This window comes from Lates calcarifer, unplaced genomic scaffold (assembly GCF_001640805.2).
Source record: "Lates calcarifer isolate ASB-BC8 unplaced genomic scaffold, TLL_Latcal_v3 scaffold_37_80, whole genome shotgun sequence".
Taxonomy (NCBI): domain Eukaryota; kingdom Metazoa; phylum Chordata; class Actinopteri; family Centropomidae; genus Lates; species Lates calcarifer.
The window spans coordinates 1-140,711 of record NW_026118159.1 but is presented as its reverse complement, the minus strand read 5'-3'; the positions used below and the strand labels follow the sequence as shown (position 1 = coordinate 140,711).

The following is a 140,711-nucleotide window of genomic DNA, read 5'->3' as shown; positions in this document are numbered from 1 at the left end:
CAGAGGGACCAAGGTTTTCTTACCGTGCAGGAGGATCACAAACACCACCAACATCTTCATCTTCCTGGAAGAAACTCCAACAAAGTCCCCTTCAATCAGCTTCTTACTGAACTGACTAAGGCTTCAAAACCTCCTTCAGGACTTCAGTTCACAGCCACTGCTCACTGTCCTCCTCCTGATAATCTACTGACGCTCAGAGGAAACTTTAGTTTCTCTTCCAGCTGCAGGGAAGCTTTTTATTGACGACAGGATCAGAGTTCAGGTTTCACAGCTTTACACAGACAAACAGAGGTGTGGAGGTGGAGCTGACGGAGGGAGGAGGGGCGAGCAATGCTGTGACATCACACAGGTGTGAAACGGGAGGAGACGTGACAGAGACGGACGACGAACAGATGAAACTCCACATTCACTCACATTCAGTCTTTGTGATTGTCAAATCCAACAGGGTTTTCCCCTGTGGACAGAGTCAGACTGTGTCCATCACAACAGGTCTGGATCTAAACTTCATCTGAAGACCAGAGAAAACTCCACAAGGAGAAAGTCAGTGACTGTGACACAGTCTCTGAAATCCCTCTAAGAGCCATTAAAGCCTGGATCTGTTAGAACCAGTGCTTCATGATGCTCCACACACTTTGTGATCATCTGTGTGAACTGACCTTTGACCTCATGTCAGCGTTTCCACTTCAGTCAGCTCTGATCAGCTGCTGTCAAGTGAAAACTGTCAGAGTTCAGAGTCTGTTAGACCGCCTCTCTGGGATCAAGTCCAGATCACCTCAGACCTCTTCAGAGGAAAGAGGAGGAGCTTCAGTTTCCTCGTTCCTATCAACATGAATCAGCCTCAGGAGCTGTTCATTCATGCAGACTCTCTGTTCCCTATCAGTGTGTTTGGTTAGATCAGATCAGATAAACTTTATTTATCCCACTTGTGGGAAATTTCCATGTTACAGCAGCAAGAGACAAGAGTCTCTGTAATAAACAGAAATGTGCAGTTTATAGTAATATAGGAAAATGGTGATAATCAGTGAGGTAGATGAAGAAGTATGTGCAAATAAAGTAAGCAGAAAGTGGAGTCCACAGTTCCAGGTTTATTGTGGGTCAGTCTGGTGTTGTACAGTCTGATGGCTGTTGGAATAAATGACCTGAGGTAGCGCTCCTTCTTGTTCTGTGGATGCAGCAGTCTGTTGCTGAAGGAGCTGCTCAGGTCTCCCACAGTCTCATGCAGGGGGTGGGAGGGGTTGTCCATGATGGATGTCAGCTTGGCCAACATCCTCCTCTCACCCACCTCCTCAATGGAGTCCAGAGTCCAGTCCAGGACAGAGCCAGCCCATCTGACCAGCTCATTCAGTCTCTTCCTGTCTCTCTCTGAGGATCCACTGCTCCAGCAGACCACTGCATACAAGATGGCAGAGGCCACCACAGAGTCATAAAAGGTCCTCAGCAGTGACCTGCACTCTGAAGGACCTCAGTCTTCTCAGCAGGTGGAGACGACTCTGGCCCTTCTTGTACAGGGCGTTGGTGTTGTGAGACCAGTCCAGTTTGTTGTTGATGTAAACACCCAGGTATTTGTGCTCCTCCACGATCTTAATGTCCAAACCCTGGATGTTCACCAGTGCAGTGAGAAGTGACTTCCTGCTGAAGTCAATCACCACCTCCTTCGTCTTGCTGGGGTTGATGTGCAGGTTGTTCATTACACACCAGTCGACTCCCTCTGCTCCAGATCGTTCCCCTGAGACACACCCAACAATGGCTGTGTGGTCAGAGAACTTCTGGAGGTGCCAACTGTCTGTGTTGTGTCTGAGTCTGATGTGTACAGGGTGAAGAGGAAGGGGGACAGTACTGTACCCTGCGGGGCCCCCATGCTGCAGACCACCACATCAGACACACAGTCTGTTGGTGAGGTAGTCGGTGGTCCAAGCAGCCAGGTTACAGTCCACTCCAGCTCCTTCCAGCTTCCCCCTGAGCAGAGATGGTTGGATGGTGTTGAATCCACTGGAGAAGTTGAAGAAGGTGACCCTCACAGTGCTCGCAGTGTTCTCCAGGTGTGAAAGGCATCTGTGCAGCAGGTAGATGACAGCGTCTTCCACACCAATGCCAGGTCTGTAGGCAAACTGCAGGGGATCCATCACATCACTCACCAGGTGTTGGAGGTGGCTCAGGACGATCCTCTCCATTGTCTTCATCAGGTGGGAGGTTAGGACTACTGGCCTGAAGTGTTCTGGCTCACTGGGATGTGCAGTCTTTGGAACTGGGACCACGCAGGATGTTTTCCACAGGTTGAACACATCATTTCATCCTCAGCTCTGATTGGACAGGTATTTTCTCCTGTTGCTGCTTCAATGACTCACAAAGTGAATCATTTATCCACCGATGTGTTTTTCAGTTCTGGTTCCACTTCCAGGTTTGATCACAGTGAATATGAAGCTCTTTCCTTCAGTTTGAAGAGTTGTTACAGAGGTGGAGAGAACAGCTCAGCTTCAAACAGCTGTGCTTCTGTTTCAACATGGAGTCACTTCAGATAGTCCAGAATGCTGTGTCCAGAACTTTCACTAACTCAGCAAAGATTGACCACGAGTCCAGTTTCAGCCTCCCTTCATCAGCTCACATCAGATCAGACTTTAAGGTGTTTCTAATGACTGTCTGATCTTAAACCTTATATTCCATCCTGTGCTCTGAGCTGTCAGAGTGCAGGACTCCTGTCTGTCCCCAGAGTTAAGAAGAAGTCAGCAGGCCGTAGGGCCTTTTCCTGTCAGGCCTCCTTCCTCTGGAACAACCTCCCTACAGACATTAGACTGTCTGACTCTGCTGAGGCCTTTAAATCCAAACCTCAAACTCATCTCTACACCTTCACTTTCAGTCAGCACCTTATTCTCATCAGGCTTCTACCTGTTACTGTTCTACCATCAGCAGGTCGGCTCAGTCTCAATGAACCAACTCAACTCAGGATTTAGTCAAATCCATGTTGTCCTGCTGATGAGATCACTGCAAACTGAAAACCACTGCATCACTCTGACTCTGTTTCCTCCCTCAACAACATCAGTCTCTCTCTCTCTCTCTCTCCCTCTCTCTCTCCCTCTCTCTCTCTCTCTCTCTCTCTCTCTCCATCGTTCTTTCTTGTAGGTTTTTCATCTCTCTCTCCTCTTCAGGTATTTCTGCCTCTGGAGCTGTAGAGTCTGATCTGTGATGACGTGCCTCCTGCTGCTCCTACGATCCTGCTCAGCACCTGAACATGTACCTCTTACCATCTTAGCTCTGGTTCTGCTCCAGGTTTCTGCCTCTTAGAGGAAGTTTTTTCTCTCCACTGTCGACCAGTGCTGCTCATGGTGGAACTGTTGGTTCTCTCTGTAAATAACAGACAGAGTTCAGTCTAGACCTGCTCTGTATGAACACTGTTCTGAGCTAACGTCTGAACAGATAAAAACTGAGCTTCATGTCTCATATTCAGCATCGTTTCAAAGTTACAGCTAAAACTCATGGTGACTGATCACATGTCTGTACAGGAAATAAAACATCATCATTCAGCCTCTTCTTTAAAGTGGAAACACAACAACAACACTGAGGACTTTTCTTTTTAACACACCACAAACACTTTTCCACATCACAGGAAGGGTTGATGTGGTTTTATTGTGGCGGGGCCGAGAGCATCCTCACCTTCAGATTAAAAGCGTGGTGTAAAAACTCCTCAGCACGGGACAGGAAACGTCTGGACAACACGGTTCAAACTGCATCAAAGATCAGTGAGGACTGGAACACCAGAGGACAGAGGACTCAAATACAGGACTCTGAGACACTCACTGGGTTCAACAACATCAGTCTTTACTTTCTGAAAGGTTCAGTTCACAGGTGGGCAGTGAGAAGCAAACTGTGTACGATACAATACAATAAACTTCCACACATGTTCATTTACAACAACACAAGCTGATATTTCTCTTAGTGTTAGGCCCACACCAGGAACAACACCAGGAGACCTCACAATGAACAATCAGTGTCCCTTAGAAAAATAACCACTGTTCTATGAAATCAGTCTTTGCTTGTTCTGCTCTATTTTCTGTCTGTACTTGAGTTTCTACCACCACCCAGGGCAACAACAGCCGTCCATCCAGGCTCCCAGGAGTGAAGATGGTGAAGAAAGAGGAAACATGAAGAATGGTGAAGATGGAGAATCAACATGATGAAGATCCCCTGAAGGCTGAGGAGGAGCTGATGATGGCTGTTGTAGCTGCTTAGCTAGCACTAACTCACCGTGTTTTCCAGTAGAAATGCTGTTTAACAGGGAACTGGCAGAAAAACTCTCCACTTGCTCTTCAACTTTTTACTCGCTCGTTACCGTTACTTTTATCAGACGGTAACTGACGTTTCAGCAACTTTCCTTCACAGGAGCTAACAGCTATTTCCATCCCGAGCGAGTCTCCGTCTGTCAGAAAAAGCTCGTCACCTTCACTGACTTCACTCTCTCCAGTTGGCCGCTAGGTGGCGCTAATGGACCAGAACAACATATTGTCATGTCCTGTCTGGTCCTTAGACTGATAATCATAGCTCAGACTCCCTGACGATACCTGCAGCACAGACACCTGACAACACCTGCTCCTAAACACTACAACAACATGTTAGAGTCCAAATCACACAGCTGATCCACATGTGACATCACTGATCAATACTGATCAATAGTGAGTCCTCAGACTGTGTGAGAGTCAGTTGGAGTGAAGAAGAAGTTGACAAAGCGTCCTCCTGTCTTCATCCATCGTCCATCAGCTCCTTCACTTCCATTTTCTCTCTGATCCAAAGTCAGATCGGATCAATAATCAAAGACTGATCAACAGACCGATCAAACTGATTGATCAGCCATCAGAGGAGTTGGATCAGTGGAGCTCCTTCTGTTCCTGATGTCGACTGTTTCATCTTTGACCTGAGTTCTCTCTGTAGAGGAGACAGAAGACAGTGAGACAGAGACAAACAACCAGAGACAAACAACCAGAGACAAACAACTAGAGAAAAACAACCAGTGACAAACAACCAGAGACAAACAACTAGAGACAAACAACCAGAGACAAACAACCAGAGACAAACAACTAGAGACAAACAACCAGAGACAAACAACCAGAGACAAACAACTAGAGACAAACAACCAGAGACAAACAACTAGAGACAAACAACCAGAGACAAACAACCAGAGACAAACAAACAACCAGAGACAAACAAACAACCAAAGACAAACAACTAGAGACAAACAACCAAAGACAAACAACCAGAGACAAACAAACCGTTCTGACCTTTCACTTTGAGCTGCACTGTCTTCTTTCTCACTAAGTACCACTCCCTGGCGATTACTTCACAGCTGTATCTTCCTGTGTCTGTGACTTTGGGGTGTTTCAGGGTCAGACTGAGGTCTCCAGTTCTCAGCAGGTCTTCATTCATCTCTGTTCGGTCTCTGTAAACCTGGTTCTGTTCTTCAGGTCGGTCAGAGCCGTTCTCATACACATGGACCGTCCTGCCATTGTCTCTGTTGAACCACTTCACTCTGACGTCTTGAGGCAGGTCACCTGTGGTTCTGAAGGGCAGCTGGACAGACTCCACCCCCTCCTCCACCTCCACCTGTTGGACTGAGAGGACAACAAAGCACATCATCAGCTGTACAGACAGCAGCAGCAGTTTGTCCTCACTTTATTGAAGGAGGACAAAGTTGTAGAGAAAGCTGAAGGACAGAACCAGATCAGAGCAGAAGGTAACAGGGGACAGAAATCTAGAAACTAAAACCAGGTCTTCAAGCTGTTGGAGATGATCAGAGTCTTGATGGAGACACATCAGTGACGTGTGGACATGACTCAGGTGTGTGTGAGCGGCAGCTCAGCATCCTCTTCCTGTTCACTGGTCACCTTGATGTGTGTGTTGATGTAGTTGATGTGTTGGATGAAGCTGTCCATACTGGAGCAGTGCAGTTTGCTCAAAGTGTCGTCAACACATCAGCTCCACATGTCAGCTGAGCTACAAGCTGGAATCAGCCTCTTCCTGTTGTTAACCACCTGTCATCACATGACTGAGCTCACAGGATCACACCTGAGCCGTCTCCATGACAACTCAGCTACCTCCATCAGCTGATGAACACCTCTGACCTCTGACCTGTATCTATAGTCAAGTCAAGTCAAGTCAAATTTTATTTATATAGCGCCAATTCACAACAGAAGTTATCTCGAGACGCTGTACATATAGAGCAGGTCTAGACCGTACTCTTTATCTTATAAGATTTACAGAGAAAAACCCAACAGATCCCACCATGAGCAGCACTAGGCGACTGTGGCAAGGAAAAACTTCCTTTTAAGAGGCAGAAACCTCGAGCAGAACCGGACTCAAGGTGGGCGGCCATCTGCCTCGACCGGTTGGGTTTAGACAGAAAGAGAGGGGGGTGGGGGAATGGGGTAAGAGAAAGACAACATTGCAGATACACAGACTAAGTCAAAGTGTAAATAGTAGTAGTAATAATAGTAATAATAATAATAATAGTAATAATTATTATTACAGCTAAAGGAATAATAATGACAAACGATGGTACATTAATAGCACTAACACTATCAATAACACTAGTAAATGTTTAATTATTGTTGCATCATGGGTTGAGCTGGATCATGGGAGCAGCAGGAGACTCTCCAGCTCTGGAGGCAGAACCCTGCAGTGAGAGACAGTAGCAGAGAGAGAGAGAGAAGCACAGCCTGGGCAGTAATGTGCTTGAGGGAAGAACACACAGTTAAAGTGATGCAGTGATATTAAGACAGTTAATAATAATCTCGTCGGCAGGACATCATGGACAACATTTACTAACTATTAATCTTAACTGATGCATTGAGACTGACCCAACCCTGACCCAATCTATAGCACTGACCTTTGACCTTTAGCTTCACTTGTTTCTCCATCAGGATGTGTCCATCCCTGCTGTAGACGGTGCAGGTGTAGGTTCTTCTGTCACTGTCTGTGGGGTGTTTCAGGGTCAGACTGAGGTCTCCAGGTCTCAGCAGGTCTTTCTTCATCTCTGTTCGGTCTATGTAAAACCAGTGCTGTTCTTCAGGTCGGTCAGAGCCGTTCTCATACACATGGACCTTCAAGTTGTAACTGTTCCACCACTCCACTCTGATGTTTCCATCCAGGTGAACTGTGGTTTTGAAGGGCAGCTGGACAGACTCCACCTCTGAATCCACCTCCACCTGTTGGACTGAGAGGACAACAAAGCACATCATCAGCTGTACAGACAGCAGCAGCAGCACTCAGCACATTGACTGACTGATTTTCTGTCTTAAAGTGAGTCAGTGTGGTAAATCCTCCTCATGGGGAAGATGACGGGTGGAGCTGCTGGTGCTGATGAAGTGGGACCTGCAGTACCTCCACCTCAACTTCCCGGGGTCTGTTAACCCGGGACACTTCAATAAGTCCAGTAAAAAGTCTATTAGACATCTGAAGGTCTGAAGTTGAAGGCAACTGGACTTGTTTGAGGTTTCTTGAAGACGTTTCACCTCTCATCCAAAAGGCTGGTGGTTCTGGGAGTCCTCAACCCACCCTGACATCATGTGAGTCGTGAGGGTCACATGTCTCAAGGTGTGAATGTGGGTTAAATCTCCTGGGTGAGGATCTCAGGACTGCGTTGTAGGTGGCTGAAAGTTGGTGTCGTAAGCCACCACCTCTGTTTAAAGACGGACGTTCCAGATGGACATAGATGGCCTCTTTTACTCCTCTCTCAGACCATCTGTCCTCTCTGTCCAAAATGTGGACCTCGTTGTCCTCAAATGAGTGTCCCTTCTCCTTAAGGTGTAGATGAACTGCTGAGTCTTGTCCTGAGGAGCTGGCTCTCCTGTGTTGTGCCGTGAGCACCAGTTTTCACAAGAGAAGAAGCCTTTTGGATGAGAGGTGAAACGTCTTCAAGAAACCTTAAACGTCCAGCTGCCTTCAGCTTTAGCACTTCAGACTACCATGACCTGGACCACTGAGAACCTACACAGACACTATCAGACATCATTAAAGCCTCCATCAGGTTCAGTGAAGCTGCTGCTAAAACCTGATTCTTCTTTCTTGTCATCAATCATTGGTTTTGTTTTTCCTTCGATCTGATTGGAGCCGCTGGTTTTTCTGAGCTGACTGCAGCTTTGATTGTTTCACTTTTTACCTTCAGCCACTGATGCTGTGAATGGAAACTAACTCCAGTGGACACACATGTTACAGCAGCTCATTAGCTCTGACCTGTATCTACAGCACTGACCTTTGACCTCTGACCTGTATCTACAGCACTGACCTCTGACCTCTGACCTGTATCTACAGCACTGACCTTTGACCCGGAGCTTCACCTCTTTCTTCATGGGAAAGTGTTTGTCCATTAAGACGGTGCAGGTGTATTTTCCTGTGTCACTGTCTGTGGGGTGTTTCAGGGTCAGACTGAGGTCTCCAGTTCTCAGCAGGTCTTCATTCATCTCTGTTCGGTCTCTGTAAAACTCGTGTTGTTGGTCTCTCTGGTCACAGCCGTTGTGATTCACGTGGATCGTTGTGGTCTTGGACTGACAGAACTTCCAGACGACTGTGACGTCCTCAGGAAGGTGAACTCTGCTTTGACACGGCAGCTGGACAGACTCCGCCCCCCCCTCCACCTCCACCTGTTGGACTGAGAGGACAACAGACCGTCACACTGCAGCAGAGGTAGTAATCTATAATGACCTCTGACCTCTGACCTGTCTCTGCGGTACTGACCTCTGACCTGCAGCTGAACTACTTTCTGTATCAGGATGTGTTTGTGTCTGCGGACGGAGCAGACGTAGGTCCCTCTGTCCAGATAACTGGGGTCAGTCAGGGTCAGACTGAGGTCTCCAGTTCTCAGAGGGTTTTTCTTCATCTGCGTTCGCTTCTGGTAAAATTCATCCTGTTTGTCTGGACGGTCACGTCCATCCTGATGAACATGGACCGTCATGGGTTTAGGTTCACAGCACCTCCACTCCACTGTGGCGTCCCTCGGCAGACACGCAATGGTTGTGTAAGGAAGCAGGACAGACTCCGCCCCCTCCTCCACCTCCACCACCACCTTAGAGACTGAGAGAAACAAAGAGCTCAGGTGAACAGACAGCAGGTAAACTCATGGTGACAGGACCAGGACTGGTTTTAACACGGCACAGAGTCAAACCTGCTGAGACCTGATCTGTAGAGGAGACACACACACAGAAAACTTACCTCTGATGACATAGAACCAGAAATACACAGCCAGACCAACAACGACAACAGCAACCAGACCCAGAAGAACCAGGAGAACAGTGGCTTCAGTTGGGAACGTGTACGGTTCTGTGGCAAACACACACATCAACAACAGCATCTTTAGAAGAAGTGACTGACCAGTACGACTGCAACTATTGATCACTGTCATTATCAGTTCATCTGCTGATTATTAGCTGGATTCATTCATTCTGACTGATGAATCCACTTCTGTTGGACTTCCACGTTTCACCGCTACACTGACCTTTGACCTGCAGCTGAACGTTTGTCAGTCTGGGTTCCTCTCCAACTGGTCTGATGGAGCAGGTGTAGGTGCCGCTGTCAGAGAGGCGGGGTTTCCTCAGAGTGAGGCTGAGGTCTCCAGTCCTCAGAGCGTCAGTCTTCACTGATGTTCGGTCTCTGTAACGCTGGTTCTGGTCTCTAAGGATCTCACCTCTCTGGTTTCTCTGGTGGACGGTTGAAGAACTGAGATCGAAGCGGCTCCAAATCACTGTGGGACCCAGAGGAACAGAGGAGATCTGACAGGACAGCAGGACTGACTCCGCCCCCTCATACACCTCCACAGTGAAGGTATGCTGGGAAACTGAGGACACAGAGACACAAACATCAATCAGCTGAGTCCTAGTGTCCACAGGGAGAACTGCAGGTCACATGACCTCCTCAGTCTGTAGACTTGTTATAAAGAGACGACTGTTCAACACCTGGTTACTGAACTTTAGTCACTTTGGTGTGTTTCACTTTAAAACAGTAAAATAAACGAGTCAAGTTTCTGATTTTCATGTTTCTGAAGGAAGAAACTCGACAGAAAGTAAAGACTCCTGAGATTTTACTGTGAAAATGTGTAACTGTAGTTTTGTTGTATTTTATTTGCAGTGAATTGTCACAGTTTGACTCTTCAGCTTCAGTTAAAACAGCAGGAGATAATCTGAAGAGTCACACAGCTCAGAGTGAGACTCAGGGCCCACATTGCTATGGGCAATGTGAGCGACCGCCCAGGGCGCAATCTATGTGAGGGCGCACGAGGGATAGACTGATGCCAGGCCACACAACACAAACTGCTTCCAAATAAATTGTATTTCATAATTAACATAGACCCATATGCCTACACATAATTGATTGGGTTACGTGAAAAATGTAAAAAAAAAATAAAAAAATCATCTACGTAAGTTTGTTTACGTCACGTGACTCCGGTTGATGGGTGAACGCACGGTGTTGGCAAACACAACAGATTTCGTATGATGATATAATTGATGGTTTTGCATCAAAGAAGGCGAGAAAAGTCAAGTTTTCGATTGCACTTCACACCTGTGAATGTTAATGTTAATGCCAGTTCTAAACAGGTGAAAAACCCAGGTTGAAAAATAGTTTACTGCAGGAATCTTTTTTTTATGCTCCATAGAGTTGCCTTTTTTCTTTTTGCTTTCTTCAGGGATTTCTCAAGCATGTGCAATTTATATAGTGTATTTTATTTATTGATCTTGTTTTTTCTTTGTTCTAGTTACGTTTTTGTTTTTAAGATTATATGTAATAAAATAATACAAATAATATAATTGTTGTGTTGGTGGGGGGGGGGGTGTTCCCCAGGGCGCAAATCTAGCCAGGACCGCCTCTGGTGAGACTGGAACTGTCTGAGGCTGAAACTGAGTTTTTACTTTAACATCTGAGTCAGTGCTTCACATACACAACCAGATTTAAACAGAGGAGGGAGGGATGAGGACGAGGACCAGCTGCAGAGAGCGGATACAGGTTAACTGACCCTGAGGAAACTGTTCTTACCGTGCAGGAGGATCACAAACACCACCAACATCTTCATCTTCCTGGAAGAAACTCCAACAAAGTCCCCTTCAATCAGCTTCTTACTGAACTGACTAAGGCTTCAAAAACACTGTTTTCACCATTTCTGACTTCTCCTCCTCTTCAGAGAAAACTTTAGTTTCACTTTCATTAGTTTCCGGTGACGCAGCTGTTTGACTGTAGAGTAAATGGCTGAGCAGCTTCACTCATCTTCATCCTACATTTTATAAAATGGCGGCTCTGAGCTCTCCGCTTCGGTGAGTGTACGGTACTAAAGTATCGTGTACCCACGCGGAGCTGCGGGACATTGGATTCGCTTGTCGGACCGACATTACACGGGACTTCCAGCGGTCTCACCACGTACCAGGGCACCCAGCGCGACCACCGGGCTCTCCGTGGTGTGTTGTCGGGTCGAGGAGGCGCCGCAGGCGGCGTAGAGAGCGGAGAGAGAAGCGGGGATGCAGAGCGGGCCTGCTAGCCGGGCTACGGAGGAAGCCTCACAGACCTGCACTGCCGGATCTGCCGTCCACAAAACGGAGGGACTGGAGCTGCTGATGGCGGGGAATAAACAGGGGGCCGGTGCGGGACGAGAACCACAGAAACGTGTGTTACGATGTTTACATCCCACCGAGGCTAACGTTAGCACAGCACTCTCCCGGCTCTGTGACACCAGGAGCAGCAGGGTCGTCCTGAGGGCAAACAACACACCAGACCAGGTCTGCTCAGACCTGCAGCAGGCATTCAGAACTACACCTCAAACCACCATCAGCTGTCAGACAGACTGCTTCAGGAACAAATAGTGCGATAAGAGTGTGTGTCAGTGTCTTTCTGTCTTGAGAATGTCAGATTTTTTATCTGTTTTCTTAATACTCCTTTTCTGTTTATTATCTATCTCTTACCCTTTTAGTGTTTTTAAGCACGAGTGGGAGTTGCTCCACCAATCTCGCTGTATATTGTGTGAACAATGACAATAAAGACTATTTGATTTGAAAGTGCCTGTTAACTGTCTCAGGAGGAGGGACTAACACTCAGAGCAGAGGCAGGACTGATGGAGACTATTTTCACCAGTGAATTATTGACCTTTAACCACCTGAACTCTTTATTTACCCTGTATGAGCATCAGACACAGATAACTGCTCTTTATCAGCCTTTATCAGACCTCATGGATACACTTCAGCTGGAAGAGCTCTGTCCTTTCAGAGGAAATAAGATTCTCTCTGCAACTTTTATTATTGCTCAATAAAATCCACTAAAGACAAGTTCACTCGCTCACTTCTCTTAAGGAAACCCAAGAATTTCCAGCATATTTTCTCTCAGTGAGGAACAGAAGTCAGAGCTTTATTTAAACCTGCTAAGAAATGATGTTGAGGTGTTGGAGTTGGACAGGTGTTGAAGGACTGGAACAAAGTGACTGTGGTCCTCTGCAGTGTGAGCAGCTGGAATCTGCTGCTAAAGCTCAACTAAACATCTGTCTGAACCAAACATTTCCTTCCACATCTGATGCTGCTGGCAGCAACAAGACCACAGCAAAGGATCATTGTTCCTGTTGGTAACAGAAGCTGGAGGAACATGAACAAGCTGCAGGGATTTAATGCTGAAGAACAGACCTGAGGACAGTCTGACTGAACAGTCTTCAGAGGAAATCTGTGTCCAGTTGAACCTGGAGAGGAACATGTTCAATCTGTAATAACTGAAGCACAGAAACAAAGCTGAACTAAATAAAGATCTGTCTGCAGCTTCTTTATTTAGTTCAGCTGAGAGAGTCGTGTCCTGAAAACTGAGACACTCACTGGGTTCAACAACATCAGTCTTTACTTTCCAAAAGGGTTCAGTTCACAGGTGGGCAGTCAGAAGATCAGGTAAACACATGTGAGGAGGAGCAGGTAGATAACCTATCACACACCAAAAACCTTAACCTAGGACTGAGAGCTGGGTCTGACACAGTCATTAAACTCCTCACCAGGAGCTGAAACCTCCACCATTAGAGTCCAGAGAAAAAGACTCCTCTCACCTTCTCTCCTTCTCTTTGACTTCATCTCTTCTTTTAAAAGACTGAGGAGGATTTAAACTGTCCACTGTAAAATACATCTTGTTGTTTCAGAGTCAAAGTCAAAACACAGTTTGTTCCTCTAACACCAATAAATCTGATGGTGATTAAATATCACCTGTTGTGTAAACCTTTGTCTTTGATTTGAATTCAAAGTCTTCATTTATTGACCTGCTGTGGTTGTTGTTTGAACTTCAGCATCATTTCAACAGAACTAATGTGGCCTGTTGTGTAAAGTTTGTCTTGGTTCAGACTGCATGCAGCAGCAGGTTTGGAGCTCTGTGTGTCTGTACTGTAGATACTAAAGCTCCTGTTGACTGAAGCTTCCATGTTTCCTGACAATCAACATGTTTCATCTGGAACTTTCCTCTTCATCCTGTTGATGTGAACCTCTTCAACCACAGACACTTTGAAACTCCAGTGGAGATCCAACGTTTCCAGCCACGATCAAAGCGTCCTCCTGTCTTCATCCATCGTCACAGACTGATCAAAGACCGATCAAACTGATTGATCAGCCATCAGAGGAGTTGGATCAGTGGAGCTCCTTCTGTTCCTGATGTCGACTGTTTCATCTTTGACCTGAGTTCTCTCTGTAGAGGAGACAGAAGACAGTGAGACAGAGACAAACAACCAGAGACAAACAACCAGAGACAAACAACTAGAGACAAACAACCAGAGACAAACAACCAGAGACAAACAACCAGAGACAAACAACTAGAGACAAACAACCAGAGACAAACAACCAGAGACAAACAAACAACTAGAGACAAACAACCAGAGACAAACAACCAGAGACAAACAACTAGAGACAAACAACTCGAGACAAACAACTAGAGACAAACTAGAGACAAACAACTAGAGACAAACAACTAGAGACAAACAACAGAGACAAACAACAGAGACAAACAACCAGAGACAAACAACCAGAGACAAACAACCAGAGACAAACAAATCTTTCTTACTTTTCACTTTGAGCTGCACTGTTTTCACTCTCATGTACCAAATCCCCCTGTAGACCACACAGCTGTATCTTCCTGTGTCTGTGGCTTTGGGGTGTTTCAGGGTCAGACTGAGGTCTCCAGTTCTCAGCAGGTCTTCAATCATCTCTGTTCGGCCTCTGTAAACCTGGTTCTGTTCTCCAGGTCGGTCAGAGCCGTTCTCATACACATGGACCTTCCTGTTACTGTTCAACCACATCACTCTGACGTCTTCATCCAGGTCACCTGTGGTTTTGAAGGGCAGCTGGACAGACTCCACCCCCTCCTCCACCTCCACCTTAGGGACTGAGAGGACAACAAAGCACATCATCAGCTGTACAGACAGCAGCAGCAGTTTGTCCTCACTTTATTGAAGGAGGACAAAGTTGTAGAGAAAGCTGAAGGACAGAACCAGATCAGAGCAGAAGGTAACAGGGGACAGAAATCTAGAAACTAAAAGCAGGTGTTGGTGATGAAATGTTTGGAGTTAAAGGATCAGTCCGTGTTTTCAGACTGAGGATTGACCAGTGTTGATCATGAGGAGTGGAGGCTGATGGAGCCTGAGTCTGATGGATCTCTTCTTCCATTTTCTGCTTGCTTTGTTCAGAGGGAGAGGTGGACACAGAGGACAGAGACAACATGCTGCCTGTGAGGACGTCACAGCAGAGACATGGAGGGGAGGCTTCCACCGTGACTAAAGGACAAAGATCACATCAAACACTGGCAGCAGATAGACACCAGTGTTTGGTGGACACTGAGCTGTTGGAGGGGATTTCCACTTTGTTTCTCACTTGGAAATATTCCTCACTGACATCAAACTGTTGGATGAAGACATTTGTCTTCACTAGAACAAGCTGAATGTTTGACTGTTAGATAGAAAGTGGTCAGTGTGAAGAGGAGACACAGCAGAAAGGTGAAGACTGACAGTAAGAAAGCAGTGAACAGACTGTTGAAGCTGCTGTTAGTGTCACATGACTTTATTCAGTCGGCTGTAGAGGAGATTTGACTTGATGACTGAGAGAAATGAAGCAGAGAAACCCAGTCTGAGTGTTTTCTGTCACACTCACACACTTCCTCACACACTGACTGTCTGCATTTCAACTATGATGGAGGCTCATTGACTGTTGGAGCCACTGATGCTGCTTCATCAACTCATGGACTTTGGACACATCAGTGACATGTTTGGACTGACTGACAGCCTGCAGCTTTCTGCTGCTCATCATGGTCTTCATCAGCAGCTGGACTCTGTCTGTTGTCATGGAGACGCTTCAGGTGTCATCACGTGACTGAGCTCACAGGATCACACCTGAGCCGTCTCCATGACAACTCAGCTACCTCCATCAGCTGATGAACACCTCTGACCTCTGACCTGTATCTACAGCACTGACCTCTGTCCTCTGACCTGTATCTACAGCACTGACCTCTGACCTGTATCTACAGCACTGACCTTTGACCTCTGACCTGTATCTACAGCACTGACCTTGACCTCTGACCTGTATCTACAGCACTGACCTCTGACCTCTGACCTGTATCTACAGCACTGACCTTTGACCTGTAGCTTCACTTGTTTCTTCATCAGGATGTTTCCCTCCCTGCTGACGGTGCAGGTGTAGGTTCTTGTGTCCCAGTCTGTGGGGTGTTTCAGGGTCAGACTGAGGTCTCCAGGTCTCAGCAGGTCTTTCTTCATCTCTGTTCGGTCTCTGTAAACCTGGTCCTGTTCTTCAGGTCGGTCAGAGCCGTTCTTATACACATGGACCTTCGTGTCTCTGTCCATCCACTCCACTCTGATGTTTCCATCCAGGTGAACTGTGGTTTTGAAGGGCAGCTGGACAGACTCCACCCCTGAATCCACCTCCACCTGTTGGACTGAGAGGACAACAAAGCACATCATCAGCTGTACAGACAGCAGCAGCAGCACTCAGCACATTTTCTTTGACTGTATGAAGTGAAATATTTGCAGTGAAAACATGTTTGATTGGTTCAGTCTGAAATATCTCCCATTGCTCCATTGAACAGAGACAGTGTTGTCTTTGGTGTCTGTACAATCAACAGCACAACTCACTGTTTATTCAACAACTGAGTTTGATTGTCAAATGGACAAAAGCAAACCTTTATTCTCTGTCTCTGAAAGACAGTTAGAGTCAAATCATTTGACTTCACTAAAACTTCTTCTTCGTCTGTAAAACAGTTGACAGGAAACCTGCAGCTACAAACACAGCCAGTTATTACTCTGTGTCCTGGATATTTTCAAGGCGTGGACTTTGAATCTTTGGAAAACTTTTCCAGAAACAGCTCAGAGAACAGTTCTTGGTGTGACCATGACATTTTCTTCTTTTGGTTTTTAGTCCTGTTTTCATCACAGCCCGCTCTCTCTTCCTCCCCACGTCAGTATAACTGTCTCCTATCAGCAGCAGTGTCTACACTTTACACTCTGCTGTATGTTCAATAACATTCATCATCATTCCAGTGAAATCTGTTGAAGAATCCTGTTGATTTCTGCTTCAGATTTCTGATCAAATATCTGATGAAAATCCCTGGCTTCTGTCACAGCTGCATTAGTGGACATTGAAATTGTGCAGTGTTGTGGAAATATTGGAAAAGTGTTGAAATGCTTCATAACAGAGTGTCAGCATGCAGCCTCACACACTGATGCTGTGAATGGAAACTAACTCCAGTGGACACATGTTACAGCAGCTCATTAGCTCGGCTGCTACAAACTACATGTGGCTCCTGTTTGACAGGAAGTGCTCAAATAAAGGAGCTTTACACCACTTTTTACTTTGACTGGATTCAACACAATCTGCTGTTTAACAGTGTCTCATGATGAAGAAAGAAATGGATGAATGATATTTCATTGGATTTATTGATCCTGAATGTAACTGTCAACAAACAGACTGATGCCTTTCAATAGAAAAGTCTTAGTAATAACTTTATCTGCCCAGTCGTAGTTATATGTCACAAACAGGATCCATTTCTCCTTCAAAAAATCTGCCAGACTCAGTGAAACTGCAGTGATTTTAGTCTGTGATGAAGCTTCAACTGATGACGACTCGTTTTCCACCATCACAAATAAATGAAGCAGGATGTGAATGATTTTAGTCTTTGATACTGTCTGATTTTTACCTACATTCTCTTCACTGTTGGTTTCTGTTGTCATCTGTAGAAACACATCCATGGTTTAAAGCCAGGCTGGTCCTGGAGAGTCTCCTTCTCAAAGCCCAGAGGCATGATGGGAGTTACACTACTGCACATATTCAGTGGGTCTCTGACCTCTGACCTCTGACCTGTATCTACAGCACTGACCTCTGACCTCTGACCTGTATCTACAGCACTGACCTCTGACCTGTATCTACAGCACTGACCTTTGACCTCTGACCTGTATCTACAGCACTGACCTCTGACCTCTGACCTGTATCTACAGCACTGACCTCTGTCCTCTGACCTGTATCTACAGCACTGACCTCTGACCTCTGACCTGTATCTACAGCACTGACCTTTGACCTGTAGCTCCACTTGTTTCTTCATCAGGATGTTTCTCCTCCTGCTGTAGACGGTGCAGGTGTAGGTTCTTCTGTCCCAGTCTGTGGGGTATTTCAGGGTCAGACTGAGGTCTCCAGTTCTCAGCAGGTCTTTCTTCATCTCTGTTCGGCCTCTGTAAACCTGGTCCTGTTCTTCAGGTCGGTCAGAGCCGTTCTCATACACATGGACCTTCCTGTTGTCTCTGTCCGTCCACTCCACTCTAACGTCTTTATTCAGGCCACCTCTGGTTTTGCAGAGCAGGTGGACAGACTCCACCCCTGAATCCACCTCCACCTTAGGGACTGAGAGGACAACAAAGCACATCATCAGCTGTACAGACAGCAGCAGCAGCACTCAGCACATTTTCTTTGACTGTATGAAGTGAAATATTTCCAGTGAAAACATGTTTGATTGGTTCAGTCTGAAATATCTCCCACTGCTCTCAGTTTGATTGTTTAATGTAAAAGACCAACATCCATTCACACTCACATTTGCACCTACAGGCAGTTTAGAGTCACCAGTTAATTAACCCTCATGTCTTTAGACTGTGGGAGGAAGCTGGAGAACCTGGAGAGAACCCACACAGGCACAGGGAGAACATGTGAACTGTGACAGTGCTAACCACTGGAGCCCCAGGCGGGCTGGAGGTCTCTGGTCTGGACCAGGGGCCAGGGTTAGAGGGTGATGGGCAGAGAATAAGCAGAGAGGTTGGAGGCTGGGGTGGGTGTTTGGGGATAAGGGTGGGGTTATGGAGCCACAGGCTGGAGGTCAGGGTTAATAAATATTACTTCCTGGATGATGTCATACACTTCACTGATGACTGTGGAGGGAAAATGCAGCCTGTGATGTCATTTCCTGATTAATCAGTAAGTGATTGACAGGTGAGTCCAGACTGCTGCTCAGTGGTTTGGTTTTACTGTCAGTGCTGTAGAGAGCATGATGAAGCTAACACACACACACACACACACACACACACACACACACACACACACACAGAACATACCTTTGTTGATTAATCGCCTTATATACAGTCCAAGACCCACAATGACACCGAGAGAAACAAACAGGAGAACCAGGAGAATCCAGCCTAAAACTCTGAGTGAGTATGAGTCTGAGGAAAAGATGAAGATAAAAACAAAATTAACTTTAGTTGACCCTGTTACTGCTCCACAGTCCTGAGGCCTGTACTATGAAGGGAGCTCAACCTACTGCTTTAACTCTGGGTAATCAGGGGAAGTCAGTGTTGATAAACCCCAGTTCCTTAAACTGGTGTTAAACGGAACGACGGCGGATCAGATGTCGGTAAGTTGAGTCAGTGTTAACTTAGAGTTAAAAAACGGGCGTGCACCGTATCTCTCAGATGAGGAGCGCACGTTAATTCTGACGGTTTACGAGGAATTTAAAGAGACTCTAACGACAAATGTGAAACCCGCAGCTGTCAACAAAGACAGAGAGACTGGTCACATGTTCTCTGGGTTCTTCATCTGTAATATGAGATGGAAGGACACGGAACATGTGTGATAATTATTCAGATACTTGGATTACGGTCAGTGACTGGTGATCTGTCCAGGGTGTACCCGCCTCTCAGCCAGTGTCAGCTGGGATTAGTTCCAGCCCCCCCATGACCCTTAACAGATAAGCAGTGTAGATAATGGAAGAACTGTTGATGATGTTCTGCCTGAAACACTCAGGTCACTGTATGATCATGATGCTGTTAAGTATTAACTTCATTTTAACATTAATTTCAGCAACAAGTCAGGATGAGATACTAAAGTTGTGTCCATTCATAATTCTCATTATTAATCTCCCGTTGACGTGTTCACAAGTAGCAGAAAAACACGAGGTGTTTACCCCTCCTGCCACATTCTCACATACAGAGCAGCTGGCTAAAGCAAATAATGAAGAAAGGCCCAGGATGGAGGGAGTTGAGGAGGCAGTGACCTCTGACCCTGGTGGGGGCTCCCTGTCCCCAATTTATGTTATATTGTATTGACTGTTTTTATTGCCCTGTTTAAAATAATGTGATGTAGTTGACACGGCCACCCCATCCATTTAAAGGATCATTCATACTGATAATGTCGAATATTAATGATGCTACATTCTGCCATATTCCTCCTCAGTGCTTGAGTTCAACTGTGCAAAATGTCACAAATTAAAATACCTGAAATGAAAAACTGAAGCATATAAAACACCATCCTTTGATCCACATATCTCTACCATCCACTACCTACAGAAAGTGAAGATGCAAAGAAATGAATACATGAATAAAAAAGAATTTCTTCTGTCTTTTTTTTTTGACTGATGATCTCTAAACAACCTCGCCCTGTGGAGTCAGCCTCGCTCAGTCTTTGGGTTAGTGCTGATACAGGATAACACCGAATTAACCATGAAAGGAACCAACAGACCTCAGATAAATCCTATCCACCTTTCATAGTACAGGTGACAGGAGTTCAATTACCTTATAAAAAAGCTACAGCACTGACCTCTGACCTGTAACTTTAACCAACTTTATTTTTAAGACATGGAAGAGGCACAGTGACAAACTGCTGTAGGCTACAGTTCAATAAGGTTTCCTGTCCAACACTTCCAACACAACACCTTTTTTTTATAGCTTGTTAAGTAGAGAAAATATTCTTTTATTAGATGGAAGATTTTTAAGAAGTTTTGGATCGTGTCACAAACATTAAACAGGAGCTCTGCTGCAACTCCATGTACATGGATCTGCCACAGTGTAACTATGATGGTGCGTCACTTTAAATGCTGCAGCTACATGGAATTATGGGACGGCATCGTCTGAGATACCTCCAGGTCATTTCACTCGGTTAGGAACCTTTTTAAGCAAAAAGGACTATTACACTGCAGCCTAGGTGTTGTTGCTGACCTTTGACCTGCAGGTGAACGTCTGCCAGTTTCCTCTCATTTCCGAATGCTATGATGGTGCAGGTGTAGTTTCCGCTGTCAGAGAGACCAGGTTTCCTCAGAGTGAGGCCGAGGTCTCCAGTTCTTAGAGAGTCAGTCTTCATCGATGTTCGGTCTCTGTAACACTGGTTTTGTCGTCTGAGGTCGTCACCTCTGTCGTTACGCTGGTGGATGGTTGAAGGACTGAGATCGTGGCGGCTCCACATCACTGTGGGGCCCAGAGGAAGAGAGGAGATCTGACAGGGCAGCAGGACTGACTCCGCCCCCTCATACACCTCCACAGTGAGGGCATGCTGGGAAACTGAGGACACAGAGACACAAACATGAACAGTGTGAACTGCAGAGCATTGGTTCTTGTAGAACTCTGAAGTCTGTCACATCAGCTGATCATCATCACCTCAGATCATCATCTTACTGATGACATCATGTTTGTTTCCAGGTGACCTGTATCATCCAGTCACATTCATACAGGTGTTTGTGCACCTTTATAAAGCGGCTCTATTACTCTGATTCTCTGCTTCTCTGATCACTGACCCTCAGTCTGTAAGAGCAGAGACATGAATCTGAGGTCAAAGTTCAATAAGGACCATCTCTTCCCTCATGTTGTTCTTCCTCTGTGAGTGAACACTGGCTTCATAACCCTGATGTATTTCTCTCTGTCACTTCACTGTCAAATCCCTCCATTCACAATCCCAACGTCTCCATATCTGACCACCGGTCTCTAAACATAGACCCAGAACCGTGTCCTTCTGGTCCTCCAGTTCAAGACCTCACAGCATCAGCTGAAGCCTGAACTTCATCTCCCAGGCTGACTGATCCTCCAACACACTGATCCTCTAACAGACTGATCCTCCATCAGACTGATCCTCCAACAGACTGATCCTCTGACAGACTGATCCTCCATCAGACTGATCCTCCAACAGACTGATCCTCTGACAGACTGATCCTCTGACAGACTGATCCTCCATCAGACTGATCCTCCAACAGACTGATCCTCTGACAGACTGATCCTCTGACAGACTGATCCTCCATCAGACTGATCCTCCAACAGACTGATCCTCTATCAGACTGATCCTCTAACAGACTGATCCTCTAACAGACTGATCCTCTATCAGACTGATCCTCCAACACACTGATCCTCTAACAGACTGATCCTCTATCAGACTGATCCTCTATCAGACTGATCCTCTATCAGACTGATCTTCCAACAGACTGATCTTCCAACAGACTGATCCTCTATCAGACTGATCCTCCAACAGACTGATCCTCCAACAGACTGATCCTCTGACAGACTGATCCTCTATCAGACTGATCCTCTAACAGACTGATCCTCTAACAGACTGATCCTCCAACAGACTGATCCTCTGACAGACTGATCCTCCATCAGACTGATCCTCCAACAGACTGATCCTCCATCAGACTGATCCTCCATCAGACTGATCCTCCAACAGACTGATCCTCCAACAGACTGATCCTCTATCAGACTGATCCTCTAACAGACTGATCCTCTATCAGACTGATCCTCCAACAGACTGATCCTCCAACAGACTGATCCTCTAACAGACTGATCCTCTATCAGACTGATCCTCCAACAGACTGATCCTCCAACAGACTGATCCTCTAACAGACTGATTCTCTATCAGACTGATCCTCTAACAGACTGATCCTCTAACAGACTGATTCTCTATCAGACTGATCAGCAGTGACAAAACCCAACAATGAAAGTCTGAGACACTGACAGGAGGTACAAACAGACCAAAAGAGAGAGTGGGGTCAACACAGAGGTTAAACACAGGGAGGGCAGGTGTAACTGGGAACAGGTGAAACTAATCACACAGGTGGGAAACACAGGAAGTAAAATGTCCATAGGGAAAAAAAAGATAGGTGATTTCAAAATAAAACAGGAAGCTCAGAAAACAATGACGAGAACAAAGTAAGATACAACCACAGGAGCAGAGCAGAGATTTAGACGCTGGTCAGTTTTACTCTGCTGATTCTCTGATGCCAGCTCCCTCCACCTCTACTGCTCATGTCTCAGGTCAGGTATGAAGTTACCTTTACACTTTGACTTGATCTGTATCAAAGGTGCTTTATAAATAAAGTTTGACTGATTGACATTATTGGACCTTCAGTATTACTTTAGGATTATCTGTCTCAGCAGAATCCACATCACTGTCTGACTCATTCATTCCTTCAAACTTTCTTTTCTACCAAATGTACCTGTATCTACATTTATTACATGAACCACAGTGACCTGGCTGTAAATGATTCACTGTTTCTCTGGGTGTGTGTGTTTTCTTACCGTGCAGGAGGATCACAAACACCACCAACATCTTCATCTTCCTGGAAAAACTCCAACAAAGTCCCCTTCAATCAGCTTCTTACTGAACTGACTAAGGCTTCAAAACCTCCTTTTTCACGATTTCTGTTCACAGACACTTGTGACTTCTCTTCCTCTTTAGAGGAAACTTTAGTTTCTCTTTCATTAGTTTCCGGTGACGCAGCTGTTTGACTGTAGAGTAAATGGCTGAGCAGCTTCACTCATCTTCATGTGTTTTCTGACTCTTCATCCTGTTAAAGTGCCTGTTAACTGTCTCAGGAGGAGGGACTAACACTCAGAGCACAGACAGGACTGATTATTTTCACCAGTGAATTATTGACTTTAACCACCTGAACTCTTTATTTCTATATGTGAGACGTGCAGTTTGACACGTCAGTTTAGTTTCTGTTCCCTTCAGAAAGCAGGAAGCTGTTGTGGTCAGGTGGGAACTGCAGATGAACACTCTCTGACACAAAGTGTAACCTTCCACTGTCTGTGCAGAGCAGAGTGTTGTTTTATTGCCTACAGATTGAGCAACGCAGAAGCAGAAAAGAGCAAAGTCCCCACTTTGTCTAAACACAGAGTTCAAACTGTGTGTGCGGGGGGGTGGGGGGGTGAAATGAAGGTTAAAGCAGAAAGACTAAAGAGCTGCTGCAGTGTTGGATCAGTCAGATCAGAGGGACCAAGGTTTTCTTACCGTGCAGGAGGATCACAAACACCACCAACATCTTCATCTTCCTGGAAAAAACTCCAACAAAGTCCCCTTCAATCAGCTTCTTACTGAACTGACTAAGGCTTCAAAACCTCCTTCAGGACTTCAGTTCACAGCCACTGCTCACTGTCCTCCTCCTGATAATCTACTGACGCTCAGAGGAAACTTTAGTTTCTCTTCCAGCTGCAGGGAAGCTTTTTATTGACGACAGGATCAGAGTTCAGGTTTCACAGCTTTACACAGACAAACAGAGGTGTGGAGGTGGAGCTGACGGAGGGAGGAGGGGCGAGCCGTGCTGTGACATCACACAGGTGTGAAACGGGAGGAGACGTGACAGAGACGACAGAACAGACTCCAGATCAGCTCAGGTGTTAGAACAGAGGACGTTGACCTGGACACAAAGAGCCTGAGGCAGCTGAGACACACACACATTTCCAGCTCATACTCCACTTCAACTGTCGTCCTACCAATCACTCATGACAATAACATGTACACAACAACACACTCACATCACACTGACACTGTCAACACATCAGTCTGAGATCACATCTGATTCTAGTCTCATTTCTGGAACAGATGAAACTCCACATTCACTCACATTCAGTCTTTGTGATTGTCAAGTCCAACAGGGTTTTCCCCTGTGGAGTCAGACTGTGTGTCCATGACAACAGGTCTGGATCTAAACTTCATCTGAAGACCAGAGAAAACTCCACAAGGAGAAAGTCAGTGACTGTGACACAGTCTCTGAAATCCCTCTAAGAGCCATTAAAGCCTGGATCTGTTAGAACCAGTGCTTCATGATGCTCCACACACTTTGTGATCATCTGTGTGAACTGACCTTTGACCTCATGTCAGCGTTTCCACTTCAGTCAGCTCTGATCAGCTGCTGTCAAGTGAAAACTGCCAGAGTTCAGAGTCTGTTAGACCGCCTCTCTGGGATCAAGTCCAGATCACCTCAGACCTCTTCTGAGGAAAGAGGAGGAGCTTCAGTTTCCTTGTTCCTCAGACCTGTTGGTCCAGTTCTTATCAACATGAATCAGCCTCAGGAGCTGTTCATTCATGCAGACTCTCTGTTCCCTCTCAGTGTGTTTGGTTAGATCAGATCAGATAAACTTTATTTATCCCACTTGTGGGAAATTTAAATGTTACAGCAGCAAAAGACAAGAGTCTCTGTAATAAACAGAAATGTGCAGTTTATAGTAATATAGGAAAATGGTGATAATCAGTGAGGTAGATGAAGTCTGTGCAAATAAAGTGAGCAGAAAGTGGAGTCCAGAGTTGCAGGTTTATTGTGGGTCAGTCTGGTGTTGTACAGTCTGATGGCTGTTGGAATAAATGACCTGAGGTAGCGCTCCTTCTTGTTCTGTGGATGCAGCAGTCTGTTGCTGAAGGAGCTGCTCAGGTCTCTCACAGTCTCATGCAGGGGGTGGGAGAGGTTGTCCATGATAGACGTCAGCTTGGCCCAACATCCTCCTCTCACCCACCTCCTCAGTGGAGTCCAGAGAGCAGTCCAGGACAGAGCCCGTCTGACCAGCTTATTCAGTCTCTTCCTGTCTCTCTCTGAGGATCCACTGCTCCAGCAGACCACTGCATACAAGATGGCAGAGGCCACCACAGAGTCATAAAAGGTCCTTAGCAGTGACCTGCACTCTGAAGGACCTCAGTCTTCTCAGCAAGTGGAGACGACTCTGGCCCTTCTTGTACAGGGCGTTGGTGTTGTGAGACCAGTCCAGTTTACTGTTGATGTAAACACCCAGGTATTTGTGCTCCTCCACGATCTTAATGTCCAAACCCTGGATGTTCACCGGTGCAGTAAGAAGTGACTTCCTGCTGAAGTCGATCACCACCTCCTTCGTCTTGCTGGGGTTGTTGTGCAGATTGTTCATTACACACCAGTCGACTCCCTGTGCTCCAGATCGTTCCTCTGAGAGACAAACCCAACAATGGCTGTGTGGTCAGAGAACTTCTGGAGGACTGTACTGTACCCTGCAGGGCCCCCGTGCTGCAGACCACCACATCAGACACACAGTCTGTTGGTGAGGTAGTCGGTGGTCCAAGCAGCCAGGTCACAGTCCACTCCAGCTCCTTCCAGCTTCCCCCTGAGCAGAGATGGTTGGATGGTGTTGAATCCACTGGAGAAGTTGAAGAAGGTGACCCTCACAGTGCTCGCAGTGTTCTCCAGGTGTGAAAGGCATCTGTGCAGCAGGTAGATGACAGCGTCTTCCACACCAATGCCAGGTCTGTAGGCAAACTGCAGGGGATCCATCACATCACTCACCAGGTGTTGGAGGTGGCTCAGGACGATCCTCTCCATTGTCTTCATCAGGTGGGAGGTTAGGACTACTGGCCTGAAGTGTTCTGGCTCACTGGGATGTGCAGTCTTTGGAACTGGGACCACGCAGGATGTTTTCCAGTTTCAGCCTCCCTTCATCAGCTCACATCAGATCAGACTTTAAGGTGTTTCTAATGACTGTCTGATCTTAAACCTTATATTCCATCCTGTGCCGTAGGGCCTTTTCCTGTCAGGCCTCCTTCCTCTGGAACAACCTCCCTACAGACATTAGACTGTCTGACTCTGCTGAGGCCTTTAAATCCAAACCTCAAACTCATCTCTACACCTTCACTTTCAGTCAGCACCTTATTCTCATCAGGCTTCTACCTGTTACTGTTCTACCATCAGCAGGTCGGCTCAGTCTCAATGAACCAACTCAACTCAGGATTTAGTCAAATCCATGTTGTCCTGCTGATGAGATCACTGCAAACTGAAAACCACTGCATCACTCTGACTCTGTTTCCTCCCTCAACAACATCAGTCTCTCTCTCTCTCTCTCTCCATCGTTCTTTCTTGTAGGTTTTTCATCTCTCTCTCCTCTTCAGGTATTTCTGCCTCTGGAGCTGTAGAGTCTGATCTGTGATGACGTGTCTCCTGCTGCTCCTACGATCCTGCTCAGCACCTGAACATGTACCTCTTACCATCTTAGCTCTGGTTCTGCTCCAGGTTTCTGCCTCTTAGAGGAAGTTTTTTCTCTCCACTGTCGACCAGTGCTGCTCATGGTGGAACTGTTGGTTCTCTCTGTAAATAACAGACAGAGTTCAGTCTAGACCTGCTCTGTATGAACACTGTTCTGAGCTAACGTCTGAACAGATAAAAACTGAGCTTCATGTCTCATATTCAGCATCGTTTCAAAGTTACAGCTAAAACTCATGGTGACTGATCACATGTCTGTACAGGAAATAAAACATCATCATTCAGCCTCTTCTTTAAAGTGGAAACACAACAACAACACTGAGGACTTTTCTTTTTAACACACCACAAACACTTTTCCACATCACAGGAAGGGTTGATGTGGTTTTATTGTGGCGGGGCCGAGAGCATCCTCACCTTCAGAATAAAAGCGTGGTATAAAAACTCCTCAGCACGGGACAGGAAACGTCTGGACAACACGGTTCAAACTGCATCAAAGATCAGTGAGGACTGGAACACCAGAGGACAGAGGACTCAAATACAGGACTCTGAGACACTCACTGGGTTCAACAACATCAGTCTTTACTTTCTGAAAGGTTCAGTTCACAGGTGGGCAGTGAGAAGCAAACTGTGTACGATACAATACAATAAACTTCCACACATGTTCATTTACAACAACACAAGCTGATATTTCTCTTAGTGTTAGGCCCACACCAGGAACAACACCAGGAGACCTCACAATGAACAATCAGTGTCCCTTAGAAAAATAACCACTGTTCTATGAAATCAGTCTTTGCTTGTTCTGCTCTATTTTCTGTCTGTACTTGAGTTTCTACCACCACCCAGGGCAACAACAGCCGTCCATCCAGGCTCCCAGGAGTGAAGATGGTGAAGAAAGAGGAAACATGAAGAATGGTGAAGATGGAGAATCAACATGATGAAGATCCCCTGAAGGCTGAGGAGGAGCTGATGATGGCTGTTGTAGCTGCTTAGCTAGCACTAACTCACCGTGTTTTCCAGTAGAAATGCTGTTTAACAGGGAACTGGCAGAAAAACTCTCCACTTGCTCTTCAACTTTTTACTCGCTCGTTACCGTTACTTTTATCAGACGGTAACTGACGTTTCAGCAACTTTCCTTCACAGGAGCTAACAGCTATTTCCATCCCGAGCGAGTCTCCGTCTGTCAGAAAAAGCTCGTCACCTTCACTGACTTCACTCTCTCCAGTTGGCCGCTAGGTGGCGCTAATGGACCAGAACAACATATTGTCATGTCCTGTCTGGTCCTTAGACTGATAATCATAGCTCAGACTCCCTGACGATACCTGCAGCACAGACACCTGACAACACCTGCTCCTAAACACTACAACAACATGTTAGAGTCCAAATCACACAGCTGATCCACATGTGACATCACTGATCAATACTGATCAATACTGATCAATAGTGAGTCCTCAGACTGTGTGAGAGTCAGTTGGACTCAGAGTGAAGAAGACGTTGACAAAGCGTCCTCCTGTCTTCATCCATCATCCATCAGCTCCTTCACTTCCATTTTCTCTCTGATCCAAAGTCAGATTGGATCAATAATCAAAGACTGATCAACAGACCAATCAAACTGATTGATCAGCCATCAGAGGAGTTGGATCAGTGGAGCTCCTTCTGTTCCTGATGTCGACTGTTTCATCTTTGACCTGAGTTCTCTCTGTAGAGGAGACAGAAGACAGTGAGACAGAGACAAACAACTAGAGACAAACAACCAGAGACAAACAACCAGAGACAAACAACAGAGACAAACAACAGAGACAAACAACCAGAGACAAACAACTAGAGAAAAACAACCAGTGACAAACAACCAGAGACAAACAACCAGAGACAAACAACTAGAGACAAACAACTAGAGACAAACAACTAGAGACAAACAAACAACCAGAGACAAACAACCAGAGACAAACAACCAAGGACAAACAAATCATTCTGACCTTTGACTTTGAGCTGCACTGTTTTCTCTCTCATTAATTTTCCTTCCTTGTCGTAGACTCTGCAGGTGTATCTTCCTCTGTCTTCACCTGTGGGTTTTCTCAGGATCAGACTGAGGTCTCCAGTTCTCAGCAGGTCTTTCTTCACCTCTGTTCGGTCTCTGTAAAGACGATGCAGTTCCTGAGGCCATTCAGAGCCGTTCTTATACAGGTAGAGCTTCCTGTAACTGCTTCTCTCCCACCACACCACTCTGACGTCTTGAGGCAGGTCACCTGTGGTTCTGCAGGGCAGCTGGACAGACTCCACCCCCTCCTCCACCTCCACCTGTTGGACTGAGAGGACAACAAAGCACATCATCAGCTGTACAGACAGCAGCAGCAGTTTGTCCTCACTTTATTGAAGGAGGACAAAGTTGTAGAGAAAGCTGAAGGACAGAACCAGATCAGAGCAGAAGGTAACAGGGGACAGAAATCTAGAAACTAAAACCAGGTCTTCAAGCTGTTGGAGATGATCAGAGTCTTGATGGAGACACATCAGTGACATGTGTGGACATGACTCAGGTGTGTGTGAGCGGCAGCTCAGCATCCTCTTCCTGTTCACTGGTCACCTTGATGTGTGTGTTGATGTAGTTGATGTGTTGGATGAAGCTGTCCATACTGGAGCAGTGCAGTTTGCTCAAAGTGTCGTCAACACATCAGCTCCACATGTCAGCTGAGCTACAAGCTGGAATCAGCCTCTTCCTGTTGTTAACCACCTGTCATCACATGACTGAGCTCACAGGATCACACCTGAGCCGTCTCCATGACAACTCAGCTAACTCCATCAGCTGATGAACACCTCTGACCTCTGACCTCTGACCTGTATCTACAGCACTGACCTCTGACCTCTGACCTGTATCTACAGCACTGACCTTTGACCTGAAGCAGCACCCCCTTCTTCATCAGGATGTTTCCCTCCCTGCTGTAGACGGTGCAGGTGTAGGTGTCTGTGTCCCAGTCTGTGGGGTGTTTCAGGGTCAGACTGAGGTCTCCAGGTCTCAGCAGGTTTCTCTTCATCTCTGTTCGGTCTCTGTAAAACTGGTTCTGTTCTTCAGGTCGGTCAGAGCCGTTCTCATACACATGGACCTTCCTGTAACTGTCCATCCACTCCACTCTGACGTCTTTAAACAGGTGAACTATGGTTCTGCAGGGCAGCTGGACAGACTCCACCTCTGAATCCACCTCCACCTTGTAGACTGAGAGGACAACAAAGCACATCATCAGCTGTACAGACAGCAGCAGCAGCACTGATGCTAACAGGACCTCACTGTCTCATCCTTCTGTGTCTCATGTTGGTGGAGAACACTCAGTATTCAGACACAAGAAGCTCCAACAGTTTGTTTGAGGACCTGGAACAACCAGGTGACCTGAGCTCACCTGACGTCTGACACACCTCTGACACAAACCAGTGGAAACTAGTTTCTACCTGAAGACATGTTGGATTCTTCAGGACATTTGGAGCAGTTACCAAAGAAGGAGTCAGAAACAAAGCAGGAACAAATCAAATGAGTCAATCAGTCAGAAGTGGACTCATCAGGAGAAACATATGAGTCACTGATTAGTTCTCTGTTTGTTCCTGATGTGTTACTGACTCTCAGTTAGAGAGAGCGTCTGCCTCCACAGTCAACGAGCCACAAGAGGAAACATCTTCACCATCAGCATTATGGGTAATGTAGGAGTAGAGACATACCTGACATGAAACACTGTCGAAAATGGACCAAAAGACCCACAGCAACAAGAACCACAACCAGGAGACCCAGGAGACCTTTGGCCCAGGATGGAAATCGTTCTGTGGACGACAGGAACATAAACAACAACATGACCTCTGACCTCTGACCTGTATCTACAGGAGGTGTAGGTGTGGTTTGTTGCTGACCTTTGACCTGCAGCTGTACCTCTGACCGTCTCCGTAGTCCTCTAAAGTCTCTGACGGAGCAGGTGTAGGTGGCGCTGTCAGAGAGCTGGAGGTTTGTCAGGTTGAGGCTGAGGTCTCCAGTGTCCAGAGCGTCAGTCTTCATGGACGTTCGGCCGCTGTAACGCTGGTTCTGCTCTGTCAGTTCATCACCTTCCAGCTGACGCTGGTGGACGGTTGAAGGACTGAGGTCGGAGCGGCTCCACACCACTGTGGGCTCGTCCAGGTCAAAGGTGGGAAACTCACAGGGCAGCAGGACAAAGTGGTCCCCCTCCACCACCTCCACAGCTGAGGCATGCTGGGACACTGTGAGGACACACAGACAGAGAGGGTCCATCTCAGCAGCCTCACTTCATGTCTCATTACTCCTCCATCCTCAGCTGACCCAGAATTCAGTCTGGTCCTGTTTGGACACTGCAGCTGATCAGGCTGCTCTGAATCCACATCAGCACAGTTTAACACCACTGACTCTTCTTCCTCTCACTGTTCACTTTTCACTGGTTTTCTGACTCTACATCCTGTTAAAGTCACTGTTAACTGTCTGAACTCCTGTCTCCTCTCCTCTTTTCCTTCCATCTGTCCATCATGTCCTCAGTAGGAGGGACTAACACTCAGTGCAGAGACAGGACTGATGGACATGTGGAGACAGTTTCTGGGTCAATGACGTGACGCTCAGTTTTTGTGTGTCCGTAAGGTTTTGGTAAATTTAAAAAGCTCAAATTTAAAAAATCAATGTATAAATGACTTGCATACAGTCTTTATTTTAAGGACCTGGTCTAAAATTTCTGGTTTTAATAAACAATAAGAGAATTTTAGAGGGGTTTTTAGCAAAAATGTCTAAATGGTGTAACCGCAAAAACTTGTACCAAGTAATTTAACATGCTTAAAAAAGGTTTAAATGTAAATAAAACATCCCATCAAGTAGTTTGGCATAATCTTACACGATCACTGTTTTATAGTAAATAAAACTAAGCTAACAAAATTATTTTGAGTATTAACATTAGTTTGGGGAAATCGTGTCACGAACTCAATTTACTGAAATGTCAGCATGGTGTAACCACAGTTCAAGGAGCCCTTTTGTTAATATTGTTTATCATATCATGTGACAGGAAGTGTTATTACACAGAAGGACTCCTGACAAGCCTAGCTGCTGCAGGACAAGGTTAGCTGCTCTCTTAAAGATGAGATAATTTGACATTTGTAGAGCGTGGTCACATACGCTTGAGTGTACATGTCAAATGGTATGACCTCAGAAAAATATTTAAAATTCATGATATTTGTAAAAATGAGTATTTACTTGAAAAATTATGTTTGAATTGTTCAGACCAAAGACATGTGCATCTATAGGTGTCTATGATAATTCCTGAGAAATTTGATTTTAAGTTGAAATGTCAAGTGGTGTAACCGGTTACACCACTTGACTTCTAGTACAAACCTTTCCGTTAGAGGCCTGTTCTTTTAAATATCAGCAGTTTATTATGCTGATTAAAGGTGCAACATGAATAAGTTACTTATGCACAATTGCTGAACATGAAAATAACTGTAAAAGGCCTAAAACTCCAATAAATTATAAGAGAAATGTTATAAAGATGAAAATTTACATCTGGGCAATAAAATTCAATAAATTTCTGCTTTATCATAATTAATATAATATAATCGAGTCTTTTTTCTATCATTAGATGCCTTTTTCAAGTTGTAATGTATTGTGTAGTTACCAGGAAGGAGAGAGGGAAAGACTAAAAGCACTCTAGTAGCTGAGCTTTCCAAACAAAAGCCGGAGAAGATGTGGAAAAAGTGGAGAGAGTACCAGAGAAACTATAGAAAAAAGAAAAAGGAGCTTGCTGATGTTCTCGACTTAACTCCACAATCTGTGGACATTTCAGTGAATGAGGAAATTCAACATCCAAATAATCCTGAGCCTATGCACAATCACCTTTCCAAAAAGCTTTCCACTTTAGTGGCAGCTGCAAGCAGGTTACAATCCACACCTGTGTAGTGTATGCAGCCTCATCAACCTTCTTCCATGCCACTCTCTCTAGCTCTACCTGACACGGGTAGAACGTGCTGTATGGGCTCACATGGAGCCTGTATTGAGAGATGTCATAGGCAAGTGTAACACACCACCCACAACTCTATACGTTATCAGTGATGGACCAGTGACCCAATACAGAAACAAGAAAAACTTTCCTGCTCAGCACAGTGCCTTTCCTGACTGGTTTCAGATCACTTGGAACTTCAGTGACGGCAGATACAGCCATCTGAAGTGGCACTGATTTGCAAAGAACTTACTGAAAGTTCAGTCATCTAACATAAAATGCTACTGGATATCTGAGGAAGCAAAATTTGCAAAGTATGATGAATAAGTGCCAGCGAATGTCCCTGCTGTGAGGGGTACGCTGAAAGTTCACCAAGTGACCTCTGAAGAGCCATCTGTGATTCAGTGGAGGGAACTTTCTTGTTTCTGTGCGAGACCTGGTATCTGCAAGTGCTATTATTCAACTGTGGTAGATTTCCACACCCCAACATAAAACCTTCCCTCAACGTCTACTGACGGTTAGCAGGATTTGAAAGGCAAGTTTGTTCTGGTCAGATATGAAAATAATCCTTTTGTGGAACATGTTCTGCAGGTGATTGGAGAAGAAGTAGAAGTGAGCTGCATGCAACAGCTGGGCGGGAAGAATGTCTTCACCTGGTCTCATCCACCTGACCTCATATTCTATTATGAGTCAGATGTGCTGCACATAATCTCAGAGCCAGAGCCTTTGAATTCACGTCATTCAAAACTGTGCTGAGCTGTCGCATTGAAATTGTTTTCTGGACAGTCAGGTTTCTCCCACATCCCCCACACCTGCTTGCTCTCTCTTACTTCAGTAAGTTCAGTTCAGATGACCTTGTTGACTGTCATTCTTGGTTTTCTTGGTCAATTTCTTCAAGAAACAATGGCCTTTGGCTGTAGGGGTGGTATTGTCAATTGGTGTAACCACTTAGCGTCAAGTGGAGTAACCAGAATTTCTTTTAAAAATATAAAAATATGCAGTTCAGTTATTGTGGAATGAATAATATTCTCTATTGCAATGTAATGATGTGTTTTTCCACAATTTTTAAATAATTTGTCAAAAATTATTGAGAAAACTGAGGTCATTTCAGCCTTGTGTTGACCTCAGTACTGTGAAAACGGCTCAAATTTAAATTTACCGATTATCCCAATAAAATCCATTGGCATGTGGTATTTTAAAATCAAATAATTACTTTTATGAGTACACATACAAACACTTTAGATGTATGAAATATTCAGTATTCTTCATTTTGTTGCGGTTACACCATTTGACATTTTCAGGTGTATTCAGTCTTTCCTTTTGTTAAAAATGTTGTAAATGTCATTTCAAATGACATAAAACCAACATGAACACAAAATATACATTTTAACAAACCTGAGGCATACTTTCAAAACATGATTTTAAAAGATTTTTAAAATTGTCCTGTGGACAACCCTTATTTGTCACTGACCCTTCTACACATGAGACAGAGAGAGTGTTTTTCAAGCTGCAGGGATTTAATGCTGAAGAACAGACCTGAGGACAGTCTGACTGAACAGTCTTCTACATCCAGGATGACTTCATACAACAAACACATGCTGCCTTTAACATGTTTGTTGGTAGAAAACATCGTCATGGATCAGTTCCAGAGGATGAAATGAAGGTTAAAGCAGAAAGACTAAAGAGCTGCTGCAGTGTTGGATCAGTCAGATCAGAGGGACCAAGGTTTTCTTACCGTGCAGGAGGATCACAAACACCACCAACATCTTCATCTTCCTGGAAAAAACTCCAACAAAGTCCCCTTCAATCAGCTTCTTACTGAACTGACTAAGGCTTCAAAACCTCCTTCAGGACTTCAGTTCACAGCCACTGCTCACTGTCCTCCTCCTGATAATCTACTGACGCTCAGAGGAAACTTTAGTTTCTCTTCCAGCTGCAGGGAAGCTTTTTATTGACGACAGGATCAGAGTTCAGGTTTTACAGCTTTACACAGACAAACAGAGGTGTGGAGGTGGAGCTGACGGAGGGAGGAGGGGCGAGCCGTGCTGTGACATCACACAGGTGTGAAACGGGAGGAGACGTGACAGAGACGGACGACAGAACAGACTCCAGATCAGCTCAGGTGTTAGAACAGAGGACGTTGACCTGGACACAAAGAGCCTGAGGCAGCTGAGACACACACACATTTCCAGCTCATACTCCACTTCAACTGTCGTCCTACCAATCACTCATGACAATAACATGTACACAACAACACACTCACATCACACTGACACTGTCAACACATCAGTCTGAGATCACGTCTGATTCTAGTCTCATTTCTGGAACAGATGAAACTCCACATTCACTCACATTCAGTCTTTGTGATTGTCAAGTCCAACAGGGTTTTCCCCTGTGGACAGAGTCAGACTGTGTGTCCATGACAACAGGTCTGGATCTAAACTTCATCTGAAGACCAGAGAAAACTCCACAAGGAGAAAGTCAGTGACTGTGACACAGTCTCTGAAATCCCTCTAAGAGCCATTAAAGCCTGGATCTGTTAGAACCAGTGCTTCATGATGCTCCACACACTTTGTGATCATCTGTGTGAACTGACCTTTGACCTCATGTCAGCGTTTCCACTTCAGTCAGCTCTGATCAGCTGCTGTCAAGTGAAAACTGTCAGAGTTCAGAGTCTGTTAGACCGCCTCTCTGGGATCAAGTCCAGATCACCTCAGACCTCTTCTGAGGAAAGAGGAGGATCTTCAGTTTCCTCGTTCCTCAGACCTGTTGGTCCAGTTCTTATCAACATGAACCAGACCTTTAGTTCTAAAACCTGCTCAGGTCTAAAACCCTTGATCCAGTTGTCGAGCTGAAAACCAGCAGACTCACAGTGACTGTGTGGAGCTGTGAGGCTGCGTCTCACTGTGTCTCTCTGAGACAAATGTGTCTCAGCTGTTTGATGGACACTTTGCTGTTTTGCTGCATTTTGTCCTGAATGAAGAGAAAAACATCAAACACTTTCTGATCTGATCAAGAAATGAAGGAAATGAATTCCAGAGGTGAACAGGTGAGTTCAGAGGAAAGAGGAGGAGCTTCAGTTTCCTCCTTCCTCAGACTAAACACCTGATCCAGGTCTTTCATCAGTTTCCAGTGAAGCAGCTGTTTGAATGTAGAGAAACAGGCTGAGCAGCTTCACACTTCTCTTCATTGATTGGACTCTGTTTCCATGGTTACAGTGCAAACAGGACGTTTAATGCTGCACATTCACCAACATGTCAACAAACAGAGTTCATAATAAACAGGCTCAGGTCCACAGCTGAATGATGCTCCCTGCTGAAGTCACTCAAAGCATGATGGGAACTGGAGTTTAGAACAAAAAAACCAAACCTCAAACTCATCTCTACACCTTCACTTTCAGTCAGCACCTTATTCTCATCAGGCTTCTACCTGTTACTGTTCTACCATCAGCAGGTCGGCTCAGTCTCAATGAACCAACTCAACTCAGGATTTAGTCAAATCCATGTTGTCCTGCTGATGAGATCACTGCAAACTGAAAACCACTGCATCACTCTGACTCTGTTTCCTCCCTCAACAACATCAGTCTCTCTCTCTCTCTCTCTCTCTCTCTCCATCGTTCTTTCTTGTAGGTTTTTCATCTCTCTCTCCTCTTCAGGTATTTCTGCCTCTGGAGCTGTAGAGTCTGATCTGTGATGACGTGTCTCCTGCTGCTCCTACGATCCTGCTCAGCACCTGAACATGTACCTCTTACCATCTTAGCTCTGGTTCTGCTCCAGGTTTCTGCCTCTTAGAGGAAGTTTTTTCTCTCCACTGTCGACCAGTGCTGCTCATGGTGGAACTGTTGGTTCTCTCTGTAAATAACAGACAGAGTTCAGTCTAGACCTGCTCTGTATGAACACTGTTCTGAGCTAACGTCTGTACAGATAAAAACTGAGCTTCATGTCTCATATTCAGCATCGTTTCAAAGTTACAGCTAAAACTCATGATGACTGATCACATGTCTGTACAGGAAATAAAACATCATCATTCAGCCTCTTCTTTAAAGTGGAAACACAACAACAACACTGAGGACTTTTCTTTTTAACACACCACAAACACTTTTCCACATCACAGGAAGGGTTGATGTGGTTTTATTGTGGCGGGGCCGAGAGCATCCTCACCTTCAGAATAAAAGCGTGGTGTAAAAACTCCTCAGCACAGGACAGGAAACGTCTGGACAACACGGTTCAAACTGCATCAAAGATCAGTGAGGACTGGAACACCAGAGGACAGAGGACTCAAATACAGGACTCTGAGACACTCACTGGGTTCAAGAACATCAGTCTTTACTTTCTAAAAGGTTCAGTTCACAGGTGGGCAGTCAGGAGCAAACTGTGTACAATACAATACAATAAACTTCCACACATGTTCATTTACAACAACACAAGCTGATATTTCTCTTAGTGTTAGGCCCACACCAGGAACAACACCAGGAGACCTCACAATGAACAATCAGTGTCCCTTAGAAAAATAACCACTGTTCTATGAAATCAGTCTTTGCTTGTTCTGCTCTATTTTCTGTCTGTACTTGAGTTTCTACCACCACCCAGGGCAACAACAGCCGTCCATCCAGGCTCCCAGGAGTGAAGGATCAGACTGAGGTCTCCAGTTCTCAGCAGGTCTTTCTTCATCTCTGTTCGGTCTATGTAAACCTGGTGCTGTTCTTCAGGTCGGTCAGAGCCGTTCTCATACACATGGACCTTCCTGGTGTCTCTGTCCATCCACTCCACTCTGACGTCTTTAAACAGGTGAACTGTGGTTCTGCAGGGCAGCTGGACAGACTCCACCTCTGAATCCACGTCCACCTTGTAGACTGAGAGGACAACAAAGCACATCATCAGCTGTACAGACAGCAGCAGCAGCAGCAGCAGCACTTCTGACTTTCCTGATAATCAACTGACGCTCAGAGGAAACTTTAGTTTCTCTTTTACCTGCAGAGAAGGTTTTCGTTGCTTTAAATCTGGGGTTCAGGTTTTACGTTTCATTACTGGGACATAAAAGTAGAACTGGAGTTTGACCTTGGCTGCACAATACTGCACAAGTCGAGTGTGTATACGAGCTGTGAAGTTTCTGTCCTAAAGTAGAAGATGAGTTCAACAGTTCTCATTACATGAAGATCCAGTTCAATGCACCTGTTCAATAACATTTAATGATATGGGACAGGTAAATGTGAATCAGTAGAGATGCCTGTTATGACACTGAGTAGTTAATACTCAGTGAGGAGGAGTATTTAGCTCTAACCACAGTTTATTCTTCATATCCTGAAGAACTTTCTGTGGCATCACAGCAAATAAATGTTGAACTTTAGCTGAGGTCACTGCTCTTATCGCTTCACACGTTTATCTTCACCCTGCACCTTCAGTCTGACACACACACCCACAAACACAGAGAAAACGGCCAAGAAGAAATGTAAAAGTGAAGGAACGAAAAGACAAAAATAATGAGAAACCTCAGCATTAACTCCTGATGCAGTTTCCTTTTAAATGTGTAAAGTTACACAAATGTTTGAGGTTTGTGTCTCGTTGCTGTCGGCACCTTTTGCTGCTCTGCTTCATGTGACAGAGACATTTAACAGGTTAGACAGGAGGAGGCAGATGCACAAAATCAACAAAATATACTTCAAACAGGAAGTTTGTCCATAAAAATATTTTTAATCTCTTCAGTTTATTATCTACAAAATCATACAGACATCAACTCACTATTTAAATGCATTCAATGATGTTCTCTGCAGAAAACAGAAGAATCAAACAAGGCAGAAGTGTGTTGTTTTTTCTTTATGTTATAATTTACATTTTTAGTCATCTAAAATCTTTAATTAAAAGATTTCTGTTTCTATGGTTTAATTATATGTGGTTTAAAAATATTTCTGAGTTTCAAGTTCAAAAAGTTTTTTTTTCCCCCAAATGGACGAAGAGCAGTAACATGTAGAGAGAGTTAAACTGAAGTGGTGCTCTATTTAATAAAATCAACACAGTGATACAAAACGCACATGTGGCTCTACAATAAGGCTTCATGTGGAGAGAGTTTAGCTTCCCCTGAAAACATGTCATGCCCTGAAAAGTCAACAGAAACTGAGAAACAAAAAAGTACTTCTAACATTCATCAGAAAACTAAAAATAAAATGTTTCTGTAGTTTGTCCTGAGCGCCATATTGACTGACTCTTCAATGTGAGTTAATGCTACATCCATGAAAACATAAAATCATAGTTTGACCAGAGTAAGAACAAGAACTCAAACCAGTTTTCTTTGATTTTAGACAAGTTAGACTTCTTGTTGTTTCCACTGGTCAGTTTAACTGTGATAATGAAAAAGCATCTGGTGTTCCACAGGTTCAATTCTTGGACCTTTAGTTTTTCGCCTGACTAGCAGCAGTCTGGCCCAGATATCCATAAACACTGGAAGGATCACCATGAAATTTGGTACAAACATTCATGGTCTGTAGGGTCTTAAATAACAGATGAAACGGCTCTTGTGTGGAAAGATATTACAGAGTTTGACAACAGGCCATGATCAACGTTCGCCAATTTTTGTCTTACTTAGAGAAGCTTTTATGTTTTTACTGGTTGATGGAAAACAGTTGAAATAACAAACTATCTGGTGTTCCACAAGGCTCAATTCTTGGGCCTTTGTATTTTTTGCCCAACTACCAACATTATGGACCAGATCTTAACAACTGTTGGATGGATTACCATGAAGTTTGGCACAGACGTTCATGATCTTTAGTGTCTTAAATAACATGAGTAAAGCCTCTTCTGTGGATTAATATTACATAGTTTGACAAGAATCTGTTCAAAACCTCCACTGTTTTTATCCGTTGATAAAACTAAAACTGTTGAAACAACAGAAATTGTCTGGAATTTCACAAGGATCAATTCTTGGACCTTTGCTTATTTGCCCAGCCAGCAACAATATAGTCCAGAATAAAGTTTCTAGGAAAAAATACTGGATGGATTACCATGAACTTAGGAACAAATGTTCATGGTCTTTAGTGTGTTATATAACAAAGGCATAAAGGCTCTTTTGTGGTTTAATGTTACAGAATTTGAGGAGAATCTGTCCAAAAACCTCCAACTTCAAGAAAGTTTTCATGTTTTTATTGGTTGATTTCAAATTGTTGAAATTATTATATGCCTAGTTATTAGGCATTCTACATGGCTGAATTTGTGGGTCTTTGTTCTTGTTCCAGATGAAAATATCTTTTAAAAAGAAAAAACTAGATGGATTACCATGGAAATTGGATAATTACAAAGGAATAAAAGCTGCTCCGTTGATAAATGTTGCATAGTTTGACCAGAGTCCGACAACTTAAATTGCTTTTTCTTTACCTTAAACATTCATGTTTCTGTTGTTTATTTTAAATCTGCAAAAAATAAAAACTGTTCTTGGACCTTTCAAAGTACTACTAGATGGATTTCCATGAAATTAGGTACAGAAATTAATGACCCTCACAAAAAAAGCTCTTCAATAGATTGAGACAGCTTTTAACTGATGGTAATTTTATTCTATTTTTTTCTGTTTTAAAATGATCTAACTGAATTAGCAAGAATTTATCTACTTATATGTTTTTGGACAGACATTTGTTTAGTTTTTCTTTTCTTTTCTTTTTTTTTTTATAGAAACCATGTGAAGTTTTATGAAGTTTGACCTCAATGGTTTCACAACAACTTGTGTTTAGACTCAAAAATTGGCTGAAGGAAAGTCTACTACGACAACAGAAATGACTAAAACATGTCAGAAAATGAGCAACACTTGCTTGAAAATTCTCTCTCTACACACTCAGGGCTACATGAAGTGCTTTGGAAAACATCAAATGGTTCGTGTTATGTTTTTGGGGGGTTACACGAAGAATTAGCCAGAAAATGTTCTTTCACAATGATGAAGAGTTTCTCCAAATAATTAGCAAAAATATTTCCTGGGAATCACAGGGTCGGAGCTTTGGGAAGCAGCAATATGCAGGACAGATGTGAACCATAAGTTTCGCTCTGAGGCCTCACAGTCATCATTAAGATGTCAGTGTATTTCCATGTAAAGTGATGATATTGTCGCTCGTGACTTTTTTCAATTTGGGGTTTTATGAAAACAGGAAATGAGTGGGGATTTACAACTTTCATTTTAACACCTCGCTCATCAATTCTGACCACTTCAGTGTCATTTTCTGAATCCCAAAGACACGCCCATGGACTTTTATTTTTCCTGTGTGATTCCTCTGTTATTGGCCTGATTTATACTCATGCAACTCTGTTTTCAATTCAAGCATGGAAGGATTTGTCTTCCTGTCTCTTAGGTTTTATTGGGCACAAAAGTCTTTGAACATCCATTTACAAGGCCACTGTTTATTTATTGGTTTAGGGAGGCTGTCTAGTGCGGTTTCTTTTTTGTGTTTGGGATCGTCAAATTTATGAAATACTTTTTTGTACCAAGATCACGAGTTTCTCAAAGAACCAAAAGTGGTCAAAGGTCAGAGAAAGAGTGGCTGATCAATTTTCCTGGAACCAAAGAACGGCCACATTAAGAGAGAAGCGCCAGGAAAAAGTTAAAAATCCAAAGAGGAAAAAAAGCAAAGGGGATTTTCTGTTTTTCTGATGAGAGCAAACTGCAACAGCGTGAGGAGGAAGATTTGGGGGTGGGGGGATGATTCAGAGGAGGTGGGTAAGATGAGTTTTCAGCCATGACGGAAGCTGCAGCCTCAGCCTGTTTGCAATTATAGATAAACAGACTGGAGGCCAGAGAGTCGGTCTGGTGGAAGGAGACACACATTCCTGCGGGGTGGCGAACATCGGAGCCGGGTCGCATCGAGGTGAAGGATCCGGGGGAAACCAGGCGTTGGGCCTGTTGGACCTGAGGCCTGAGAGCATGTGTCTCCTCTGATATCTGACTGGAGCGTCTTGTCGCCGTGGTGGAGACTTTGTTTAGCCTCCGAGGGAAAACCCAAACCACCGCTCTCTCCTCTCAGGGAAGTCAGAGGCATATTCTGGAGGGAAATCTGCACGTTTGCCTCCACGAATGCCCTCTGTATCTTCGACATCCAACCCTCTGGGACGGAAAATCTTTCACATGATGGTGATGATGGCAGGCAGCCATTTACCAGCTTTTAAAAGAGCTGGACCACACCGCAATGACTGTGGTGTTCATGTTGTTAAAAGGACTGTTCTGTAGATCAAGGGCTAAAACTTGAAAAAACAACAAATCTCCTGCTTATACCATAAAATCCTGACAAAATAACTGGAGGTTTATTAACCAGTGTCCCCTCAAAGGCCATTTAGTAGCTGTTTTGGAGCTTTCAGTCATATCACAGAAGTAGATGGATGGAGATTTAACGACTTCTCATCCATGTTGGCTCAAGAGTTGAGCTTCAAAGTTCATTCTTATCCTTGGAAGAAGTAGTTTAGAAAACAGAGTCTCAGTTTAATCTGCAGGAGTTTATGAAGGCTGGTGTTTTCAGCTGCTTTTAGACATGCACTGCAAACCCAAACTTTTCTAGACAATACAGGGCGTCTCTCTGTGTGAACGCAAATGTCCAAATCAGTTGGACTGGACATTAAACAAACTTTATCCTGCCGGCTCCAGACAACAGAATACTCCGGACAACGTTTGGACCGGATTCCCTGCGCGTTGTCCGGAGTTCATATGTGAGAAACGGCTTTAAAGAAATTCATGATGAGTGCAAACGAGTCTCCGACGTCTTTACTGCAGAAATGAACCCGAAAGGAAAAACAGTCAACAGCCAAGAATCACAGCTGACACAGATAAAAGACTAAAGTCTGAAAAACACTGAGTGTCAGAGAAAATGATTGTGATGCTTCAGCAGTGTGACAGGAGAGACTGAGAGTCTGAGACTGAGAGACAAGAGACTCTAATGTGGGTTTGACTTATTACTGTATTTCATGTTTCACTTATGTAAGAGAAAAGGCCTCAGTGGCCTCTGTTCGTCTTGGCACAAAGGTTGGTTTGTGTTTCAGATTCTGTACGATGAGTAGACAAGTTGAAGTTTTTGTCAGTGCAGAGTTTCATCCGGCAACATTGGAAATGTCATTGAGCTGACAGCTTCTCCTTCTCTGTTGCAGTTTGCTGAGGTTTTCTGAGGTTGCTCTGAGTAACTTTGTTTTTTCAGGTTCCATCTCCCTCTAACTGAGAGAGAGTCAGCAGCTTTAACTGCTGGAATCAGACCCAGAGAGTTCAGAGTGAAGCTGAACTGTAGATCAGTTAAAAAGTCATTAAAAACCAGCGTTCATCTCTGATGTCCAGCCAGGAAACTGACACACCGTTCGTCCATTACATGAAAACTGTCTCTGCCTCTGTACGTTTTATTCAGAGGGGTGAGAACGGTGCAACAGGCTGAATAAAAGGAGCATTTGTTTTCAAACTGTTCTTTCCAAGGTCAAAACTGAACATTGAAGCTTTACTCATTAAAATTATTTATGGTGGTGTTTTATTGGACAGTTTCCTGAATGTTCTCTTTTGTTTGTAATCTGTGCCAAGTCTCACATGCTGCACCGAGGCTGATTTGTGAATTTGGGCTGTACTGACTGACTTGTACATTATAATCTTGTTTTCTTTGGACGCAATCTGAGCTCCCAAGAAATATTCTCTCTGACATGATCCATAAATGATCTGTCTGTGTTTGTGTTGAGGTAAAATGTCCTTTGAAGCGTCACTTTCGCTTTCATTTCTTGTTGTGAAGTGCTGTCATGAGTCTGTTTCCCACACCTCTCACCCTCATTAACCTCCTCTTCCTTTCAGTCTCTCAGTCCACCAGTGATTTGAGGTCAGGCAGTCCTTTCAGCTTCAGGTCCAGGAGCATCTGACCGAAGGCTTTACCCTGAGAAAAGACAGTAAAGAATGAAAACTGTGCTCGTTCTTTGGAGCCGAACATGTGTTTGAGTTCACACGTTGTGTGTGTGTTTGAACTTTATGGGTCTGAGCCTGGATGTGAAGTGTGTGTATTAGCACTTTGTGAGTGTGCTGCGCAGTAACTGTGTGTGTTTCTTTGACGTGCTGTGGATTCCAACGAGGCGGTAAAAAAAGTTTATAGGAACAAGGATGGAGAGAAACAAAGGAGGAGGGTGAAAAGCAGAAGGAGAAAGTTTTAAAGAGGACAAAGGACACGTTTTCACTGAGACATAAAAACACTAAACCTCTCCTTCTTTGTCTGTTTGTAAAAATCTATATAGTTTGTTCTTTCCATCCATACCACTGATGTCCTCTGTCACCTGGCCTATGTTTTAATACAGGCTGGTTCAGGGGCTGATGCCGCAGTTTCAACTGTGAGTGTTGACGAGTGGCGTGCACTGCATGCACTGTACGTAAACCTGCAACAGAGGTGATGAAAGAAAGAAAATAAAAAGAGGAAAAAGAGAAGATAAAGCTCCTGAGTTACGAAAGAGTGATAATAGAGGGAAGTGTTCTCTTTTAGAAAGAAGAAGTGGTTCCTGGGAAACTGCAGAACAAACAAACTCCACTGTGTCTGTGGCGTTTCAGAGACAGGACCTTTAATCTAACTGGGACATTTCTGGATTGAGAGGACACTTTGAGAAGACTGAGGTGAAGCCTTGGTCTCAGGGTTCAGGTTACAATGAGGGGTTAAGCCTTTAGGCTGCATCAATACGCTTTGTCATCACTGTTGCTACGACTGAGAAACCCACATTCGCTTCTTGATTCTTATCATTCACAACATCCCTTCCTGTTTCATCACGCTCTGATCACATGACCCATTTCAGCTTCGACTACCAGCAGTGAATGCAACACGGTTAACAGATTACAAGTGTTACCGAGCTTGGTGTCTTTGCTAGCAGCTGTTGTGCAGTTAACTCCTGCACTTTACAATGATACAACAGGAAAACTGTGATCTGTCGAGTTATCAGCGTCCATTTGTGCAGACACAGCCTAAGTTGTGGTGGTTAAGATCATTTGGTCAACAAATGTCCTCACAACTGTAGAAAGACCAACGTCTGAGTGTGTGTGTGTGTGTGTGTGTGTGTGTTACCTGGGGGTCGCTGCGTAAGGACGCCACCCCTCCTCCACCCAGTGAACTCTGCAGGACGAAGTTGAGGCCGTGGATCCCCGGCAGAGTGAACCTGCAAACCACAAAAAAAAACACAAACCAGTAACCACGGCAACACAATCCTCCACACTTTAAAAACCACAAAGTCCAACAAATTTACACACACACACACACGGAGGTCTGCTGCAGCCTGGCACCATGTGTTGGTATGAGGGTTTATTGCACACTCACACGTAAAGTGTGTGTGTGTGTGTGTGTGTGTGTGTGTGTGTGTGTGTGTGTGTGTTCAGTTTGATCTGGAGGTGTGTGTTCCTGATGTGTGTGTGCTCTTTAGCTTGGTATGCAGTGAAGTGTGTGAGTAAAAGTGTGTGTTTGTGTGCCGTTGCACAGGTGGGGGAAGGGTTAAACGTGATCATATGTAAAAGCTGCGAGTGTGTGTTTGTGTCTGTAAGCAGTTAAATGTGTGTGTGTGTGTGTGTGTGTGTGTGTGTGTGTGTGTGTGTGTGTGTCAGGGGCCTCCCGCCGGGTTAACGAGCGTTTGGAGGTGCACTAATGAAGCGTCTGCGGCGGCAGGGAGGCGTTTCAGGGTGTGAGAGGAGATGCAGATCAGCGAGCTTTACGGCCTCCATCTCTTCATTACGCTAATCGCTAACACGCCGCGCGGCTGAGTCACCGCTCTGACACGTCCGCCGGCTGAACACGTGCTCGGCCGTTTCCCACAATCCTTCATCCGTTCATACCTGCGGATTCACACCTACACCTCCTCAGCTGGGTCACCGAGGAGCTGCTCGCCTTGGCTGAAGGATTCTGAGAAGTTTGGTAAACAGTGACACCAAGTGGCCACAAGTGGTAATTACAAGGTGTCCGAACATTAGCGTCTATTTATTTCTGGTGACACACAGTTGACTAAAACAGAGGCTCAACTTACGACACAAAGGAAGTGCATTTGCCACTGCGCAACCAAAGCAGAAAGAGGACAGAGCTCATGTTTTCCCCAGAAGATATTGGCAACTTTCCCCAGGTAGAGGAAATGACGGTCAAGAAGAAAAAGAAAACCTGCATGGTGGAAAGAGGCAAAGAAGACGAAGGTTGGACTGGAACTTTTCTTCAAGGACCGACCACGAGCATTTGTCCTCAGTAGTCCCTGTGGCCCGACTATGGAGAGAGCTCCGGGACATGGGAGGGTTCAAACCAAACTCGTGACTTGAATTTGATTCAGGGGTAGCCAGTGGAGGTCAATGAGCAGCAGAGTGACCTGTGACCTTTTAGGTTGATCAGAGGCCAGATGTGGCGCCACATTCTGGACGATCTGTAAGGGTTTCACTGTCTGTTAAGGGGCAAGAGATAACCATGGTCAGTACCAAGATTTGGGTGGTGTATTACGACAGGAAAGGTCTGACAGTTCATATGTTTCAGATTCATCAGCTGTAACTCGGCTGTTTGACAGATTTTCTCTACATTTCATATCTGCGGTTAAGACGTCGGGAGACGCTGTGAACTTGTTTTCATTCGTCATGAATTTATTTCCTGTTACAGCAGCTTCAGAGACTCCTGCAGGTTAAACTGAACTAACCAAACACTGTAAAGGCTGATTAACTTAATTTAAATAGAACATCTGTTGTGATGAATGGAAACATAATCGTATCTTCCTGAAACATGAGACAACCTTCATTTTTAAGAACTGGACAATCTTTGTCTCCATTTTTTCTTCATTGAATATATCCTTAGGTTTTCTGTGAGCGTTGTGAGTAGTCTGATATAGTTTACCCTCCATCAGTCAGGTATATGTTATCTCACAGGAAGTTAATCTTGGTCTGTGAGGAAAAAAACAACACTTTTGTTTGGAGTCAAGCTGAACATCCAGTGCCTCCGGCTGGTGAACGACAATCCCCTGGTTTGTATTACGTCTGCTCCGCGGCGTCGTCACAAAACGATTACCTCGGAGGAAGGCCGCCACAGTCAGTAATATTTACAGTGTTGTGTCTTGGTTTCAGGGGACCCTGTGTTCCTGGTTTCTCTCAGTCAGTTGTGGTTTTCCTCCTGACGACAGCGTAATGGGCTGAACCACAGCTGTCCTTCAGTGTCTTCAGCACTCTGTTAAATCTTCGTCAGTGTGGTATTTGTGGGATTTGAAAATGGAGCCGGCAACATGGTTAAGATGTTTTAAATAGGATTTTAGATTTCCTCTGGTCGTCACAATATAACAAACAGCTGTGCAATGTTATGCAATCAACAGACAACAGATCTGCAACGATTATATAACCTTCAGGAAGTGGATCTGACGATTATTCTCATGACTGATTCATCTATAGGATTAATGTCAGTTTTTAATGTTTTCTGTCTCGGTTGGATTCCTGGATTCCTCACAGTGACTCCACCAAGAAATAATTCCAGCACAAAACTCCACCTAAAACCACAACATGTCATTTTTACATTTGTTTGTGTACGGAATAAACAATGACTTATAACATGTTAATCAGGGAGTTCTGCAGGAGGTGGATTCGTACAGGGTCAGACTTCTCTGTTACCACCTCCAGGCTTCAGCTGCGTAGTTCTTCACATCTAACTCGCTGCAAGAACTAAATGTATTTATCAAAATGGAATCAGTTTTATGTTATTGAAAGGAGGAAAAGAAGGTGTTTGGGAAAATATTGATAATGCTTCTTTTCTCGAGGAGACGTGGGCCTGCTTCTATAAATGCTACCATCGAGTCCTGCACCAGGTCAGTGTAAAAGAGGATGTGGTTGTGTTTGCGTGTGCACTTCTGATTCAGACAAGTGAGGACTTGAACCTCCTCCACCCAGCTTACAGAGATTTCAACACACACACACACACACACAGCAGCGGTAATTATCAGCTGTGGTTGGTGTAATCACTGTCAGACGTCGGCCTTCAGCAACAAGACACAGCAACAGAGCGGGAACACGGCGAAAACAAGACACACAATCTGCAGGCGAACAGATCTTAGTCACGATCAGGCCTGAGAGATGTTGTTGCCCTGAACACAAACACAGAGGAAACGCAGCTAGCACGAAAACCACACCGACCTCCTCCACGCTTGTTTTCTCCAGCAGCACGACTCCTCACTCTGTTTGACTAAAGGGTTTTTAATCCGGAGGTCACAGTGAGTTCGTCTGTGTCCTGTTTTTCATAAAGTCCAGATTTCAACTCATCAGCTGATTCCCTGTCTTCTTCTTTACCAACAAAGGCCCAAACTTTTCTCTATTGTTTATCTACTGACCTTGTTTGAATTAAACAGGCAGTACGAGGCTGCTGCATTTAAAGAGAAAATACTGTATCTTTCCAATTCAACAGTTCAATAATAAAGAGTTTTGTTTTTGTACTGATATATAAAGATGTTTCTGGATCTTCCTCTTGAATAAAAAGCTCTGTCTCTGTAGGAATCCTATCATCATGTTGTCACTTACAATAACAAGATTTTTGTCATTGAAACATGGAAAATTTGATCCTTTAATACTTGTCTCACCGTGTGACGGCGTTCTGAACTCCCGGCTGGATGAGGTGGGAGAAATATTCCTCCACCACAGAAGAAGTCAGGTGTTTCTTCAGGTAAGGGAAGAAGAGGGGATGACGAGCGATCACTCCTGAAGAGAGAGAGAGAGAGAGAGAGTTAAACATCACTATCAGCCTCGGACGTCCTCCCTCTCAGCTCAGCTGTTGTTTTTCTCACCGATGTTGGCCGAGTCTCCCTTGTCCCCGCTCCGGGTGTAGGCCAGGTCCTCCAGTCTGTAGCTGTGTGGTCCGCTGGGCAGGTCTGGACAGAGACCAGAAAACCAGAACTGCCTTGAAAATGTGTTTGTTTGGCTCAGCTAACAGCAGCAAAGCACAGAGGGAAAACCCTGTTTTCACTTCCTCCATCTGTTCAGAGGTGTTTATTTATTGTGCAGGTAGAGTTCGTCTGGATAAACAAACTCAATCTTCTCCTGCACAAATAAAACAACTTAAAAAAACACTTGCACGCTTCAAACATGAATTTAAAAACCAAAAAACCTGAAACCAGAATCTATTTTTGCCAAGAAATCTTCCCGTTTTTGATTTGTGAGCTTATTTGGTCAAAATTCTAATAATCAAGGACTCCACAAACCTGTTCAAGGAACCTTAAAATGCCCTCAAGGACCATCTGCACCCCTCATGGAACCCTGAAACTCCTTAAAGACCACATGAGTCTTATAAAGGACCGATGCCTCCTCAATAATCACACAAGCCTTCTTAAGGACTCCTGGAACCTCCTCAAGCACCATTTGACCAACTCAAGGACAATTTGAAGCCTGTCAAGGACCAACAGGACCTGCTCAAGCACTCCAAAAACCTCTTCAGGAACTCCTAAACACCCTCAAGGACCATTAGTTACACCTGCTCCCACAGACACCAGGGTCCATTCATTTTTTGCTCATTTTTAATGTCTCTCATTAAACTGATTGTGTTTCTGTGCAGATGCTCTCATCAACCGTGAGGAAGAAGAGGAGAAATCACAGCTTGAAGCTGCTCAAGCTGATTTTTAAAATAAGACCAGGTGAATAAATATTAAAAGCAGCAGCTCCGTCGCTTTTCTTCCTTTATCTGAGTGTTTTTATTCTCTTGGTTTGGTTTTTGTGCTTGGAGAGGCCTTCCTGTTTGCAGCCAGGAATGTGAAGGTGGGGGAAGAAGCCAGGACTCTGTGTGTGTGTGTGTGTGTGTGTGTGTGTGTGTGTGTGTGTGTGTGTGTGTGTGTATTGTGCAGGACCATGTGAGGGAAGTGTTGGTGAAAGGGTGAAAGGAGGAGAAAGTGGCACAGCTTGTTCTTCCCTGGAACAAGAGACCCACAGTTTGTGTGTCGACTGTTGTGTGGTTGTAAACTGGACATGGAGCACCACTGCCCCCTGCAGGCAGACACCAGGAACACATCTATCTGGTGTTGAACTCATCGTTCTGTTCATTAATCAGGACTTTTTTAGAGAGCAGTAAATAAAGAGAAAACCGATTCTACTCAAGCACCATGTGACAATACTTCAAGACCTCAAGGACCCCCTGGAACCTCCTCCAGGACCATTGAAGCCCCCTACAGAAACACGAGAACCCCTTAGTCATTCATGGGCAATTTGAGGCCATGCAAGTATTCTTGGAACCATTCTGAACTCCCCAAAACCTCTTTAAACAAGGACCCACCAAGGGACCACTCAAATTACCTTAAGAGGCCCATGGAACTTCCTCAAGGACCAGAAACCAACTGAAAGCCTCCTGAAACCTCTTCAAGGCCCTACTGAGCCACCTCAAAGACCTACATAAATTCCATAACAAAGTTTGAGAGGCCTTGAAGACTGCCCAGAACCTCTTCAAGGTAAGGTTTTACACCCTCAGCACTCTCAAGGACTTTTGGAACCCCTTCAAGGACCATTAACAATCCCTAACTGCTCAAAACTTTCAAGGCCCCACTGAATCTACCAAAGGACCTCCACAACCTGCTCAAGGACTCTTGTCTTGTCTCATCTCGTCTCGTCGTACCTGTGTCAGGTTCATCCTCTGCTGAGGTGGGCGGGGCTTCCTGCTCAGGTGTGTCTGGCCCCGCCTCTGAAAGTGACTCCACCAGCTCCCCGCCGACGTGAACGTCCACCTGCAGAGAGATCACTGTCACTAACACCTGTGGCTCTGTTCCTTCACAGTTTGGAGTCTGGACGATGGAAACTGTTCAGATTCACAAAACATTCAACAATCATAAGGCAGACTAAAGGTTTGTGGTTTTCTTTAACTGAGACGAGACCGTCTCTGCTGGATCTGGACTCCCTGAAGGGTCCAGGATATTTAACCTGCAACATCATGTGTCGGCTCTCTCGGATCGCGTCTTTGAACAGTTGACAAACAGCGATCGAGCTCTGATCTGAAGCTTCTCTCAGAGTGAAATAAGAGGTCAAATCCTGCAGCGACGCTTGACATCTGACTGACACTGTGTTTTTCAGATTCTCTGACTCACTCAGTTCCTCCTTTCTTCGAATTCCCAGAACAACCAAGAAGTGTTGAGACAGCTTTAATAAAAAAACGTTTTCAGCTCTGACTCAGATCAAACTCACCTTCAGCTGAGACTTTGGGTGTAAGAAGAAGAACGGCTTCAGAACAGGAGAGCTGGAAAACCACAACAACAAAACAACCAGTGAAAATACAACGACGTTATTCACAGAGACAAAACTGACACCTGACGCTTTCTTTAATATTTCAGACTAGAGTTTTGTTGCATGAGGGTGAATTAAAACTTCAGCTCCCTGAGAATAAAAACACAGATTTCAAACTCACACTCGGGGACGTCCGCCCACTATACCGGTGAGTCCAGGAGCTGTGAACGTGGAAACAGTGAGAGAACAGGGAAGGAAGAAGAGGAGGCAACAAAACAAAATAACGTTTGCAGCTTCAGCAGGTTGCAGCAGCTGCTCTGAGATCAGCTCAGCTTCTTGTCCTACGAACAGTTCAACAGCACCGACGGCATGAATCAGCAGACTCCCAGGAGTCAGTCTGAGTTCACGTTCAGTGTGTCAGAGAGTGTGTGTGTGTGTGTGTGTGTGTGGTTGAGCTGAACTCGTCGCTATAAACAAAACTAAAATCTGGTCCAGGAGGTCACGACCCTCCTTATCTGAATACTCCCTCTTTACTGTGTCTGTGTGTCTGTGTGTGTGTGTGTGTGTGTGTGTGTGTGTGTGTGTGAGGGAGAGCTGCATGACTTCATGTTTTCCCGCAGAAATGTTCGGGCCTGAAGGCACCGAGGACAAATCCAGGTCATTAATGGATCCTTTAAGTCCAGACCTTTTCTTTGTGTTAGCAGAACAAACCTCTGGCCTGGACGGGTTTGTTCTTCAGGCTGCGTCCTCATTGGCTGACGAGTGTGTTTGTTTTGTTTTGTTTTGGTTTGAACTTTGAACTGTAAAGGTAAATTTGATATTTAATAAGTGTTGTTTGATTGTACTGACACAAACCTGAGTCCAGAAACACCTTGTTAACCTGGTGATTTATTGAATGGACTTTGGTTCAGTTTTTGATCCCCACTGGATGAATCCAAACATCATTGGTGACCTGACGGCTCCACCCGGAGGTCAGAATGTCCACTTGCATATTAGTGCTACAGGAAGCTGCAGCAAATATAAAACCTGAAACTTCTCCGTTCAGCTGCGTCAGGAAACTCACATCTGCAGATTCCCTGTTTTGTCTGATAAACAGCTAAAAGAGACGATGTTTAAATAAAGAGTGTGTGTGTGTGTGTGTGTGTGTGTGAGTGTGTGTGTGTGAGTGTCGTACCCATGCCGGTCCCTGCAGGAGCGATTTCTCTGGAGAAGAGTTCGAGAGCTTTCTTCTGTTTGTGGTGGACGGCCATCCAGATCACTGCCTCTCTGCAGCCCTGCACACACACACACACACACACACACACACACACACACCACACACACACACACACACACACAACACACACACCCCATCAGGTTAAGGTGTGAAGTTGTTCATCGAGGTGGTTCCTGAAACCTGAACCTGTTTAACTTCCTCCAGCAGAAAAGGAATTTAAGAACAAAGGAAAGAAGGAAGGAGGAGAGAAAGGGAGGGAACAAAGTGCAGAGGAGATCAGTGGCATGAAACAGGCTTAACTCTGATTCTGGTGGAGGAGAAATTAAGGATGGATGGAGGGATGAAGAGAGAGTGTGGAGGGAGAGTTCAGAGGCTTGAAACAGGATTATCTGTGACTCTGACCTGCTTCTGCTGCAGAGGACAGAGAGAGGGACGGACAGAGGGACGGACAGAGGGACGGACGGACGGACGGAGGCCGAGAACAGAGGAAAGTTTTTCTTTAACAGTCATTGTGTTTTGGAAACACCTGCTGTCGGTTCCTTCAGGTGAGAGGTGTGTGTGTTACCTTGCTGTGAGCGTTGGCACCGTAAGTGTCCTCTGCTCCGAGGACCTGGACGTTGACGGAGCTGAAATCCTCCAGTCCCAGCTGCTTAAACATTCCGCTTCGTCCTACACACACACACACACACACACACACACACACACACACACACAGCAGCTGGTTATTCTCCCACATCCATGAAGCCCGGAGCTGTGGCGTCCACACACAGGTCGTCGCTCACCGTCTGACGATGCTGTCCGCCGTTCGTCTGGCCTTGTCCACCGCCCTCGGCCCTCCAACCGGACACACCGCCGTCGCTCTGAACCCGTCCATGTAGGTGGCACACACCTGCAGACAGGGGGGTTCATCATGAATCAAAATGGCCGCCACACGCCCAGCAGAAGGTGGTGACGCTGTTTTACCTTGTAGTCATGTGATGGAGCGAAGCCTTTAGCCCCCGTCACTCTGACAGCACCACCGTCCACACCTGGAAACACACACACATTTTCAGAAACAACCTGACGTTCATGAGAAGATTAAATGTCCTGTTTTTACATTTTACAAACGGCACTCGTCTCCGTTTTAAATCATATAATAATGAATGAATTAAAAAGTGACACGACTCACTGCTGCTGATAATTAACATTTTGTTCAAACTTTTATCTTTAATTTTGGAAGTCCTGAGTATTACCAGCTTCCACTGGCTTCATGTTTTAACCTGAACACACGTCATTTATAAATATCGACAATTGTGAGTGAAAACACTTGTGACCTACATTCAACACTGTCCCTGAATGCACCGTGCCTCGACAGCTCCAGGAATCTAAAGGAATCAAAAGGAATTCTTCTTTTTTTTTTTTATTCAGTAAATAATGAAAAATCTACTCGACAAACAAAAATTCACTAAATATGAATAATCTGCATTTTATGCTTCTAGATGTTTCCACACAGAGTGTATCAGCACTGAACACTCAAAGAATCTGCTCCAGTTTTTATGAAGTGGGAGGAAGTAAACAAGTCTAAACCAGATGAAGTGACCGGGGCCTGGACCAGGACTCTCTGCGACCGCTGTGTGACCCTGTCGTCCTTAAATACACAGAAAAGGACAAAGATGTTTTTGACTCTCTGTCCTCTTCTCTCTCCTCTTTTCCCAACACCATCGCCATCTTTCACCTCCTGACATCTTCATTCACCCCGGCCTGAACCGGACTACGGACTCTCGGTCCGGTTCGTCCTCAGTTCACGTTCCCGGCTCCTGACGACAGAAGACGGGGTCGTGGCACGGTTAAACAGAGCTGAGAGGTTCAACTGAAGCTCAATTAGACTGAAATATTTGCTTTTTTAGCAACAACAGGAGCGAAAAGTTCACATCTCAGAGCTGAACCAGAACTCCCACATCGAAACGGTCTGTCACAGATGAGACAAAAACTGGTTCAAGTAGAGGTGAAGGTTCAGCCGAGTCCTCGAGTACAAGCACGTCTGAGTTTTTCATTTGAATTAAACTTAATAAAAAGTATTTTTATCTGTTAAAACTAAAGTAAATGACTAAAATAAACTGTGACCTGTTTATAATCTACATGTTAAACCTCATTTATTGTTATTTTCTGGATGAGAAAGAGTCGGTTCTGTTATTTCTGAGTGGATTTATGGGTTTATCCAAGACAGAATGAGAGATAATTATATCCTCTGATACGAGTTAATCACACTTCATCTAAAAATATGTGCATCATGAGTTATGACAGAAAAACTGGGTCATGTTGGGAGCATAAATAAAGTGTGAGTGGTCCAGTTGAGGGTTGAGCTCGTGAGATATTCAGATTTTCTCCACATGGTTTAAACTGTATACATAACACAGATCATCTGGACGATTATTTATTTGGACAGAGCTGTGAGAGGCTCTAAATGTGATCCCGAACCTCCGGAGGTCTTGGTACCTCTCTCTACGTATCATAAAAAACCCTGAATTAATTACCAAACAGAAGAAAAACCAAACTTGTTATCAGTGCCGAAGAGTTCAGAGGAGGATCAGGGGAAGTTCATGTGAGGGTTAGACGCTGTAGACGGGTTCACTCCAGGCTGATGGATACATGTTTGGTTTTGAAGAAGGAAAATAAATCACTAACAGCTGATAAGGAGTTTATTAAAGGTTCAGAGGAGGGTGAAGGGTTCAGTCAGGGGGTAAAACCAAGCTCCAGACGCGTTTGTTTAAGGTCACCGGACGAGTGTTTGAGGGTTGTGAAAACAGAGGACAGTTCAGCCTGTGGTCACGTCCTCAGTACTCACTCTGTGTGTGTGTGTGACTGTGTGTGTGTGTGTGTGACTGTGTGTGTGTGTGTGACTGTGTGTGTTGTACCTGGTACTTCCCTGATGACCACCTGGCTGAAGTCACAGGTGACGTCGGGCAGCAGGTATCGCCGCGGGTCGCCGATCTCGTACACCAGCTGCTCGGCCGCCGTGCCAAAGGAGACGAGGCCGCCGGTTTTGGGCGGTTTGGAGAGAACGAAGGAGCCGTCGCTGGAGCACTCCACCACCGGGAAGCCCATGGTGTCCCTGAGACACGGAGACATCACTGTACATCAATACCAGACTCCATTCACAAAAACAGGGATTTTACTGGGATGCTGCTGGAATACCACTGCCTCCATCTGTTAGTGTGTCTGTGTTACTGTGTGACTTCCAGTGATGGAAGAAGTAATCAGATACTTTACTGCAGTAAAAGTACCACACAGTAACACAGACACACTAACAGATGGAGGCAGTGGTATCCTCGTTTTCTCCTCACTAAAACTCTGTTTTTGTCAATGGAGTCTGGTGGTGATATCATGGAGGATCTGGGCTCTTTCTCACCAGTCGGGGACCTTGTGCCAGTCGGTGAAGATCCCACCTGTACTCTGAGCTCCACACTCGATCAGGTGACCTGCGAGGCTGATTCACACACACACACACACACACACACACACACACACACACACACACACACACACAGGTGTTAACTGCAGCTGGAGGCAGCGACACAGTGACCAGTGATTTCACACTGATTTATACTGTAGTGTGTGTGTGTGTTTACCTCCCGGCTGCGAGCAGGTCGTAGTTGTCTCTCTCCCATTGAAACTGTAACAGATGAACCCAGACGGCCTCATTAATAAACTGTCACGTGACCCTCACAGCGTCTCCTGACATCACTTCCTCTTCCTCAGAGTTTCAGCTAAATATTTCAGCCTGAAACTTTTCAGCTTTCAGTGCCAGCGCTTCAACATCACGTCGTCAGAGTTCACGCTATTCTTGTAAATGACAAATAAAAACATCAAATTCACTTTTTAGAAACTTAAAAAAAGTCTAAACTGATTATTAGATTATTAACAAAGCTGCTGATTGATCAGTTGTAGTTAATCAATCAGCTGATCACTGCAGCTTAGTCAGACTGGAATGAAAACAGATGAAACATTCTGTTTTTTTCCTCCATGTTCAAACGGTCGTTTCTCTGCGTGAAGAGCGTCGTATTAATATCAAACGTACGGCGTGCATGAGCGGCCCCAGAGCCACGGCGCTGTCCACACAGCGTCCTGTTACCACGACGTCCGCCCCGAGGTCCAGACAGCGCTGGATAGGAACGGCCCTGAAGACAGAGACAGAGTGTGTGTGTCAGACACCACAGAGTGTGTGTGTGTGTGTGTGTGTGTGTGTCAGACACCACAGGGTGTGTGTGGAGCGTTCGTACCCCAGGTAAGCGTTCATGCTGTGCAGTGTTGTCGGCAGCGGTCGTCTGCTGCCGTCGTCCAGCTTCACGTCAGAGAGGCTGCTTCTCTGAGAGCAGAGGGTTCGACCAGTGAACACTCATCACGACTGTAATATGATGATGATGATGATGATGATGATGATGGGGGGGGGTGCTTACATGAGGCATGAGGTCGTCGCCGGTCACCACAGCCACCTTGAGGTCGAGCCCCGCCTTCCTGATGACCTCCTGTATGGCGCCGGCGCAGGCCAGAGGGTTCACGCCGCCGGCGTTACTGACGACACGGATCCCTGAGGACAGAACCAAACTACAACCGTGACGACCAGCAGGGGGCAGAGCGCGTCTGTCTCTCGGCCACTCGGAGTCGGCTTCACTCACCTTTCCTGTGGATGTCGTTAATGAACGGAGCCAGGGCGACCTGGACGAAGTCCGGAGCGTAGCCCAGGTCCTACAGGAGGAGACACAGTTATCACCAGAGAGTCCTGCTGACAGAGCGGGAGACCTGAGGAAGCCTGATCCCTGACCAGGGATTCCCCTTTTCAACCAGTCACTCATTTGTTCAGAAAGTTAGTCGACGAGTCCTGATTCATCGTTTGGTCGTTCTGTGCAGCTCGAAACAAAACATGCATTTAGATAATGACGTTAATATAAAAGAAGAACCTGTGGTCGGGAGCAGCTCGTAAACCCTGATCCAGACTGTTAAAGACATTTCAGGCCTTGAATTCCAAACCAAATACCAGGATGTAAAACAGACTGCTATCACTACTGACACACACACACACACACACACACACACACACACACGCACACACACACACAGGTGACACTCACAGGTATCTTGGCCTTGGCGGCGGTGAGCAGAGACATGGTGATCTCGCTGAGGTAGTCGAACACCAGGAAGTCCAGCTTCCCGCTGTGGATCAGCTGAGGCACTGAGGACACACACACACACACACACACACACACACACACACACACACACACACACACACACACACACACACACACACACAGAGGAGTGAGCACAGGTGTGATCAAACTGCTCCAACTTTAAATCTCATCCTGTGTCTGTTGTTCTTGTTTCCTTTATATCAACATTTATATTTTACTGATTATTTTTAGACACAAAAATCATTTTAACATCTTAGAAATTCACACAAATGAACTTTACAAATAATTATTTGGAAGCAAAATAGTTCTGCAGATATATATTTAATCACAAACCCTGACTGAAGCGTTTCAAATAGCACTGCTCACTATTAATTATCATTAGAAACCAGAAGCCGAGTCACACCTGTGCTCTACCTGCAGCTACTGTAACTGTGTCTGCAGCACAGTGAAGCTAATGCTAACCAGTTAGCGTCGACAGGTGTTGGTCTCCGTACCTGAGGTCGCCGTGTCCCCCCAGAACCCGGAGGCGCAGCCGATCCGGACCGGCTCGGTCCTGGCACACCTAGTGTAACACCTGGAGCTGGTTTTATTTTGAAGGGCCGTGCTGGACGGCAGCGCAGCGGACGAGCTGAGGTGCAGAAAGTTTGCGTCAAAACTCAAACTAACGCAGTTTTTCGAGGCTGCGCAGCGCGACAGCCGCAGGAAGGCGGCGCCGCGCACACGGAGCAGATGCGGGAGATTAAACATCGCTAATAAATGCTAATAAAGTGGAGGGAAAGGAGGAGAGAAGTTTGGCTTTTCTCTGACAAGTTCAAGGTGCACCGGTCCATCCATGAAAACAGTCCGACGGGAAACACGACAAGGAACGGTTCGTCATCACGGATTATTTTCCGCCAAAACACAAGAAAAGACAAATTAGACATGGTGAAAGAAATGAATGAATTCTCATTCTGTGTGCTTTTCATTCGGTTTATCAAACTATATTAACTTTTTACATCAACGCAGAATATTTCTAAGGGTTTCCTGAACTTTGGTTATAAAGGGTCACTGTGTAGTGAGTAAATAAATATGCAACATAGTCCAGGTGCAGTGAAATGTTTTCTCTGATGGGATCAAGCTGTGATGACTTCATTAAAATAAATAAATAAAAATAGAAATATATGAACATCCAACTACACACCTTTACAAAAACCTAACAAAATGCAAATAAACATGCAACATGCATGTAAACATAGCAAGCAGGAAATAAAACCAATAATAAACAATGCTGTCAGACAGAGTGATATTCCTGACAGTGTCATTACAGAGAGAAAATGTTTCTATATATTTTACATACAAGCGTTAAGAACTATTGACACTGGCTCCTGGAAAATAAACGGAATAACCATTTTGTCATGGGTTTGCATCATGCAAAGAACACGCCTGTTTCCATCCCATGCAGACAAAAACAACACAAAGACCAACAGTCAATCATTGTTCTGACAGGACACCTGTTCACAGCACACGAGTCACTGTCAATCGATGCTGCGCAAAAGGTTGGTCTGTTTTACATTTAATGGAATTAAGACTGAATAACACTTTGATTCAGGGTTCTCTGGAACATATCAATTGTCAGAATACAGCAGTAAGTAATGACATGTAACAGTTTAATAAAGTTTAATGTATATTTATCTTTTAATATCAACTCTGCTTTGGATGAGTTAGCCACGTTGTGTTCACTGCCCTACTGTAGGGTCCTTCAAACTTTAAATCGTACATGTTCAATCCCTGGAACATTTTTACAAATATATAATTTTTGAAAATATTGATTTTCATGTTACGCAGACAACACCCAGCTTTACCTGTCACTGTCAACACTAGTTATTAGAAGCTGAATGTAAACCTTTAACGAGTTCTTTCTCCTCCTCAGGCTTTGAATCATCAAACATGTCGGTCAACTCCTCCAACATCTCCCTGACATCCCCTCTCCTCTGCTACTCCAACTCCTCCCTCTATCCTGACGTCTTTGTTTGCTTTGATCACATCACTGCTTCCCTGATCTTCGTCACCTTCACCTTCATCAACATCTTCCTCCTGCTCCCTCTGTACATCCTCGTTCTCTGGATGGGTTTCAGACGCTGGAGATATCAGCGCTCTGTTGCATCAGGAACAACGAGCCACTCTGATGTCTTCACCTACCACATGGTCATTGTAGGAGATTGCCGCTGTCTTGGGATCAGTCTTTTACTGTAGTGGTGTATACACATGTAGTCCGAAGACTATGGTGGTTGGGTATTATGCTTTCAGTGCTAGCTTACCCTGCGCAGGCTTTCTTTCACTGTCTGACCTGTGTGGAGCGCTACCTGGCTGTTGTTCACCCCATCACCTACCTGGGCCTGAGAAAGGAGGGCGGGGTGAAGATCAGAAACATCAGTATTGGGTGTGTTTGGCTGCTGTGCTTTGGAGCGTTGGGTTTAACAGCTTTGTACTTCCCTTCTTTCCCCACTGCTCCATTTCTTGTCATTATCACCATCATCATAATTGTTGTGTCTTACTGCAGCCTTTCTGTTGTCATTCGCCTAGGGTTTGGGAAAGTGGTTGGGGATGGGGAACGGGTTGACCAATCAAAACAGAGGGCTTTCCATACCATTCTGGTCATAACAGGAGTGCTGGTGTTGAGGTCTTGTGGATTGATGACTGCCAATTTAATTTTCAGCTCACGTTTAATAGGTGAAATTAATGAATGTGTGGTGGTAATGTCTGTAGTTTGGCTCTGTCTGCCAAGCAGCCTGGTTCTACCTCTGCTGTTTCTACAAAGAGCAGGGACACTAACATGTTTTGGTCGCAACTTAAACAAAGGTGAAACCTAGAGAAAAGCAGATGATATGTAATTAGAGTTGTGCATTGGTTAGAATAGATGTGAGGATACTTACAGAGGGTGAATTATTAGTTCAGGTGACTTGTGTTAAAGTGATTTCTAAAAAGCAACAGATGCTTGGGCTGGGTTTTGTCTACGGTGCTGCAGAGTTGTAAGTAGTTTAGGTGCTGGGTTGTTTCAGGTGTATTACGGGCTGTTGCTCAGGTTTTTCTTGGTAGTGTAAGGGTAGGCTATTGCTCTGTCTCCTGTTGTCACAGCATCTGTAAATGGTTGCTAAGGTGTTGTTGGATGGGTGATAAGGTGCTCTAGGACATGTACAGCTATTTTCCTGCTTTAATGAATCAGAAGGCTCTTATTGGAACTGGGACTAGAAACCCTCCTTCCTAAACACGACAGCAGCCCTAAACATTGTGTTCATGGGTTTTTCTGTCGAGGGGATTGGCCAAGTTTAGTCCAAAGCTTGAAGCACCTGCCTTGATCACCAAGGTTTTAAACAGGACTCATTGTTCCTGACATCTTCCTGCAAACAAACGAAGCTGAACTATGAAACCATCTGCAAAGGATTTTCTCTGAGAGATCTTGTTCTGGGACCAAAGTGTTGGATGGACAGCAAAGGACAAACTGACATCTCAGTACAGGTGAGCAGTCTTATGACCTACAATGACAACTAGTAGGTGTGTGCATGTGACTCTCTGAGCCAGCAAATGGAAAAACAATTTATCTTGGTCATGCGGGCACGGAGCAGATTTAATTAGGTGGTCACTGGTTGTATAGTAACATGCAAAGAACTCCCAGTTCTGTTTATTTTCCATATTTTCCAGACACACCTAATTCAATGACATATGTTCTGACAGGACACCTGTGCGAGGCAGTCTGTGGAGAGGCAGGACGGAAGAAACAAAATAAATACAACTAACAAGGTTTGTCCCCTTGATTTAACTCAAATTTATTTTCTATTTGTATAGTTACAGTTGGTTTGTAATGATGACTAACCATTTTTATGGTTTAAATAAATGTGACATTTTGTTTACCTTGTGCCTATCGTCATATTTCTCTTGATTATATTGACCACACTTCAAATAAACTCTATTGAAAACCTCATCAAACAGTTGTATCTAATAGTACAAAACACTGCTGTAACCATTTTTTCTCTCCCAATACCAAGTCTTCAGCCCTTACCAAACACTGAATATAATATCAGTAACTTCAGGCTGGTGATTCCTGTGGCGCTCTAAACTCAGTTGACGGCTTGGCTGCAATGACTGAATAAATGTAACTGATATTTTTATAATGACACTGATGAAGAATCTGTATTTAATGTAGATTAGTTGTATCTCACACCTACCAGGACCAGTGTGTAAGATTTAGTGGCATCTAGTGGTGAGAAAGCAGATTGCAACCAACTGAAAACCCCTCCCTCACTGCAATGCAAAATCTGGAGGCTCTATATGACTCCGAGCTCTGTTTTGATGATACTGATGATGATGCTTTTTGAAAATATTGATTTTGATGTTATCCATGGTATGACCCAGCTTTACCTGTCACTGTCAACACTAGTTATTAGAAGGCTGAATGTAAACCTTTAACGAGTTCTTTCTCCTCCTCAGGCTTTGAATCATCAAACATGTCGGTCAACTCCTCCAACATCTCCCTGCCATCCCCTCTCCTCTGCTACTCCAACTCCTCCCTCTATCCTGACGTCTTTGTTTGCTTTGATCACATCACTGCTTCCCTGATCTTCGTCACCTTCACCTTCATCAACATCTTCCTCCTGCTCCCTCTGTACATCCTCGTTCTCTGGATGGGTTTCAGACGCTGGAGATATCAGCGCTCTGTTGCATCAGGAACAACGAGCCACTCTGATGTCTTCACCTACCACATGGTCATTGTGGAGATTGCCGCTGTCTTGGGATCAGTCTTTTACTGTAGTGGTGTATTCACATGTAGTCCGAAGACTATGGTGGTTGGGTATTATGCTTTCAGTGCTACTTATTCTGTGCAGGCTTTCTTTCACTGTCTGACCTGTGTGGAGCGCTACCTGGCTGTTGTTCACCCCATCACCTACCTGGGCCTGAGAAAGGAGGGCGGGGTGAAGATCAGAAACATCAGTATTGGGTGTGTTTGGCTGCTGTGCTTTGGAACGTTGGGTTTAACAGCTTTGTACTTCCCTAATTTCCCCATTGCTCCATTTCTTGTCATTATCACCATCATCATAATTGTTGTGTCTTACTGCAGCCTTTCTGTTGTCATTCGCCTAGGGTTTGGGAAAGTGGTTGGGGATGGGGAACGGGTTGACCAATCAAAACAGAGGGCTTTCCATACCATTCTGGTCATAACAGGAGTGCTGGTGTTGAGGTCTTTTGGGATGGCGGGTACCAATATAATTTTCAGCTTAGAGTCAGCAAGTATAAGTGATGAATGTGTGGTGGTAATGTCTGGTAGTTTGGCTCTGTCTGCCAAGCAGCCTGGTTCTACCTCTGCTGTTTCTACAAAGAGCAGGGACACTAACATGTTTTGGTCGCAACTTAAACAAAGGTGAAACCTAGAGAAAAGCAGATGACATTGGTGTAACATATTGTACATTGGTTAGAATAGACGTGAGAGCAGTTCAGATGACTCGTGTAAAAGTGCTTTCTAAAACAGATGATGCCTTGGTTTTTTTCTATGGTGGTGCTGAGTCATAGGTAGATTAGGTGCTAGGTTGTTTGTTGTGTATTATGGGCTGCTGCTCAGGGTTTTCTTGGTAGTATAAGCTTAGGCTATCATCCTGTCTCTTGTTGCCGCAGCTTGTAGATAATTGCTACAGTGTTTGCATGGATGGTTGATAAGGTGCTAGTGACTAGAAACCCTCCCTTCTAAACATGACGGCAGCCCTCAACATTGTGTTTAAATGTTTTCTCTGTTGAGTGGATTGGTTTTAAACAGCACTCAATCTTCCTGCACGTAAGTGAAGCTGAACTGTGAAACCATCTGCAGTGGATTTTTCTGAGAGATCTTGTTCTGGGACTAAAGTGTTGGATGGACAGCAAAGGACAAACTGACATCTCAGTACAGGTGAGCAGTCTTATGACCTACAATGACAACTAGTAGGTGTGTGCATGTGACCCTCTGAGCCAGCAAGTGGAAAAACAATTTAACTTGGCCATGAGGGCACAGAGCAGATTTAATTAGGTGGTCATCAGTTGTTTTGTGTCATGCAAAGAACTCCCAGTTCTGTTTATTTTCCATATTTTCCAGACACACCTAATTCGATGACATATGTTCTGATAGGACACCTGTGTGAGGCAGTCTGTGGAGAGGCAGGACAGCGACGCAGTTTCATCATTTTGGAAGAAACAAAACCCCACTACAAGGTTTGCCTCCTTTAATGAACTCTGATACATTCATATTTTTGTCGTATTATAAATAATAATCTAATATTCAAAGATGATCCTGTTTACTGTTTAACTTGTGCCAATGGTCATATTTATTTATTTGACTGTTTATCAAGTAGTCATATTAAATTATACATAACACTGCTATTTTTACCATGATAAATATTGGATTTTGATTGGCTGCAGTCAGATAACCTCTGACAACTGAGTTTAGTTTAAGGGTGTCTTTACTGAGGCTGAATAAGTTTTGTGCAACACTGTCAGCATCAGCATTAAATTGTCTCTTCCACAGGTGATGTCTGTCAGCTCCTCTTCCAACTCCTCCACTGACAATTTCTACTCAAAATGCCAGCAGTCTATAGCCAGCAATGTCATCTTCACTGTGTACACCTTCATCAGCAGCCTCCTCCTCCCCCTCTACATCCTCGTCCTCTACATGGGCGTCCAACGATGGAGGTGTCAGCGCTCTGTGCCTGCAGGGACGAGTCCCACTGACGTCTTCACCTACCACATAGTCATTGTGGAGATTTGTGGCGTTCTTGGATCAGTCTTCTACATTTTGAGCATCTACATCGACAGTGTAATATTGTTAATGTTGGGGGTGTTTGCATTCTGCATTACTTTACCTGGACAGAATTTATTTCACTGCCTGGCCTGTGTGGAGCACTACCTGGCCGTTGTTCACCCCATAACCTACCTACAGCTGCGAGAAGCAGGCAGGGCCAGGATCAGAAGCATTAGCATTGGTTGTGTTTGGTGTCTGTGCTTTGGATGGGTCGGGGTAACAGAGGCGAGCTTGCCTGATTTTCCAATCATCCCATTTTTTTGCTTGTTGGCCTTCTCGGTTATTGTTGTGTTGTTTTGCTGCCTTTCTGTTCTCAACGTTCTGACTCATCCGGGGCCTGGGGAGGTGGGCGGGCACAAGGAGAGGGTTGACCAATCAAAGCAGAGAGCTTTCCACATCATCACAGTCATACTGGGAGTGCTGCTGTTGAAGTTTGTCACGCTTGCAGTTTGTTTTGGCCTGCACAGCTTGCAGTCTAGTTCATCTGGAAATTGCATGTGCTCTGACGGATTCTGCAATCTGGTTGACTCTGCCCAGCAGCCTGGTTCTCCCTGTGTTGTTTCTGCACAGAGCAGGAAAACTAACATGTTGTAGGCAGAGCACTGAGTGAGGATGAGGAGTCAAGGGATATGTTGTCACAGTCAGACATGCCTGTAGTTTTTTTACATCTAAAAACTGTAAAGGTTTGATTTCTTAAAGTACCTGCTGAAGTGGAGCTGGTGACATTTGGGAGAATACATTGTACTGTGAACTTTTTTATTCCGCTAGTTTCAACTTTTTGCTATCTTTCTTTCATTGGCTCAGATGTGGAGATTATTCTATTGATTATTCTAATTAATATGTTTTGAGTGTTTTATATTTAAATTTGGTTTACTATATATATTATGTTTGCTGTTCTGTATACTCTGTACATACATTTACGTATATTTGAGGTGCTGTACGTTTTTGATTCCCAGACAAAGACTGACAGTTTCCTTCCTCAGTCAGAAAATATCCTCTAAAGGATTTTTCAACTTCATCACAATATTTATTTATGTATTTTTTTGTTAGCTTTGTTTTTATTCATATCTCTGAGTTTCAAACCAGATGTGATATTGTACTGATATGATATGTACTATCATTTGTTCAAAAATAGTTATTTGAAAAAATAAATACAAAAACACTACAGGATCCAGTGGCCTTTTCTTTCACACCAAACACGTGACACTCAACAATCCTTGAATATCCTGTAAATAGAGAATTTAATAGATTGTTAGCTGCATTTAACGTGTTAAGAAACTTGTAATCTTTTATATTTTAGTCACATTCTACATTGGGTTTTTAAAGTCTTCGTACTCTGCTTGCTGTGCTGAATAAAACTAAGTACATCACTTAAATTCACTGTGAAGGCAGAAATATTTTTCATGTTCATTCTCTTCTGTTTTGCATTTGTTCCTGTCTCTGGTCAGACATGCACATGAAACTGTCACAGGAAAATGATGTTCAGGTTTTGTACTTTTCAGATCATCATGGACTAATCATGTCCAAGATGTGTTCACTTACCTGTTTGACAGCCCCGGTACAAACAAACCCAACCACAGAAGGCAAAATCTAATGATTATTTATTGAAGAAAATGTAGCAGGTCACATGGTCTGACAGTGATGTGATGGTCAGAGTTATGAATCATTTTAAGGTCAATAATATATAAAGTCCATGAAATCATTGAGTTTATAAATCTGCCATCAACGCCGTCTCCTAGCAAATACATTTTGTAGACCATCTAATCAAACTCTAATTTATACAATAATATATTTTATATATATAAAACTCGTCTCTTTTTTTTGTCATGAGTACTTTCATACAGAATGTGAATATTACACGCCCAAAAAGCATCATACGGTTCTTCAGCAGGTAAAATATTTAATTCTAATATTTAAAATATTTAAATTTGTTGACAAACTAATCACTGTGGTAGTTGATATCATTTTGTTATCTGATGGCCACAGGTATTAAGTTCGTTGCAATCTGCGTTCTCACCACTAGATGTCACTAAATCCTACGCACTGCTCCTTTAAATCCTGACAGCAAGGACTACATAGAGGAACCCAAAAACTTTCAAATGATACACAGCCTTGATTACAACAGTACACACAGATCAAACCAATAACAACACATATTGTGCTGTAAATGTTTGTCTGATATGTTCAGTGTTTACAGCCTGGTAGTTTTCCTGCCCGCTGCAGAAACAGCAGAGGTAAGACCAGACTGTTGGGCAGACTGAACCAGATAGCGCAAGTCATCACAGCACATCCAACAATGTCAGTCAACACCAATGAAACCTCAAGAGCATCACAGAGCAACATCCCTCCCAAACAAAACAACTGCACTCCCATTATGGTCACGGTGGTGTGGAAAGCTCTCTGCTTGGATTGGTTGACCCTGACCCTGCCCCCGCCTGCTTCCCCAGGTCCTGGACGCAGCAGAGTGCGGAGCACGAAAATGCAGCAAAAACTGTTGATAATTAAGGCAAAAGCCACAAGACAAAAATACATAATCATACAGACTATGAAGCTGGTTAAAGCAACAAGAATCCACCATATAACACACAGCAGCCAAATGCACCCAGTGCTGGTGTTTCTGATCCTGACCCCACCCTTGTTCTTCAGGCCCAGGTAGGTGACGGGGCGAACAACAGCCAGGTAACACTCCACACAGGTCAGTACGTGAAACTGTACTTTCACAGACCAGAACGCAAAGAAAATGTCCAAACCATACACTTTCATCTCCGGGAGATCAGCATATGCACCGACACAGTACAAGAGACTCCCCAAGACTGAGACCATCTCCATGGCAACCATGTGGTAGGTGAAGACGTCGGAGTGACTCGTTGTGGCTGTGGTGGAACCGGAGCGCTGCCGCCTCCATCTCTGGAATCCAAAACAGAGGACGAGGGCGTAGAGAGGGAGCATGAGGAGGATGTTGGTGACGGAGAAGGATGTGAAGATTAAAACGCTCACCGTGGTTTCCCAACAGGCCAGAGGGAGGTGGGAGGAGTTGGGGGAGAGGTGAGGAGTGTCAGGGAAGAAATCAACAAAGGAGGAGTTGACCAACATGTTTGCTGAATATGGAGGTCTGAGGAGGAGGAGGAGGTGTACAGAGAGGAGGAGAGAGCTCGTTAAAATCAGACACAAAAAGTGACAACATGTATTTTTTTTTTAAATACTTGTCATGTTGTCATGTGTAAGATCACTAAGGCACTTTGTTGATGTGTGATGACTTTAGCAAAGAAAATCAAGCATGTTTTTCTCAAACCCTAAATAAATAATATGTCACCCATCTGTTAGTTCTAGTTGTAACTGTGTTTCCAAAGTGTGTTGATATTTATATTTATTTATATGTAAGTTACATATACAGTCATTCTTCGGTGTAACATGTAAGTCATTGTACTACTCAATATGGCAGGAATCACATATATAGCATAGATATAGATGTTGTATTTGTATATCTATATGACTAACACACAACTGATGTGATGTGAAATCTGTAAAGTAAAAATGTATATTTTAGTTGTATTCAGACAGTGAAGTCTTTCTGCTTTTAGTGGATTTTTCCTGCATATTATGTTTGTTGTAACTGTATTATTATTAGTTCTTGCGCTAAAACACCACCAACCGGATTCAAGCCGGATTAAAGAAACACACAAAAGTGTATAAATACATATTAATACCTGATATTTTTAAAGAAGACCCACCTCAGCAGTGTCTGACCGTCCTTCTCTCCTGTGTCCAAACTGTCTGACTGCTCATCACTGGTATCTTACATAAATATACATCAGTGTTACAAGTGTGTATGTTCTTTAGTGTGTATGTTGTTTGTGTGTGAGAGATGACAGGTGAGACTATGACAGTGGACTTCTTTGCATGCGGTACGACTAATGAATATTTTATGATACTCTTTCCAGCAGGTATATGTATTTTTCCATCATTGCTCCACAGAGAGTCTGGACCACAAACTTCAGCAGGGAGGACACAGAAGTCCTTCACATGAACTCATGTCTGCAGAGATTACACACCACAAATAAACAAAAACACACTTTGACGACTGAAAGTACTTATTGTGACTTTTTTCTTTTTACTTACTTTTCTTGATTGTCACAGAGATAATGCTGCTTTGCATTTGAGGGCTTCAATGTATATACAATATATTTACAAATAAGTAGACACGAATGATCATTAATGAGTCCACTACAAGTCATTTTTGTAGTGTTGTCAGCCACAGTAACACTGTGTCACAGGCCGTTGTGTAGTCTGAACTGAGCTTTGGTCACACAAAACAAGTCAACTAAAGACGTCCTGTTGGACTGTAACAGACATGCTTTTACTATTTTCTGACATTTTTAAATACAAAGCAAAGCATTGATTATTTGACAATGTATCATCAATATTAAAAATAATTGTTAGTTGCAAACTGCTCTCAAGCAGCTACACAGGTGTACCATACCAACTATAATATACAACCTAGCAACCATTTTTATACCCTGGAAACATCACAGCAAACATCTCATTAACACTAACTATAACAAGCACCCAAGCAACATCCAGTTAGCTAGAAAGAACAACACAGCAACCACTTTATAGCCACTTACAACCAAACAAGCACCCATCCCAAGAATCTGGTAAACACCATAAACACCTTCCACCACCCTAACAAAAGCCTGGTCACCACTCCACCACCACAGTAAACACAATTTCTATTGTCTGTATATTGTTAATGTTATATACTTAGACACACAAAAAAAATTCTAAATGGATAAAGGCAATCAATTCAGTTTCATTACAGTTTGAATATTTTTCTTTTGTTTTATTTGAGTAAATGTTTGACTTTGATAGCCATTTTGCTATGTTAAAATAAAACAAAAAAACTCAGATTTTCTCTTCTAACTTCTCATCTCTACCAGGAGAGTTGTCCTGTCCTGTGCAGATACAGTAGAGGTAACACCAAACTGCTGGGCAGATTAAACCAGAACCCAGAAGACTTCATCACACAGCTGGCACTTGGGCTCAGCTGCTCTGAGGTGCCCAGAGCAGTGGTAACAAGGAACCCTAAAAACCACAACCACAGCATCACTGTTATGGCCATAACTGTGAGAAATGCCCTTTGCTTTGATTGGTCAACTCGCTCCCCATCCCCGCCTCCCTCCCCTGGTCCTGGACGAATCAGAACACAGAGGACAGACAGGCTGAAGAAAGAGATGGCAACTAAAGAGCAAATTAACATGCAGAAAAATGGGATGGTGGCAAGGGAAAAGAGCCGAGTTAATACACTGCTCCATATGAAGCACGTCAGCCAAGCACAGCCAATGCTGAAGTTCCTGATCCTGACCCCACGTGGATTTCGTAGCCCCAGGTAGGTGATGGGGTGAACGACAGCCAGGTAGCGCTCCCCACAGGTCAGGATGTGAAAGAAAGTCTCTCCATAGAAAACACAGGAAGTAAGATAGTACCCCGCAGTCACCAGGTTAGGGAGATCAGAGTAGTAGCCACAACAGAAGAGGACTGTTCCTAGAAGCCCGATCAGCTCTACGGCGGCCAGGTGGTAGGTGAAGACGTCAGTGTGGGTCATCGTTTTGAAGGAGCGCTGCTGCCGCCATCGACGGTAACCATGGTAGAGGACGAGGACGGAGAGAGGGACGAGGAGGAGCATCTTTGTCATGTTGTAGACCATGCCCATTAAATAACAAACTGTGAAGTGGACATGTTCTGACTCGAGGGAGGAGTTGACAAACATATCTCCTGTATGCAGTGTAGGTGAAGGTCTGAGGAGAAGAAAAGGAAATGTGCTGTAAAAGCATCAGTGATACAACACCCCCCTCAAAACCTGTTGGGCAACAACACAAACCCCCCGTTTTAGGAGCAGTCTCCTTATATTAAAACAAAATTACTGTTCTTGTTAGACCCCTGAGATGAATTTGGAGAGCTGCGACAGTTGGAATACAAAGTTATATTAATGGAAAAGGAGGCATTTTATTCAGCATCAGTCTATAGCCGGGCTACCAACACAGTGAGGCTGTACTCAACTGTAAAGTCAATTTCCAATAGGGTGTGACAACAATGAATATCAATCAGTAATCAACATTGCAGGTCTTCTGCTGCTCAGTTCATTTTCAGGTTGGAGCTACAGTTTACCAACATCAATTAGGTTTCAATAATAATGTTGATTCATTTGGTGGCTGACACTAAAACCTGTAGGATTTCTGGCTTCTCGCCCAACAACAGCTGATCACAGGTCTAAACTCAGGGTTGTAGTTGTATGTCTGGTAAAGCTGATGACAATCCATTTGATAGCTGTTGAGTTATTTCACTAAAGAGTGAAAAACGTCAGCCTCGGTAGCGCTGACACCAAAGGGTCACAAAATGTCTGAACCACAGTGGTGGACCAACTGAATCTGCAATCCCACGCTGCTAGCTTGGACTAAAAAATAAGAAGTTATCAATGAACACTTACTTTGTCAGGAGTGTTTCTTTGTGACTGTTGTTCCAGTCGACTCCAAACTTACTGACTGCTGTTCACTGGTATAATAATGCTCTTGTGTGTGTGGTTGTAGGTGATGATTGATGCTTATGGGTTGTCAGAGGTGCAAAGCAAACAAATGCCTAGCTAGACCTAATTTACATTAAAGCTGCACTTTTCTTCATATTTCAGATTAGTCAAAGTAGTGAAGGTCAAAAGGTGTTTCTCATAGTGACAAGCCAACTGAGAATTATCAGCTGGAACTCTCCAATTCCCCTTAACTAGCGAACGCTATAGCGTCGTTCAGCTTATAGGTTCTGGTTTTACAGCCTCCTAACTCCACTGTTTTCTGTGGATCCCATTGTTCTCATCAACCATTTTCAACACAGAGGCAGATTAAAGGGACTATTTCTAAGTTTTCTACACTGCCGGATGTGGTTTCTTGCCAGGAGCCGGTGGTGATGATGGTCACTTGCCAAAGGCTTCAGCTGCATTTACAAGACGTTAGAATACACCTGGAATACACACAAAGTACTTGGTAATAATCAGGGAACAGCTTGAATTAACCATGTTAAAAATCTTAATTGATGAACTTATTTTAAAAAGATATTCAAGCGTATCCACCTTATCAGCATTTCTTATTGTCCTTCACTGTCTCCTAAATCACTGACTGCTATTTAAAGCTGTCTGATCCAAACATATTATAATGACAGCTGGGCAGAGGTTTTTTGCATACTGCAAAACCAACAACCATGATTTTGTCAGCTACAGCCTGTGAATCACAGTCACTGTTCTGCACAAGTGCAGGGTGATTTGTAATGACTGTGCACTGTGCCCCTTTAAACTACACTGTACGTCTCAGCCAAGACTTAAACAGACATGATTATCTGCTTAACATATGACAAGCTGTTGTAATTTAACCATACTGCTGTTGTTCTTGATAGCACTTAAGGTAGTCTTAAGAATTTTAGGTGGTTTACTTTGTATCTATCAAAAAGTCTCCCAGATTACCTGACTTCACCCCCAACTCTTAGCAACTGCTGTCTGGGATATGACAGAAATAAACACAGCAGTGCTTCATTTGAATAAACACCAGTCTATGTTTACAGGGCATTTGAATATTATCAAATGTAAAGGACATACTCAGTGCTTAATGTAAATAATGTTTTGATTCAGAGATTCAGTGACTCTCTATGCTCTCAATGATCCTCTCACAACAATTATTCAATTCATCGATTCATTTAGGAACAGAAAAATAACCAACCACAGTTGACAACTGATTAATTCTTTGAAGATGCTATATGTCAGTGTTTCATTCATCATTCAACCCTGCTGTCAGTGCTGGTGTTTGGCAGCTGACCCTGCACTCAGAGAAAGAATAGGGTGAATTGAGAATTTGCCTGCTGTGGTTTCCAATATGCAGTCACAATATCCATTATTTATTTTGCAACATGCAAAGAAAACCCCACAGTCCTGGGGCTGTTTGTAACTCTGAATGGGGACATCAAAAACAATACACACTCAAACATTAGTATTTTAACTCCACATCTCGACCAGAAACCAGCTAACACTGAAGGTTGGAGACAGAGGAAAGAAACACCACAGAGCAGGTGGGTGTCCTTAATCTTTTTTAAATAACACCGCCCTAATGCCTCTTACATTACAGTAATTTAATTGTTGCTCTTCTCGTACTTACTGCTTATTTCATCACCAAATTACTCCTCCTCTTCCCTCTCTACATCTTCATCCTCTACCTGGGACACCAGCGATGGCGGCAGCACCGCTCCCTCAACACAACAAGCCATTCCGACATCTTCACCTACAACATGGCCGCCATTGATCTGAGCAGTCTCGTTGTGTACGTCTTCTTCTTCTATGGCATCAACACTCATCTTCCTATGATGATAGAAGGAGGCTTCTATGTTGCCAACATGGTTTTTCCTGGAGAGATGTGCTTTCATGCCCTGACCTGTGTGGAGCGCTACCTGGCTGTTGTTCACCCCATCACCTACCAGGGGCTGAGACAGTCAGCTGGGGTCAGGATCAGAAATATCAGCATTGGGTGTGTTTGGCTGCTGTGCTTTGGATGGATGGCCATAACATCCCACATCCAACTGCATACATCCCTAATTTGCCCATGGTCCCATTTTTGTGCCTCTTGGTGTCCTCGTTATTTGTCACCTCCACCTGTAGCCTTCGTATTCTCCTGGTTCTGAATCGTCCGGGGCCTGGGGATGTGGGTGGGGATGAGGAGCGAGTTGATCAGTCAAAGCAGAGGGCTTTTCACACCGTCACGGCCATACTGACAATGCTGTGGTTTTGGTTTATAGGGCTTCTTGTGTGCGTTGCTCTGGAAATGTCATGGTTGTTGGATTACAATGAAGGATGTGTGGTGATCATGTCTGGCATCTGGTTTGGTCTGCCCAGCAAACTGGTGTTACCTCTGCTGTTTCTGCACAGGGCGGGAAAACTACTGTGTTAACGTTCCAGCAGTAAGTCAATGACATGTACTGGTGTAAATCAGATAAATTTTACTGCCTCAAAAATTGCCAGGGGAAAAAAACACTGAGGGAATTATTTGTAGTCTACTGAAACAGTTTCCAGACAGACACATATTCTGGGCATAGTGAAAGGATGTGATTTAAATATACACTGAACTGATTAAATGAAGCATTGTTAATGATTGCTACGTGTTTGACATCAATCTAAATTCAGCTGTTAATAACTGTTGATAACTGGATTTCTTAGACGTTAAATTAGGGAAATTAGAAGATTCTAACCTAATATAATAATAGTATGGAACAACAGTGTATTGCATCACTGTATTTAAATAAAGGAATAAATGTCAGAATAACTTACTCTGTCTTTGTGTTCTCTTTGCAGTCTCTACACTTCTCTCTCTCACTGGCATGATATTCAAATAACGTTGTCGCTGACGCTGAAATCTGACCTCTCTGTGGCACAATAATGCGATAAATTTTATTTGCCTGTTGTAATTTACTGGAAAGGAGTATCATAAATTATTACTTGCAAAAACAACACCCACAGTCCAGCTCTCACCTGTTCTATGAACCTTAAACACACATACACACTAAGATATATTTGTAGCAGACACCAGTGAACAGCAGTCGTGGATTTTGAGACACAGGAGAAGGACGATTGGACAGAAACGCTACTGAGGTTAGTGTTGTTTAAAAATAATCAGTTATAGATTTAAATTATTTAGGAATATTCAAATATTTAATTATCAATGTGAATTCAATGTTGAATAAACAGTTCATATTTTGTAAACTTATTACTTTGGTTACTTAATTTCCTGGAGCGGCCTGGTGAAGTCGTCTCTCAACTCAGAGATCCATCATTACACCATGATTAATGAATCTAATCTCTTCAGGATTACTAAGAAAGGTTGCTTCATTTCTCCTCGTCTTTCTCTATCCTCATCTTTTCAATTATCCGTTATTGCCTCTTCTCTGCCTCAGGCCTCCATGGATATAAACATGCCAATCAACTCCTCTTCCTTTGTGAATCACTCCTCCTCCAACGTCTCACTCCATCTGGTCATGAACACTTGTTACATGTCCAAAATGAGCATCTTTGTCCTCTCTGTGTTTATCACCAACCTCCTCCTCCTCCCGCTCTTCATCCTCATCTTCTACTTGGGATACCAACAAAGGAGGAAAACAGCACAACGTTTCCACAGCAGCAACAATGAGTCATTCTGACTTCTTCATGTATCACTCCATCATCATGCACCTGAATACAATCTTGGGGGTTACTTTCTTTATTTGTGGCAGCTACATAAATCTCCAAAAGATGAAGTCTGTAGGGCTCAGTGTCTGGTCAGTCACCTCCCTCGGACAGGCTGTGTTTCACCTCCTGACCTGTGTGGAGCGCTACCTGGCTGTTGTTCACCCCATCACCTACCGGGGGCTTAGACAGACGGGCGGGGTCAGGATCAGAAATATCAGCATTGGGTGTGTTTGGCTGCTGTGTCTCGGATGGACAGCTGTATTGTACCTAACCAGCCATAAGCTGAGTTTGATCTTTTGTTTCTGTATTTTAATTTTCTTCTTGATTGTTGTATCTTTTTGCAGCATTGCAGTTCTCTGTACCCTCAAGCAGCCAGGGCCGGGTGAAGTGGGTGGGAACAGGGAGCGCGTGGACCAATCAAAGCAGAGGGCTTTCCATATCATCATGGCTATAATGGGAGTGCTTCTGTTTAGGTTTGGGGGGAATTTGATTGCCGGTGTAATCAGCAGTTCAGCAGAGCTGAGCCCCAGTGTTCACTGTGTGGTGGTAATGACTGCATATTGGTTCGAACTACCAAGCAGTCTGGTGTTACCTCTGCTGTTTCTACACCGAGCAGGAAAACTACAGTGTTGCAAAAACAACACAGAATCAGGGTGAGGGTTGGATTAGACATGAGAGTATCATACTGGAAAATCTCAAATAAAAGCGGTTTAAATATTTGAAAAACAATTCAATTCTTTTAAACTTTGAGATTAAAATTTTCATCCTAATCTTGAATTACAGACTGCTGACAGGTATCTGTATGTGTCAGTAAAATAATATGGGTACCTTGCTTAGTCTACCTGCATTAATGGGGATATCAGGAAAGTATCAAAAGCAGACCGAAGATAAGAAGCATGGAGTTGAATTTGGGATATATACAACGTTGTGTCATCTGCATAAAAACTGACTTTGCAGCACTTATTAGAAAGAACACATTCACGTGTGTATAATGTTAATAATAAAGGACAAAGATAAACCCTTGTAGTGTATTAGCATTCTAATATTTGCTAATTAGCACTGAACACACATCTATAGTTGAGACTGATGGAAATGTCATTAGTTTGCTTGTATTTGTTTGTAAAATAATATATTACTAAAAATTATATAAATAGAATTTTGACCTGATGATGAGACTATGAAATGTGTAATTTTGAATTCATTAGTCAAACTCAAAAGTGTATGTTAAATATTGGGCATAGTGAAAGGATGTAATCTGAATACACATCTTGGTTCATAGTTACAGATCGCAATGTTTCCTGCACCAGTGTAAATTTAGCTTTTGAACGACTGGGTTTCTTAGACTTTAAATTAGGGACATTCAGTGTGTTGTTTAGAAAAGTATAAGATGTTTACGATTATGAACTTATGTATGCACCAGTCAGTGAAAATGTAGTGTAATGTATATTCTGTTATGCTTTAATGCAGCATAATAATAGTATAGAACAATAATGTATGGCATTACTGTTTTTAAATAAAGGAATAAAGTTCAAAATAATTTACTGTGTGTTTTATTTGTATATTCTCTAATATTCAAAGTGTTGTTGCTGACCATGCAATCTGACCTCCCTATGGCACAGTAATGTGAAAAATAAATTTGCCTGCTGTAATTTACTGTTAAAGAGTTTCACAGAATATGACTTGCAAAAAACCCACAGTCCAGCTCTCAGAAACTCTGCTGAGGTGTGTGTTCTTTACAAATAAACAAATTAGTTAAAGATGTGGTTATTTAAGAAATATTCATTGATTTAGTAAATATGGTAAAATCTACCTTGAATATATAGTTGATGGGTGGGGTCAGGATCAGAAATATCAGCATTGGATGTGTTTGGCTCCTGAGCCTCGGATGGACAGCTGTATTGTACCTTAATCTCTTTTGCCTGCATTTGAACCAATGATAGACCTTTGCAGCACCACATTACAAAATGTCAAAGAAGCCACAAGAGTCAGTCCAGAGGCTCCATTTAGACCTAAAGAATTTGATCTTTCAGTGATATCAAATGCTTCTTACAAGTGCTTGATTAAAGTGAGTGAAACAAAAACCTTTTGGAACCCAGACTGAACACAGCGTTAACTGATTAGCTAGTTAATTAGTTAGCTGATTACTTAAACTGTGGCTGTTATTGTGTGTTATTGTATTGTGACTCATAAAAACCAGACTGCTGTGACTGTAGTAAATTCAGTGAGTCAATAGAAGCATCTAATAGACAATATGTATAGACTTGAGCGTATGTGTAGGATAGTCATAAATCTCCAGATGCAGTTTCTTGTCTATGACCAGGAACAGCAAAGATGAATGCAAAACCAACTTAATGTTGGGTTTCCAAAGCACTCAGGTCACATATGGGAGCTATTGTCCAAAATAAAGGCAGATTTACTGTGTGTCAAATGCAAGTGTGTGGTTCTCTGATGTATTCTATGTTTGGTTGACTGCAGCTCATTAAAGGTGATGTGGTCCCAAAGAAACAAAGACAAAGACCAGCAAAGACACTCTGGTTCTAATGATTACAGATAGCAGCATACATTCAAATCCTCACATTTACACAGGGACTGCTTTACATCTTGCATATGATCTGTACACCTTTACTCAAATGCACACAGAACACACTGCAATCAAATGTGATGGGGCTGCTGAGATCTAATCTCAGAGTGAATAATGTCTGGACACAACTTTTTGAAATGCAACAAGTTAAAAGGTTTCCTACTCTGCTGTTGTAGTCAAGTTACATCAAAAGACTCTCAAGGACCTCAGGTTACCGTCAAAGAACACCAACCATGTTTCCATCTAAGACAAAGAGATCCAACAGTAGCTGCTAATGCTGTTAGCTTTGTGTTATCAGTGTCCCCCACATCCCCACACACTATCAAGCAACAAGTTGATTACATTATCAATGAGATCACATTCGACTGCATCAAAATCTGTGCATAGTCTGACCAAGACTGTGTTAAAGATCTTATTTGAACCATCAGTTGTTTTCATTGCATTGGCGTCTTTATGTAACTTTAAGAGTCAAACTTAACTTTAAACTGAGATAAACACTAAAACTCAAACTCTCACAGCTCTGAAGAAGTAAATAAATAAAGGGCAACAGTCAATGTTAAAACCAGCTGACAATACCGTCAGCAGCCCGGCAGGAGAGACACTCCACAGAAGGATTTCAACTGTCATGAAGTCGCAATTACACAACTCAGCAGAGGGCTCTTAATTTGAAACAACAGATACAGGAAGTGCAGACAGTGGTAACACCTGGTTGAGGAAAGTGGAAGAGAGAAAGAAGAGAAAAGGAAAGATAAGCGAGAGAAAGGAACCAGCTAACATTAAGTTAGACTTTTATTTAGTATTGATATTCTCTACCGGGACAAAGTTGAATCGTCGAGTCGCCGTACCAACCAAAGATTCAAATTCGCAAATGTTCGGAATCGGGTACAGCCCTAGTTAAATATATGAATATAGTCGGGTGTCCTTGCTACGTTGCAGCTTCTCCCACCAGGTGGCTTTTCATGTGTGTTTTCAGACAGTGGCTCTGAGTAAACGCTTTGTCACAGAACGTACATTTGTACGGTCTCTCCCCATTGTGGGTCCTCATGTGAACAGTCAAGTACGTTTTGCGAGCGCACGCTTTCCCACAAATCCCGCACACAAATGGTTTGGCGCCTGAATGCACCGTCACATGGTTGTCCAGATTGATTTTGCGTTTGAAGGACCAGCCGCAGTCGGGGCAGCGGTACGGTGTCTCTCCGGTGTGGACCCGCATGTGAATGGTCAAAGGTCCCTTGGTGGTGAATCCCTTGCCGCATTCACCACAGTGGTACGGCTTCTCGTTGGTGTGCGTTCTCATGTGAATCTGCAGCTGTTTGCTCGTCAGAAACATTTTGCAGCACACGTCGCAGAGGTACGATCTCTCTCTGTCCGTGTGAATCTTCTCGTGTTGTCTCAGCGTCCCGGGAAGTTTAAAACTCCTCCCGCAAACCTGACAGCTGTGAGGTCTCTCTCCAGAGTGCGTCATCTTGTGGCGGGATAAAGATCTGTAGTCACTGAGGGATTTACCGCACACGCCACAGAGGTGCGTCTTCTTGTTGGTGTGAGTCCTGCGGTGAGCTTTCAGCTGCTCCTTCAGTTCAAACACTTTGTGGCAAGTGTAGCATTTGTGGAGCTTCGCCCCCTCATGGAGTTTCTGATGATTCTCCAGGGACACCTTTAGTGCAAATGCAGTTGTGCAAACATTGCATTTGTATGGTCTCTCCCCTGAGTGAGCAGCTACATGCTCATTGAGGCTGAGCATACTGAGGAAAGACTCTCCACAAATGTGACAGTCATCAGTTTTGTGGTCAGTTTGAAGATGATCCTTCAACGCCTCCACAGACTCCAGACGCTCGCCACACACTCCACAAAGACTTTCTGGATCATCGACGTGACTCCAGGCATGTTTCACAAACGTGGCGTCAGATTTGTGCAGAGCTCTGCAGACTTTGCAAAAGAGCGCAGCTTCGCTGTTTTCAGTTTTTGTCTCAGTGACGTCAGAACGTCTGTTTTTTTGTTTCTTTGTCGTCTTTGACTTTATTTCAGAGTCACTTTCCCTCACCTGCTCATCGCGTTTCACTGGTTTCCAATCCGCATCGCTGGCATTCGCCCGTTCTTTTTCATCATCGTCGTCATCACCACTAACGTCACCTTTTCTCTCAGGTGCAGAGCCGACCACAGAGTCCTCGCTCGGCTGTGTTATCCGACAACCTTCATCATCAGCCTCCTCTGCTGCCATGTCTCGTAGTGATGTCAAGCCGCTGGACAGAGCGTCCACTCTGCGACCTTCGACCTCCTGAACACAGCTGCTGAGGGAAACCACAGAAAGAATTAATGGGGTTCACAAGTGACGTGATTAAAGTCTGTCTGACATTATGTTGCCTTATTAAATACCAACTCAATGTTCAGTTACCTCGTTTGAGTTTCATCAGGCGTCAACATGGCAGCAGTGGATGAAGAGTCGTCTTTTGTCTGCAGAGGAAGAATCTCTTCCTCTCTGGCCTGAGCTTCTTTCTGTGCCTGGAAAAATAAACAGTTCTGATTCCACTTTGCATCTATAACTTGAAAAAACAAACATATCCAATGATCTTAAAACCTTGTGTCCAAAATAACTACAGAATAAAACAAACTACCTTCAGTCGGATGAAGACAGTTGAGGTTCCCCATCCTGCACAGCTGAGGTTTCTGTGGATCTCCTCCGCCGTCACCGTCTTCAGTTTCAGACGCTGTAACCTCCGTCTCTTGTTGGACGTTAAGATGTCGAAAGGTTTGTTGTCTCCAGCCAGCTGAGGGAACGTGGACCTCAGCAGGTCCAAGAACTCTGCCTCCTGTAGACCTTGAGGACATTTCAGCCTCAGCATCGGACATTTCTTCAGAACTGACAAAGAGACGAGCACAACGATTAGTTTTTACTGTCACTGATTAATCGTTCAATCCCTTTCTTCAGTTCTCAGTCAATTTATTTTAAAATCACCGTTTTTTGAGAGGACTTCTGTTCGTGGGTCCTCCAGGATGCGGATCCTGAGGTCCATGTGGTTCTGAGATTCATTGATCTGAGGTCTGCTGGGCCTCCTCTTCTCAAACTGACCTCTGGAAGAAATAGCAGCAGGTTAATTACAGAAGTTCACAGCTGCCAACATTATAAATGTTTTTCAAATAAACTGAGGTTGTATTTTCCACATGGTGTGTTAAAGAATTAAAATAAGTGTGGACGTCTGGTTTTCATATTTGAAAATGAGCAGTTTCTATCAAAAATTAAAGAGACAGTGAAATGAAACAGAATATGAAATTAGCTTTTTATTTACAACATGAAAAGTTAAACTGGACTGAACATTTTTAAATATGACAATTTTAACTTCTCATTTTTATTTTGTCATAAATCAGGAAACTTAGATTTGTGGTTTAATATTAGCAGCTGTAATGTCGACTTAATGAACCAAATGTGACTGTACAGATGTAAATCTTTATGGTTTTAAGTTAGTCACCTTCATTCAATAAACATGTCATATATCAAATATTTGGTACCTGAAATAATCCAGTTTTAAACGAGTAAAATAAAGGAGACAAATAAACTTTATTTTTCATTGACACATCCTGTCTCACACTCACATAAACAAAATAATAACAATAACAAAAGTTGTTTATGTAAGAACCTTGGTGGAACTGGATTATTCAGATCTTCCTGGTTCTCAGGGGACTGGTCGCCCTCAGCTTCACCCTCCTCTTCCTCAGCATGGCCGAAGCTCCTGCTGCGCTTCACACCTGAACCAAAGACAGAAAACGGTTATTTCCTGATCACACTGTTGAAAATTTGTGCAACTCCCGGGGTTTCATTTTATTTAAATGCTTGGCGAGAAGAATGAATGTAAATTATAAAATTGTTGGTCGGTTATAATATGGCCGAATTAAAGGGTAAGTCGTCTTGATTAAGAAGCCTTCTTTGGTTTTGTAATTTGATGTATGATATCCAAATAAATGTAAAATTACAAGATATTTTAATGGAGTTCGACAAGCCCCTGTCTCTAGTTCATGGGACTCCGGGGCTCCAGGATTTAAATTTTCGTGCCAAAACGTGAAAAACCAACCGGCTTTGTCCAGTTTGACCCGCGGCTGCAGGAGAACCTCCAGCTGTCTCTTCTGCCGGTCGATCTCCTGCCTGAAGCCCGAAGCCTCCTCCTCGTACCCGGCTACGATTCTGTCCACGACCGCTAAGATCTCCTGGGAAGCGGCGGCGAGTCTCTCAGTAACAAAACCTCTGAGGATCTCAGCTTTAGACATTTTACGCAGACTCTCGGCTGTTTCCTCCTCACCACAGGGACCACAGTCTAAAGATATTGTGGAAAATGTTAATCACTCCTTGCATTGTTTACCAGCTTGACACTTTTCCGGTTTGGGTACGTGCATGAATATCGTCCGGGTAGAAATCGCGACTTGCACCGAGCGTTCCTTTTCCTCTTTCTTTCATCATTTTAAATTAATAAATATATACGTAAATAATAGGTATTAAAAAAAGAAAAGTAATAATTGAATGTTAATTTTCCTGATGCTACATTTCTCCTCAAAAAAGGAAAAGTTAATGGAAGCTAAACTGAAAAATTTTAACATTTTAAGATTTCCAAATAAAATAAAAGAAAATCCACTCTATAAATATGTCAGAAATCAGCAATTAGAGTAATTGTTGAAAAAGTTCTTCTCGGATCATTAAAGCCCCTAAAATCACAGAAACTATATATGGTACTGATATATCACAAGTATCAGTGTTGCTTGTTGTAAAAACACAATACAGTCCTACATTTAAAATCCTGTATAAGTGAAAGTACAGCACTATTATCAGCTGAGCAGCAGTTTGTTGTTTGTTTGTTTTATCAGTCATTATTGCAGTAACAGGGAACAAACACAGGGGGGAGCCCCTGCACAGAGCATCATGCTGGCTGAGTAAAAGGTATGGTTAGTAGAGACGACAGAGAGTATACAATCACATTTTTTGCTGTACAGAACAGTGGCCATTTTAGGCCAAAGCTTGTCGAGCTGCCATCTTACGTCCTCTGACTCTTTACGTCCTCTGACTCTACAGTTTGATGGTTTATTTGCTGCCCAGAAGTTCCCAACAAGTTCCCAGTGATGAGTTTTATTCTGAAGCTTTAACAACTTGAAACAACTTCAGACGTTCAACACTCCTCTTCCTTGTTTCTCCTGCCCTCCAGCTTTTCTCTTTCTATTTTCACTGGCATGCTAGACTTTCTGGGCTTCTTCTTTGGTATGGGGTCACCTGACTCCCACTGCCGCTGCTGATTGGTCGGCTCTCCTCGTTTTCCCTCGATGCAGCCATATTGACTGTCGCTCCTTGCTATGGCGACTGAGTTGTGGTCAGGGAGCGAAGTAGGTGCAGCGTGGTTAGTGTTTAGGTGTCGACAACGTACGGTTTTCTCCACTACAGGAAGGACCAGGGGTACGAGGGAGGGAGGTGAGCCCACTGAGGAAGCACTGTGAGCTGGGAGGAGGGGAGGAGGAGGAGGAGGAGGAGGCAGCACCTGGGAGTTCTGGTTGGTGTCTGGGGGTAGAGGGTGAGGAGAAGGAGGAGGGGAGTCAGCTTGAGGGGGTGTGTTGTGCTGGCTGCCATGTTGGGGAGTTGCATGACCGTTCAACCCATTTCTAAAGACCAGTGTGTTTGCATCATCATCCCGTTTCCAAAGTGTGTTGCTGATCTCTTTTTCTTTTGTACGCGGCTCAGAGTGTGTGTTTCTGTGGGTATGTGCGTCTCTGCTGGCGCCGGTGTGTAGCCGTGGGTTTGGGTTGGCGCTGTGACGGTTTCGGCTTCGCAGCGAGCTGAAGACCATGGTGCAGCCTGCCACCGTGCAGCGATGTTTGATCTTCAAGTGGACAGCGTTGTAGTGGATCTTCAGTGTTCCTGCGCAAACAGAAAGAAAACAGTGTTCTTGTTACGTTGGTGCCGACTGACCCAACATCGCACAGCAGCTATTTCTGGAAACTTCAAATCTGTGTCAGTGGATGATGTGACAAAGAAAGTTTATACAAAAAAGAAGGGGATCTTGAAGTCTCCCCTGTGGAGCCCCAGGATACATCATCAAAGGAGGATCTCAAACTGAACCTTGAGGAACTCCAAGACATGTATATATGTACTAGATATGTTGAAAAATTACAGGACCTTAAAGACCATTATTTAGAGGAATCAGACTGTCCAGGTGTATCTAAAAACATGAGTAGTTAAGTCAGGATAAACTAGGGCATCTCAAATTGATTCCCATGGAATTACGAGACACCCTAAGACAACTAGACCAGCACAGAACTTCAAACTTAACCTTGTAGGAACCTTGAAGAATTTCAAGACAGAAGATCAGTAGAGGATCTCTTATTGAACTTTATAGAACCTGAAGACATAAGACAAGTAGAGTACTTTGATTTAAACCCTGTGGGACCCAAAGACAAAAGATCAGTAGACGTTCTCTAATTGAAGCTATCATGTTCCTACCTTTGTCATAGAAGCTTTTCCCACAAACGCCACAGCAGACCCTCCCCTTCCGACCTCCAGCAGTTGAAGTAGAAGGGAGGGAGCAAGAGGAAGACGGGAGAGGATGAAGGGAGGAGGCCGAGGGTGGAAGACCATGGAGAGTGGATGAAAAGGAGGAGGTAGGAAGAGGACAGAGGAAGGAGGATGAGAAGGATGGTAGAGGATGAAAAGAGGTGGGAGATGAGACTTGCAACTTCTGGTAAATCTTTGGAGGAGAGGCGGAGGAAGTGGAGGAAATAGATGGATGGGGTGAGGAAGACGTGGGGATAAATGAGTTGTTCAAAGGGGGAGAGACTGAGGTGGTGTTCTCCTGTTTGGCCAGGACCCTGTGGAGATCAAACCCTTGACTGCTGTGGACGCAAGGGTTCGGATGCCATAGCGACCGGCGTGGGTTTGGCTTGTCTGGGTCCGTTTTGATTTTTAAAGCCAGTTCTCCTTTGGATTGCTGCAAAACTGGATCGTTCTCTTGCGCACCTCTTCCTCCATCCTGCCTGTATCTCTCAGCCAGTTTGGTCCCACTGGGTTTCTGTAGGCATTGTGTTAACTTTGTGGGAGGAACAAGATCCTGATGAAAGAGAAACAAAAGGGATGTAAACCTACCTTCTGCTGAAAACCAGCGGTGCAGTTGGACTGCTTGGAAAAAAAGTGTCATTTAATTTAATTACCTTGGTGGGGGGAACCAAACACTGGAAGGTGGAGCTTGGAAAATGGAAAGGCAGAAGTAAAGACAGTCCACCCGGAAAGTTTTCAAAAGGGTGTACAGCGTCGTCGTGGTTAGACAGACTGCTTTTCTCAAAACGACAGACGCCGGCCACCAAGCGTGAATCTCCTCTCGACTTCCTGAACGTCCCCAGTGTTCCTCTGTTATGCTCGAAGAATGTGCTGATGTTTGAGTGGCGGCTCTTCAGGGCGGGCTTTAGTTCTGGATCAGAGAGGTGATTGACAGCTGCAAGGCACTGAAGTGTCATCAACTCAACGATGGGGCGGGTCTCGCCAAAACGAAGGAACTGTTTGAGGATGAGCAGCTCTTCTTCAGGAGTCACCATCATCCAGCGATCCAACACCTTCCCACTGGGAGACTGGAGAGAGGGAACAACACATCTGTGTCATGCTCTGTTCTGTCCCTTATCATCTATAACATCAGACATATATTACCTGCAGCATGTACCCTCGAACATAATCTCCCAAATTCCAGCCCAGCGTGTGCAGTATGTGGCTGACCTGCAAAATTCAATCAAAAAGTAATCTGTTACAAGTTAAATGTAATGAATTACTCCACTACATTCCTACCAGATGACTGGGTGTACCTGCTCTGGGGTCAGGATGCTGTAGAGACGGTCCAACAGTATCTTCAGCCGAACAGGAATGGCCTGGGCTCCGTACAGAACCAGGGAGCTCAGGTCGAACACCAGCCCGGGAAGGGCCACCTCCACTGGGCCACAGCTGGAAGAAGGCTGGGCCTGGAGCTTCTCCAAGGCTGAACGACGACAAAGTTCGCAAATTAGACACTTTTAAAAATGACATGGATACTTCAAGCGGAAAATGAGAAACATGGAGAACAGTTTGAAAAGTTGTGGTTTTATTTTTGTTTTCAGTAACACTTGGGTGCATAGATTATTCCAGAGAACTTTTCTCAACATTTCCTAAAAATGACATGATGTTTATTTACACTGCAACATGAAGGTTCACTGATACAGTGGTGATGGCCCAGGTCATCTCACGATGTGAAAGGCTGAGAAAGTTTTGACTCACCTGTTTGTCAGAGCAACAGATGTTTGTTTACCGCCTTTGAAAAACGCCACCTAACTCGACAGGTATGTGTGTGTGTGTGTGTATTAGTGTGTGTGTGTGTGTGTGCAGATGTTCTCTCCAGATGCTCTCAGTGATGTGATGACAGGGACACCTGACTTCACGTCACCGTGGCGACTGCACACATCTGCAGTGTGTTTGTGTCCGTCCAACATTGTGTCATCGTCAACAGTTTCTTTACAACAACAGGAGTGTTTTTTATTTATTTATTACAGTTTATTCAGGGCTTGTGTGTGTGTGTGTGTGTGTGTGTGTGTCTTACCATGTGCCACCCAGCCATGTCCACAGCGATCACATGACCTGAGTTTGGTACCTCCAGGTTTGAAACACACACAGCTGCAGCCGGACACTGTACACCTGACAGACTGGTGAACACAACAGCACAGTAATATTCTTCACAAACTTTGACTTCATATTAGAGGTCATCTCCACACATACATACACAACATGAGCGTGTTGTATTTTTGAGTTTTGCGTCACATATAAAACACACACATATTTAAAGTGTGTACCTCGTCGATGTCTGGAGTCATCCTCATGTCTCAGTCCTGCAGTCACAACAGAAAACAGATCAGCCTCCTGATTGGTCAAAGAAAACCGAACCTCCCTCTGATTGGACAGTTCAGTTAAATTACGTTCAAATTATATAAAACTTAATGATCTGAGATTTTATTCAATTATTACTATTATTCTTATTTATTATTATTATTATTATTAACAATAATAATAATAATAATACATTTATTTGTTGAAATATTTTAACAAAAAGCATAATTATTATTATTATTGCTGGTGTTGTTGTCATTTAGAAGATTTCATATTCTTATAGTCTATACTAATATTTTTACTAGTACATTTTAATACACTTATTTTTATTCATTATATTTTCTATTAATATATGAATATTATTATCTATGTGTATATTCATAAATGCTATATTTCATACTATATATGAAACATTTTATTGTCTTATTTCATTTAAATGAATATATATTAATAGAACAACTCTACAAATGTTTCAGGTTTGTTATTACTTACTCATTTAATAATTTAATCATTAAGTAATTTTTGATTATTCATTTTATTATTCTACATACATATTATTTATATACATATCATTATAGTAAAAGAACAACTCTACAGATTTAAAAATTGGTTTAACTGAGTAGTTTTGAAATTGATTTTCAGACTGACTGTCGTATTAAATCCATTTTCTAAGATAAATCAGGTTTTATTTTTGTGGCTGTTGCAGACGTTCAGCCAGTGCAATAATAAATATCATCCACAGATAAAATGGTGATTATTTCTATTTTTTCATGTGAAGAATGAGTGAAATAAAAATATTTAATTTGAAATAATAAATTTACATTAAACTGAAGCAACAATGTTGTGTTTTTATATGAATTGTTCATATTGATAACTCCTAACTGAGCAGAGCTTCATGAACTTTTCAGTCATTAACATATTTATATTTATATGATTAATAATCAAAAATAAACTCACCTGTCTGTCTGTTAATTCACCACTGATGAAAACAATTTTCCTCTCTTCTTCCTCTCAGTTAATTCTCCGTTCTGTGTTTCTCTATTTAAAAATATTTTCTTGACTTGATTTCTTCACATCTTTCAGCCTTTCCTCTGTTCATCTGTCGTTTCTTCAGAAAACCACGTTTCCTTCCATTAAACTACTTTTCTCTCTGTCTCTCTGCCACAGTTATACTGTTTATATACAGTGATGTTTTTTCCTCCGTCCTTCGACTCCTCCCTCTCACTGGATTAATGTGATTGGACAGGGACGGAGTGGAAGTATGTTCAGTTTGTTCCCTCCTTCTTCTTCTTTCTGTCTTTTGTCTCCAACCTGACAGAAGGTGATGATGATGATGGTGTGAACAGCAACATAAGCTTAGAACATTTTGTACATTTTACACTGTTAGGGTTACTCTTAGGGGGTTAATGAGCGGTTGTTGTGTTATTCATGTTGCCAAACTTAAAAAAGCACCTGTGTACACATTAAATCATGTTCCTCTTCCAGTTCCTGCATAAATATTGGACCCTAAAATTTATTCTTGGTCCAATAAAATAGATTTTTCCCTCAAAGTTGGCATTTTACAGCAAATGCATCTAAGCTGTATGATAAAAGCATTTAAGCTTTTTACATGTCATTTGGTGAATATCCATCTGTAAATATATACATACAGTAAATATATACATACAGTCTTGTGCGGGAGTTTAATCGTCATGGTAACAATAGAAAACACGCAGATAACATTATAGAACTGTCTCTGTTCAGTTAGTGGTGGTTTTGGCCAAAATCAACAATAAATATCAGTACAATGGGAAGAGTCCAGTGTTTGATTGACCCATTCATCCACCCTAACCTCCTCCAAGTACAGACCGTTTTACTCTTTATACTGCATGTACTTAATAGATGTCATAATTTCTACGGCCACTAGATGTCATGTAACAAAAAGACGTAACTGTGGGTCGTAATAACCTGCTGCACAAATGACATGTGTTTATTCTGTGTAGTAGAACAGTCTCATCAGATGACTAATGTTAGACAGAAGAAGAGCAAATAAAGTTATGCAAAAGTTTTCTTTTTTTGTTTAATGTTGGAGAGTTTCATGTCTTTGGGCCTAAAAAGAGTCGACTGCATGAAGCTGTTAAGGAGTTTAAAGGGGAAATGTCATTTTAGTTTCATCGTTAAAAATGTGCTGTATTTCATCTGTTTTTGTTGATGCTATTTCAGCTGAACACAAGTCTTAAAAAAATAAATAAATAAGATACCTGTCCTTGGTGTGTCCATCAGCCTCTGTGTCCCCTGAGAAACAGCTTCCCCCTGGGAGGAAGGTTCCCCCCCGAGGGTCAGATTGAATCAGGGTGACAGTAGGGCAGCTGGCCTGATGCCACAAACACAAAAACACAAGGTTAAATTAATTATGCTGTCCAAAATGTCTTTGTGCATTCATCAAGTTTTCATGTCATAGAACAAGTTTTAACTGATGCAGATCAGTTGTCCATGTGAATATAAACTAAACATACTGCGATAAGTGAGTTTTGTGATGAACAAATGCAAGAAAGTAAAAAAGGACCTGTGCACACATAAAACATGTTGTTTCTCTTCCAGTTCCTGCAGAAATATTGGAAATAAATGAATTATTTGTAAATATATGTAAAATAAAACCATCCAGCAAAACCACAAATTCATTCCTTCACATTCACTTCAATTCAAAATACTTTATATGTCACTCCAGGGGTAATTTGAGGCAAGCAAGTGGCAAACAGAAAGTACACATTTGCACATCTGAATAATCTAAAAACACAAATATTAGATTTGTTTAAAGCTGGAGTTCAGGACTTTTATGCATAAATTAACGTCTTACATTCAACAGATATTGAACACAGATTGTAGTTGCTCTCAATTCCTGAAGGGGGAGACAAACGGTCCACACTGCAGCTTTAAGTAAACAAGAAAATACATGAAAAAGTTAAAATACTTTAATTAAAAGAGGAAGAAAATATTGTCAGTATTCTCTGATGTAAACCTGAAAGTTGCAGACGCTGCTGTTTTCTACTAAATCTCAATCTGTCATTAAATAAAAGGATTTTTACAGAAAGTCTGGATGATTTCAACACATCTACTATGAATAACTATTGGAAAACTATCTGGGTGTTTTGGTGTGATCCTGTCATAAGCTTTGGATGCATTTAACTCTCCAACATGGTGATTTTATATTTTCTACAGAGTTTAAAGTTACTGTGAGATACTGTGAGAGCAGAGTTTCCTCCTGCTGCTGTTTGACTTTGTTGGGGGTTTTTTTGGTGTTGAACAAACTGTGCGACCTGGTTCAGTGAGTTTAGAGAAGACCAAGCCAAGAATACAGGACCAGGACACACACACAAACACACACATACTGAGGACAGCGAGGAGGTGGTACCGAAGCTGCGTTTCAAATACGACCCCTCTGAGAGGTTCTGCTAAATAAGTGTGTCAGCGAACGGCGGTGATCACACACACACTGAGAGTTATCGTCTGATATTCTAATTAGTACGACATCAAAACAGGAAAGAGGTCCACCAGCTCCCAGCAGACACACAGTCTGTCCAACAGCCCTACCTTCACTCTGTGTGCATGTGTGTGTGTTTCTACACCTCAATCAACAATATAAGAAACTTTTCAGGTCATTTTAGCTCCGGGGAGGAAAAACTGTGAAGTCGTTTCTTCCAGATTCACATCTCTTTTATACTGACAGGATCCTTTTTTTTCTATAGCCAATAATATTTCCAGAAAGGTTTAAGACATCTACACTTTATTGTCGTAGATTTAAATTTACATTTTTTTTCATCAACCAACTCTCAGAACTGCAGAATCTCTCATTTCCAAAAGTATTCAGACCCTTAATTCAGAACTTTGTAGAAGCTTTGAGTCTTACTGGACCTGGATTTGGGCAGTTTATCCCATTCTTCCTGGCAGATCCTCTAAAACTTGATGAACAGCCAACCTCAGGTTTCTCCACGTAAACCAATGAGCCACAACATTAAAACCACCTGCCCGATGTTGTGTAGGTCCACCTCATGCCGCCAAAACATCTCTGACTCGTTGGGAATCCACAGGACCTCTGGGGGTGTCCTGTGGAGTCTGGCACTGGGACATTGGCAGTTCCTTTGGGTCCTGTTGGTTGAAGGTGGGGCTGCCATAGATCTGGCTTGTTCTGGATCATCCCACCAATGCTGGATCAGATTGGGATGCCAGGGAGGCCGGTCAAGGCGTCAAGAAGGATTCTGAATACTTTCTGAAGCCAACTTGATGGAAACCTAAAAAACATTTTAATAACAAAGAAAAGTTTAATGTCAATAACTCACTTTTTTCTTTTGGTAGAACTTCCAAACTCTAAGGTCATGAGTCGGGCAAGATTTCGTACGACTTCTTCTAGAACAATTCAACCTTCTCTACACGTTGAGCTCTTCTGGGTTTGTCAGGTATTTATTTCTTTAATGGACTTAAACATGACTAACTTTAAAAACAAGCTTTCCCATCCCGTTCAGCTGTTGCCCCCCCCCCCCCCCCGTCACTTTTCTGTCATTTGTCACCACAAACGTCAGCATCAGAGGATCTGGAGGTGAATTTTACATGACACTAAAGCCTCAGTGTGTGTGGTGAATATTATGTATTTAACAGGACATTTTAAAGCCTCACATATGGTTTGACTTTCTGAGTGTGTGTCCTCTCCCTTTCTACTCCCCCCAACTCTTCCCATCCTCCCCTCCCCCCTTCTTTCCAGTCCCTTATCCCACCCCTCTGAGTGCCTGTGTGAGATCCCTCCCCCCTTTATATCTGTGTCATTACGCCGACCGAGTGTGTCGAGGGTTTCTCTTTGTAGCGAGGCCAACTTGGCACAGATGCAGTCGCTGTTGGGAGAAGTGTGTGTTTTAAGTGCGTGTTTAAATGTGTGTGTTGTCGCAGGTACAACTAGGACAGCAGGCAGGGAGGAACAAGGACTCGGTGAGATGAAACATGAAGTTTTTGAAATAAAACGGCGGTGAATATTCATAAGGGAGATCCAGAACAAAAACAGGACGCTGACACTTTTTAATTCATTCTTTTTGTACTTGTGTTTTGTTTTCTTTTGACTTTCCAGCTTTTATTTATAATCTTTTCCTAATGAAGAGAAGGCTTCACTTCAGAAAACAAGTTTTTCTAACATTATTCCTTCATGCCTGGTGTATTAAGCTTGTTATATGCTAACTTAATTCAACGATCATTCTTGACCTTGCAGGTTTTAATGAAACAAACTCAGCTGTTTACTTACCGGTCTACAAGAAACATTGCAAGGTTCAGCATCAAACTTCATTTCGTGACTCACCAAGAGCTGTCTCCATCGGTGGAAAGCAATAACAATTTTGTTTTGCTTCAATTTCTTCTTCTCACTTCTTCTCAACTATCATTGCGTTTACAAGACAAGATGTCAGAACACATCTAGAGTTGCTTTAGAAGATTCAGAGGGATGTTAGTAGGTTGTGGTGACCATTCAGGAAGTTCTAAGAGGTCCCAGAAGTTCTTCATAAGGTTCTGAGTGGGCCTTTAGGAGATTCTGGTGGTCACTGAGGGTCTTTTCTATGATCCTTTAGATGCTGTAGTGGTCAGTGAGGAGGTTCTAAGGGTTTTTGGAGGTTCTAATGGTGAGAAGGCTGTACATGTAGTTTTGTATGTTTTACAAGTCAGTGAGAAGGTTAGACAGGATATTTTAAAGGTCCAAGGAGTCTTAAAGGTTTAGATGGTCCTCTAAGAGGTCCAAAAGGTTTCTAGTGGCCATTGAAGAGATTCTATAGGTAGTTTTGGTGGTTTTCAGTAGTGATTTAAAAGATGCTACTGGTCTTTTTGTATATTCTGATGGACACAGAGTACATCTTACAGTTAGTTTTGGAAGGCTTAGCAGTAGGTTGAGAAGGTTGTAGAGGTCCTCTAGAAGGTTCAAGGAGTCTTGGAGGTTTTAGTGGTCCTTTACAGGGTCCTTATAGACCTTCAGAGTTTTCATAGTGGCACTTGTTCTGTAGGTTAAACACCTATGGGAAATTTTGTGGTGATGTTTTAGACAGCGTTCCCCACCAGCAGCAAAACCCCAAATAAGGAAAGGTCTGACTAATCCCTAATCCTTCCCCTCCCCCTGACCGCAAGCGAAACAGCGTTAAATGATCCGCAAAAATCTTGAAATGTGTAGATATGACATGTAAAACGCAGTATTTATATACTATCACAGGAGCTCAGGCTAGTCTGCTACATGTATTTGACACATGTATAGAAAGTCATGACCTTGTTTTTCCTGCAGTTTTATAATGACAGATAATGGACATTTACAACAGATGTTTTGGTGCAGAGAAAAGCTGAGATGATGTGATCCTGGTCCACTGACACAGAAAGTCACTTTGATTTCTGCTTTTTCTTTCATGAAGTCTTCAAGGCAGAGACAGTAGAAGTCAGTGATCCTGTTGTGTCGCTGGGAGCTGGAGCTCCCTCTTTGTTTAGGGATTATATGTCTTATCCTCAGGGGGAATTCATCACGTCTCAGCCGGCTTCAGATTTGTCACTTACAGCAGGATGTAGAATCTGGTTTTCTATAAGAGAAGCTGCTGATTCGTCAGGAATTAAACTTAATCTGTCGTTTGAGAGCGGGACAAACTCTGACCGCAACGCCGGACGTCTCCTGATGAATGAACCTGTCATTTCTCCATGTGGGAGAGTGTGTCACGGGGCTAAAGGGAAACACCAGAGTCAGCTGTCCTGTCTGTGATGCTAAGCTAAGCTAGCCACTCCATTCAAAGCAAGTGACAGGAGAGTCAACAGATGAAGAAAAGAGTTTTAATTGCTTACACCAGTCACATCGGTCACTGCAAAGATGCTGTGAAAAGATGACAAGGCCACAAAGTTTTCCATCCACACTGGTGCTTTTTAAAACGTTGCTCTCCACAAAAGAGTCCTGCCTGGTCTAAGACATGAACCTCGAAACCACAATGTCTATAGATGAACTCAACTCACATCATCCTGTTCTCTCCTGTCGACTCTACAACAAAGACAAAACAACGGAGGCTTTGCTAAGAGGTTAGTGAGGATGGTGCAGAGCAGAAGACGATGTTACTACATCACGAAGCAGCAGTCGGGCTGAAAACCACCTTCTCATGTCGTGTGGTCGAACAGCATCCTGTTTCATCTGCTGCTTGTGTTAATCTGCAAAACGAAAAGCTGAAAATCAGGAATTTAAATAAACAATATTCCCACCTCCTCTCTGAAACGGCCTGGACACTGGTGGAAATGCAGGCTGGTTCATTGGAAGCATCAAGGTTTCAAGAATCCTGAACTGAACCCGTTCAAGGACCAGAGCTAATTTTAGAGTACAACACAACACTGGTGTCTCACTTGAATCCTTCCCCCCTCAAACTCTCAAATTTGGGAATAATCTAGTTTTTTCTGTGGATGGAAGCTCAGAAATATAAGAGGAAAGGAACAAACATCTCCAGAGGGAAAAGGAGATTCCTGTTCTGCTGAATCAGCAGCAGCTCGGTGGGTGTGTGACAGCAGCTTAAGTCGCTTTGTAAAAGACGTCTCAACACACACACACACACACACACAGAGCCTGAGGGTGTGTGAGCGTGAGGATGTTTTTTTGTATTCACACATTAATAGAAATCCACAGAGGCAAAGCCTGAGGCTTCAGTCAGTCAGTCAGTCGTCGTGCTGATGCAGCAGTAAAACGTCGTGTTTTTCTTCCTCTGGTTGAAAACTTCTCTCTTTTGTTCACCACTCATCACTGCTTCCAATTTCACGACTGTTCTTTTACACAAACACACACTCAGTCCTTTAGGAGGTCAGAACATCCTCTCTGACTGAGGTCTAGAAATTTCTTTTGGAGGTTTTGAAGGTTTGACAAGGTTTCTTTAGAAGATTCAGGGGGATGTCAGTGAGGAGGTTCAAGGAGTCTTGGAGGTTTTAGTGGTCCTTTACAAGGTCCTCGTGGTCCCTCAGGAGGTTTCTAATGGGACATCAGAGTCACCTGGTTTCTGACTTAGTAAAAATATTCATTCACATTAAATATTCGGAAAGAAACTCAGTTCAAGTAAAAGTAGAGTAGAAATATTTACTGAAGGTAACTTATACAGTAACCAGCTGCTGATCTGTCACACACACACACACACACACACACACACACACACACACACACACACACACACACACACCATATGGCCTTCAGACGTCTGTCACCAACCAGCTGTGTGCAGTGAAAGACAGTTAAAAAAAAAAACAACCATGTTAAAACATGTTTGTTTTCTACAGTTGACAACTCATATAAATAAAGTTTTGATTGTCAACGGCCAACGTCACATCTTTCCAGGACTTTCCATGAGATTCCAAGACCTTAAACACACAAAATCCCAGGACTGTTCCATAACCTCCCAAAACTATTAGTCAAAGAGATTCCTTGTCCTCAAACTGTTCTCTGATCAGAGTTTGTCTCCAGACTTTTAACTGTCTGGAAAATATTCCAGGATATTCCAGGATATTCCAGGATATTCCAGTTCAGTGTTAATGAACAGGTAAAAACGACAGGCATCTATCTCCTCCCGCCGCTCGTCACGTGTCCTCTCTTCTTCTTCGTGGTTTTCTTCTCCTTCGTTTTGGCCCGGGGGGGTTTAGAGAGGGGGGAGGAGGGGGCGGGGCTTAAACACACAGGTGGGTCAGAGACGGGAACAGGTGGAGGTGTTTCCACATCAGCCGACGGGAACGTTTCAGGAAACTCAGTCACCTGAAACACAAACACAATGAGACGAAGAAATGTGACGTTTATGATGAAAACTGGTTTTAAAAACCTGACGAGTCTCACGGGGACGAAGGCGAGGTTGTCACGGAGACAGGCGTCCTGCAGCTCGCTGCGCAGGGCGGTCACATGACTGCGGTGGGCGGAGACTTCCTGCTCCAACCAATCGATCCTGGAGCTGCAGGTGTGACAGAGCTGAGAGACGACGGAGAGAAGACTCTGCAGAGAGAGAGAGAGAGAGGAGGAGGGAGAGAGAGAGAGAGAGAGAGAGAGAGAGAGAGAGGGAGGGAGAGAGAGAGAGAGAGAGAGAGAGAGAGAGAGAGAGAGAGGGAGAGAGAGAGAGAGGGAGGGGAGAGAGAGAGAGGAGGGAGAGAGGAGAGAGAGAGAGAGAGAGGAGAGAGAGAGAGAGAGGGAGAGAGAGAGAGAGAGAGAGAGAGAGAGAGAGAGAGAGGAGAGGAGGAGAGAGAGAGAGAGAGAGAGGGAGAGAGAGAGAGAGAGAGGGAGAGGGAGGAGAGGGAGAGAGAGAGGGAGAGAGAGAGGGAGGGAGAGAGAGAGGGAGAGAGAGGAGAGGGAGGAGGGAGAGAGAGAGGAGGGAGAGAGGAGAGAGAGAGAGAGGGAGGGAGAGGGAGGGAGAGAGAGAGAGGGAGGGAGAGAGAGAGAGGGAGGGAGAGAGAGAGAGAGGGAGGGAGAGAGAGAGAGAGGGAGGAGAGAGAGAGAGGGAGGGAGAGAGAGAGAGAGGGAGGGAGAGGGAGAGAGAGAGAGGGAGGGAGAGGAGGGAGAGAGAGAGAGGGAGGAGGAGAGAGAGAGGGAGGGAGAGAGGGAGAGGGAGGGAGAGGAGGGAGAGAGAGAGGGAGAGAGAGAAAGAGAGAGAGATAGAGAGAGAGAGAGAGAGAGGGAGAGGGAGGGAGAGGGAGGGAGAGAGAGAGATGAAGGGATGAAGGTAAAAGAGGAGAAACGAGAGAAGAAGACAGACAGACAGTTACCTGGCACACTGCCAGCTCAGGAGCTCCCATGATGCTCTCTGCTCCACTCAGCTCCAGGTGTTCCCTGGGTAACGGCAGGGGGCGGGGCTGATCTGAGAGCGAGCGCCGTGATTGGACGATACTTTCCCTGACCTGAGAACCAGAGAACGCTGCGTCACCACACGTCTACGTGTGTGTGTGTGTGTGTGTGTGTGTGTGTGTGTGTGTGTGTGTGTGTGTGTGTGTGTGTGTGTGTGTGTGTCGACCTCCTTGTAGCTCGTCTCCGCAGCCTTCATGATGCTGATCAGACGATCTTTACGTCTACAACAGACACAACAATCAATCAAACATCAACACACTGACAGGCCGTCTGGTGACAGAGCGACAGCAGGTGTGTGTTCGTTACCTGGCGGCGTCCCTCAGCTCGTCCTCCGCTCGCCGCAGTCTCTCCTCCAGCTGCTTCCTCTCCCTCTGAACGCCCGACAGGTGTTTACCCAGAATCCTCAGCGAGCGCTCCTTCCGGCCCACCTCCTGCTGAGCCTCCGACAGAGCCTGAGGAGAGAGAGGATGACTCCGTTACGTTACCTGGGACTGTCCTCAGTTTGTCTGATATATTCAGACCACTGCTCTGTATATGATCATTAGTCCCCATTAACATGAGCTGAATTAACTAGTAACAGCTCCTGTTTGTAGTGTAGCCAGAAATGTACAGATAACTTTCACTGAATTACTCTGATACTGAGGAAAACTTAAAAACGAGATATTTCTCAGGCAAGTTCTGAATCGTCTTTTCTCTATTATTTCCAAGTGGATCTGTGAGCGTTTATTTGTCACGGACATCAGACGCAGTGGCATCGTCAGGAAGTGGAAGTCACAGCGAACGTGAAAATATGTGTTTCCTGTCTGTGTGTTCAGATGTGACTGAGTTATGATCAGCAGAAGGAGTGTGAGTCTTCACCCAACCAGGCTCCAGTCAACAGTCGGGCATTTTAAGGTTGTTCAGGTGGATTTGATTGATCTGAGCGGGAGCAGAGGCGTCTGACAGGTGGAGGTGGATTTGAACGTGTACCTGTGTGGTCTGTGTCAGTGTGTGTTGCGTGTTGGTCAGCTCGGAGGTGTGTGTGTCGGCTCTCAGCTGCAGTGCATGCAGCCGGTCGGTCTGTTCCTGGATCAGCGTCTGAGCCTCCTGCTCTCTGTTCAGAGCCTGACGGAGCTCCACACACACACTGTGGAAACGCTGCACTGGGACCTGCACACACACACACACACACACACACAGATTCAGGTGTGTGATCATCAGACGGACGGTCCAGGTGTGTGTGTTCGTGGCCTCACCGTCCTGCAGGTGTCCTCCCTCTCCTGTCGCAGTCCTCTCCTCAGACTGGCCACCTCCACCCTCAGGCTCCGCCTCTCCACCTCGGCCGAGTGCAGCCGTTGGCTGAAGAGCAGGAAGTGCTGCTGCAGGGTGGACACCAGGGCCTGACGGGAGAGGTCAAAGGTCAGCAGGCGGACACAAACCCACGTCTGAGTCTTTGCGTTAAATCTACCGGTCGCTCAGTGACCTTCGTGTTGGGCTGTGGAGGCGTCGGCCTGTGCAGCGAGTCCTCGTCCACTCTGCGGGACGCCGCGTCTGATTGGTGGAGAAGGTGATCGAGGAGGCGGGACAAAGCGGAACGAGCTGCTGACTTCACGTCTGAAGGGGAGGAGCCTGGAGAGACGGAGACACCGTCAAACCCCGACCCTGTCTGTGCTGTTCAGTGTGTGTGTGTGCAGTTACCAGTGTGTGTTAGCGCCCCCTGCAGGTCGGCCATGGAGGACATTATGGTGGAGGAGAGACTTTTAGAGCGAAGCCACCGAGAACAGACGCCTTCACCGTCGTCTTCATCTACAACACAGACACAAAAAACCTCAGAGGGGAAGCAACTGATGTCACCAGACTCCATAGAGAAAAACAGGGATTTAACCAGGAGCTGCTGGAATACCACTGCCTCCATCTGTTAGTGTGTCTGTGTTACTGTGTGGTACTTTTACTTCAGTAAAGTATCTGATTACTTCTTCCACCACTGAAAGTCACACAGTAACACAGACACACTAACAGATGGAGGCAGTGGTATTCCAGCAGCTCCTGGTTAAATCCCTGTTTTTATCTATGGAGTCTGGTGTTGATATATAGAGCTGTTTCTGGTTAAACTGAAAGGATCTTCCTCCATTTTGTTTTCCCTCTTCTTTTCTCCACTGACCACCTACCTGCTCTTGAGTCTTGACCCTTCTGTGTTGCCGTAGCCGACTCTCCACAGACGCTCACAGCCAAACCTCCACCTCCTCTCTCCACCCAAAACAACACGGTTGTGTTTTTAGCCAGCGCACGCCACCTCCTCACTGCCAGCACCACCCCCACACACCTCCTCCACCTCCTCACCGCCCTGCTCCTCCTTCTCTCCTCCTCCTCCTCCTCCCCTCCCAGAGCGTCGGCCAGCCTCCTCACCTCCTCCTCCAGCGCCTCCCTCTCTGCCAGGCGTCTGGACAGGAGGGCTTTCTGCTCGCACAGCGTCCGCAGGCGGAGGTGGGCGTGGTCCAGCACCCCGGCCAGCAGCGCACAGGCCGACAGGGAGGACGACGACTCCCTGCGGCTTCGGGAGAGGAGGCCCTGGAGCCGGGAGAGGTCGGAGGTCAGGGAGGAGCAGCGGAGCTCCAGGGAGGAGACGCGATCGCGGAGAGAGTCGCACTGAGAGCGACTCACCTGAGGAGGAGAGAGAGGAGGAGTTCAGCTCTGATGTCCAGGAGACGGAAACAGCAGTTTGGTCTGAGACAGAAGGAGGAGAGGATCATGGGTAATACACATCATCATCATTCCAGCTCTCGACTTTAATCTAACGGCTCTTAAAGTGTCTGATCCTCTCAGCGACAGTAACGCTGGGAGTAAAGTAATCACATGACTTCACAGAGAAGTTGACTAAAGAGACGACGGACTGAAAACTTTCCTCTTCATCTTCACGTCTGCAGCTCGTTCTGCTGACTCAGCTCCGAGCGTCTCTGTCGCTGCAGGGAGAGACGCCTGACGGCCAATCAGGTTCACCAGGAGACACAAAACACCTGAGGGACGAGTGTGTGTGTGTGTGTGTGTTACCTGCAGCTGGTTGTGCAGCTGCGTCACAGTGTGTGTGTGTTGGCTGCTCCAGGCCTCCTCCCTCCTCCTCACGCTCTCCTCCAGACGAGACAACACACACTCCTGGCTGCGCTGCAGCTCGCGCACACACACGCTCTTCTTCGCGCACACACTCTGCAGGTGGGTGATCTGGGGGGGTGGGGGGGTGGGGGGCAGGTGACGCATTAGTGTCAGGAAACGGTTTTTACGCTCGTCCATGTGTGTGGACGTAGGAATCATGCTCAGGAACAAGTCCTGAAACCAGGAAGTCAGTTAGCACGTTAGCATGTTAGCATGTTAGCTCTTCCTGTTGTCAGTGTGTTTCTGGTTAAATGTCTGAAATAAGGTCTGAGACATTTTCAGGTTTTATTCTCCGACATAAAATGGGTCAGTAAATCCCCCACTCCTGATGTTTGAAGCTTTTACGTGTCTTAAAAAAGGCGGTTGCTAACGAGTGTCTAAATGAGACTACAGAGGTTGTCGGGGACGTTAACATGAAAACTCTGAGGTGGCGTCTAGTGGACGTAACCAAATCAGTCCACATCAGTCTGATTAGAGCTGGAGTTATCGAAGAATAAACACGCTACACTTCCTTTTAGTCTGTACGCCGTGTGTTCACCTTCTCGTTGGCCTTCTGGAGGTCAGAGGTCAGCTGGTCGACCTGCTCGTTGATGACATCACACAGCTCCTCCCGGGTGAAGTTACCCAGGATGCTGTGGGGCTGAGCGAGGAGGACGCAGCCGGCCAGAAGACGCTGGTACAGACAGTGGAGGACGGACAGATGAGCCTGAGACACAGAGACGCAGTGTGACGCCGTGTTACAGGATTAACTGCGCAGCAGAAACAGTGGGATTAAACGGTTCCATCTTAATGACGTTAGTGAACGACACACAGACAATCGCTGTCATCACCTCGGACTCTCTCTGGAAGTCGTCAGTTATCTTCTGAAGCTCCGCCTCCCTCTCCTTCCTCTGCGTCGACCAATCAGAGCTCTCCTGCCGAAGGCGACTCAGCTCCTCCTCCAGTCTGACCGCCACCTGCCGAGACTCCTGAAGCAGAAGAGACGAGTCTGAGACCGAACAGTCGTCTTAAATCCTTCATTTTCTGAGTGGACTCTGGTCTGGGATCAGACGTTTCACCTCCATCTGTCTGCTCTGATCGGAGCTCAGCTGTCGGAGAGTCTGGTTCTCCTCCTGCAGCGTCTCTGACGCACGAAGCAGATCCTGGATCTGCAGGAGGGAAAGAATCAGGAGTTAGTCGATTGAGTGACGGTGAAAGACGTCGTGAGCGGAGGGAGAGAGTTCACCTGCTGCTCCGTCTCCTCCACTCGGTGTCTGCAGCTGCTGAGCGTCGTCTTCAGCAGCTGCAGGACCTCAGCTGAGGGACTCTGTTTCCCATCATGCTCTGCAGCAGGACTACAGCCTGCAGTGTTTGTGGAGTGGTGTTGGAGCGTTTCTCTGATGCTTTTCAAACAGGCCACATGAGCTTCTTCAGTATCAGACTGAGCCTGAGCCGCCTGAACACACAAACACACAAACATTTTCCCACAAATCACTGGTCTGACATGAGGTGAAATGACAGATCCACCAGAAACAGCTCTATATATCAGTACCAGCCTCCATAGAGAAAAACATGGATTTAACCAGGAGCTGCTGGAATACCACTGCCTCCATCTGTTAGTGTGTCTGTGTTACTGTGTGGTACTTTTACTTCAGTAAAGTATCTGATTACTTCTTCCACCACTGAAAGTCCCACAGTAACACAGACACACTAACAGATGGAGGCAGTGGTATTCCAGCAGCTCCTGGTTAAATCCCTGTTTTTGTCAATGGAGTCTGGTGGTGATATATAGAGATGTTTCTGGTTAAACTAAAAGGATCTGTGTGTGTGTGTGTGTTACCCGCTCCAGCTGTGAGTGTGTGTCGGCGTGTCGTTTCTTTTCTTCCTCCAGCCTCTCACAGAGGTCAGAGGTCGTCTTCCTCTCAGTCTCCAGAGCAACGTTCAGGTCAGACTTACACTGCTCGTACTCCGCCTGCAGCCTGCACACACACACACACACACATTAATACAACTCCTGAAACACACACACAAACTCTGGTGATGTCATGACCTCACCGCTGCAGAGCGCGCTCAGTGCCGTCGCTCCTCTCTCTCTCCAGGCTGTAAGCTCTCTCCACCTCCCTGAACTGGGCTCTGAGCAGCTCCAGACTCTGCTGCGCCTCCTGGTGGCCGGACCGCTCCGCCGCCACCGCCGCCTCCAGGTCCCGCACCCGCAGCTGCCAGGCCACGTGATCACAGAGGTCAATGAACTCGTCTTAGACGCGGTCTCCTCCCATCGTGAGGCGTGTGTGTGTGTGTGTGTGTGTGTGTTACCTGGACGATCTCGGAGTTGAACTTGGACTCCAGGTGAGCGGCTCGCTCCGCCTCGATGCTCGACTCCAGAGACCTCACCCTCTGATCCGACGCCTGGAGACGCAGGAAAGATCCAGAATTCATCCACTGCTCCTCCTCCCTCTCTCCTCCCTCCTGCTCCTCCCTCTCTCCTCACCTCCCTCTCCCTCCTGCTCCTCTCCTCTCTCTCCATCAGGTACTTCAGCTCGTCGGCCTGTCGTCTGTTCACCTCCGCCTCCTTCTCCCTCTCCTTCTGCACCTCCGCCATCCTCCTCTCTGACTCCTCCAGAGCCTCCTCCTGATCCTGGAAGACGACCACAAACTCAGAAAACTGAATGTTTTTATTTTCTTTTTGCTACAAACTCCTCATTTGACCTGTGTGTGTGTGTGTGTGTGTGAGTGTGTGTGTGTGTGTGTGTGTGTGTGTGTGTGTGTGAGTGTGTGTGTGTGTGAGTGTGTGTGTGTGTGTGTGTGTGTGTGTGTGTGTGTGTGTGTGTGTGTGTGTGTGTCTGTGTGTGTGTGTGTGTGTGTGTGTGTGTGTGTGTGTGTGAGTGTGTGTGTGTGTGTGTGTGTGTGTGTGTGTGTGTGTGTGTGTGACCTGCAGGACTCGGTGCAGTCTTTGGCTTTCGCAGCTGAAACTCTGAATCAGTTTGTCTCTCTCCTCCACCTCCTGCTGCAGAGCATGCTGGTCCTGGTCCCTGGCCTGCCGGGTGATGTCCAGAGCTTTCTGCAGCTCCTGCACAGTCTGCTGCAGCTCAGCTGTTCGCTCTGACACAAACAAACAAACAAACAAACAAACAGTAGAATAACCACTGCTTCTGTCCCTGCAGTTCCTGCAGGGTGCGTTTGATTCGTGTACCTGTGAGGGTGTGTTTGTCTCTGCTGAGCTCGGCCGCTCGGTCGGCGTCTCTCTGGCTCACGGTCAGCTGATACTGGAGCTCCACCCTCTGAGCTTCACCTCGCTCCACAGACGACCTGAGCCGGGTCAGCTCCGCCTGCAGCCTGCACAGCTGCACACACACACACACACACACACACACACACACACACACACACTTTAACCGCTGTGTTCACAGCCCCATCATCTGGAGAGAAAGCAGCGGACTTTAAAGGCCTGAGGTCGTGTGTTTCTCACCTCCTGGTTGTGACGAGACGTCAGCTCCAGTTTCTCCTTCTCCAGCTGGCTGACCCTCCACCTCAGCCTCCCCGGCTCCTCGCCTCCGTCACGCCCCTCTGACACCGCCCTCCTCCCTCTCCCACTCCTCCTCCCTCCGTCTCCTCCACCTCTGTCCCTCCCTCTTCCTCTGTCTCGCACCTCTTCCTCCTCATCCACCTCTCCTTCCTTCACCGCTCCTCCTCCTCCTCCTCCTCCTCCTCCGGCCTGCTCCTCCTTCTGCTGCATGATGGCGATGATGTCCTTCAACCTGAAGAAAAAGAGAAATCTTTTCAGGACGAAATACAACTACAGAGTCACAGAATGACAAACACAATAAAACACACTTGTTTCATGTCCGTCACACAGAAGCAGCAGTGTAGTGGAGCTGTATATACAGTATCTATAAGCTCAGAGGAGGAGCTGCTTCTCTAACATGGAAACCCTCAGTCCCCACCTTGTTATCTCCTCCTCGGAGCTCCTGGCAGATGTGACCGCAGGTCCCCTCTGGCTGTGCCCGCCCTCCCCTCGCCGGCTCCGGCCAGGCTGTCTCTGCATCGCTCCGCTTCAGAGAGTTTAATAAGCCTGGAAAACGGATTTTAAACGCACGTTATTGCGGATACGTGGTCTTTTTCTCATTAGTTTATCAAAACGAGGACCCTGCAGGTTGTTACCGGGGGAGGACGCCCGGTTGCCTGGCTGCTGCTGTTACCTTGCCAGCAGATGCACTCAACAGGTGTCAACAACTTCCAGCTGAGATTTTGATCACATTGAAGACCTGTTGGGCAGATCCAGTGTGAGCCGAATTTACCACACCGCCGTAAAGATGAGCTGAGTCCGGTCACTCGTGTTCTAACACGCCGTGGTTTCTGTCAGTCAACATTCAAAGCTAAAGTCTTCACATTTGCGAACGTAATTCTGTTCCTGTACGGGAGGTAGCCCGCACAGAGACACCTTTCCACGGTTAATACTCAACATTAACATCTTTGTTTGCTCGAAACCAACTTTAACCAGCACGTGACGATACAACCGCCATATTTCAAATCGTCTCATCGTAGAAATGAGCTCGTAGTGAACTTTAATAAACACTTACTTCAACATTTGATCAGCGACGGTTTGAAACTGACGCCATCTTTAGCGTCCCTGCGTCACTTCCGCATGAACCCGGACAACTGGCCAATGGTCACCGTCCGTTCTGTGACGTCATTTACTTATAAATCTACTTTAATCAAATGTTATGTAATTTTATTTAGTGTAGTTTTATGGTCATTATTTATCTGTTTTTATACAGTTTATTATTTATCTCCATCATCAGCCAAGTGTCTCTACATACACGGAGTCTGACTCCAGTTTGTCTCTCAGTGTCTAATATCAATAACAAGCAAATACATAAACACAAAGCAACACAAAGAAAGTAGGTTAAAAAAAATATTAATTATTATTTCTGTATTAAGTGATATTATTGTGAGCGTACGGAAACGTGCACTAGAGGGCGGTGTGAGCTCTTCACACCGGCCACGCTGCCGTAATTCAGCGTCGAAGAAGAAGAGAACCCAAACAACATGGCGGCACACACGGAACACGTTGAAACCGTATCCACGGCGACAGAAACAGACAAAACAGAAGGTCCAGAACCCTCCAGAGACCCAGAAACCTCAGACTCGGAGCCTGCAGGTCAGGGCCCAGACCCCGATCCCGATGAGGATGAAGACGAGGACGGAAGCGAGCCGCCCGGGCCGAGGATCCGAGACACGCCGGAGGATATCCGACTGGAGGCGATCGCCAACACGGTGGCGCTGCACCCGAGCCGGGACCTCCTGGTGTGCGGGGACGTGGACGGGGACGTGTACGCCTTCTCGTACTCGTGCACGGAGGGGGAGAACCGGGAGGTGTGGTCATCCGGGCACCACCTGAAGTCCTGCCGCCAGGTGCGCTTCTCCGAGGACGGGCTGAAGCTCTACAGCGTGTCCCGGGACAAGGCCGTCCACCTGCTAGACGTGGAGAGGGGACAGCTGGTCACCAGGATCCGCGGGGCGCACGGAGCTCCCATCAACAGTCTGCTGCTGGTGGACGAAAACATCCTGGCGACCGGGGACGACGGAGGCACCCTGAAGGTCTGGATCCATGATGGTTGTTAGTGGTCTAGGATGATCTCTTTAGGATCAATCCCTCATAAACTGGTCCAGAAACCATCATCAGATGTGATTAACCAAACTGCATCAGTTGACTTTAACCCCAGGAAAGTGGTTCTGCAGAACACCCTCCATCCCCAAGCTTTAACATGATTGTTTTGTTGTCTTTGTGTGTCTCTGTCTGAAGGTGTGGGACATGAGGAAAGGGACGGCGATCATGGATCTGAAACACCACGAGGATTACATCAGTGACATCGCTGTGGACCAGGCCAAGAGGATCCTACTCACTGCCAGGTAGCAACATAGTCTGCGAGAACTTTGTTTATCAGTGAACTGAACACGATTGTTTTAAGTTTACGTTAAAAATTCACCTACTCTTGTGTTTACAAGCAGGCTTCGACTTGCTCGGACAACAACCTAAGCATGTTTTTTTAAAGGGCTTGGGTGGTCTTTTGACAATCTGAGCTGGTCTAATGATAATCACAGATAGTCTCTTAACAGGTAAACTGGGGTTTAAATAGTCCAAACTGCTCTTTGACTCTCAGAGCTCATCCTGTAATGGCCTGCTTGCCTTTTGATGGTCCAATCTGATGTTTTTTGTGGTTTGAACTGAAGGTCTCTGATTGGTGGCCTTCGGTATTGGCCACCAGACATCCAACCTTTTCACCAAAATTTCCATACATGCTTAGTCAATGATCATCATTTTTTGAAACAGGTCTACTTTAATCCAAGTTAAACTTTGGTCTTCTGTGATTTGCTACAGTGGTGACGGTACCATGGGCGTCTTCAACATCAAGAGGCGGCGCTTCGAGTTGCTGTCGGAGTACCAGAGCGGTGATCTGACCTCCGTGGCGCTCATGAAGCGTGGTAAGAAGGTGGTTTGCGGCTCTAGCGAGGGGACCATCTACATCTTCAACTGGAATGGCTTCGGGGCCACCAGCGACCGCTTCGCTGTCAAGGCTGAGTCGTTGGACTGCATCCTCCCCATCACGGACAACATCATGTGCACCGCCTCCATGGACGGGTACATTCGGTGAGTTGGGTTATCATCAGCCGTTTACTGCCCAGGGTCCAACACGCTTTTTAATGTTTCATCTGTCCTCTCATCAGGGCCATCAACCTCCTTCCCAACCGGGTTATCGGCTGCATCGGGCAGCACGTCGGCGAACCCATCGAGGAGCTTGCCAAGTCCTGGGACTCCCGCTTCCTGGTCAGCTGCGCCCACGACCAGCTCATCAAGTTCTGGGACATTTCCAGTTTACCCAACGCGACTGTCAACGAATATCGTAAGAGGAAGAAGAAAGACGGACGAATGAAGTCTCTCACCAAGAAAGCCCACGGAGACAACGACTTCTTCTCAGGACTTGTAGAGGAAACAGAAAAGAAGGAGGAAGAAGAGGAGGAGGAGGAAGAGGAAGAGGAGGACAGTGATAGCGACAGCGGCAGCGATTAAAAAGCTGTTCCACTTAGTTTCCTGCTCGTTATGACTGTGCCTTTGAACAATTTAGTCCTCGATCAGTGAATATAAAGGTGTTCCATCATCCAAAGTGCCTCACAATGTCTGGAGTATGAACATTATGATGGATGGCATCGTAGCAAACACGAGAAGACACCGAACTTCCCGGCAGTGTTGGTTTTAGACTTTGACCTTGAAACAAACCGCCACTCATCATTCTGTGTTTTCAACTGAAAACGTGAGCTTACAGACACAAACATGGTTAAATAAACAGGGAATGTCCCAGAAGCAGAAAACTCTCTTTACCTCAAAAATATTCACGGTTACTGACCTATGTGACGCTAACAGGCAGAGAGAAATGCTCTGGCAGCACTGTTGGCTTGAAAGCCTGCAACCAGACTCCCGAGTTTTGCTCAGTAAAATCCCCGTTTTGTCAATGGAGTCTGGTAGTGATATAGAGATGTTTCTGGTTAATCTAAAAGGCTCTTACTCTTTAATTAAAAGCTCTGTCTCTGTAGGAATCCTGTCATAATGTTGTCAGACATAATCTGAATCCTATAAGTCATTTACACCCAAAAATGTGGAAAATAAGGCCCAGGTTAAAAAACATAGGTGCTATTCTGTATTCTGCAACATGGAGTATATGTTGAGGGAGCACTTTATTAGGAACATGCTTTTCTGAGCCTTCTGTATCAAACGCACCAGAATTCAACAACACATCATTCATAAAAAAGAGAACACTAGTGAAAAAAATAACAAGAACAGTGAAAATGACCTTTGTAAAACATAAAATTACATTTTTGGCAAAAAAAACAAAAACAAAAAACAAATAAAAAGCACAAAGCTTCATGTCAACACTGCTTTGGATTCAGGCTGTTCTTGAAATTCTACAAACACAAAAGAGCTTGTGCATTATAAACTTTTATACCTTTGTTAGATGTATTTTTCTTAGTTTTTTAATAAGTACGTACTGTTAATCTCTCTAACCTGATGAGAATCCTTGAAGGTTAAGAGTATGAATCTCTGGCTAAAACAGCCCCATTACCCACTTAACCATGTTTTCCCCCGATTATGTCATATGATAAAATTTGCGATAATCAGAATTTCTCATTTCTGGGGACTCTACTGAACTGCACATTTACTTTACATATAGTCTGTGACACGTAATGTTCAATTTACTGCTGTAAATACTCACTACAGGATCAAATGTGGATTAATCCATTGCTAGAAATAGTCTCCAACAAAATTTCCTGTGAGCAGCTGTTCAGTGAAATTACTGAGCCTTTAAAAAAATTAAACAACATGTTTGGGAAGTTTTAAAAATATTTATGTCTAGATTGTTCCAAAATGACAAAACTCCTGGCTCCTGCACATCGTGTTCAGGGACGTTGATTTACCTGCTAACAAGTCAAGTTTAAAAATAATATTATATACATTTGTGAGAGCTACATCCGCAGTAAAAACCAACGGGCTTAAGCTTTTTTAGTGTATTTGTTCACAGTAAGAATAAAACTAATTAACATCGCATCAGGCACCAAGATACAACTTCAACATATCTGGAAAAAGAACCTTTGTGCAAACAAAAGATCATACGAAATGGCCATCATTCTTATGGAAAGATCTTTTAGTAAACTTAGGGGCTGAAACACTAAGTTAATCAGTCAATAGACAGAATAATAATCTGGGACTGTCTTGATAACTGATTAATTGTTTGAGCAAAACACTCTCTTTCTAAAGTTTAAGCTTCTCAAATGGCAGGAGACTGAGTTCAGATAAAACAAGACATTTCAAGACGTCACCTTGGATCTGCAAAGTTGTGAGCAAATGATAAAATGATAATGATGGGGTCGTCATGTGGTTTTGTTTTTTCACAAACTAGCTCTGACTGAAGGCCAGGCCGCAGGCGGGTTCCTTCTAGGCGTGCTGTGGCGGTGTGACCGGAGTTCGCTGGTGTGACTACTCAGGTGGAACTGTAATTTCTGGTTTGTGTAAAACCTTTTGCTGCAAATTTCACAGGTGTACTTACTTTCTCTGACCGGGCGACTTGAATGAATCAACATGTGCTGGGATACATGTTCATGACTCTTGAAAGTTTTCATGCACACGCTGCAGTTGTACAGCTTCTCCGCTGAGTGGGTCGCCCTGTGGTGTTCAAGGTTTATCTTTTTAAGAAATGACTTTTGGCAGACATCACATTTGTGTGGCTTATCCGCTGAATGGGTCCACATGTGAATACTCAGTGCCGACTTCTCAGGGAACGCCTTATGGCAGACGTTACATACGTGCGGTTTATCTCCTGTATGTCGAGCGATGTGCCCCCTGAGGCCTTGAGAGGTGAGGAAAGATTTTCTACAGATGTGACAACTGCGTGTTTTCTGGTGACTCTGAAGGTGATTCCTAAGCTCATCTGCAGAGTCTGAATTCTGTCCACAAATACCACAAAGCTTTTCTGTATCATCCACGTGACTCCACGAGTGTTTAATCAACATGTTCATTGAGGTTCGTGGAGCTCCGCAGACTTTACAGGACAGAAGAGGATCGTGGTTACTAGTCAACATTCGTCTGATCAGTTTCAATCTATTTGCTTGGACGCCTGAACGTTTGGGTTGTTGTGACGTTTCCGCCATCTCAGGTTCTTTATTCATCAGACTGGCAACACCTCTGTTCGGTTTCCAGTCGTCATCTCCATCAACCACCTCCTCCCCGGATTCTTCCTCCTTTTCGCTATCAGAGAGAAGCAGAGACTGAATATTCCAGACATTGGGTGACCTTTCTCTTTCCGAGTCTTCTTCACCAGACCCTGTTTCAATGTCTTGCGATGTCTTGCGATGTACTCTGCTGGGAACAAATTACAAACAAGTTAGAGTTAGGAGCTCTCTGAACAAGTGACAGCCCTGTAGACTATTCAGGAATCTATTCATTCACTCACCTTGTCTGCAGTCTGGATTGACCTGAAGTAGATGGAGATTCTTCATCAACTTTTCTCTGCAGGAGATGAAGCTTTTCCGCACTGGCCTGGGCTTCCTCTTGTGACTGCAAGAGTTTTGTACCGAAATTGTATTTTGAATGAGGTCTTTGCTTCAGTACATGCAATAATCTTCAGCAAACAGACACAGACACACAAGAAGAGACTACAGCTGCATTCATACGCATATATTTTAGTCTTAATACGCATCACAGATTTTTCCCACATGAACCCAATGAGTGAGAACTGCCTTCCCACAGCCAGACGCCGAACTTGCTCTAACCCTGGTGCTTTCTACCCTTTAACTTTATTTCATATCAGGTCTCACATACATCTGGATGTGCACATGTTTTTCTGACCATTTGCAAATTTGCATGAATCTCAAATATCAGCTGGGAACAAATACAAGGACACAGCAGCTTTTGCAGTGGAGCAGTTTGCAAGACCAAAGAAGGTGCTTGTAACTTTCTTCAACATTCGTGGGGTTGTGCACCATGAATTCGTCCCCTACACCCCTACGTCCCCCCTACAGACAACACCAAATTCAGAGGCGTCTGAGCAAGGACATCCAGCAACAACAACCTGGAATGTGGTGCCATCAGCAGAATGATGACTCCTCACTTGCTTTACATGCAAGATTTGGTTCCCTGCATCTTCTTCCTCTTCCCCGAAACTAAATTCAAGCTGAAGGGTTGTTATTTTGACACAACTTACAGAACAGGACCTCCAGGTAGCAACCCAAGTGTATTGCTGCACATGGGGACTACTTTAGAGGGGATGGCAGCCAAATTTAAGTCTGGTCCAGTTTTTGCTTGTTATACACACAGTCTTGGACTTTTCTCTTGACAAAATCTACCATAGCAAAAAATCAAAAATCAAACTAAATACCTTCAGCCGGAAGTAAATGTGGTTATTCATTATGGAGCCGAGGGTCCTGGAGATCTCCTGTGGTGTTAATGTCTTTACATCCAGAGGTCGTAGTTTCCTGCTTCTGTCAGTAATGAGGACATCAAAAGGTTTATCATCAGCCAGCTGAGGGAAAGTGGACCTCAGCAGGTCCAGGAATTCTGGCTCCTTTAGAACAGAAGGACATCGGAGCTCCTGCAAGGGGTACTTCTGAAACACTGAAAGAAAACAGGAGAAATTACTCAGTCAGCAGAGCAAATACAGTTAGCCAGCAAGGTAATGCTGAACTGTTTAAAAGTGAAAACTGAAACAGGGATCTCACTGTGTTTGATGGGTTACCAGTAATTGATTATGATTAACATTTCTTCTGGTTATAAGTAAGGGGTTATTGATCAATGTTTTTAGGTCCCAATCGTGATCTGGGCCCGTTAATATTGGACATTTGCCAAGTCCAAGATTAACTACTTTAAATTTACCTTCGACGTTGAGCACGTTGATTCGCGGGTCTTCCAGGATCCGGATCCTGAGATTTACATGGTTGTGTACATCACTGATCTGAGGTCCAACTGTCTTCCTCCTGTCAGGCTGAACACTGGGAAAAAATTGCATTAGACATAAAGATGGGGGGAAGAGATGGTTGACAACAGTTGTAGGCAAAAAGAGACTGTCATCATCTATCAGCTTTTTGATTTTTTTTGATTCACCTTGTATTCAGTCTGGTCTGACCGGGGGTGGATGGAGATTTTTTAGTAGCTGCATCTTTTTTCTGTTGGGGAGGATCTTTCTCGAGTTCCTCAAAAGGCTAAAAGAAGAGTTTGATTATCAAGTGACTTTTCCATCAACAGACACTTTCTCTTCTGAATCAACATTTCTTGTGAGGGTTGGGGTTTGATTGCAAGAATCCAAATACAGCATCAAATCTGAATCCCTGTGAATCCTATATCAAATCTCAGCAGAGATTCACTCTGATAAACTTCATGAATCAGACAAAGTACCTTCAGTCGAATGTAGAGGGAAGAATGCCCGATGGCTCTAGAGATTTCCTCTGGTATCACTGTCTTTACATTCAGAGGTTGTAGTCTCTTGCTTCTGTTAGTCTTGAGGAACTCAAAAGGTTTATCAGCAGCCAGCTGAGGGAAGGTGGACCTCAACAGGTTCAGGAACTCTGCCTCCTGTAGACCACGAGGACACTTTAGCTTCTCCGACGGGAACTTCTTGAACACTGAAACACAAAGACAACATTGACAGGGATGTCTGGATACTTCATTTATCTGTGTGACACTCTTGATGTTTCTGATGCGATGACATGCATGTCACACCTCAACAGGCAGAAAAAAAGCAAATACTAAAGATAAGACAATAATAATTATAATTATATATAATAATTATTATAATTAGAATAATTATAATTTACCGGCATTTGAGAGCACATCATCCTGAGAGTGATCCAGGATGTGGATCCTGAGATCGATGTGGCTCCGTGGTTCAATGACGCGATTTCTGTCCGCCATCATCCTGTCCAACTGAACTCTGGGCAATAACAACCTGACAGAGGGACTTCACAAGTCAATAAAGAAAGAACACCATGATTTACCTGTAGTCAACAGTTTGGACATCAATGTCTTGGCTTTTTTCTAGTAACTGATCTCTAGAACGATTCACAATATTTATTTTTCCACAGCACTAGACCAGTTAAAGTGCCTTGTGTGTTACCTGGTTCGATCAGGGGTGGATGGGGAAGCAGCAGCAGCAGCATCTTCTTTCTGTGATGAATGAAACTCTTCATCAAGGGTCTGGGGCTTCTCTTGTGTCTGAAACACCATCAAATTTCCACCAAAAACTGTCACATGAATTGGACAAAACTAAATTAAACTTTCAGACAAAACATGTAACAGACACATATATTATAACCAGCTATATAAAACAGACAAAGTACCTTCAGTCGGATGTAGAGCGCAGAACGCCTGCTGACCCTACAGAACTCCTCTGGTGTCAGTGTCTTTACATTCAGAGGATGTAGTTTCCTTCTTCCGTCAGACATGAAGAGGTCAAAAGGTTTATCAGCAGCCAGCTGAGGGAAGGTGGACTTCAGCAGGTTCAGGAACTCTGCCTCCTGTAGACCAAGAGGACACGGCAGCTTCTGCAACGGGTACTTCCTGAACACTGAAACAAAGAGGAATATTCAACTGTAAGTTTCATTTCATTTTCATCAACACTGAAAGAAAAAAGAAAATTTGTGCAGGAAGATAACAGGGAAAGTTTCCAGACAGAGTAGAAACAAAACATTGGTGTTACCCTCCACCACTGGAGACAGCCCTTAGCAAGTAAAGGAATGGAGTTTCATGCTGAACTCACAGCTGTTAATGATAACGTCGGCTTTCTATTGATAGCAAAACTTACAAACAGCTCCTTTAACGGTAATCTCTGGAAATCATCGCCTCAGGTTTTCTCTGAATATCTGAGGTGCTTTAAACTTACCTGTGGTCGAGAGAACCTCAGTCTTAGAGTCCTCCAGAATATAGACTCTGAGAGTCTTGCGTCTGCGTTGTTTCTTCCTCCTTTCAGACTGAACTCTGGGCGATGGTAACCTGAAAGATGAAGATTAGAAGCTGGTTAATACAGAAATAACACTGTGATTTACCTGCAGCTAACAAGACATCAGTATCTTGGCTTGTTTCTAGTGACTGGTCTCTTGTTTTAGGCGAGTATCTACCCTGTAACAATTCACAGTATTTAATCTCCTTTTCTTCGATACTAGACCAGTTAAAGTGCCTTGTGTGTTACCTGGTTCGATCAGGGGTGGATGGGGAATCAGCAGCAGCAGCATCTTCTTTCTGTGAAGAATGAAACTCTTCATCGGTGGTCTGGGGCTTCTCTTGTGTCTGAAACACAAAACTACATCTTTCAGACAAAACATGTAACAGACACATATATTCTAACCAGCTATATAAAACAGACAAAGTACCTTCAGTCGGATGTAGAGCACAGAACGCTTGTTGGCCCTGCAGATCTGCTCTGGTGTCAGCGTCTTTACATTCAGAGGTTGTAGTTTCCTTTTTCTGTCAGCCGTGAAGATGTCAAAAGGTTTATCAGTTTCCAGCTGAGGGAAGGTGAACCTCAGCAGGTTCAAGAACTCTGCCTCCTGTAGACCACGAGGACACTGTAGCTCCTGCAATGGGTACTTCTTGTACGCTGAAACACAGAGGAATATTCAACTGTAAGTTCATCTATTTAATTTGACTTTCATAAACACTGGGGGGTAAAAACGTTTGTGCTGAAAAAAGGCAGAGATGGTTGCGGTACAAACTTGGCAAACCCAAAAGTGTCTGTCACAAGGAACCCACATCTTTAAACGGACTATCTGAAACTGTTCTCTGCTGATGAACATCGACAAGACAGCTAACTGGTTAGCATGCTAACTTCAGCAGAAGTAAATAAGTAACAGGGCTAGAAGCAAAACATTGGTGTTGCTTTGTACCACTTGAGACAGCATGTAGCAAGTAACACAATGAAGTTGGTGCTGAGCTCATCTTTCTTCTTGACTGGTAAGGAAACAGCTGTTAATGCTAACATTAGCTATGTAGTGATAGCAAAACAGCTCCTTTAACAGGTAGTCTCTGGAAATCTTCACAATATCTCTGAATAGCTGAGGTGTTTGTAACTTACTTCTGTCCAAGGAGACCTCAATCTCAGAGTCCTCCATGATACAGACTCTGAGATTCACATGTTTCTCTGGTTTGTGGAACCGGCGTCTGCTAGCAATCCTGTCAGATTTGACTCTGAGCGACAATGACCTGAAAGATCAAGATTAGAAACTCCTTAATGAAGAAATAACACTGTGATTTACCTGTAGTCAACAGTTTGGACATCAGTGCCTTGGCTTGTTTCTAGTGACTGATCTCTTGCTTCAGGCAAGTATCAAACCTATAACTGTTTGAAGTATTATATCCCATTTACTGCAGTACTAGAGCAGTTAAAGTGCCCTGTGTGTTACCTGGTTTGATCAGGGGTGGATGGGGAATCAGCAGCAGCAGCAGTATCTTCTCCTTGTGAAGAATGAAACTCTTCATCAGTGGTCTGGGGCTCCTCTGGTGTCTGAAATACCATCAAAATTTTCACCATAAACTGTCACATGAAATGACACAAAAATAAACCAAACTACAGCAACTTTAAGACATTTGTTTTATCAGAGAGGATCCCACCCAGAATATGTTCAGAAACAACATATATATTTTACATAAGCAACTATAGAAAACAGACAAAGTACCTTCAGTTGGATGTAGAGGGCAGAACGCCTGATGGCTCTAGAGATCTCCTCTGGTGTCAGCGTCTTTACATTCAGAGGTTGTAGTTTCCTTCTTCTGTCAGCCATGAGGAAGCTAAAAGGTTTATCAGCAGCCAGCTGAGGGAAGGTGGACTTCAGCAGGTTCAAGAACTCTGCCTCCTGTAGACCACGAGGACACTGTAGCTCCTGCAATGGGTACTTCTTGTACACTGAAACAAAGAGGAATATTCGACCGTAAGTTCATCAGTTTAATTTGATTTTCATTAACACTGAAGAGACAAAGACAAGATGGCAGGGAGGGTCGCTGGACAGACCCGGCAAAAACACAGGTGAGGGTGAACGGTGAAGGACTTGTGGGGGCCGATGTGCACAAGGTCTTAAACTCCCACCTTCAGAAGATTTTCTTCTAACAATATCCCCATCTATGGGTCCACCTCAGAGGATCCTACCAGGATCCATGAGAAATTCCTCCTGAGGTGGGAGTTTGGGGTCTGAGCCAGTTCAACCACACTACACATTTGGGTTTAGGGACAGGTGGGCCTGATACCAGAACCCCCTCTGCTTGGACATGGTGTTTGTTTTGGCCAATCCATGACTAACCCAGAACAGGTAATCTCTGGATATCTGAGGTGCTTTGAACTTACCTATGGGTGAGAGGAGTTCAATCTGAGAGTCCTCCAGGATACAGAGTTTCAGATCCATGTGTCCCTGTGGTTCACTGGACCGACGTCTGCCAGCACTCAGGTCAGACTGAACTCTGGGTGACGGTAACCTGAAAAATAAAGAGTGGAGTTGAAAACATGGACATACTCCTCAGACTGGGGAGTCCGCATATGTCGGTCCATGGAAGGAATGTTCCTTTCCAACCTTGATTCATAATCCGGCTCTGAGAGATGGTCCTGGTCCTGGTCCTGTGTGGAGGTCACCTCTGGTCGCTCAGAGGACTCCTCCATCTCTTCATCTTCATCCATCTCTTCCTCAGTGTAACAGCGGAGGCCCATATCCATCCTGTCCTCCTCCACATCTGGACATAATAACAAATAAAACTGTAAAAGTAACTTAAAGCAACATTATGAGGCAAAACCTGGGGCTAAATTTTGGTTGCTATGAAGTATGAGAACAGTCTTTTAGCAAACAAATCAAACTGAAGCTGTAGAAGAGGAATGTACTTTATGTAGAAATTACGTACTCAGCTCATATTTCTGCTGCTGCTCCTCCTCAGGGAGTTCACCTCCTCCTCCAGGAGCCTCCTCTTGTATCGGCTCAGAGATGGGAAACAAGTGCTGGTCATCTGGATCAGAGGAGGAGGTTTAAGAGGTTGATGGTTACTTCAAAATGTGGTTTTTCTTGGTGAAAACCAAAGATTTAATTGACTAAAAACATAGTTAAAAGTTGGCAAATGGAAACACAAAATAAAACTGCTGCTAATGATGAGAAAATAATCACTGGTTGCAGTCCTACTTTTTTGTAGCTAAAAATGCATCATGTGTAACAATTAACAGCCATGATGCAGTGAAGTTTTAGGCAGCAAAAGACTGAGATATTTAAGATGTGTACTTAGTTTAATTCCACCACTGAATTCATTGATTCGTTCACATTTTGCTTCCAAGAACTTTTTTTCATGTTTTTAATCGGCTTTACTTTAAGCCGAACTGATGCCATGATAACAGTTCTCGTGCTGAGAGCTCACATGTAGGTGGTATTTACCGTTAGACAAAGCGCCGTTAAATTAACGGTTTTTTAAACGGGGTTCGTCATGGAGTGGGACTTCCTAACAGGGAGATCACGTAGTTTAAAGTTGATGTCCAGTAAACTCTTGCACCGACCTGTTTCCTCTACTTTGATCTCCGGCTGCAGGAGAACCTCCAGCTGCCTCTTCTGCCGGTCGATCTCCTGCCTGAAGCCCGAAGCCTCCTCCTCGTACCCGGCTACGATTCTGTCCACGACCGCTAAGATCTCCTGCGCGGCTGCGGTCAGTTTCTCGGTAACGACGACTCTCAGTAACTCGGCTTTAGATAAAACCAAGTTACCGACACCGGCCACGGTCTCAGGATCCATGTCGGTACCGTTGATCAGCGTGAGAATCATCGCCGTTGTTCCAGGAGGAAACTGGCGCGGAATGTTTATAGGTGAGGTGGTTGCCCCCCCAACGCCGCTTCCGGGTGTTGGTACAGACACAAATGTTGTCCGACTAGAAACATCAACTGGAAAAAAACAAACAAACACTCAGATCGACGGGAAATGGCGTTGAAATGTTTTTGTATATCACATAATATAAATATATTAAGATTAATGACTAATAAATCATCACATTTATCGTAGTCACACAGGTTTTATATTTATATTATTTTATCTCATTTATCTGTTCTTACTTTTTACCAACTGGCTCAGGTTGTTATTCTAAGTGTCTGACTACATCTCTATATCTCTCTACCAGACTCCATAGACAAAAACAGGGATTTAACCAGGAGCTGCTGGAATACCACTGCCTCCATCTGTTAGTGTGTCTGTGTTACTGTGGGACTCTCAGTGGTGGAAGAAGTAATCAGATACTTTACTGAAGAAGTGATGTTTCTGGTTAAATGAAAAGGTTTTTACTCTTTAATAAAAAGCTCTGTTTCTGTAGGAATCTGAACTTGATCCTATGAGCAAAAGCTTTTCCATTACACACAGCTGTTCTAAATATATGTTGTTGTTTTAACCTCATCCGACAGAAGAATGTGTCGCAGTTTAACGATGATTCTATTCGCTGTGATTCAGCCTGAAGAGTCGCAGTGAAACACTTCTGACAGCCTTGGTGGCAGAGCCAGAGGGAGACTCACCCCTGACTCCAACACCAATCCTGAGGGGGAGGAGGGGGGAGGGAGAGCAGGAGAGGTCAAAGGTCAGAGTGGAGGAAATGTGGACGGTGGTCATCCAGAGTGAACCGAAGAAGAAGACAGAGGAACCAGAGGCGGAAAACTGACGCTGTGTGTGTGTGTGTGTGTGTGTGGGGGGTGGGGGGGGGGGGGGGGGGGGGGGGGGTGTTCATAAACATCATGAAGATGATTTCAGTCTGAGTCAGATGATCTGACTGATCACACCTCTCATCTTTAAGGTTTATTATTATTAGTAAATTATTACATTTACCACGGAGCAGATGTCCAACAGAGAGGTAAGTATTATTATTATTATTATTATTATTATTGTTGTTGTTGAAACATTTAAAAAAGAAAGAAACCAACTCCATCTCTATTCTATTTATTATTAAAGCTAATTTATCTGGTTTTACTTTTTATTGTGTAATTTCACTACTTTGTAATTGTATGATGAAAAGTGCTACCCAATAATATTTGTATCACTAAATTACTTTTATTATAGTTACATTTTTAATTTGTAAATTTATACACAAATGACAATTTAATATATATTTATGTTTTACATACAAATGCATTTACTGTTATCAACATTATTAAAAGATCAATGATTATAATAAATGATGAATAATAAGAATAATGAATGCAGCATATTATTACTGTGTAAACTAAAGTTACAACTTATTTTATCATTAGTTTACACCTGATAATCTTTGTATAGTCTTACTTTTATTTCTCTAATTGTTTATATTGTTTTAATTTTCGTCTCTTTAAAAATGTATTTAAATTTTTAAGCTAATTGAACTGATGTATGTGTTTTAATATACAGTTCTTAACACAGCTTCCTTTTTAAAATAGATTATTAATGTTTAAATTAGGTTTATTATTGTTTCAGTCAGAGCTCGATTTATTGATTCTGTCATCTATTTATTATTCAGTGATGTAACTGATTGATCTCCAGCCACAGTGAGTGTAAATTAACTGACTTATTGATCTCGGTTCAGGAGATCGGACTGATGAGTGGACTGAACCAAAACCCTGCAGCACCGTCACGTAGGTGGGTGTTACACCTGAAAAATGAAACTACAAATAAAGATCATCAACCGGAGCTGATTAAAAACAGGTTTATTAACATGTTTCAGGTAAACCTCAGGTGTGTGACTGGTGTCCTCCTCCACAGCAGCAGTACCTGAATCTGACCAGCGGGGGGCGAAACAACGCGACACACACTGCAGACCACGGCTGCTGTGAGTCTGTGTCTGTGTGTGTGTGTGTGTGTGTGTGTGGTCAAATTATCCCTTCAAGTCACTATGTTCCCCTTCTAACACGATCAGTGTTAAATGTAACCCAGAGAGTCTGAGGGCTTCACCTCCCCCGAGGCTCAGTAGCTAATGTGTCGGCCATGTTGTGGTGTAATGTTCGCTGGAGGAAAAACCCTACGAGCTGCTGTCGCTCTCTGTTACAGCTGAGGCTGAATTACCAACTGAGCAAAGTTAAAAAAGCTCATGGGACCAAAAAGTCAGACAATAATATATCAAACATCTGTAAATCTGCCAAGAAATCATTTAAAAAAGTCTTTGTAACTGCAGAACTTGCTTGAGAATTCTCAAGTTTTAAGGTTTTCTTCACTATCAAAGTATTACACTGATAGCTGTCATCACATCCAATGGGTATATTAAAAGAGGAAGCGGTAATTAATAATTCGGCATACTTCTGTGGTGCCAACAATGGAGAGCTGTGGAGTTAGACTGCCCTCTATTGGAGATACTGTAATCATGCTGCTCTAAAAAATACTAAAAATCTGAAGATGTTTTAACCTGGACTTTTAAATCTGAATTTTCTCTCTTGTCTTTCTGCAGTCGTCCATCCATCCTCTCATCCCTCTCCTCCTCTACAGCGACAGACACTTCCCTCCATCCTCCCCGTACACTCAGCCAATCAGTGCGTCCGCTGCCCAACAGGCCGACGCCCACTCTGGAGCACACCCCTGTTACCATGGCAGCAGCGTCACCAGGTGAGCTTTGGAGGGACTCAGGTAAATCTGACAGAATAATACACATAATACTGCAGTCTCTGTTACTACTGATACTGCAAATACTGTACTGTACAACCTGAACTCTCTCTCTCTCTCTGTGTGGCCATGTGTTGTGAATGTCTCTCGCCCTCGGCAGGCAGACAGGTGGTGAAGAAGCCTCTGAACGCCTTCATGCTCTACATGAAGGAGATGAGACACAAAGTGCTGCAGGAGGGACGTGAGCGAGAGAGCGCCGCCATCAACCGCATCCTGGGACGCCGGGTGAGAGAGGACGGAACCCCGATGACGTCACTGTGATGTCATCAGGGTTCTGCTGGAATACGCCCGCCTCCGTCTGTTAAGTGTGTTTGTGTTGCTGTGTGACTGTCAGTGGAGGAAGAAGTACTCAGATACTTCACACACAGAGAGTGATAGATGGTGATGTTTCTGGTTGAACTAAAGGATCTTCCTCTTTAAAACATTGTTTCTAAATGATATATATTTTTAATCTGCTCCTCTGTCAGTGGCACGCTCTGTCGCAGTCTGAACAGTCCAAATATTACGATCTGGCCCAGAAGGAGAGACTGCTCCACATGCAGCTTTACCCCGGGTGGTCGGCCAGAGATAACTACGTATGTACAGTTCGTCCATCACAGTGTCCATATACTGTGAGTGTGTGAACAATGGCTTCAGTTTCCTCTGTTTCTTCTGTTTTCAGGGTAAAAGGAAAAGGAAGCGGAGCCAGCAGCCTTCAGGGAGCTGCTCCAGGTCAGGTTAAAGAATGTAATGTATGGGTTCACACCAAGTTAACTTATTAATTATATTAGGAGGAAGAATTGTTATATACAATGTGGAATTACTGAACAAAATGTGATATAAATATCAATAAATGAATGTATTTAACAAACAATGATACTGATTTATACGTGGTAAAGGTCTTTAATTTGGGGAAAGTGTTAAATTTTAAATAAATAAGATGCTGTGAAATAATCATAGGAATAAATGCAAACTGGTTTCACCCTGATTTGTCCTAATTTACAGATTATTCAAATTGATGAATTAAAATGGAAATAAAAACAAGCAATAAGTAAAAGAAATAAAATCCTGAATAATAAAAAATAGGAAAATGTAAATGAATCACAAAAATGTAAAAAAGAAAGAGAGTAGTAAAAGAAATAAAAACACAAAAAGTAAAAAATAAGCAAATGTAAACAAATCATTAAAAATGGAAAAACAAAACCAAAAGATACATAAATAAAAATTAAATAAAATGAAAATAACAAAAAATAAATAAATAGTTAAAACAAATAAAAACCTGAATTTAAAAAAAATGAATAAAGTACTTAAAATATAAGAAAATGTCACCTTTAGGACTCCGTACTGATGTGTATTTATTAATAGACTGGTGTTTGCAGACATTTAACATCTTGTATGTTGCACCACACTCATGTACTAAATGTTTCTGGGGCATGTTGACCTCTGACCTCTGACCTGTTCTCTGTGTGATTTAAATCCCTCCGAGCTGAGCAATAAATATAAATTCATGTTGTTTTGTTTTTTCCTGCAGCTGGACTCTGACGGCTGAATGAGACAACACGTGACAGAAAACACACTGTGATCGTCATCTGAGTGGAAAATAAAAAAATAAAAATGTTCTGACTGAAATCAGAGTTTCTACTGTGTTCACGGAGTTAAGACATTAAAAAAGAGGAGAGAGAAGAGAGAGAGAGGGGAGACGAGAGGAGAAAGAGCTGTAAAACTATTACGTTAAGTATCAAAGTACCAGAGTAGTATAAGCTTTGAGTAAATAAATATCAGTGGTAAAAGTACTACATGTAGTTAAAGATGTAAAAATACTCAGTTAAATGTATCAAAGTAAAAGTACTTGTTCACAACAGTACATAACATGAATCATCTTTGCCAGCTGTTGACTGAAAATAAATCTTTTATTATCAAAGCATCTGGATTGTGACACTGTTCAAGTCAGATGTGTGTTTCAGTGTTGAACATCAAGTGAGAAACTCTCTATGAAACAACAGCCTTCATTAATTCAGCAGCATTTTACAGGGGGTTTTGGTTTGATCTAAACTTTACAGACAGTTTTAGTTTCATGGATTCATTTTACAGTAAAAAAAAAAAGTCATAAAAATATTTTACATGTTATATAACTTAAACAACAATAATCAAGAGTAGAAAAACATACAGAACAAAACTCATTAACTTACACTGATAAGCTCTCACTGTGATGAAGAGTTAGCACTGGGAATGCTAAGTCGCTAGCTTTGTTAGCTTTGGTCCTGAATTTCTAGCTAGCTTACAAACAAAAGCAACATGAAATAATTTCCTATGTTTTAAGATTTAGTCTCAAGTCTCCAGGTATGTTTGCCTTTCATGTAAGCTAAATGTATTATTTTTACTTGAGCTGACATTAATCATCATAATCATAGCTTAGCATAACAAGCTAACCTGTTGCTACTTCACTCAATTCAATGACACATGCCTTCATTCTCACAGCGATGTAAAGACACCTTAAATTAACTGAAGGACAGCTAAGTGGCTAGCAGTTTTAGCTTTGGTCCTGAATCTTTAGTTAGCTTAGCTTAGTTATTAGCTTAAATTAATTGGCATTACTTTCATTAGTGTTGTTAGCATTATTCATCAAAGTTGTTTAGATGAATGAGCTAGCATATGGCTAACAAATTCAGCTCTCAGCTCTCTCAGAGAGGGCCAATTAGCCAGCAGTTTAGTTTGGGTCTTCAATCTCTGGTTAGCTTGATTGGCATAATTACTGCTAACTAACACAATGATGTCAGCTTTCACTCTCACATATGGCAGTTCGGATTTACTGGCACTTTAATGGCATCTGAGACTTTTTTTAAAACCTTAGGTTGAGACAGAAATTTAATGCTTATCATAATAAATTCCTGAAATCCCTCAGAAGCCTTTGACAGAAGTTTGAAAAAACATTGTGCTTCTTCTTCTTATTCATTGTATTTTAACACTGTCTAATGATGTTAATGTGTGTTTTTTAGTGTTTGTGTCCCAGAAAATCAAGTAACACAGAGAAATACAATGGTTTTCAGATGATTTGATGGAGGCTAGTAAGTAGGCTAAGTAAGTAGTAATAGTAGGCTAGCTGTAATTTCGACACTAATTTTACCTCTCAGTGGAGTCAAACCTCTCGTTTTCCTGACTTTTAGTGTTTGAAGTCAAATGTTCATACTTCAACCACGTGATCATGATAATGTAAACATAAGACCTTTTCTGTGCCTCCTCCTCTTCCTCAGTAACCAGGAGAGAGATGGAAATGCTGCTTTGAATGAATAAACTGATGTTACACCTCTCCGTCCGTTCGTCCTCTTGTCCAGGAATCAGAACGGATGAATACTGTTTCCATCAGCTCAGGTCAGTTACCCCTTCGTTCCCTCCCCCCTCTGTCCTCACTCATCCCTCCCCCCCTCCACTATCCTGTATCTCTGTCTGCAGGACGAAGGCAAGGTCACCGGCCAGGAGAACACGATGGGAACCGTCGCCTGGACGTTTCTCTCCAGGAAGTTGAAGATCGGGTTCCACCACGTTCGAGACAGGTAGTTGTTCAGATCCTGTCGCGCCACCTAAACGGAGATAAACACAAAATTCTGTCTTCTGCTTTTAGAGCATTCTATACTATTTGGTATTAATCTTCTGTGTGAAGCTTTGAGTATCTTAAAAAGTGTTCTATAAATAAAGATATCAATGACATTAAACTTGCTTCCAGTCCCCATTACTGTTACTGTTTGATTTGTATACCCACAGGGGAACATGAACTTAAAAAGAAATATTAAGTCAAATTTCTAAGCAATATGCAGTACAGCTGAGCTGCCAGCAGGGGTCAGTATGATGTCCTGACAGTTTGTGTGTGTGTGTGTGTGTCCACCTACATGTGTGTTGGCCATGGTGTGGTACCACCAGAAGATCCTGGTGGTAGCGAAGTATCCGATCACCACGTCAATGCTGTAGTGCTCATGGGCGATCAGGATGCAGATGACTCCCGAGGCGCTGAGGAACCAGCAGATCCAGTGATACCACCACATCCACCGAGGAGAGTCTAACACAGATTTATAAAAGAAACTTTTTTCAGCATAAAAATGACTAAAACACCGTTTTATATCTTGTCTTAATGTCCTTCTATGTCATTTTCTAACATGTTGTTTCCCTTTACAGTTTTACAAGAACAAAAACTAAAATTTACAAGAAAAGTCATGTGGTTATGATACTAAAGTTTTTTACTGAAATAATAAGAGTTTAAACTGGTGTTTGTGTTTGTACTCACACTCTTTGATGAAGAGGTAGGACAGTGTCAACATGACGGTGTGACCGCTGTACAGGAAGTCTCCACACATCAGGTGAGAGCCGGTCAGAGACAAACCTGAACACAGACAAACAGGTTCGAGTTAAAAACACAGTCTGAATGTCGTTAAGGAAAAACAAAGCAAAACAAAACTGCAACAATAATCCTCTCTGTCGTCGATGTAATGTTAAAGGACAGTCAAACCAAACAGCACTGGAGAAGAAATTAACGTTCTCTGAGACATTTGTTACAAAATGGCTGCTGCACTTGAAGATAAATAAAAAGGAAAAGGAAAAACATGTTTTTAATGTTTCTCAGAATTCACCCTGGAAGTCCTCTGCAAACAAGTGAACAACACTGTTGTTTCCTTGAATGTAAAACCCTGAAGTCACATGAACAGCTGAACTGTAAAACACATTTCCTGGTTATAAAACTGTAAAATGTCTATATTTGTTTCACAAGGGCGTCATCATTCTACATTTTTAAAACAAACAACTGAAAAGATATAATTTATTAATTATTATTAAGTAGAATTAACACACCATTTACTTGACTAACACCTTGTAGCGACAGATAATCTCTTGTCAACACGTAGAAACTCTTCAAGTTTAGAGACTGTTGTTGACTCAGTAGCTCCACCTACTGCAAAAAGTCAATGAGATTTTTTCATTGTGTTTTGGATTCTTCCAGAAAATAAACAGTGAGCAGCTAAAGTTTCTGATCCTTCAGGTTTAGTTGATCAGATCATCTTCACAGATGAACACCACTGTTCTGATGTTTGAAGCCTAAATCCATGTATGTATGTATTATGTCAGAGTATAAAATCTGAAAATGTCTTGAGTTTGTGTTAAAACCACAGACTTTATTTATAGAACAGGAAGTGCTAACATGCTAACATGCACATGTCAGAGTTTGGGTTTTACCTCCTCCTGAAATCAGCCTCAAAATCCTCCAGATTTTCCCCGTCGAGTCGTTGTAAAGCTGCAAACACACAAACAATGAACAACAAACATTTACTGACAACGAACAGAAAACAGTAAACTGCAGGTAGATGTAAATAACAGTGTTCATATGTACCTTTGGAGCGCAGACCATGTGTTTTCCAGGCACGGGCAGAGTGGTGATGTACATGGTGACACAGCGATACATGTAGAGAGTCCCGATGAGGAAGAAACAACGACGACCAATGATCGCTCTGCAGAGAGTAAACAAAGAGTTACTTCAATTAAAATGTTAAGAGTTTTTCTGACTGTGTTTCTGCCTGGAGAAATTAAACCTCATCCCTAGTTTAGCTCTTGAGTCTTAAAGCTGCCGCTGTATGTATTAAGCAACTTTCAGCTGACTCCAACTGTTTCAATGGACGTCTCTACTTTTAAAATCTAAAATTTTAGCAGCATCTTGATTCTGCCAAACTGCATTGTTCAACATGAAACTACTTTATTCTGTGTTTTTCCAGTTTTCAGGTCTGTTTGTTTTAGAGAGGAGGAGACCTCTGAGGAAAATTCGGCTCGTGGTAAAAACCTCCTGAACCTTTGAAACTGAAGAAATCTTGTGGAAAACCATGTTCAGTATTTGGATCGGGATCGTACTTGTGTTTGAGGAAGATCCACTGGACGAGCCAGAGTCCGACCAGGATCAGCCCATTGACCTCGGTGACGGTGAATGCCCACGGCACTCGGTCCACATAGTCAAAGAACTTGTCGGGCAGCGGCGGGTTCACGGACTTGTCCGGCACCCTCTCGTGGACGACGGTGATGATGACGGTGGTGAAGATGAGGTTGAACAGCGCGTAGAGGAAGGCCACGCCGGTCTTCCACCACTCCTTTGGCAGGCGATTCGCCCGTTCCTCCGGCACAGTGATCTTGACGTAGTCGCAGTGTCGCCGCAGCCCGCTGCTCAGGGAGTGGATCAGCTGGTTCTGTTTTAACAGGCTGCTCAGTTTGCTGCGCTCATGTTTGTTTTTGCCATCGGGGGTGTCGTTGGTGGCGGCGGCAGCGGGTGTTGGTGGTGAGGAGTTGTGGCGAGTCAGGTTACCGTTGGCGACCCTCTGGGGATGAGGCGGTGTAGAGGAATTTGTTGTAGTTACGTTAGCTTCCACAGGAGGGCGAACATCATCATTGTCCTCGATCAGTTCTGAAGCTGTCATTGATCTGTCTGGAGTATAAACGATCACTTTGATCAATAAGAAAGTCACAGAGCAGGCAGGTGATTGGTCGATCCGGTCCGGTCAGCACAAACCTGAAAAACCACAACAAACATTTTTAACTTTAGTTACCTGCCCGACACAGAACGAGACCTGACATCAAAATATTTCATGGTTAAATGAACTGTATGAATCAACAACTCACACAAAAGGTGTTTTGTTCCAAGAGGTTCACATTATGCAAATATTTACCTCCTGTCTTTACTTTGTCCAACTTTCAACTTTCAACATGGATCTAATTTTCCCCATGTATGACAAAGATCTTTGGAATTAGAATCAGTACCAGACTCCATTGACAAAAGCAGTAATTTTACAGAACACAGGAGCTGCTGGAATTCTTAATGAAGTTTTGAACTGTATGCAGGAATTGTCTCTGACGCTGATCGAGTTCAGGTGAGTTAGTGACCTGCTTCTCACACACTCTAGCTGTTGTGAGTGTTTGACTTTTAGTAACCTGAGGGAGGCACTCCCTGTAAAAAAGACACACCCACACAGAAACACACACACATCCTGTTAAAGACACACGTGACTTCTGAACAGAAAACAAGTCCGACAGCACCGGCAGAGACATGATCATCAAACAGGAGGAAGACTCTTCCTTTACTATCAGCTGACATCTGCTTACAATAACAATTTAAATGATAACTCTGGTATGTGTGTAAATGATTGACAGGGACAAAGATCTGATCCAGCCTTGCTATGTATCAATACCAGACTCCACTGACTCCATTGTTTTTGTTATTGTGTGACTTTCAGTGGTGGAACAAGTAATCAGATTTTTGTCAATGGAGTCTGGTACTGAGATATGGCAATGTTTAGTTGATTAGCTCTGGCATTACATTGCAGCTATCTCAAGATGACTGCCAAGCATTAATAAAGACACCATATCCAACACCAAACTTCATTCAGATTTCAAAGATTTTTGCTGCTGTTCGCTAGAATCACTTTTCACTCCTTTAACTTTATATTCCACTTAAATGTTGTCAGCAAATAGCAATACTTTGTCAGTAAATCAGAGGAATTCTTAATGGAGTTCTGAACCAGTGTGACCTGAGCTGCAGGGCTCTGGATATTCTCACTAGTTTCTGATATTCAACAGTCCAAACAATTAAGTGTAAAAGGGGGAAATAAAACCCGCTCTCTCTGCAGACAGAGGCTGCCTTGATGAATGCAAACTGTTGCAGATCGAGTTAAATTGTGAGTCATGTCTCCGTCTCCTGCTAAATACCTCCTGTCCCTGCCGCCTCTCCAACAACATTTCACACTAAAGTGAATGTGTGCCGATACATGTGTGAGTTTTAAAAACACTTTCTGTTCATCACGCTGACCTGAAACCCGTCAGGCAGGATCACTAAGACACAAACACTAAATGAAAACAAAACTTCCAAAAAAGTCAAAGGAAAAGGCTGCAAATGTTTGTTTTTGTTGTTTTAAGTCGTCGTTTTTCTGTCACACACTCGTTTTCTGTCCATTTAAAACAAACGACCTGGTGCGTGTTTCTTATGTCACATCCTGTTTACAGCTCCACAGAATAACAGAAATGAACTCTAATCGAGTTAAAACCATGGGAACTCAATTTCCCCAAATTAGAGCTGATTCATCGACACAGGACAGACAGCCGGTGGAGTGAGGGGGGTATTATAGAGCTGCAACCAGCAGACATTTTGTCTGACTTGTAGCAAAACAGGCACTGAAGCTACAGTTTATTTTCATTAAATCTAGGTGGTTTTTAACTTCATACTTTAACCAGAGGAAGTATTTTAGTCATCAGAAGTCTGGATTTGAAGTTATTGGAGAAACAAGCTCAGCTAACATCAGCAGCAGTTCAGTTCTGCCAAACTGCATCTGAAAAATGCTGATTTTTAACCTGAATCTGGTTTATTCAGTGTCTTTTCTGGTTTTAATAATCAGGTCTGTTTGGTTTCAAGAGGAGGAGAACTCTGTGGAGAATTCGGCTTCCAGTGAAAACCTCCTGAACCTTTGAAACTGAAGGAACCCTGAGACTCCAACTCCCACGATTCCTCAAATCCACGCTGTTTCACAACGTCACATTGCTGATTATAAAAATTACATACTGTCCATTTACAGAAAAAGACAGTAAATAAAAACATAAAACTGAATACTTTCAAATTTATATGCAACAAAAAACTGCGTAACTCTCGCGTTAAAACATCTGGGAGCGTGAATATTTACTGGAACTACTTTCACCAAACTAAAACCACAGTAGGCAAAAAGACGAAGATTATTTCTCAGCTGATAAATTCAGAAATAAGCAAATCAGTAACAAGTAAATCAGACCAATCGATTAATGGTTAGCGAATCAGGTAAATATTAGAAACATCTTATTACCTAAGGTGTTCCTTTAAATATTACTTTACCTCCAACAGTGAGGAAGTCGGAGGCAGTGAACGTTTTGTCGGTGTATGTTCACCCAACTATCACTATCATTAGAGAAATATCACTATCTTCCTGTTGATCGATTGATCAGCAAATCGCTTTTCCACAAAGTTTTAAATGACGAACATCAAAGAAAAACGCGCAGGTTTTAACAAGCAGCGAATATTTTCACTTCAACTTCAACTCAAGAAACAGCGATTAACTGTTCGCGTCAGCCTCGAACACTGCGGGAAATAAACGTCTGGACATGTCGTCCTTCATTTTGACACGGGCAGGGCGACAGAAACTCACCTGTCGGACGGTGTGTTCGCGGTTTTTAGTCTAAAACAGGTAAAACCCGAACACAAACGGTCTGTTTTGTCCTCGCGGAGACGTTAGGTGCAGGATTTCTCTTCTTCGGCTCAGTTTTAGTTACTTTTTAGACTCCGAACACTTCTCCTCTTCTTCTCCTCTTCTCCGTCTTCTTCTCTTCGCTGACTGTGAGCGCGCTTCTACTTTCTCCGTCTGAGCACGAGCATCAGTGTGAGTAAAGAAACCCCAACAATCCAAATATGGTCCGGAAGCTTCCGGCTCACCCCGCCCCCCCGCTGCTGACTCACCTTCCGAGGTTGACAGCGATGACTCACCTGAGCTCGGCCTCACTCGGAATTTTCCGTCAAATTCAGGAATATATCACTAAAATATGTATTTTAAAATAAGAAATAACTGAATGTTCCCCTGACCATGTTCAAACGAGAGCAGTGACTGAGTTAAAATAAATAAATAATTAACTAAATGAATGAATGAATAAATAAATGAATGTCAAAACTTCAACAAAAAAAGAAAAGAAAAAGTCAAAACGTGGCTTGTTCATTAATATTGGTTTGAAATTAAAGTAATGAGATCAAACTTTTAACTTTCTAAACCCAAATTATAAAATCAAAATAAAGATAATAAATCTGGATTTTGACAGCTGTCTTGATTTGGATTCAGTCCTGAAGTAGCTGACCTGTGTTATATATATATATATAAATCTGCGTCTCATTGTTTTGACTTTTAACCATTTTTATTTTTAGAAATTTTAGTTTTCTTCTTTCCTCTTTTTCTTCTTTCCCTGGTAGAAACAGACTTCCACAGAAAAGAGAAATATAACATCACAGCCTCATGATATTTCAGTGTTTTATAGATGTAGGTTCTTTTTTCACTTCATTTTATTGCCTCATTGTTTTTATGTCTCCTGTTATTCAGTGTAGATTTCAGGGAACGTGAGCAGTCTGTTTGTCAAAGCTGAATTTCTATTGACTGAGTTTATGGAGGCCGTGAGCCACAAATCAAACAGATCAATACATCGATACTGATGACTCAGGAGTAAGTTAGCTGACTGAGTTGGACTCACTTCCTGTCTGTTGGTAACACTGACTGTGTTATCAAACACTGGATCATTGCCAGAGATGGAGAAGAATTAGAGGCATTTTAGTGACACTGTGGTGTGTTTACATTCAACAGTTACACGTAAATCACACATGGTACTGCAGGTTCATTTACACAGCAACATTCACACACAGGGTAATTCAAAGTGCTTTACAGGGACATAAAAACACATTAAGACATTAAGTGGTAAATGTTTCTCCTGTGGCTAAACCAGCGTTTAAATTCAATGTAATTCACATTAGGGTTTGGTTGGTGCTGAACATTTTCTATTATTGCAAAAGCAATGAAATAAAATGTGCAACAATTACAAAGCAAACTAAGATAAAATCTAAATGTGTTTAAGTTGAGCTGGTTATTTATTCATCTGCAGTCATTTATACTTGTCTCCATATGTTTATTAAAGCCATTTATCATTTGACATTATTGCTTCCAATTTTCAGTCCGTGACTAAAACTAAATTTAAAATTCTGGTAAAATTTAATCTTTAAATCTTTCAAAGTTTGACGGGGCACCTAACATTTCCATAAGGGGAAAGTTTTGGTTTTCACATGCGCATGCGCGTCACCACATGCGCATGCGCTTTGACTTTCAGACTGACGTCAGACGCCGACATTGGCACACCATGGCGTCCTCAGCTCGGTGTCGGAGGCGTCATGGCGGGGTCGAAATGTAAAACCCCGGGGGCTCGACAGCGAAAACTGCCCTCGTCTGAAAAGATTCTGGGAGTTAAGAGACACCGGGACGACCGCGTGCAACGACAGGAGGTGCGCGGAAACGGACTCCGGAAGGTAAGAGATGCCAGTTTAGCCGCGAGTTAGCTTGGCGTTAACATCATTACCGGCAGGTGTGTCGGTGTGTGTCAGGCTCGGACGGTGTGTAACCTCTGGTGTTTGTTTAGAGGAAGATGTTTACCTTGACAAAGCTGCGTGTGGTCGCTCAGAGGGACCCGGGATTAAACCTGTAAACCTTCATTACGTATGAACGGATTAAATTCAGGTTCATTGTCGGTTTGTTTCAACTGCTCAGGCGCAACGCGACAGGCCTCGCGGCCTTAAGCGCGCGCACCGTAGTAGGTGCATAAAGGCCAACATAAACCGCTTTATTTGTTCAGCCTATTTATGTATTACAGGTGAGTATGAACTGAAAGGGCTGGTTAATATTTTCAATCACGTTATTGATCTGGAAACAGCCGAGGCAGTCAAACAAAGGTAGAGGCCTACACAGGTGGGATTGAGCACTTGAGCTGCTGCTGCACTGTAATCTACCTGAGCATTTGTGCATCAAAGTATGTCTATTAAATGTCTGACAACATTATGCATAGGATTCCCACAGAGCAGCTTTTTATTAAAGAGTAAAAACCCTTTTTTACTGGGAACATGGTTATATATCACTGGACTGCACTAACAAACAGCTTAATCAGAGTTGCTGGAAAACCACTGCCTCAATCGGTTATCATGTTATTTTAAAACAAAAGTAGGCCTACCGCACAGCAACACTAACTGACTGACTGTGGTATTTTAGCAACTCTATGTTCTGTAAGGTAAAATGCCAGGAGAATCTTGTCCTTTAAAACTCATGCAGAAAGGTAAGACTTACTGGTAAAGTAGCTAATAGCCATGAGTTAGCATATTAACAGTCATTGCTGCTAGGTGTTAAGTGAATCAAGTGTTAGGGTAGATAACTGTCAGCGGCTTGAGACTTGACTTATTCTAATTGCTTTTTTTTCTCTCCACAGGCAGATCTACGAACCAGTAAGACTCATTTTTCTTTATTCTTTGTGTTTTTGATGGCCTCTGTGCCACTTTCTCACAGACACGCACACATGCATGCACACTGACTTTTACATCCTTCCCTCTCTGCCTCGTCATGGCTGTTTCTGTCTGAGATTGAAATGTGTTTTTCTCTTATGTTTTGTGTATTTGCTTGGCTGCCATGGCTGTGCTTTGTACTATGCTGTTTTCACATTTTTTTGACAATGTGACCGTCCGTCTAACCAACATAGTCTTTGCATCCAATTCGAACATGGCCACCCAACTGTTCGTCGGTTCATCCAAAATGGCCACCCTACTTGCTTGTCTCCTTGTCTGTTTCCCTTGCTTTTTTTTCCTCTTTCCATTGAGCAGATAGCTGAGCTTTAATTGTGTTGGGAGGGATGGTCTCCCAACACAATTTGAGCATTTAGTGGTCTTTTGATAATGAGTGTAAACAGGTAGTAGGAAAAGACTGGCTCTGGTTTTAGTGAATTTTTGTTCGGAACTGCAAACATAGTGATGGTGTGAGCAGGAATAGTAAGATGTTTGGTCAGGGCTGGACTGAGCTTGAGGGGGCTCTCTCAGGGCTCTATGGCGGATCACAGGTTTTGTGTTGACTCGGGAGATGGTTCACTGGTCCTTGAATTTTTAAGTTCGTTTGGGTTGAGTACGTTTAAGGCAGGGGAGGATTTTGTGTTTGTGCTTAGCTTTTTTGGACAACTAACTCAAATTGGCTTTATTGGACTCACCAGCTGTGAACTATGAACTGGCTAATCAGGAAAAAATAACACTGACAGATAATTGGCAGTATTTTCAAAATATAAATATCAACAATCATATCAGTATAATAGGTTTTATATAACTATGAACTTCAATTGTACTCATGGTTATGCAAATCAAATCCAAATCATATGAAAGAAATTAGGCTATTGGACTAACATGGCTTGTGCCATGACAATATATTCTCATCTGTCAATTGGCTTTGATCAGCTTTGTAGCAGCAACTTTTTTTTTCCAGAAAACAAAAGTATCTTTTTTTTTTCTTTTTTTTTTTAAGTGCTATACAATGATAACTGGGCTTGAGGTTCTTGAAGACCTTTCATCTGAAAGGCTTCTTCAGTTCTGTTCAGGTGCCTTTGTATAGCACCAATACCATGACCTGGATGGCTGACGATCTCTAAACAAGTAAGTGTCAATTTTTTCCAGTCTTTGTGTTTTAGCAATTTCACCGTGTCTCTATCTTGGCCACCCCTGTCTCTTTTTGCTGGGGAGTCTGTCGCTCTTAGTCTTTGTCCCTCTTCTGTCTTTTTGTTTGTCTTTGTTGTTTGTCTATCTTTTTCTGCCTGTTTCTTTGTCTCTGTATGTCAAACATTTCCTCCGCCTCTGTTTGTCTCTGTTTTGATGAAGCCTTAGCATTATCACATACATAGCCAATAAGAGAATGAAGTCAGGCATTTTGACAGTTGGGGTGTTTCTGATTGCTGAGGGAAATTCTCTCTGTCCCAGATTAGTTGAAGACTGCTTATTAGTTTTTCTCTTTGCCAGCTCAGATCACTTATCATTCATAATTGGCAAATACTTTTAATTTGCTGTTGATACTAATTGCTCATGCTTGCTATGATTTGCAGTGTAGTTGTTGTTGCTGTTAATATTAAACAAATCATTGCCAGTTCATACTTGGGGTTATTTTACCTGCTTCAGGTAGTGCAGGTACATGGTGTAGGTTGATGTAGATTAATTGGAGATCCAAAGTGAGTGAATTTCATAAGCTACATATCAGTAGTCATGCTGCTGTTGGTCATCACCGTCCCAATTGATACCAAATCTATATTTATTGCACTAAACACTAAAATGTCTTTTAAAGTTAAAAGCTGTTTCACTCTGCCAAGCTTAATTCCAGCTGGAGACCCAAGTAGAACCTTTTGAGTTGAAGTAGGTCTGGCGTCGTTCAGTTTTTATCCATATGCGTGACATTGGGAGGCCTCCCAGCAGGGGAATTTTATCCCACCCCTGCAAAGCGTTATGCCACTAGAGTACGGTCAGAGCAATTACTGATGAGATGCACTGCGACATCAACTGACACAGGATAAATTGGGCAGTTTCATACGTTCGACGGATCATCCTTTTTATTGCTTGGTAGATGGTTACCAGACAATAATGCATTTTGGCCCTCGGGGAAGAAGTAAACCTGGCAGAGAGAGACAATTCAGATACCTCTGATAGGAATCTGAAGAAGCTTCTGGACCCCCGATTTGGATATATTATTTAATTTTCTGTCTACTGGTGATGAGGTTGACAGCAATGATGGCCATGGAAACCAAACATATGTGTCAAGTGTACCAACTTACACAATATTTTACTATTTGCTCATACTCAATTACCTGGCATTGACATATTTGAATTAGAACTCTAAGACTGTTTGTAATTAGAGCCAGATGCTGTAGGGAGAATACTTGTGGTAGATGAAGTATTGCCATTGTGGGAGGAGGTATTTACAGGAGACAGCTGTAGTTTTAAATCAGTGACAGCTTGTATGAAGATTTACTTCTATGATTTCTTTTGTCCCTTTTACTGCAACTTTGTCACTTGGAAACTTTGTACTCAACTGTATAGCATTAGCATTAAATTATTTAGTTTTTCTTTTTATTATTATTTGACCAATTTGCATTGCACTTTCTGCAGGTCCAAGACACGTGCCTGGTAACCTGTTAAGATGACTAAGTGGGATTTGATACGTCTGAACTACATGTTCGATGGCATCTGAAACACCTCCCACACACACCTTTCCAACATCAGCCAACAGGTATTTGTGTTACCCATTGTCTGTGACCTTCCACAATTGACGATCTGATGGACACACTTCCTGCCACGATTGGCCAGCTTGGAGAGTCTTTTAGGATGAGGCTTAGTCCAGTGTCTTGGTTTGTTGCACAGGACACAGTTATCACCTGGTTGTCTAGACAACATTCCTCCTCACTCCTGATTCTGTATCGACTCTAAAGTCTCTGTCTGCATAAGTTCTTGTTTAGCTGCACTTAAACAATCAAACTTAATTGTACTCAGGTCCTTTTCCCTTCATCTGACTATTCAACATTCACTGGCGCTTTGTCACATCTGCAAAGGAGGTGGTTTTGAAAATTGGCATTATTGTTTTTACATGTTTGGTAGGATATAGCAGTAGATCATTGGCAAAGCAGTCAATTTGAGGTGCTAGACTCTGTCTTGTCGAAATGGTTCAACAGATTCCTAAGTTCTGTCCTGTCAGAATCATCAACTTTTGGAGCAAACTTTTACACATTTTCTCCAAATTTGGCAATCACAACCGGAAATGAGCCAGGATGTCTTAACACTACAGAGAACAAGGTAACAGTCGACTCACATAAGAAGGCAAGGCTTTTCTCCTTCCCCTTCTTCTCTGTGTGTGAGGAAGTCTGTGCCGATTCTGTCCTAAAGCTGTACTTGTAATGGATAAGCAACTTGCAGGTATTTTAGAAATTGGGGGAAAAAACCTAGCCCTGTGAGTAAGTGTATAGACCCCTGTTGGGTGGTTGTTCTGTAGTCATGCAGTTTCCAAAACCAGACAAGGATCCCTCTGGTTTTTTGGATCAGCTGACCATGGTATGTGCTATTATGAGCTTACTCCAATTCTGTAATTGAACATCATTTTAGCAAAAAAACAAAGCATGTGTAACATTACCACTTCTGGATGGTGTGAATCTGAAGAATCTGGGTGTATCAGGGTCTGGCATTTCAAATGGTCTGCTTCGTCAGTGGTCTACAGCCACATCTTACCAAACACATGAAAACAAGGCCAAGTGAGGAAACTGATCCCTTTGCAGATGTGACAACAGCAGCAGTTGAATGTTGGAAAGCTATATGGATGAGAAAAGGAGACCTGGGGAAAATGCAGTGGGATTATTTGATGTGCAGCCAAATGAGAGTTGATATAGAGAGAGGAACTTTAGAAAGGCTGCAGAATTGGGAGCTGAGGGGGAACTTTGTTTAGACAGCTAGGTGTGATAGCTGTTTCCTGTGTAGCAAATCAGGACACTGGATTAAGCTTTGTCCTGAATGACTTTCCAAGCTGGCTGGTCATGACATGACGCATGTTAGTCAGATCGTTGATTCTGTAAAGTTACAGATGATGGGCAACACAGGCACCTGTTGGCTGATGTTGGAAAGGTGTTGGCGGGAGTGAGTTTCAGATTTCATCCAGCATGTAGTTCAGATGCGTCAAATCCTGCTTGGTCATGTTAGCAAGTTGCCAGCCCTGCGTTTTGAGCCTATAGACAGGCATGTTCAACTGCAAAATAATCAAACAAAAGGTCAAATCAAAGGATTAAACACTACATTTTTTTCATCCAAGTGACAACACTAGATGTACTGAGCCTAAGGGCATCCAGATTCAGGAGCCTGGTAATGTCACATGTTAAACCAGCTCTATTGTAATCTTAAGTGTTTGGCCCAAGGAGAGGATATTAGGGAGTTTTTTCCAGTATTATTAGGGAATTCCAGACTCCAAAATCCCTTTATGAAGCAAAAAGTTCAGCTGTGGAACTCGCACCCTTTTTCAGTTCTGACAATTCAGCCCTGTCTCAAGAGTCATGTCAGTTTATCAGACACCAATTGGCACCAATCTTTGAAGTAAGTTTCATAAGACAAGATTTAATACATGTGCTGAAAAGGTTGGCTTTACTCAGACATTGTGAGATAAATTACAGAAACAAGAATATGTCTCATTGTAATGTTTTGGATGAAAAGAGGATGCTCAAGCCTCATGTGGTGACGGAGGTTGCAGTCGGTTCAGCAGTTTCTTGTGCCCCCAGACTAATCAGTGAGGGAAACCGTGACGCACAGAAGTTGTCCTGGACTGGAAGAAGCGGAAGACCAGGCTGTACCAAACCCTCCTGATGATGATGCATCCGTGCCATGTGATTGATGTCTTCAGGTGTGTTTTCTCAGATATATTATCCACCTCTTTGTATTCTTTGTTTGCTTTTTACCAACTGTGTGTGTTTTTGTTTTTTGTTTTTTTTTGGTCAGATATCCAACCTTCAGGAAGCTTTGATTGTTGTGGCTTCACCTAAGCTCACCAAGCACAGGACACTGCCTTGACCTCCTGACCTCCAGCCCCCCACAAGTCTGCAAATCTCTCTGCGACGTAGCATGCCAACGTTGTACAACTCAGCTGACTAAACACAAACTATGGCCGGTAATGAACAATGAAAACCTGACAAGATTCACCTTCTTGGAACTTAAGTCTTGCAAACGTTTGCACAAACTATATACCAGCTAACCAGCAATGGATCCACCCACGTCCCTCAAAGTGCTTAGGAGGCGCTCTCTTGCCAACACTACTCAACACAACACAAACTGGACACCCATCTGGGGAAAATGCAACCACAACATAATTGGGAGAAGGACATTCTATAACTGTATTTGTAACAGTGATTCTTTGAAATGGGTATTCAGTCCATAGATAATGTACTATGACTCACTTTAAAATCTATATTATCTGAAGTACATGTATGCTCCTGTGTTGGATGTCAAGTAAAATCATTGCTTATTTCCTAATGTTTTTGGTTTGCGTGGTTTGTTTTTTTTTTTCTTTCTTTTTTTAGTTATCATGCTAGCAGCAACAAAACACAACACTTGTTTGCTCGGGCATAGCCTTTGTGAAATGCACTGTAGTTGTATAATGATTACACAAACATGGACAAGTTGCAGAGTTTCCAGTCTTCATGAGAGAATGGCACATAGGTGATATCTGCATCTTTAATGAGATCATTTAATCCATTAAATATTTTTCTTTACAGTTCTTAAGTACTCTTTTTCTTCTTTAGATTTTCTAGCTGTCCTCTGTTTTTAATTTCAACAAGGTCCAAAGGTCCTTCACAAGGTCCAAAGATAAGGCAGAATTATGGATCACCACCAGATTTGAAAATCAAAGGATTGAATAGGTAGGCTCGTCTGACTCATAACTAGAGGCATGATTATCACAACTTAGTCTTGTTGCTGGAAACAAAAGTAATGGGTCGCTTCCATCTCTTTCATAACCAGATTCTGTTTCCTCACCTGACATAGTGAGTATTGACAGAGTCAGCAGAGCAGTGGTGTTAGAGTGTGAGTCTAAAGGCTGGTATCCAGAGCCTGAGGTGTTGTGGCTGGACGGTGAGGGAAACCTCCTCTCTGCTGGACCTACAGAGACAGTCAGAGGTCCTGATGACCTCTATACTGTCAGCAGCAGAGTGACTGTGGAGAAGAGACACAGCAACAGCTTCACCTGTAGAGTCCAACAGAACAACATCAACCGGACCAGAGAGACACAGCATTACAGGTATACAGGGGTTATAAATTATTATTATCAGTATTATGACCCTGTGCTGAGATGTATATTAATAGTTACAGTATTATTGTGTTTATATATTGTATAAAAAGCTTTTATGTGGAAATTTTCAACACATATTTTCAAATACAAAGATTCAAACACAATTCAAACAGACAAATTAAAGAAGGTGCATATAGTTTCACTGAATTATTTTTAATACAATCTGGCAGGAGAGATAAATTAAGAGTCATTGGGAGAGAAACAGGCAGTGAACACAGAATAAGCTAATTACCATGCATTAAAGGCTTCACATGTACAGTAATTTATGCTACTGCCCACTGACAGGGATTTAAAGCTATTGTTACTCAATAGCTAGCTACGACTACCTTTATTCATTAGCTGGGCAGCACAGAAAAGGACTGTGCTACCTTACAGGGATCCTGTGCTATTGTTCATTAGGTGATTATTCTTTATTGATGAGGTTCTTTGGTTTTCAGGTGTTGTACTTGTTTTCCAGGTTTACTGGTTCAGCTGCTGCAGCCTGGACAAAAACACCAGCTCTCACCTGACAAACCAAACAGGTATGTGTCTTAAAGATTTACCATGTCTGAAAATGTGTTGATGAGCTGAATTATTAATGTTAGTAACAGTGTGTTGGATTAATAAAGTATTATCTTATCTTACTGTTTAAATACTTGGTATTTACTGAGTTTGGTATTATAGTCCTTATTCATATTATACTGTGTTTTCCTAATTATTACAGTCACAGCAATAGCTAGAAATACTTCTGACACTATATACAATAAGAACGTAATGTAATTATTACGTAATTATCTCTCCAATTTCTCAGATAAACATGAGCCATTCAAAAAACAAGTAATGAAAACTGAAATTTCCAACCTATGAGAGACAGTTTTTCCCTTTCCTAATATTTCTTTTCAGAAATTATTCCACTGAAATTACTTTACTGAGGCCAAGTTAAGAAGTTATTTTTCTAAAATTATTTTTACTTACTTACTATACTATGACATTTCTTGACCATTTTTCATGTTTTACTACACTATGACTTTTTTTTGCCCATTTTTCATGCATTACTACACTATGACTTTTTTGACCGTTTTTCATGCCTTTGTATACTATGACCTTTTTTTGACCATTTTTCATGCTTTACTATGACTTTTTTTGCTAGTTTTGAAAGCCTTAATATACTATGACCTTTTTTGGACCATTTTTCATGCATTACTACACTATGACATGTTTTGACCATTTTTCATGCTTTATTATACTACAACTTTTTTTGCCCATTTTTCATGCCTTACTAAGCTATGACTTTTTTGACCATTTTTCATGCATTACTACACTATGACTTTTTTTGCTGGTTTTGGAAGCCTTAATATCTTATGACATGTTCTGACCATTTTTCATGCCTTAGTATACTATTACTTTTTTTGACCATTTTTCATGCCTTAGTATACTATGACTTTTTTTGCTAGTTTTGGAAGCCTTAATATCTTATGACATTTTTTGGTGGTTTTTGACCCCTTACTATACTATGACTTTTATTGCCCATTTTTCATGCTTTACTGTACTATGACTTTTTTGACCATTTTGGAAGCCTTACTATACTATGACTTTTTTGACCATTTTTCATACTTTACTGTACTGTGACTTTTTTGACCATTTTTCATGCATTACTACACTATGACTTTTTTTGCTGGTTTTGGAAGCCTTAATATCTTATGACGTGTTTTGACCATTTTTGACTCCTTATTATACTATGACATTTTTTGACCATTGTTCATGCATTACTACACTATGACTTTTTTGACCATATTTCATGCCTTACTATACTATGACTTTTTTTTTGCTAGTTTTCTAAGCCTTACTATACTATGACTTTTTATGACCATTTTTCATGCATTACTACACTATGACTTTTTGACCATATTTCATGCCTTACTATACTATGACATTTTTTGTCCATTTTTCATGCATTACTACACTGACTTTTTTGCTAGTTTTGTAAGCCACACTATACTATGACTTTTTTTTTTTTTTTTTTTTACCATTTTTTCATGCCTTACTAAACTATGACATTTTTTGTCCATTTTTCATGCTTTACTATACTATGACTTTTTTTGACCATTTTGGAAGCCTTACTATACTATGACATTTTTTGGTGGTTTTTGACCCCTTACTATACTATGACTTTTTTTGCCCATTTTTTATGCTTTACTGTACTATGACATTTTATGTTGGTTTTGGAAGCCTTACTGTAAGCCTTCTTATACTATGATGTTTTTTTTTACTGTTTGCCTTATGAAATTGTTTTGCATTCTTTGATGCCTTAATATGGTATGACAGCTGGAGGTTGGGGTTAAGGCTTTTATTCAGTTTTAGCCAGGTATTAAGGTTAAGGTTTGGATTATGGCTTTTAGCTAAAGATCAGGGTTACATCCTTAAACAACTTTTAGCCAGAGGTTAGGGTTAGGGTTACATTTTTAGAGTTAGGGTTAGGGTTAGGGTTATTGCTTTTAACTATAAATCAGATTTAAGGTTACACCTATTAGCCAGAGGTTAGGGTTAGGGTTAGGGTTATTGCTTTTAGCTATAAATCAGGGTTAAGGTTACACCAATTAGCCAGAGGTTAGGGTTAGGGTTACATTTTTAGGGTTAGGGTTATTGCTTTTAACTATGAATCAGGTTTAAGGTTACACCTATTAGCCAGAGGTTAGGGTTAGGGTTACATTTTATTAGGGTTAGGGTTATTGCTTTTAACTATAAATCAGGTTTAAGGTTACACCTATTAGCCAGAGGTTAGGGTTAGGGTTACATTTTTAGGGTTAGGGTTAGGGTTATTGCTTTTAACTATAAATCAGGTTTAAGGTTACACCTATTAGCCAGAGGTTAGGGTTAGGGTTACATTTTTAGGGTTAGGGTTAGGGTTAGGGTTATTGCTTTTAACTATAAATCAGGGTTAAGGTTACACCAATTAGCCAGAGGTTAGGGTTAGGGTTAGGGTTATTGCTTTTAAGTATAAATCAGGTTTAAGGTTACACCTATTAGCCAGAGGTTAGGGTTAGGGTTACAGCTTTAGGGTTAGGGTTAGGGTTAGGGTTATTGCTTTTAAGTATAAATCAGGTTTAAGGTTACACCTATTAACCAGAGGTTAGGGTTAGGGTTACATTTTTAGGGTTAGGGTTATTGCTTTTAACTATAAATCAGGTTTAAGGTTACACCTATTAGCCAGAGATTAGGATTAGGGTTACAGCTTTAGGGTTAGGGTTAGGGTTAGGGTTATTGCTTTTAGCTATAAATCAGGTTTAAGGTTACACCTATTAACCAGAGGTTAGGGTTAGGGTTACAGCTTTAGGGTTAGGGTTATTGCTTTAACTATAAATCAGGTTTAAGGTTACACCTATTACCAGAGGTTAGGGTTAGGGTTACATTTTTAGGGTTAGGGTTAGGTTAGGGTTATTGCTTTTAACTATAATCAGGTTTAAGGTTACACCTATTAGCCAGAGGTTAGGGTTAGGGTTACATTTTTAGGGTTAGGGTTAGGGTTAGGGTTATTGCTTTTAACTATAAATCAGGTTTAAGGTTACACCTATTAGCCAGAGATTAGGATTAGGGTTACAGCTTTAGGGTTAGGGTTAGGGTTAGGGTTATTGCTTTTAGCTATAATCAGGTTTAAGGTTACACCTATTAACCAGAGGTTAGGGTTAGGGTTACTTTAGGGTTAGGGTTATTGCTTTTAACTATAAATCAGGTTTAAGGTTACACCTATTAGCCAGAGGTTAGGGTTAGGGTTA

General features: G+C 43.5%; 9 protein-coding genes and 2 long non-coding RNA genes across 24 annotated transcripts in view; 4 read left to right on the top strand and 7 right to left on the bottom strand.

The window, feature by feature from the left end:
- Window positions 1-5,449, top strand: part of LOC127142256 (uncharacterized) — a 13,491-nt gene extending 8,042 nt beyond the window's left edge. Inside the window, exon 2 of the long non-coding RNA XR_007812743.1 lies at window positions 5,391-5,449. This is a non-coding gene — a long non-coding RNA (uncharacterized LOC127142256). The remainder of the gene's footprint in view (window positions 1-5,390) is intronic.
- Window positions 1-34,443, bottom strand: part of LOC108874667 (uncharacterized) — a 121,113-nt gene extending 86,670 nt beyond the window's left edge. The window contains exons 1-8 of the mRNA XM_051069532.1: window positions 34,180-34,443; window positions 30,373-30,714; window positions 30,187-30,285; window positions 29,369-29,692; window positions 28,461-28,790; window positions 15,595-15,915; window positions 6,872-7,198; window positions 5,434-5,597 (exon numbers count right to left, since the gene is read on the bottom strand). Coding sequence (XP_050925489.1) covers window positions 5,434-5,597; window positions 6,872-7,198; window positions 15,595-15,915; window positions 28,461-28,790; window positions 29,369-29,692; window positions 30,187-30,285; window positions 30,373-30,714; window positions 34,180-34,216 — 1,944 coding nt within the window. The 5' untranslated portion in view covers window positions 34,217-34,443. The remainder of the gene's footprint in view (window positions 1-5,433; window positions 5,598-6,871; window positions 7,199-15,594; window positions 15,916-28,460; window positions 28,791-29,368; window positions 29,693-30,186; window positions 30,286-30,372; window positions 30,715-34,179) is intronic.
- Window positions 25,262-52,467, bottom strand: LOC108874780 (uncharacterized). Of its 5 annotated transcripts, none has more exons than XM_051069541.1 (10): window positions 52,370-52,467; window positions 51,763-51,862; window positions 50,770-50,809; window positions 50,550-50,601; window positions 49,987-50,095; window positions 48,176-48,259; window positions 47,972-48,089; window positions 44,467-44,557; window positions 43,191-43,302; window positions 25,262-26,592 (listed from the first exon to the last, which is right to left on the bottom strand). In XM_051069541.1, the coding sequence occupies exons 1-9, from the start codon at window positions 52,460-52,462 to the stop codon at window positions 43,228-43,230; spliced, it is 762 nt and encodes a 253-aa protein (XP_050925498.1). In that variant the 5' UTR covers window positions 52,463-52,467; the 3' UTR covers window positions 25,262-26,592; window positions 43,191-43,227. The 5 variants fall into 5 exon arrangements, 4 of the variants coding, with proteins under 4 accessions (XP_050925498.1, XP_050925497.1, XP_018518835.2 ...); XM_051069540.1 differs by lacking the exon at window positions 25,262-26,592 and adding an exon at window positions 35,288-36,295; XM_018663319.2 differs by lacking the exon at window positions 25,262-26,592 and adding an exon at window positions 36,749-37,296.
- A 24,060-nt stretch (window positions 52,468-76,527) lies between these two features.
- LOC108874618 (zinc finger protein 436) lies at window positions 76,528-81,001 on the bottom strand. 3 transcript variants are annotated; one of them, XR_001959741.2, is made up of 7 exons: window positions 80,657-81,001; window positions 80,225-80,333; window positions 79,546-79,661; window positions 79,205-79,449; window positions 78,985-79,091; window positions 76,986-78,880; window positions 76,528-76,751 (listed from the first exon to the last, which is right to left on the bottom strand). XR_001959741.2 is itself a non-coding variant. In XM_018663133.2 (6 exons), exons 1-6 carry the CDS (start codon window positions 80,847-80,849, stop codon window positions 77,518-77,520), a joined length of 2,133 nt encoding a protein of 710 aa, XP_018518649.1. In that variant the 5' UTR covers window positions 80,850-81,001; the 3' UTR covers window positions 76,835-77,517. The 3 variants fall into 3 exon arrangements, 2 of the variants coding, with proteins under 2 accessions (XP_018518649.1, XP_018518661.1); XM_018663133.2 differs by lacking the exon at window positions 76,528-76,751 and having other exon boundaries at window positions 76,835-78,880; XM_018663145.2 differs by lacking the exon at window positions 76,528-76,751 and having other exon boundaries at window positions 76,835-78,877.
- A 556-nt stretch (window positions 81,002-81,557) lies between these two features.
- LOC108874611 (zinc finger protein basonuclin-2-like) lies at window positions 81,558-85,442 on the bottom strand. Its single transcript, XM_018663123.2, has 7 exons — window positions 85,422-85,442; window positions 85,172-85,274; window positions 84,408-84,577; window positions 84,256-84,321; window positions 83,766-84,179; window positions 83,062-83,665; window positions 81,558-82,479 (listed from the first exon to the last, which is right to left on the bottom strand). Exons 1-7 carry the CDS (start codon window positions 85,440-85,442, stop codon window positions 81,740-81,742), a joined length of 2,118 nt encoding a protein of 705 aa, XP_018518639.2. The 3' UTR covers window positions 81,558-81,739.
- A 6,809-nt stretch (window positions 85,443-92,251) lies between these two features.
- LOC108874603 (coiled-coil domain-containing protein 171) lies at window positions 92,252-103,204 on the bottom strand. Its single transcript, XM_018663110.2, has 24 exons — window positions 102,580-103,204; window positions 102,325-102,452; window positions 101,850-102,138; window positions 101,574-101,724; window positions 101,313-101,482; window positions 100,872-101,018; window positions 100,697-100,789; window positions 100,439-100,599; window positions 100,224-100,362; window positions 99,630-99,839; window positions 99,463-99,552; window positions 99,235-99,372; window positions 98,943-99,110; window positions 98,306-98,473; window positions 97,426-97,918; window positions 96,956-97,063; window positions 96,741-96,886; window positions 96,514-96,657; window positions 96,248-96,427; window positions 95,585-95,730; window positions 95,445-95,499; window positions 95,200-95,331; window positions 94,283-94,435; window positions 92,252-94,204 (listed from the first exon to the last, which is right to left on the bottom strand). Exons 2-24 carry the CDS (start codon window positions 102,423-102,425, stop codon window positions 94,013-94,015), a joined length of 3,774 nt encoding a protein of 1,257 aa, XP_018518626.1. The 5' UTR covers window positions 102,426-102,452; window positions 102,580-103,204; the 3' UTR covers window positions 92,252-94,012.
- Window positions 103,205-103,394: 190 nt separating this feature from the next.
- LOC108874590 (WD repeat-containing protein 55) lies at window positions 103,395-106,310 on the top strand. Its single transcript, XM_018663102.2, has 4 exons — window positions 103,395-103,981; window positions 104,187-104,293; window positions 104,763-105,032; window positions 105,110-106,310. The coding sequence occupies exons 1-4, from the start codon at window positions 103,430-103,432 to the stop codon at window positions 105,450-105,452; spliced, it is 1,272 nt and encodes a 423-aa protein (XP_018518618.1). The 5' UTR covers window positions 103,395-103,429; the 3' UTR covers window positions 105,453-106,310.
- LOC108874563 (uncharacterized) lies at window positions 106,096-116,127 on the bottom strand. Of its 7 annotated transcripts, none has more exons than XM_018663076.2 (19): window positions 115,438-116,126; window positions 114,801-114,902; window positions 114,479-114,635; window positions 114,256-114,383; window positions 113,594-113,820; window positions 113,321-113,421; window positions 112,993-113,120; window positions 112,292-112,518; window positions 112,111-112,208; window positions 111,805-111,914; window positions 111,263-111,489; window positions 111,040-111,137; window positions 110,741-110,883; window positions 110,322-110,548; window positions 110,031-110,128; window positions 109,803-109,918; window positions 109,309-109,544; window positions 108,385-108,488; window positions 106,096-108,293 (listed from the first exon to the last, which is right to left on the bottom strand). In XM_018663076.2, the coding sequence occupies exons 1-19, from the start codon at window positions 115,697-115,699 to the stop codon at window positions 107,324-107,326; spliced, it is 3,759 nt and encodes a 1,252-aa protein (XP_018518592.1). In that variant the 5' UTR covers window positions 115,700-116,126; the 3' UTR covers window positions 106,096-107,323. The 7 variants fall into 7 exon arrangements, with proteins under 7 accessions (XP_018518592.1, XP_018518593.1, XP_018518596.1 ...); XM_018663077.2 differs by having other exon boundaries at window positions 106,096-108,290; XM_018663080.2 differs by having other exon boundaries at window positions 110,741-110,871.
- A 1,486-nt stretch (window positions 116,128-117,613) lies between these two features.
- On the top strand, window positions 117,614-121,634 carry LOC108874537 (transcription factor 7). The gene is made up of 6 exons (XM_018663049.1): window positions 117,614-117,713; window positions 118,326-118,480; window positions 118,642-118,762; window positions 119,005-119,112; window positions 119,199-119,248; window positions 120,048-121,634. Exons 3-6 carry the CDS (start codon window positions 118,673-118,675, stop codon window positions 120,067-120,069), a joined length of 270 nt encoding a protein of 89 aa, XP_018518565.1. The 5' UTR covers window positions 117,614-117,713; window positions 118,326-118,480; window positions 118,642-118,672; the 3' UTR covers window positions 120,070-121,634.
- LOC108874529 (phosphatidylcholine:ceramide cholinephosphotransferase 2) lies at window positions 120,408-127,921 on the bottom strand. 2 transcript variants are annotated; one of them, XM_018663042.2, is made up of 7 exons: window positions 127,702-127,921; window positions 124,400-124,964; window positions 123,888-124,005; window positions 123,734-123,791; window positions 122,793-122,888; window positions 122,401-122,567; window positions 120,408-122,094 (listed from the first exon to the last, which is right to left on the bottom strand). In XM_018663042.2, exons 2-7 carry the CDS (start codon window positions 124,954-124,956, stop codon window positions 121,921-121,923), a joined length of 1,170 nt encoding a protein of 389 aa, XP_018518558.1. In that variant the 5' UTR covers window positions 124,957-124,964; window positions 127,702-127,921; the 3' UTR covers window positions 120,408-121,920. The 2 variants fall into 2 exon arrangements, with proteins under 2 accessions (XP_018518558.1, XP_018518550.1); XM_018663034.2 differs by having other exon boundaries at window positions 124,400-125,048; window positions 127,702-127,920.
- A 1,492-nt stretch (window positions 127,922-129,413) lies between these two features.
- Window positions 129,414-136,145, top strand: LOC108874557 (uncharacterized). Its single transcript, XR_001959718.2, has 4 exons — window positions 129,414-129,608; window positions 130,556-130,571; window positions 135,398-135,519; window positions 135,615-136,145. It is a non-coding gene; the product is annotated as an uncharacterized LOC108874557 (long non-coding RNA).
- The last annotated feature ends 4,566 nt before the right edge of the window (window positions 136,146-140,711 follow it).

Bases quoted from the DNA above. Each gene is read 5' to 3' on its own strand.
- LOC108874780 (XM_051069541.1), bottom strand. From the start codon at position 52,462: ATGTTTAAGCAGCTGGGACTGGAGGATTTCAGCTCCGTCAACGTCCAG. The intron at 48,090-48,175 runs GTGAGAAAAACA...CTCTCTCTTCAG, and splicing joins GGGAGACTCGGCCAACATCG to GAGTGATCGCTCGTCATCCC. The intron at 44,558-47,971 runs GTGAGACAAGTA...TGTGGTTTGCAG, and splicing joins GTTCAGAACGCCGTCACACG to GTTCACTCTGCCGGGGATCC.
- LOC108874618 (XM_018663133.2), bottom strand. From the start codon at position 80,849: ATGTCTAAAGCTGAGATCCTCAGAGGTTTTGTTACTGAGAGACTCGCC. The intron at 79,662-80,224 runs GTTCTTACATAA...TATTTCTTCCAG, and splicing joins AATAATCCAGTTCCACCAAG to AGGTCAGTTTGAGAAGAGGA. The intron at 78,881-78,984 runs GTAACTGAACAT...GGTTTCCCTCAG, and splicing joins CCTGATGAAACTCAAACGAG to CAGCTGTGTTCAGGAGGTCG.
- LOC108874611 (XM_018663123.2), bottom strand. From the start codon at position 85,442: ATGACTCCAGACATCGACGAG. The intron at 84,578-85,171 runs GTAAGACACACA...GTCGTCGTTCAG, and splicing joins ACATGGCTGGGTGGCACATG to CCTTGGAGAAGCTCCAGGCC. The intron at 83,666-83,765 runs GTAATTAAATTA...CTCTTTCATCAG, and splicing joins GTTTGGTTCCCCCCACCAAG to GATCTTGTTCCTCCCACAAA.
- LOC108874603 (XM_018663110.2), bottom strand. From the start codon at position 102,425: ATGCAGAGACAGCCTGGCCGGAGCCGGCGAGGGGAGGGCGGGCACAGC. The intron at 99,553-99,629 runs GTGAACTCTCTC...TCCCTCCTGCAG, and splicing joins TGGAGGAGACGGAGCAGCAG to ATCCAGGATCTGCTTCGTGC. The intron at 99,111-99,234 runs GTGATGACAGCG...TCTGTGTCTCAG, and splicing joins ACTTCCAGAGAGAGTCCGAG to GCTCATCTGTCCGTCCTCCA.
- LOC108874590 (XM_018663102.2), top strand. From the start codon at position 103,430: ATGGCGGCACACACGGAACACGTTGAAACCGTATCCACGGCGACAGAA. The intron at 104,294-104,762 runs GTAGCAACATAG...GATTTGCTACAG, and splicing joins AGGATCCTACTCACTGCCAG to TGGTGACGGTACCATGGGCG. The intron at 105,033-105,109 runs GTGAGTTGGGTT...TCCTCTCATCAG, and splicing joins TCCATGGACGGGTACATTCG to GGCCATCAACCTCCTTCCCA.
- LOC108874563 (XM_018663076.2), bottom strand. From the start codon at position 115,699: ATGATTCTCACGCTGATCAACGGTACCGACATGGATCCTGAGACCGTG. The intron at 113,821-114,255 runs GTAAGTTCAAAG...TCTTTGTTTCAG, and splicing joins TGAACTCCTCTCACCCATAG to TGTACAAGAAGTACCCATTG. The intron at 112,209-112,291 runs GTACTTTGTCTG...TTTGTGTTTCAG, and splicing joins TGCTCTACATCCGACTGAAG to ACACAAGAGAAGCCCCAGAC.
- LOC108874537 (XM_018663049.1), top strand. From the start codon at position 118,673: ATGCTCTACATGAAGGAGATGAGACACAAAGTGCTGCAGGAGGGACGT. The intron at 118,763-119,004 runs GTGAGAGAGGAC...CTCCTCTGTCAG, and splicing joins ACCGCATCCTGGGACGCCGG to TGGCACGCTCTGTCGCAGTC. The intron at 119,249-120,047 runs GTCAGGTTAAAG...TTTTTCCTGCAG, and splicing joins CCTTCAGGGAGCTGCTCCAG to CTGGACTCTGACGGCTGAAT.
- LOC108874529 (XM_018663042.2), bottom strand. From the start codon at position 124,956: ATGACAGCTTCAGAACTGATCGAGGACAATGATGATGTTCGCCCTCCT. The intron at 124,006-124,399 runs GTACGATCCCGA...TACTCTCTGCAG, and splicing joins TGGATCTTCCTCAAACACAA to AGCGATCATTGGTCGTCGTT. The intron at 122,568-122,792 runs GTGAGTACAAAC...AATCTGTGTTAG, and splicing joins CTACCTCTTCATCAAAGAGT to ACTCTCCTCGGTGGATGTGG.